The sequence below is a fragment of the Siphateles boraxobius genome, unplaced genomic scaffold, assembly GCF_051911475.1.
Source record: "Siphateles boraxobius isolate OS27281-9 unplaced genomic scaffold, OSU_SipBor_1 33, whole genome shotgun sequence".
Taxonomy (NCBI): Eukaryota; Metazoa; Chordata; class Actinopteri; order Cypriniformes; family Leuciscidae; genus Siphateles; species Siphateles boraxobius.
This window is the reverse complement of record NW_027508953.1, coordinates 6561290-6677161: the sequence shown is the minus strand read 5'-3', so window position 1 is coordinate 6677161 and position 115872 is coordinate 6561290. Positions and strand designations below refer to the sequence as shown.

Sequence of the window (115872 nt, the reverse complement as noted above, 5' to 3'; positions counted from 1 at the left end):
CTATCACACATTTTCCAACACTAGAGATGTGTACCTTCATGAAAATCAAAAAGAAATTTAATCCCTCAAAATGGTACCGGTAGCCCAAATTTGGGGTCCCGTCTCATGGCCTATCAGTGAAATGTATGTCTCAGATGAATGCAGACCTGCTTTGACTGGAAGTAATTTCAAATATGAATAGCTAAAACATCACAGTGTGTCCGAACAGTGCAACCTTTAAAAGATATATCTTCTTTTACTTGGGAAAATGGGTTATATTCGTAAGGGATAATCCACGGAGGCCTATTGCATTCATGGCCTGCAACTTATTTTTGAACACACCTGCCAATAGCCGGTAACTTCTGAAAATTTACCGACCATGAAACAGATTAATCCTTATTAAAGTTACAAAAGTTATTCAGTCAAGTGCAATGAGTGATTGTTCTTTGTCTTTTGTTGTTTGATAAACATTAAAAAACATCAGCAGGAATATTAGACCGCTGTCACTTTAAGAGCTAATGCACGGATCCAAAATATTGTGACTTGCTTATTTCTCAACTGTTTACATTCAGTTAGGACATAATTGGCTATGTTTAAAAGGATACTTGCCAAGCAAGGCATTTTGACGTCATTTTGTTTGAACATGTCTGTTCAAGCGCAAGAAGATGTGAAAGAGAGCTCAATTCAGTATCAGCGTGCTGTTTTCCTCAAGTAACTGTCAACTGTCCCAAGCGTTGTTCACGGTTGTTCACACTCATGTTTTCACAATTTTGCATTGTTAGAATTAATAAAAATGTTACCAACTGTTAACTGGCGATTAAAGGGTTAGTTCGCCCATTTAAGACATGAAGTTGTATGCAATCCTTACCAGCACTATAGTGTATACACACTGACCCACTCTGTTGTCACCCCCCCTGGTCCGAGTTCTGACCGCTGGAAGTTTTTGAATGAAGTAATCCCGGCTACTTTCCGGGGCCACAAAACTGTGCGTTTTTACGTGAAAAAAAGATTTGCGTTTCAAAGCTTGATTAATTTAACACAAAAAAAACACGCCGGGCAAAATTCATACCTCAGTTTTAATGCGGCACTATTTTCCTTCCGTTTCTATCAATCCGCGCTGCTGTCAATGTCAACAGTGCGCACGTGACGATTAGCTGTTGATAGCGCGACTCGCCGACAACATGTCCGACTACGAAACTTCAGATGATGAAACTAATTTTAGCACAGTGTCAGACGGATCAGATGAAGACAGTAATTTTAACTCAACGACTAAGGGATATCTTTATGAACCGGAGTATACCGATGCCGAACTTGAGCAGATGGACAAAGAACGGGAAGAGAGAGAGCGAGAGGACAGAGAAGTTGTCCAATCTGACGGTGGGCCCACCACAGCTGTAGCAAGAGGCAGGATGAATGACAAATGGTGGTGCACTTGTTCCAATTGTGAAGTTATGCCAACAGAGGTTGAAAGCTTGCTGCCACGAATGGGAACTCATCATGCCACAGATGCAAAACCTTTCAATTGACGAGGACGCCAACGCACCGTCTGTCTGCATTACATCCAATGACGTGTTCCCTGCGATGCTAAATGCAGTGTCCTGGAGACGTTCTTCTACATCCCTAAAATAAATTGGAAAAAGCGACCCAAACCAGCTGGACTTGACGGTCAGATGTCGGCAGAGTAAGTGTGATCGCTCATCTTGCTTTGTAGTTTTTTATTTATTAATTTAACGTTGTCTTGACTAGTGTTGGCTATATAATAGTCTATCTGACTGCATTATTATTATACTGATTGGACAATAATACAATCATTAATAAATTAATAATTATATGGAGTTGACACCACGAAAATCCTTTATTCGAGATAATTTAGCTCCCGCTGAGTAGCCGATGGCAACCAGCCAAAGCTGTCTCATATTCATATTTGATACAGGAAAACGATGAAATTTGAACTTTGATCCCGGCACATCCTTGTTGTCACAGCCTGGGAATTTACAAGTTCGCACCATTGTTAATTTAATATTTTTTACCTTGTTGTCGATCGATTGTGTAAACACTATGGAAGAGCTGATCGTCACGTGCGCACTGTTGACATTGACAGCAGCGCGGATTGATAGAAACGGAAGGAAAATAGTGCCGCATTAAAACTGAGGTATGAATTTTGCCCGGCGTGTTTTTTTTGTGTTAAATTAATCAAGCTTTGAAACGCAAATCTTTTTTTCACGTAAAAACGCACAGTTTTGTGGCCCCGGAAAGTAGCCGGGATTACTTCATTCAAAAACTTCCAGCGGTCAGAACTCGGACCAGGGGGGTGACAACAGAGTGGGTCAGTGTGTATACACTATAGTGCTGGTAAGGATTGCATACAACTTCATGTCTTAAATGGGCGAACTAACCCTTTAAGCACGACCTGGAGACAAATACCACCCGACGTGAAGCATTGCTGAGAAATATGTAGCGATACACACTAGTGAAGCTATTTTATTAATTAGAATCGCAGGGCAGTGTTGATAAGTTTCTGTGCTTCCTGAATGTTTCTGTGTGTACACAGCGCATTCCCTGATTTTCGTGTGTGAGACGGTGTGTGCTTCAATGGCTACATTACACACTGTCAGTCCAAATCCGTTTTTTGTGTGTATCCGATTGGCTTTTCCCCCACGCTGGCTTCTCCTCCGGTTTCAAAACATATCTCTGTTATATTGTCATATTCTGCTCATCCGGCACTTTGCAACAACACAGTTGTTGTTTCGGCAACGACTTTCAGCATGTTTCCTATAAATCGGATTTCTATCGGATATGCACAAAAATCAGATTTGGACCGACAGTCTGAAAGTAGCCAATGAAAAAAGCGCATTAATATGGTGCTTAAACTGACTGGAATTCATTAAATGGTTTAAATGCACATTTTCCAGCCAATCAGAATCGAGTATTCAGACTGACCATCGTATAAGGATAAAGGTACATATTTAAAAAGTTGACTGTTAAATGTATAAATGTGTAAATATTGTTAAATAGCATTATTATAAAGTTTCACTTTCACCTTTTTGACAAACGCTTTAAGTGGTTTGTTGAATACCACAGCAAGTTTGTTGTTAACCTTATCGTTTAAGGTTAAGTTAATGGGTAAACTGCCTATTCTCATGCAATGTTTCATCACTTCAAATACTTTTATTGCCAGAAGAAACTAATCGTTAATAAATTATTAAAAAAGAAATGAATAACACAATACAACACTATTTTGTTTATATTAAAGCAACCCTTGATTTGTGTCAAACAATTCTTCAGTCTGAAATTTGGCCATGCTTCAGTGACCAGACTAAGAAAAAGCTGAACTGAAAGGAACTTATAGTAAAAGTGCTCTTTCACTGAGTTCAAGGTCTCTGTGATATTACATGGGGGATGGGTCTCTCTCTAAAGGGTCATTAAGTTCAACGTATAGCTGTGGATCGGGCCTTTAGCACTAGTTGAAGTGTTGTGATTCCCATGAAGTCATGTTTGCATTTAAGCCTAATAGCAAAAAAATGTAAGATGTGCCACTCCTGTTGCTTCAGTTTCTTTGGGGCTAAACAATGTCATTCACAATATCCATTTTTTTCACAACAGTTGTTTATTTACAGTCATCGTTTAAATGATTTCCTGTTTTTAAACATAATTATTGTATCCAAAAGCTCTGTTTGTTTGATTGCTATAATTGTGCTTGTTGAACTGTGCACAAAAAAAAAAAAAGATCCCAAGCTGTATAGTCATGTGACAGCATTCTGCCCCAGTGTTCACATTATTCTTGTTTGTAAACCAGGGGGATGGGCTGCTGGGTCAGGGAGTTCATGGATGGAGCCTCTCCTTTATGCTGAAGCACTGTGAAATCAACAATGAACTATTAAGTGAAAAACAAGGATGAATTTAAGGTATGCAGTAGAGGATATCACTTTTTATTTATTTATTTATTTTCAGTTTATTATTTTTTGTTTACTATTATTATTATTTAATTTTTTTTTTCATATTTTTTAAAGAAAGCATTAATTATTTATTTAGTTTCCAAGCAAAATAATCTTAAGATCAAATCTAATAATTGTAACTGATATGTTATTTGGCTCTTTCTGACAAAAAAAGTAACATGCTTTTCATGAACCCATTGCTTTCTAATTACGTCAATTAAATTATGTAATATAATAACATATAATTTATAAACATAATATATATATATATATATATATATATATATATATATATATATATATATATATATATATATATATATATAATACATATACACTGCCGTTCAAAAGTATTGGATCGTTAAGATTTTTAATGTTTTAAAAGAAGTCTCTTATTTCTCACCAAGGCTGCATTTATTTGATTAAAAACACAGACAAAAAAAATAATATTGTGAAAAGTAATATTGTGAAATATTATTACAATTTAAAAATAACTGTTTTCTATTTGTATATATTTTAAAATGTAATTTATTCCTGAGATGCAAAGCTGAATTTTCAGCATCATTACTTCAGTCTTCAGTGATCCTTCAGAAATCAATATGCTCTTTTGCTGCAAGAAACATTTATTATTATAATTATTATTATCAATGTTGAAAATAGTTGTGCACAATTTCTTTCAGGATTATTTGATGAATAGAAATTTCAAAAGAACAGCATTTATCTGAAATAGTAAGCTTATGTAACATTATACATACTGTTCAAAAGTTTGGGGTCAGTAAGAATGTTTTCTTAAAGGAAATCAATATTCAGCAAGGATGCATTAAATTGATCAAAAGTTATAATTTCACAAAATATTCTATTTCAAATAAATTAAACAGAACTTTCTATTGATCAAAGAATCCTGAAAAGGTTGATAATAATAATTAATATTTTTTGAGCATTAAATCAGCATATTGAAGATTTCTGAAGGACCATTTGACACTGAAGACTGTAATGAAAATTCAGCTGTGCATCACAGGAATTAATTGCATTTCAAAATACATTCAAATAGAAAGCTATTTAAAAAAAAATTAATAATATATTTCACAATATTACTCTTTGTTGTTGTTGTATTTTTAATCAAATAAGTGCAGCCTTGGTGAGCATAAGACACTTCTTTTTAAAAACTCTAAAAATCTTACCAATTCATTAGGCATATTTGTTAATATAAAAGCATTTTATATTAACATTTAAACATTATTTATAGGCTAGATAATTTGTTTGATAATATATTTATATTTATAATTTATATATATATACAGTAGGCCTATATATATATAAATTCATATATATATATATGAAAATCTTTGATTAGGACTTAATATGTTCAGTTTCAAAAAATAAAACTAATAAAATATATATAAAAACATTTTTGGTACTTGAAATAAAATAAACTTTAACTGAGATAAACTATTAAATAAAATCTTCAACTTAATTTGACCTCTCATTTTTCTTTAGTTGATGCACTTAAATAACTTACACTAAAGTTGCATTCCATGCACTATTCTATGACGTTTTGTAGTATAAATTGTATAAGTATAGTATATACTGTATATGTGTATTTGTACACAACTGTTGTATCTTTAATTACGTAGTGGAGGAGGGCTATCAGACTTAAATACACTATGGTTGAGTAGACCTATAGTGCATAAATTAGTGCGCCATTTGGGACACAACTTAAAACTAAAATAAAAATGTATAAAAACTATATAGGCATATAAAAAACAGCAAAATAGCTAAAACTAAAATAGGAATGAAAACAGAAAATTAAAAAAAAACAATAATAATAAAAACTATAGTATTTCAGTGATATTAAAATGTCAGCTAAAAACCCATTATGTTTGACTTAATCAAGTGCAAGAATATTGGTCATCTACAGATGAGTTTGTCTCTCCAGCTGTGCACAATAAGGGCCTTGATGTGCCCAATAGAGTCCTGCTTATCATTGTGAGTGAGGGTAAGTTGATTTTGAGAATATAGAGCATGGTTAACATGTGACCTATATTCTGTTGTGTGCATTGACTACTGACCTACAGGTGGACAACAACAGAGCTGGAGGAAGCTGGAATCGGTGACCTTCAATGGTTTAAAGATTGAAAAAGTGTTTTGTGAATAAGCTTTCGATGCATTCATGTGTGGATGCTGAAAATGAAAGTTCACTAACACAAACTTTGATAATGATCCACATTTGAAGGTGTACATTTTTAAGAAGTCAAAGGGTAGTGAGTGGATTATGCAATGACTTCTTTAAAAGGGATTTCTTGGGTCATTTTTGGGACTCAATATTTGTATTTTCATGTGACACCAGTGTTATTTTAGTAGCCTATTAATGAGATACAATTATAGTTTTTTTTTATTAATTTTTATTTTGAAATGTTCCATTTTAATTTTAATATAGGCCTAATTTAATATATATATATATATATATATATATATATATATATATATATATATATATATATATAGCCTATTTTAGTAGCTACATTCATTTAAACTAAATGAAAATGAGAAATGTTGCCTTGGAAAAGCTTTTTATATTTTAAGCATTTTTATATTTTATAAATATAAAATATTGTAATTAGAAGTATCATATTGCTGTGGTTACTTCTAAAATAATTTGAAGGTCATCTAAAATAGAGCGCTGTCGGTAAATTTTGTTATGTTCCAAACAAACTGTCACGGGTACAAACTCTTCCTAATGTGGAACAACGAGCACCGCCTGTATAACGTGATTCAATCCGTAGTATCTGCCTTTCCACTCGAATGCCACGTGCGGAGAGGGGGGTGTGCAAACATGTGAGGCCGACCAATCCCGACTGAGGTACTTAGGGATTGGTTCTACTTTCTGTCTAATCAGCGTCTCGTCTTTGATCTCTCAGCCAATGGGAGCGCAGTCTGCCTTGGCTTTTGTCCAGCACGTGCAGCGAATGCGATTCACATGTTGTCCCTCGCTGTAGAGTGACGTGACGTCACGTGAGTGGAGAAAGGAAGAGGATATAGAAGTCCAAAAAATCTTTCAGCACAATTCTGCGAACGACGAAGACGTCGACACAAAATCTTGTTAAGCAATATATTGTATAAAACTACTTTTAGGCGAACGTACAACAGGTCAGGTCGTGTCAGTGGCTCTAGGTTGTTGTGGTACCGACCCAGAAACGACCCATTATTAAGGTAAGGGAATTAAGAATTTACTAATAATAAGAATTTTTACATCTAAAAAATTTTAATAGATATAAGTTATCCGTTATATTCCAGAATTGCTGCACGTGTTTGGCATCTCGCTTGTTGTGTGTTTACATCATGTTGAGCTGCATTATCCCTTTGTTTTGCCAGTTTATGTCTGTCATCATCATGTCATAATTGCAATTAAAAATAATTTGAAAAGTAGGAAATTACGTTTTCATTACAACCTGAAACCGGTAAACATTTACATTTGATCAAGATCTCTTACGGTGATATTTTCTGTTGTTATTTTCCACATGTGGTTGATGTTTTATTATTATTTTTTAAATGATTTTCATGTTTATGTGAAGAATATTTAATGTATTCAATATAAAGAAAAAAACATTTTAATATTTCTATTTTTTTCGCTTAATAGCTAACATTTTTATGGATTGTTATGCGTCACACCCCACATACGTTCCAATAGCTTAGTCGCTCAGCATTCCCTTTAATGTTTAATATTTACGTGTTACATTTATTCATATTGCAAAAGCTTTTATCCCAAACGACTATATATCTTTCTTCCTCTATATCGATCTTTTTTAAACCACCAACCAGTCCATCTGGTGAAAGGTAATTTGTCTTAATGGCACCGCCTAGCTGTTTATTTTTTTATGAGCCACATGCCCTCAAGAGTGTTTCCTTCAATTCGGTCAATTCTGAAACCCTACACTGTATTTATAGCTGTCAATCTAAACAGCATTATAGGGTATAGGCATGCACATATTATATTCTTGTGCTTTTCAAAACTCCTATGTTTTTTTTCTTCTCAAGATACAGACCATATGTGGTATTGTGGCCTTTGACCTAGTGAAAGGAACATGGCGTGCTGTTCTTAAAGGATAGTGTGTTTTTTAAACAGGATAATTGTGGTATCTCTGTGATCTCTCTTTCTGTTTTGGACTGTATCCTGTGTTCCTGCATTAGTTTTTTATCCACACTAGCTGTTCCCAATTGTTTGTTTGGTGTTTCTTGACTTCCATAATTAGTTTTTTGTCTGTCACATCAACAATAAGGTTTATACTGTAAGGATTTTTATACTGTACAAACTGTATATTCTATCCCCCTACAATAACACTACCCATCACAGAAAACGTTCTGCATTTTTACATATTTACTGCATCTCTCTCTCTCTCTCCCTTATTGCTATGTATTAGCAATAAGGCACTTTCAAAAATATTAATATTTTAACTACTACAAACTTGCTCAAAAAGTAGTTGAATGGTAATGTAGTAATTTTTAAACTATTGTAGTCAATCCTCTAAGTCATTCTAGCAGTTTTGAAGGATTTGCAACCCTAGTGTCCAAAACATACCAGTGACAGTTCTGTCAACCGGCCCCTTCCCTTATTGTTGTGCTTTTTGTTAAGATTCTCCCAGCTGTATTTCACATTCCTCATAATTTTCAGCTGTCATTTTCCCTTGAGAGAAATCACTTGCTGCCTTCAGTTCATTTCAGCCCATCGCTCTTCAGCTTTAAACAATCTGCCACCTCACACAGATCTGTTTTCTCACATTTCAGTGATGCTGTCACCGGTGAGTCCTTCCAAATGGCAAATGCAAGATTCCCTCTCCTCGACCCCCAGTTCTCTCCTGTACAGTGAGAGTGACCAGACGGAGGACGAATCTGAGGTCTTCACCTCTGAGAGTAAAGCTGCAGGAGTTGTGCCTGATCCAAAGCTATGCCAGATCCAAAGCTTGGCCAATGGGAGCTCTCAAAATTCCAGATTGACTCACACCTTTGTGAACCAGAGGAGTGGTAGAGTTGAAATTGGTCAAACTGGATGTTTCTCGGCATCTCCAACTTACAACAGTCAGAACCCGGCGCCATATGAAAGGATTCCCACACAGGGAGACCTGAGGTTCGCACGCAAAGTAAGTCTGAAAATCTCTTTACCCTGTGATATTTTCATGCATTCTGCTACTCTTGTATTTCGCATCAGTGTCAGCCTATGTTTGCATTACGTCAGCTAATGATTAAGGACTTTTTATTTTGAGTATGCCTTGGGCAAGAATTATTTAGTACGTTACCTGGAATAAAACTTAAGACTACAGTTGAGGTGTTTCAGGGAGTTCAGAAACCGTGTTTACTGATATAGATATAGATACAGTTTATACTGATATAGATATAGTCATCACTTCCTTTAGAGTGAGTTTGTGCTTTGTAACTTTGCAGACCTTCTTCATGCTCAAACGGCAACATTACACACTAAAGAAATTTGAAAAATGGAAAAAAGCAAAATAAGATTAAAACATGTTTAAATGGGTCAGGTACTTTTTTTTTATTCATTGTGATCCACTTATTTCAGTCAAGTATTTTTCTATGACCATTTCTCTGAGCCTTACATGTCAACAGTACATTTTAGGCCGCTGTACCTTTAAGCGCCCCTTTCAAATGTGAAATGCACACCATTACTAAGCACATTCTCACACACATCAGTTTGATAGTGGCTGTCATGTCAAATATAGTTTGGTAACTGGGCCATCCTTCTATACAAGTCTCTTTGCAAAGCCCTTGCATCCCATTGTGACAGATGCACGAACCAATATGTGCTGAAATGTTCCGAACAAACAAATCAGATCTTAATGAAATGATCAAGAACCTTGTTAAAAATAAATTTCAGCTGCTCCTTTTACCATGGCTGTGTCTGATCACCTAGTGGTAGCATTGACTTACAATTGTGGGTGGTCATGTTGACACATTGATCTCTGTGCAACTTTTTAGTAACACAAAGCATAATGAGTCATCTTTAGGGGCCAAGCACTGAAGGTGCGTAGGCACTTAGTGGATCTGTAGTGTTCTTCTTCCTCTCTTGGAAGTCTTAAGGAAGCCCATTCCTTTAAAATTGCTTAAGCCTCCAGGACAGTTTTGCAGTTTCTAAATCTATAGTGCATTTTTAAATGTTTCTATGACGATTTTATTGGTAAATGCATGTTTTAATATAATTTCTTTTACAGTGTTCAGAGCTGCATGGGTACATCAGGCCTCTGTTGGAGCTGTTGAATGGGTTGAAAACAGGTCGATATGAAAAAGGTAATGCATTAAAAAAAATCTATATACACTACCTTTAAAGAGTGGGGCCAATAAGATTAAAAAAAATCATACATTTATTCATTAAGATTGCATTGAATTGATACGAAATTACTGTAAAGACATTTAAAATGTTTCAAAAGATTTCTATCTCACATAAATGCTGTCCTTTTACATTTTCCATTCATCAAAGAATCCTGAAAAAATTTAGATTTAGTTTAATGAGCACCTAATCCGCATATTTGAATGATTTCTGAAAGGTCATGTGACCATGAAGACTGGAGTAATGATGCTGAAAATTCAGCTTGATCATCACAAGAATAAATTATATTTCAAAATGTAATATTATAACTTAAAATATTTGTTTTCTATTACAGTTTTTACTAATTTTTTGATTTCAAATAAACACAGCCTTGATGAGCATAAGATAATTATTTCAAAAACAAAGAAAGTCCAACCCCAAACATGTGAATGATAGTGTATGTCCACACCTTATGTAATTTTGTATCTATTTTATTTATTCATTTGTTTCTTTTTGGCAGGTTTGAGCACATTTCAGCAGAGTGTTGCCATGGATAGACTGCGAAGGATTGTGGGTGTTCTACAAAAACCTGACCTTGGGTATTTTATTTTATTCTATTGAACGATGCATTTCTCTACATCAGATTGAATACATGTAATGCCTTTTATTAAATCTTTCTTTTTTGCTATACCTCCGTAGGGAGAAGTATATGGGCACTATTCTGCAGCTGGAGATGATGTTAAAGGCTTGGTTCCCTCAGGTGAGGCCTCAGCATCGCGATGGCACCCCGTCATTCCAAAATTTTATGGCTAGTCTGCCTCCACGCTGGAATCGGGACCAGTTACATATTCCTGTAAAGGTAAGCGAATAGAAGTGCTTTGAAACGAACAAACTGTAAAAGACAAGCAAGAAGTTCCTTCTAAGTTCAAAAAGTTTTTCCACTTAAAGGGATAGTTCACCCAAAAATGTAACTTTTATCATTATTTACTCACTCTCATGTCGTTCCAAACTCGTAAGACTTCCGTTCATTTTCGGAATGAAGACCTTTTAATGAAATCTGAGAGCTTTCTGACCCTTTATACTTTGACGCTTCAAAAAGTTCATAAAGAGATCGTAAAAATAATCCATATGAATTGAGCGATTTAGTCCACATTTTCTGAGGAGGCACGATCGCTTTATATAATGAACAGATTGAATTAAGGCTTTTAATCACATTAACATTCATCAACTCACACATCAGGTGTGGTAAATGAAAGCTCAAGCATGTTCGCGTGACGTGCAAGAACCAATGAGGCTCATTCTCTTGTTACGTAGCACGTTTGAGCTTCAGTAAGAACCAATGAGGCTTATCCTCACGTGTCAAGCATATTCGGTTGAGCTTCTGTTTATGTTCGCTGATCAATGTTTATATATGAATAAAAGCCTAAATTGAATCTTTTCATTTATATAAAGCCATTGTGTTTCTTAGTGTATAGCAGGGCCTTTACAATCTCCAACAATCTTGAATGATTTAATTCCTCACCAAAACCCTTTTTGTTTCAGAAACGCAGATTAAGTTGGTCAGACTCTGACTCGCAAGGTTCCTCAAGCAGCAAACGTATTCTACAGGACGATCGAGGACCAAGCCCCAGCGATACTAGCTCATGGCTCAGCAGCTCTGAAACCACATTAAGCGAACTTGAAGAAGACAGTGCAATCTGTACATATCAAAATAAAAACACTTCTGAATCCAAACACATCAAAAACAGCCATCTTCAAGTTCAGCAAAAGACAAACTCCTTAAACGAAACCCCTGTGACTGCGAAAGGAAGACCGCCTCTGCTTGTAATACCACCAACAGCCACAGATGGCAGCATCTTGTTTATGCAGGATTGGTCAGTGTCCTCCACGACTCCTACTTCTGACCCACCAGCAGACTTGATGATAAGTGGGACAGATGTGGGCGAATCTGTAAAGGGAGAGGGGCCAGAAAAACAGGTTAATCGTAAACATCTTTGCACGGAGATGTTAAACACATAATGTTTTGAAGTTTCTCTGCCATTTTTTCTCAGCCTGTTGATATTGGGAAATCATTGTTTTTCACAAAGTGAAAAGTGTTGTTCAGTTAGTCGGACTTTATATTCTGCCACATATATGTACAACACAGAAGTTATCATATGTACAGTATGGCATAAGATTTGTTTTTATAAGATTTTAGATTCTACATTTCTAAAGTCCTAAGAGGTCAGAGATGTGTCTTAAAATATGTGCTTGAGCCATATGGTCAACCGGTGAAACATGCACAGCTATCGAACACTCTACTGCACTGCCTTTCATGATAACACAGGCTTCCAACAATATTTATGAACATGGCACCAGGAAGCTAGAAGAATAGTCTGATAAAATGTCCAGAAAAGCTACCTTAATGTCCTTTGACTTGAATTGAAAACCACTTTGAGCAACGAATGAAATAGATTTGCAGTATGGGAGGATATTTTCGAGGCAGTTTTATTTATTACTTCTTTACTTGAACATTCTGAGATCTTATAAGCAGCCTTAAAATGACCCTTGAGAGTCCGTACATGTGGGCCTAGGGCCATTTTCATAGCTTGTTGTATTTTTATTAAGATACAGAGAGCCAAACAACTGATGGGATGCATCATGAAGTGTTATTCTATAATCTGGAAAGCAAATGGTCATTTATTGACAATGTTCTTGCCAATCACAGTTTGCACATTTATGTTGTTCTGCTTCCATGTTGTAATAGTTCATTTTGTCACAGAAATCTTGTTTTTTGTTTTAGAATATTGCACAGTTGTTCCCTTCTACTCACCTAAAAAGTCCTTTTCCATTTAATTTTTTATGAAAATCAGCATTGTAACTATTAACCATTCTCTAAAACATATGTTCAAGTAAATTACGAGTATGTGGAGTGTCCCACACTGTAAAGATCACACTGAGGAAGATAAGACTTTTATTTAGCTATTTGTAGAAAATAATCTGAAATTAGAGATACTGTATTAGATCAATCAGGAATGAGAAGAACTTTTGTTGACTGAGACGCATGTGGTCACAGCTGTATGAGTATCGCGAAAATATATGAGTATATTGTTGCCATCATAATGGAGATTGTACTATAAGGGAAAAGTGCATATGAAGATATACTGATTAACATTTAAATGCACTTAACAGCTTCATGTAATTGTGAAGGTAGAATTTTGAGGAACATGTTTTTAAAAAAAATAAAATGTCTTCCTCAAAATTAAAAAAGTCAGGCATTGTAGCACTGTTCTTATTTTCTATTGACTGTTTAAACCCATTTTCTTTTTGTTACTGTTATTATATCAAAGTTTTTTTGTCAAGGTTGCAGAAATGTTTTTCAACGTTCCACTTTTTGATATCATTAAACGTTTCAAAGTTTCTTATATTGTTATTTGCAGTCTCTTTTTTATTGTCGTTCTTTTTAGTCATCAGTTATGGCATAGCCTATATAGAGCAAAAAATATATATAGAGCAATGGAAATATATTTTAAATATACACTATAGCATTCAAAAGTTTAGGGTCAGTACTATTTTTTTTTAAATGTTTTGAAAGAAATCTCTTTAAGCTGCATTTTTTATTAAACATTTTATTTAGTTACAAAAGTAATATTGTGAAATATTCACAATATTTAAACTTTATATTTTAATATATTTCTGATTGTAATTTATTTTTGTGATGGCAAAGCTGATCTTTTTGCACTTATTAAAGTCTTCAGTGTCACATGATCCTTCAGATGCTCAAGATTTTTTTTTCTTAAATCAATGCTGAAAACAGTTTTGCTGCTTAATATTTTTGTAGAATTTTTTTTCAGGATTCTTTGATTTTGATTAATTGAAAGTTCAAGTATTTATTTCAAATATTTTTTGTAACAATGTAAAGATCTTTACTGCCACTTTTGATAAATTTAGTAGGTCTTTGCAATTTTTTAAATATATATTTTCAAATATATGTATTTAAATATATTAAATATTTGTATAGTCCCAAATATATTTAGGATATATTTATATATATAGAAGACCTTGACCAGGATAAATATATAGATTGTCTATATTAACTTAATGAAAGTGCTCTTGATAGCTATTAATATGATTAATATGACTTTTGCCAGTAGGATGACGAATACATGATAGCAGATCCACATATTTCTCGAGTGTTCTATCTGAACATGACTGACCCCTGCTGGATGTCTGGTTGTTTTATAACTGACTCTGAGCAATATAAAATATTCATATTTATGTTTCAAAGTGATTTCACGAGGGTAAAAGTTTATTTTTCTACACCCTGTGATGTATAAATACATTCTCCTTGTCATTGTGATTTCAGACCAAAGACTGTGAGCAAGGAGGAAAAGGTTTTATAAGAAAGAAAGAAAGAAAGAAGGAAAGAAAGAAACAAGCAAACAAAGAAAGGAAAAACATGTGTATCAACTGTGCGTGAATGTCAAGTATTGTTGTGATATATATTGGTGATAATGGAGTCCATGCAGTATCTACACATGAACCTGTAAGCGGCAGCACCGCGAGTCCGCGACCAGAAGACCTGGAAAATGGCGGCTGGAACTGCAGGCGCTAGCGGCCACAAGAGTGGCTCATCGCCGCGCTTTGAGTCCACTTTGGACCGTCGTTTTCAGACTGTATCCAACACCATGGAATCCATTCAGGGATTATCCGTCTGGTGCATCGAGAACAAGAAATATCACAGCGTGATCGTGCGACACTGGATAAAGTGGCTGCGCAAATGTGAGTATTTAGCACGTTAGCCGGCTAATCTGAGCCTAGCTGTAAGACAACACATTATTTGCTTATCCTGGGGTTCTAAAGTGGACGTGCGTGATATTTGTGCGAATTAATATCACAGATGTTATTGTGACTGGCTAGTTTCTCTTCTTTAGCCCACTTGACAACTGTTGTGTCTTATTAGCAAATTGCTAATCTGTCCCCCATCAGGATGGGACAGGTCGTATTTCAAAAGCTGGTGAGGTGCATTCATAGACCGCTTTCCGAGGCAGCAGGTCTTTTAGGCACCATCATCTTTCAGAATAATGGAGTTCTGGGTCAGCTGCATTTTGGATGCTTGGATTCGCTTTTTTGGCCAATAAACGGGTGTTTGGTGTCAGCAACATTTTGGGGCATTTGGGGTCAGCTACAGTTCGGGTGTCATAGGGGTGTTTTGAATCTGCAACATTTTAGGGCAATAAAGGGGTGTTAGGTGTCAGAATCATTTGTCATTTTGGCACATTTTGAGTGTTATAGACATGTTTTGAATGAGCAATGTTTTTTTTAGCTTTAAGAGGTGTTTTGGAACAGCAGCTTTTTTGGGTTAAAAAGTGATTTGTTGTCAGTTGCATTTTTGGGAAATAAAGGGATGTTTAGGGTCAGCAGCATTTTGGGGGCAAGATGGGGCATTTGGGGACAGCTTCATTTTGGGTGTCACAGATGTGTTTGGAATCTGGAGTGTTTTTGGGCAGTATAGATGTGTTTGGGGTCATCAGCATTTTGGGGGGGCAGAATGAGGGTGTTCAGCTTCAGCAGTATTTTGTTTCCAAGTCAGCAGCATCTCATTAACCATTTCATTCATATTGACTCTTGGTGATGCTATGGCCATCTTTTGCCATACGCAAGACTGACTATGAATTTTATTGGCAATGATTTTTCCTGGGTAGCCAGGTCTTTCTCCAACCGTCCCCAATCCCCATTATATATACAGTGCCCTACGAAGGTATTCGTATTTAGTACCCCTTCATTTTTTTCACATTTTATGTTGCTGCCTTATGCTAAATTACTTTTTTCTCACATCAATCTACACTCTACAAACCATAATGTCAAAGCTAAAAACAGATTTGTGATAACTTATGCAATGACTACTTATTTCAGTTTTTCCTTTTTAATAAATTTGCAAAGTATTCGTACCCTTAACTCAGTACTTAGCACCGTTACACTCTCAAGTCTTTTTGGATATGATGTGACAAATTTGAACATCTGCATGTGCATTGAATTCCAAAGCTGCCAAAATAATAAATAAAAATAAATAAATTAATAAATTATTTATTTTATTTATTTAAACTTTTATTTATTTCCACATTTATTGATGTTTGTATTTGTCTACTACATTTATTTATTTCCACATTTATTGATGTTTGTATTTATCTACTACATTTATTTATTTCTACATTTATTTGTCCGTATGGTAACGAGGGGCATGTGTTTTACCTCAGATATAGCAATCAAAGGCAACATCTTGATACCACAGTGACACCTTGTGGTGTGACCAAACGAAATGCAAGAGCTGTTGCGGACTAGTGTTGTCAAAAATATTGATATTTTGATATTGTATCCATTCTGAAATATCTGAAATGGTTCCAATACTTCTTTTCTGCAATATTGATACACCGATACCAGCTATGCGTTTGTACTCTCTCTCTTCTCTCCGACAGCGACACACACCCGCCTCCTCTCACTCGCTCGTCTCATTCGCTCCGGTTGAATAGTGTTGGTGTTGGCCCGAATTTCGCAGGATTGTGGGGATTGTGCATAATTTTACTCATTCCAGCAGTTTCACACACACCAAAAGCGATCACACCACTAATTTATGCAAGTGGCGCTCACATAAAGTCGGCTCTCAAACAGCTCGCGAGGACCAAATTGACTTATTTTTCATGCCTTATTGCATATAAACGATCAAAATCATACAAAATTATGTCAAAATGTCCATCTTGCTGAGTATTCAGATAAATACAGTCAGTTTTGGAACGTAAATACTTTAGAGAAAATGCATGTTGTGTAAAAGAATATTGGATCCATGCATTATGCTCTTAAAGTGATAGCAGCCTAATAAGCCTAAACCTGCTGCTGTCTGTCAGGTTAATCGGACAACAAAAGACAAAGAGAAAATCACTCGTCGCTCTTGACTGAATACATTTTTTTTACTTTAATTGTAAGCATTAATCTATTTTTAATTTTTACAATTAAGACTATCCAGTGTTATTTTGCGTTTGATTACTTTCATTTACTGTAGTATGCCTATTTCTTACCTGAATACTACTGTTAGACCAACCTGAAAAACTTAAATCCATGTTTATTTCACGTGTCTCTTTATTGTATTAATTTGAGCTATCATTTGCAATTTCTTAGTTTTTTTTCTCATTTTATTACTGACTACTTGTATTTAATTTGTGTAAATTTAGTTCAATGATTCAAATAAAGCCCCCCTTTTCTGTGTGTAAGCTATTGCAAAATTATCAAAAAATTATGAGATAATCACAATTGACCGGTATGGCGGCATATGGCAGTTTTCCCCGTGGTATCGAAAATGGTATTGAATATTTGAAGTTGGAAATTCCATATCGTGACAAAATTAGTGCAAACATGCCTATGCAAGTCACACAGGGAATGAATGATTTAGAGATGGGCTATATATCCAAAAATCTTATATAACAGTTTAAGTAATTTAATATCACCTAAACTGGATAGGGCGACCATACATGCTCTTTTTATCCTGTACATGGCTGTATAAAATTGTCTAAAATGTCTTGGTACGCATGAACAGAAGCCACGTCTTCAACAGATCTGATAACTGACACTGAAGTATGTACATGTGAAATTATATAGGATTGATGAAAACATTTTTGCAAAAAAATTGCCCCTGGAAGTCCACCACTTAATGGAAAAGTTTGTTTCTGTTGCTGTCAGCATTGTTATTAGACCTTATGCATTAAAAATGCAGTTAGCTTTTGTCTAAGTATCTACAATGTATGGCTATGGTGTGAGATGTGTGTCTCACTAGCTGTGTTTACATGGACATGGACAACTTTTGTTTGATTTAATTCCAAAGAAATCCAGACCAGAAATGTTTTACGGGCGACCATGTCTGGAATGAAGAGTATGGATGGTACCCTATATAGGCTACACAGTTAGGGTGATTGTTATTAGATTTTATAAGATGTCCATGTTGAAGCCATTCATTGCCTGTGTGATTTGCAAAGGCATGTCCGCACAACTCTTGCGTTACGTTTGGTCACTGTGGCCTCAAAGCTTCAGCACTGCCACTCTGAGTTTGCAAACTGAGTTGTGTCATTAGCAAACAGACAAAGACATGTAGAAATTAATAAATGAAGAAATTAATAAATGTGGAAATAAGTAAAAGCGGAAATTTATAAATGTATAAATAAATAAATGAAAACATAAGGAAATAAAAGTAAATACTCATTTCAACTTATTATTATTAATTTTTTACATTTCTTTGTATAAGTAGGTAGCTATATTTATTTCTTAATTTAGCAGCTTTGGAATTCCATACATTTGGTGTTTTTCTTTTGCCACTTTTATAAACCCTTAAATTTCCTAAATGGGCCAATACACAGAGCCGTCTGTTGCGCAATCAGCTCATTTCGTGGTGCCGTTTCGCATCCACCATGGGTGTGTTAAAATTATATGCAAGGTTTATACCAGTGTAAATGGACTAACGAAATCCTAATTTTGAACCGTTTTTACAACCCCAAATCAGAAAAAGTTGGGACATTTTGTAAAATGTATTAAACTCAAGAATCTGTGATTTTGTTAATTCTATTTAAACTTTTTTTTAACTGACAAAAGTACAAAGAATAGTTTTCCAATGTTTTCACTGACCAACATAATTGTATTTTGTAAATATGAACAAATTTTGATTTCGATGGCTGCAACACACCCCAAAAAAGTTGGGACAGAGACCAAATAAAAGTGTAAAGATTATCCAAATTAGATTATCCAACTCTTTTGAAACAGTCCACAATGAGCAGGTGAATTGGTAATAGTTGAGGGTATCGTGTTTGGGTGTAAAAGTGCTTCTCAGTCTTTTTAAGCAAAGATGGGTCATGGCTCATCACTTTGTGCCAAATATCATGAGAGAATTGTCAATCACATTTCTCAATCCAAGATTGCAAAGAATTTATGCCTTTCATCATCTTCCATATATAATATTGTCACAAGATTCAGTGAATCCAGAGAAATCTCAGTCTGTGTTGGGTAAGGCAGTAGACCTCTGTTGAATGTGCGTGACCTTTGAGTCCTCAGATGGCATTGCACAAGATACCATCATGCTACTCTGTCAAATACAGCCACATGTGCTCAGAGTCAGGAGTAATTTGGAAAACCGTTTTCACTGAACACAGTCTGACGCTGCATTAAGAAATGCCACTTGAATCTCTGTTATGCAAGGAGAAAGCTTTACATCAGTTCTATATGGAGATGCCGGCGCGTTCTCTGGGCCTGAGCTGTGTGTGCTGTGGTCAGATGAGTCCATGTTTCAGCTTGTTTTTGGTAGAAAATGGACATCGAGTTCTCAGTCCCAAAGACAAAAGGGACCAACCAGACTTTCACCAGCGACAGGTGCAAAAGCAAACATCTGTGCTGGTATTGAGGTGCATCATTGCAAACGGTATGGATAACTTGCATTATTGGGAAGGTACCATTGACATGGAGGCATATATTTGGATTGTACAGAGACATAAACTGCCATCAAGATGACATCTTTCCTGGGAAGCAAGACAATGCCAGGCCCCATTCTGCACATGCTAAAACTGAGTGGTTTCTAGACACTCTGCAACATAGATGTGCCTGCCTGTTTACTGCAGACCAGATCTTTCTGTTATGGAACATTTATGACCCATCATGAAAAGGAGAATCAGGCAACGATGACCACAGACTGTTGAGCGGCTGTCTTGTATTAGACAAGATTGGGCAAATATTCCACTAGCAAAACTCCAACAATTAGTATCCTCAACTCCCAAATGATTAAAAAGTGTAATTAAAAGAAAAGGTGAATTGACACAGTGGTAAACATGTCTCTGGCCCAACTTTTTTGGGGTATGTTGCAGCCATCAAAATCAAAATTTGTTCATATTTACACAATACAATTATGTTGGTCAGTGAAAACATTGGAAAACTATTCTTTGTACTTTTGTCAGTTAAAAAAAGTTTAAATAGAATTAACTAATCACAGATTCTTGATTTTAATGCATTTTACAAAATGTTCCAACTTTTTCTGATTTGGGGTTGTACCATAATAATGTTTTTTTTTTTATGGACCCTTGAACTTTGCACATTATTACTGCTGAATTCATTTCGCAGTCCTATTTCTCGGCCGATTAAATGATACTTTAAAATTTGTGCTTCGTACTAGAGGTAATGGTATAACAAAATTCTAATTTTAAGAAGCTTTTACTGTACCAGGCTTTTTAAATGACACATTAAATTGACATGGTTATATAAATGACTTCTAATTTCAAAAGTTATAAATGCAGTTAAAGGGATTTTAAAAAAAAAATTGGTGCTACAATAAAAAAAAAAGTAATTTAATTTAGGGCTGGGCCGTATATCAAGTTTGTACAATATATCGATATTTTTTTCCCCACGATATGGAATGAGGCAATACCGTTTATATCGATACAGTAGTTTGATACGAGCACATCTGAAAAATAGTTGAGTACGCAGTGTGAGCTCCTGCAGTGAAAGAACAGTACAATTTGTCCTTAACATGACACATTCAATGACACAGCGCTTCAAAAGAACTGGTAAGATAGTTAACAAGTTTAAAGCAGCTTGCCCTGTCAGATGCTCGGACAGATAGCCTACTGTTAGTGACTGAAATATAAATACTGGCGCTGTTTAATGCGTTTGAGACGTGGTGCTTTCCTCAGTGCTTAACTTACATTTCACAGGTATATTCTCCATCTGTAAATGTTCAAACAAATCAGACAAATATGTCCATTTCACTGTCAGGAGAGAACGAGCTTCTGCAAATGAATCTCCGCTAAAATTCAAGCTTCCGTGAATGAGCGCCGCCGCGCGCACGCGCGCCAAACAGACGAGCACAATAGAACAGTAGCGCAATAATTCTGACTAAAATACATATTACTAAAATATTTGTTGTTGGAGACAATAAATGTGCCATATGTGGAATTTTAAACCTACAAGTATATTTTTATGAAAGTGACCATTATAATGGGGTAATCAAATGCAGGCTAATATAATTAGTTTGTGCTTTTGTTTTTATTTTCATTTTTAGTTTAGCCTTTAGTCATTTTTAAAAACAAAAGCATTATTTTTGTTTTTAGTTTATGTTACAATGTTAGATTGTAATGTGATTTTAACCACCTTTTTGCACATAATATATTGCATAGCCTACATTACATTCCCTATTTGCTTCCATATCCTTCAATATCAACATTGTTTGGATATCATTGAGCAGGATGTGAAATAATTTTTTTTTAAATAAATACATTTTCTTTATCCAAATTGAAAAACGTAGAAAGTACCGATATATATATATATATATATATATATATATATGTCGTATATCGCCATTTAACCTAAAAAATAGAGATTTTTTGGCCATATCGCCCAGCCCTAATTTCATTAGACCACTTCCTCTAGTTTATAAATTCGTCGCTTTAACACACACTCTATAGTGGCCTAGATATTTCCAATGTTTTGTGGTGATGTCGTTGTGTTGTGGCTTTTTTCCATTGTATTGTGGCTTGATTCTGCGGTGTTGTTAAATTGTATTTGCTTTAGTGCTGCACAATTAATCATGTCGCAATCGCGATGTCAAGCCTATGCGATTATATATGACGCAAATTTTTTTATCCAGACATCAATGGCTTAATGATCATTATAGGTGTTATCAATCATTTAGTTGTTGTTGTTAGTTTGAGTTGAGAAATACACATTTCAGCTTTATCACTAATCTGTATGTGAATTTTCCTTGAGAACCAAGCAAGTTGACTACTGAAACCATTTGTTTATTATTATATCGCTATAGTAATCGCAATATTGACCTCAATTATCGCAATATGACATTTTCCCCAAATTGTGCAGCCCTAATTTGCCTTTTAATTTTCATTGTGTTGTGGACAATATTTCAATTTTTACACTATAACTTTTGGCCCTCTAGCGGTTACAAAAAAAGAAACTGCATTCTGCAAACTGGATTTTGTGGAAGAACATTGTTTTGGTTGTGCTGACTGTGCAGATGAATATGGTTATCCTACTGCTCATTAGGGTTGGGTATTGTTTGAATTTGAACGATTCCGATTCTGCATATCGATTCCTAATTTTGATTCCAATAAGATCAAAATGACAAAAACTGATATTGTTCATAAATCTGACTTATTGCAAAACATTTCATTGTGGCTGAATACTGTGAACAAAAATCAACAGGCTAAAGAACACTTACACAAGTTTTGCACTTTTGCCTATGGTTTAAAAATACCATCGCAAAAACAACTAGCCTAACTAACTAATATAAACGTAGCGTAATTAAAGACAATTTAACACTCTGTAATTATAAAAGAACAAATAAACTAATTGTCAATCACAAATCGTATCATATTGAATCCATGTATTTGCTCTTATAGTGACAGCAACCTAATATTCCTGCTGCTGTCTGTGTATCACAAAATACAATGTGAAAATCACTTTCAAAATCATAATAATTAATAACTCTTTCAACATAGAGCTATCCATGTCATCTAGTGAAATGTTCTTATCTATAGACCTATATCGCAGAATAACTAAATATTGCAATTAGGACTGCCACTAATGATTATTTTGGTAATTGACAATGTATATTCCTGCAAAAACCATCCGGTCTGGTCTAAATAGAAATAAATAGACTTAGTGAATCAGGGTAAGACAAGAACACATTTTGGAAGAAGCATTTATGTATTGACTTTTCATTTAGGCTAAATGTTAATTTTGAATAAAAAAACAGTTACATATTGTACCTTTAAGATGGTTTGAGATAAGATTGATTAGAATATAAATCTAAATTTATCTTAATTTTTGAAATACTTAAGGCATGGTTATGTGCATGAGGCTGAGGTGTTATTTAAATATGAACTATGACAAATGTATAAGTCTGTTAATTGGACCTGTGCATCTTTGGCTGAAGTAGTCCCAAACTTAACTGCTTTTTCAGTAAAGAGAAAAACAAGACTTTATTTTGGCTATTTATTGTACTCACCCCAGTATAAAATAATACTTATAGTCTAGTTTACTGGTCATACATTATGTTGTTTCTAGCTTAAAGGGTTAGTTCACCCAAAAATTAAAATCAGCCCATGATCTACTCACCCTCACCCTGACTTTCTCCTTTCAGACGAATACAATCAGAGTTATATTCAAAAATGTCCTGAGTCTTCCCAGCTTTATAATGGCAGTGAATGGTTGTTTCTGTTTTTATGTCCATCAAAGTGCATCCATCCATAAAAAAAGTAATTCACAGGTCTCTGCGGGGTTAATAAAGGCCTTCTGAAGCGAAGCGATCTGTTTGTGTAAGAAAAATATCCATATTTAAAACTTTATCAACTAAAATAACTTAAAAAACAGAAACAACCATTCACTGGCATTATAAAGCTTGGAAAAGCCAGGGCATTTTGGCTCAACTCTGATTTATTCGTCTGAAAGAAGAATGTCATATACACCTAGGATGGCTTGAGAGTGAGTAAATCATGGGCTAATTTTCATTTTTGAGTGAACTATACTTTTAAGTTAAAAATGATGTATGAGCAGGTTGCCTGGAATGAGTTTTGATTCTTTAATGATATACAAGAATACACTATTGTTTAAAGGTTTGAGGTTGTTAAGATTTAAGTGTTTTTGAAAGTCTCTGAAGGCTGCATTTCTTTGATCAAAAATACAGTAATAAAAAACGTAATACTGTGAAATATTTTTTTAAATAACTGTTTTCTATATTAATACATTTTTAAGAAGTACTTTACTCCAGTCTTCAGTGTCACACGATCCATCAGAAGTCATTCTATTATGCTGATTTGATGCTGAAGAAGTTTTTCTTAATTATCATCATTGTTTAAAAACAGTTGTGCCGCTTAGTATTTTTCTGGAAACTGTGATACATTCATTTCAGGATTCTTTGATAAATGGAAAGTTTAAAAGAACAGCATTTAAAAAAAAATATATATTTTCATGATGAATTTACTTTCACTGTTGAGCAATTTAATGCATCTTTGTTGAATAAAAGCATTAATTTCTTAAAGAGAAAATCTTACTTACTCAAACAGTGTATATCACAATTATTGGTATCCTAGTTTTAAATCCTAAAAGCTTTATGATTTTTGCATGTCAGAGTTTTATGACATTCATTGATTGCACTGTAAAATTATATGAAATTATTGCATGACGTGGTCAGTGTTTGTACACAATGTACTGGAATATGGTTTGTGTTAAACTGGGTGACATTTGGCATGACATAAGAATATTGTGGGACTTCAAACTGCTTTTTTACATGACAGAACAAACATATGAAATTATGTTCTTGAATATGTTGACAGACAAACTGCATAAATATAACATGGTGCCACTAACTGTTAATGTGTAAAATTATCCTCTTTATATTTTTATTAACAAGTCTTGTATTTTGCCCAATTTTGTCTTTGTTAGTATATATTTAGATGGGAAATACATTGCTTGAATCCATCAAACCTAATTGTGAGTTGAACAGTGGAGTCACTTACTGTCAGTCAGTCTATTTAGTGACTGGTAGTTTTTAGGACAATATGTAGGCTAGTTAAAGACATTTATAATAAATGGGATTTTAACAGTAAGGAAACTGCAAAAATATGTTTGAAAAAATAGTATTGTTATGGTTTAGAACGCTATGTCAGATTGCTTATTTGAGAAATAGGATGAGGGGTCAGTGACCGCGTCTGCTAAATCAAAATTTTGTAGGAGATTTGTAAGCGTTATTAATAATGGATGCCAGGAATGTAATTGTAGAGGTATCAAGATAAATTACATTTTTCGATCTCTTTAGATGGCGTTGTTAATGGTGTGTTATTTTTTGTGGAATTATTGAACCAGATAAAAGCGTCTTTTTTCTGAGAATGTGCTTATAGGATTTTTTTAGTGCTGCAACAATTAATCAATAATGAAAATAGTTATTATTACAATGCAATTATATACGGTCTTTGTGCTTTGCATGCCATGGTGCACCTTCGTCAGTGATGTTGTGCTGCTTAATAGTACTTAAAAACACTTTTATGGGTAGAAATATAAAAAAAAATGTCTTGCATAAAGGATTTCAAGTTTTCAACTATGGTTAATTCAAGACCTAAATTTGATTTTTAACAACAAAGATGGTTAAAATGGTTGCGCTCTGTCAAGTAGGTTTTTTTTCACAGAAATGCATTTTTTACTACTTGAAAGTGATGTCATAGATGGCGGATCTCTGTAAATAGCACATGACTTTTCATGATTAATTATTAGCAATTTATTGATTACTTGTTGCAGCCCTAAATCTTTGACTTTTATTAATTCTTAGTAAAAAAAGCCCTATTCAGATGTTAATGGTTTCCAATGGTATGTCTGTACAAATAAATTTGCATGGCCATTGCTCAGTGATAAAACTGGTACGTTCGCAAGGCAATTTTTGTGCATTGTTCCTGTCACAAAAATATGCATACATTTGGAAAATATATATATAAAAAACACCGTTTTTCAAAGTTTTATATGTCATTGACCTGAATACACAACTTGGAAGCTCAGATAATTGCACACATTGTGATGGTTGTTGTGATTTATTAAACTGCAATGATGATGATCAGGTGGAACAGTGGCTCAGTGGGTAGTACTGTCGCCTCACCAAGAAGATCCCTAGGCTGAGTCAGGAGTCTTTTTTATATGTGGAGTTTGCATGTTCTCCTTGTGTGTGTGTGTGGGTTTCCTCTGGGTGCTCCTGTTTCCCCCACAATCCAAAAACATGCAGTAGTATAGGTGAATTGGAGACGCTAATTTGCCCGTAGGTGTGAATGCATGTGTGAGTCCCAAAGCCATGTAATGGGGAGAGTCAGGGAAAGATCTGGCAACCAACCCCTGAAAACAATCATTGCCAAGAAAATTGTAGAATATGACTGAAATGGTAATAGAGTGCCGAAGTTATGACGTCACTTTGTAGGACAACTCGGAAGTTAGCGGCGCATGGGGTCCCTCGATCAAAAAGCTATGCATTTTCCCCATAGACTTTTGGAAAATCGCAAAAAATAAGATCTGTGTTTAACAAAGAGTTGTGACCCTTACACGTTTTGTCCATCAAGATAATCTTTACAAGTTAATCCAAAATGTATACATTTTGAAGCCTATATAAAGTTTAAAAAACCACAAGCAGGTTATAACTGGTGTGTTTTATGTCATAGATCAAAACATGAAAATATTTAGAGGTTTTGTTAACTTCAGGCGATTTAGTAAAAACCCATTCAAAAACCCCATAGACTTTAGGGCGAGGGAACCGGAGGGAACTCACTTCTGCGTTTTGGCCTACAAAGCGACGTCATATCTTAGGCACTCTATAGATAGATGTAATAATAATGATCATGGCAGTGAGATGCGTATTGCATAAGTATTTTTTTTAACCATTTAACTAACAGATGGAGTTTCTAATATGTATTGCTTTTTTATTACCTTCTGTAGTGGAAATGATGGTGCTTTGAAGATAGCTTTTACTATTATATAAATGTAGTTAATTTCACACAGAAAACATAGTTTTAATATGTGCCTGAGACAAGGGTACAACAAAATCTGAACATAAAAGGCATTTGAATATATGTAGGCTACATAGTAAAAACTTTCCAAGACAGTTTTACTGTGAAGTGGCACCAGCCCCTGATTTGGTAGCAGTGGGGGAAAATGTATCATAAAGTTAATTTAATCACAGAATTACTATTGTTTTGCATTAATAAGTGCATTTACTAACGCCTTTTGAGTAGGCGTTTTATACGCCTATTGCGTAGGCCTATTTTAATAGAACGCCTCAGAGATTATGTAGGGATCAATGGCGTAGCCCTTAAGTGGCTTTCCTTGTATTTGCATGACAGGACATGCTCTGTTAAAATTGGAAATTATGTCTCTGCATCAGCAACTATTTCTGGGGGGGTTCCTCAGGGTTCAATCCTTGGTCCGACTCTGTTTTCATTATACATGTTACACTTGGGATCCATTTTTAGGCAGTATAATATTAATTATCACTTGTATGCTGATGATTTACAACTGTACTTTCCTTTGGAGCGTGATGGCTGTACATCTTTAACTAATTTTTATAAGTGCTTGACTGAGGTAAAGGGATGGCTAGCAAATAATTTTTTACACTTAAATAAGGATAACTGTACGTTCACACCGCCGCCGACTTGAGCGTCAAAGAAGCTCTGGCCGCTCTGTCAAGGACGCTTGTCAAAAAGCACGGGGAAGCTCGTTGACGCTTTGGACGCTCTGACGTAGCAGGGAGAAGCGAAGTGTCACAACATGAAATGTAATAAACAGAAAAAAACAAGCAATACATTGAAAAAACCTTTTATAATGGCAGCATTTTTATAACTGTTTTGGTCACATTTGGTCTGGGAAAAAAATAATAATTACCTATTATTATTATTTGCATTAGGCTATTATTTGCATTAGTGCAATTGGTCAAATCGTTGTCACCTTGAGCAAATGAATTGCATTCCCATGCCTCGTTCTTTTGTAACTGGTCCCTGTAAGCAAACAACGTCATATCATATGATAGGAAACCCAGCAACAGCGATTATCAGCTTCTCCTCCATTTTCTCGGAACTAATGTTTTGGTAGGAACGAAAGTTCACATCGTATGTTTCTCCGGAATCAGCCAGAGTGAAGGACGTCTTTATTCTGATTGGTTTCTGGCGTTTTGCCGCTGAACCGCGTCATAGCTCATTACCATAAAGTTGAGCTTCTTTCAACTTTCTGATTGACGCTCAAAACGCTCAAAACGCCCAAAACGCGACGCCGAGGGATTTGACGCTCCTTGCAGCTGAGAGAAGCTAGTATTATAGTATATACAGCTTCCATTGAAAATGAATGACTTCCGGCCGCTTTGGAAGCTCAAGTCGGCGGCGGTGTGAACGCACCTTAAGACTGAGTTTATTATGTTTGGGAACAAGGAACTTGGTAATGGTCTGGCTGGAAATTATGGACTATTGTCCAACAATATGCTTGGTTATGTGAAGAACCTTGGAGTATTTTTACGATTCTGAAATACGCTTTGATCGTCAAGTTAATAGCGTTGTGAAATCATCTTTTTTTCAGTTGAGAAAATTGTCTAAACTTAAACCCATCCTTTCACACAAGGACTTGGAGATTGTTTTGCATGCCTTTGGCCCCGTCCACACTACTGCGTTTTCGTTTAAAAACGGAGAATTAAAACGAAAACAATCTCCGTCGACACCAGCATTTTTGCTGCGTATTAGAATTGATCTCCGTCCACATTAAAACGACTGAAAACTCGGATCACGTGACCATTCTCCAACACTGTGCATGCGCGTGCCGGTGTAAACAGGAAACGGATGGACTATTCCTCAGATTTGATGAGGAAGCAAGTAACGTTAGCTACCTCTGCAAAGATTAGAAAATGTCGAAGACCAGAGATTTCTTTTCATGGACCGCCGCTGCACACGGGAATTGTCATAGATCGCTCGAATAATAGTTTGCCTCCGGCGCATGTAGGCAGTTATAGCATTGTAAAATGCAGAATTTGCTTGCACAACAGCTGCTAACAAAGACATCAAAGTCAGTAACGCTTGTAATTCGTTATCCATGTTGCACTCACTAACATCAGCTACGTAGTCCAGGATGTTTTTGTTTGTTTTCTTCCGGTGACGGGACATGTGATGGGTGGCTGACGAATCAGGGAAGGATACGTCATGGGTGATGACACCCAATCATAGAGCCGAGCGTGACCTTCTACGTCATCGTTTCTAAACTCCTCCGTTTTGTCCCGTCTACACTAAAACGCCCTCCGGAGATTCAAAACGAAAAACGGAGCTGCAGCGTTTCTAAACTTCTCCGTTTTGGGTCTTCGTTTTTCCCGTTTTAGTGTGGACGGGAGGTGCAAACGTAGCAAAAGGTCTCCGTTTTTAAACGAAAACGCAGTAGTGTGGACGGGGCCTTTGTTTCAACCCGGTTAGACTATTGTAATGCTCTTTATCAAGGCATAAGTAAATCACTGGTTGCTCGCCTTCAGTGTGTCCAAAATGCTGCTGCGAGATTTTTAACAAATACCAGAAAACAGGATCACATAACACCTGTATTGATATCTCTTCATTGGCTGCCCGTTAAATATAGGATACAATACAAGGTGTTAACATTAGTTTTTAAAGCATTGCATGATCGAGCTCTTAAATATATAAGGGACATGTTAATCCCTTATCAGTCTCAACGTCACCTACGCTCCTCTCAGAGCATGCTCCTAACCGTCCCTCGGTCTCGTTTGAGGCGTAGTGGAGATCGTGCCTTTTCTGTTGCGGCTCCTGCACTTTGGAATGTGTTGCCATTATCTTTAAAATCCTTGTCTAGCATGGATGTATTTAAAAAGGACTTGAAGACGTATTTATTTTATCAAGCTTATGGTGTTTGATTAGGGCTGGAACTGTGAGTGATTTGTTGTTTCGATGTTCTTGGTGTTATGTTTTAATGTTATCTTATGTTTCTATGCATTTTAGAGTTATTTACTACTTATGGACAGCACTTTGGTCCATTTGAATGGTTTTGAAAGTGCTTTATAAATAAAATTGAGTTGAGTTGAATTAAGTTGCAAATAGAATTAACTTTTATTAACAGTAATGTGCAAAAACCTCATTTTTATAGGGAAGATTTAAATATTCTACTCTTATTAAATGTACCATTGCTCTTCTATAGTATCATACTGAACTGACCGACGGCTTCAGTGATTATGAAAGGAATGCTCTGTATTGCTTTCTGTTTGATTCAGTCACAAGAAAAGTTTTTTTTTTTTCATGAGACTCCTTTTCCATTTTAACCTGGATGCCATCAGAACTTAGTCCCGCACACAACATTTGAGGTCAGGAAGTTCGGTCGGGACTTGATCCGTTGAGAAGCAAGTATGCCCGAACCAGAGCTGTTTGGACCAATCAAATTGGCAGGGCGGGCTTTATACGATGATGGACCGATGATCAACAGTAACGTAATCATCCACGTCACCAAAGAGCGCTTAGGTTGAATTATTTTACAACCAAGAATGGCTTCCGCTGGATAATTTAGATGTGTAGATTCAGCCATCACGTCTGTTATAGAAGATGTAGACAGTGCATTCATTTTAAAAGAGGAACCGAGAACCGCGATCAAGGCATTTGTCGATCCAATTGAGTGCAGAGGCATTTTCTTTCCTGGTTCGGTTGAAACACGCCCCATTATCACAGCCCAATGGATCATCATATTCTGACTAGAATCTGAGTATGATGATGTCAGGCTATTTCCATTTATGTTAGGCAGTGGAAATGGCTAATAAATCAATAAGGGCTCCTCTGCTGTCATCTACTGGTTATAGTGGTAATTTTGTGTCTTTTTTTAAAGACAGTGTTAGTTAATAAAATACTAGCTCTGGGCCATAAACGTAGCTTAAGAAACACCCATATCTTGTTGGTCTGATGAAAGTAGATATATTTCGATAATAGTTGCTTCAAATGGATTTTTAAAGAGATTGCTGAAATTTGTGAATTTTTTACAAAGAAATGATTCAATGTTATTTAGCATGAATTTTTACACTTCATTATGGTTTGCCCATCTTCACTAATATTAGACAAAGGTCTTGCCTTTATAAGTGGACAATTAAACTAAGTTTTTTTTTTAAATGAAGTTCAACTTTTCCTTGTTCTTTTCCCAGCGGATGCAGCACACAGGCTCAATCTCTTCTATCTGGCGAATGATGTCATTCAGAACTGTAAAAGGAAAAATGCCATAGTCTACCGGACAACCTTCACTGATATGCTACCAGAAGCTATGAACCTCATCAGGTGAGACTGCGAGAACATGACACTAACCAGGGGTGCGTTTCCCAAAATCATCGTTAGCCAACTGTGATCACAAGTTTTGTCGTTGCAAACATAGTTAAAATATTTGGTCCAACAAATCCAGGGAATGTGCAAACAGCATTGCCCATTTACATGGTTGGAACTACAGCTCTCGAGCTGTGTTTAGATTCATTTCTTGTTAAATGATATGTGGACTTCAATAGATCACGATCTTGGGCTTATTAATAAGCAAGTTAATAGATTAATCCGTTTAACCAGAGGTTATTACTCCTCTACCTGCACGTGACGTCCTTAACAACAGTCCTATATTATTAAACAAATGTGGTTCAAACAACGGAGGTGCGAGTCGCGCCCACCATGGTACTACGGTTTCAGCAAACAGTCGTGGCTAGTTGGTTAGTTTCTCAAATGATGCATTGTACTGTGGTAGTTAATCGGCGAGCTACATCGTTGTACGGGAAACGCACCCCAGGTTTCTACTGCATGGTCACACACTTTCTCAGCTTTCCTAGTTCTGGAAGTATTTTTAAATTAGGTGTCATGTAAAATAAATCAAAAGTAAGTCAAATGTTCTTTGTAAAAATTTTTTTTTTTTTTTTTAGTTTTTACATTTTGACAATTTAGTTTAGAATAATGACAGACAATCAAATATCAGTCAGTACATCTGTGAATTATAAATTATTTACATATATTTTTAGGAATCATATTCATAGAATAAATCATGGTTGACCGTAAATGTGAAATATAAAAAAAGTGTGTTTCTTCAATGACATCACTGACTGACAACATTTTTGTCTGATTCTGCATCTAATTCACTAGTAACGAGTGCTTTTAACTAAGTATTGTAAATGTGCATTGTAGATGTAGTTGCTTTATTAAATGTGACTCATTGCATGCAAATTAATTTCCGATGCATTGTATGAAGTTGCATTGTATGAAATTAATCTTATGAATCTTTATAAATGTCTATGATTTCCTTTCAGTGCCACAAAGGATTCTAAGGTGAGCAAGTCAGTGGTGAGGATACTGTCCATTTGGGAAGAGAGAAATGTCTATTCAGAGGAGTTCATCAGTCAGCTGAGGAACAATTTGGTTCGGAAAGAAGAACCAGTGAAAGGTCTGAATTGCACTTTAAGATTTAAAGGGTTCATATGATGCTTTTTAATGTTTTCTTTTTCCTGTAGTGTGAATACATTCCTTTAATGTATCTGTTTGTGCATGTATACAATCTGCACAGTTTCTCAGCTTACACACAGTTTACAAATGCTATATATATATATATATATATATATATATATATATTATACAGTGTGGTTTAATGTAACAAAAGGTAAAAATTTAAAAAATTTGATAATGAAGTAATGATTTTCCCCTCAATTTTAGTTCCAGCTCCAGTCAGCACCAGATCAGCCCTGAAATCCAAGATTGTCGCTGAGTTTGTGGTAAATATTCAATATTGACACTAGACTTGAATGACTCTGTGGGCCCTTTGGTTGGGCAAATTTGAAAAAGATTTTAGTTTTCAATTATTTAACTTCTAACCTACTTGTTTTTATTTTGACCTGTCAGCCCTCAGCGTTTATCGAGCATCTATCCACGTACAGGAACTCAATGGATGAGATTGAGCTCAAAGAGAAACAGTTAGCTGCAATGAGAGTGGATGTGTGCAGCACAGAGGCTCTGAAGAAACTGAAAGGTTGGTAAATGGTATCTTTTTAATATTCTGAATTTGTAATAAATGCATCTATATATATATATATATATATATATATATATATATATATATTTGTTTTTTCACATGTTCATGCTTTTATTTTTTTCTGCATCTCACACTTTAGACAAGGCAGGAGGTAAAAGGTTTTCTAAAGACTTTGAAGATGGAAGCACAAAGCTACAGGAGTTTGTTTCCTTTCTGGATGGAGAGGTCAAAAAAGGCCCTCCTTTGATGGAAGCTCTAGAGAGCGCAGACATTTTCTACGAGATGCAATATAAAGAGGTCAAGATTGTGGCTAAAGTGAGTATTGCAGATTAAGTCCCCCTGTCGTCAATAATTGTATCCCTCAAAACTCATCTTTGATCACCAAAATTACATATTTAAACGTTTTTTATCTTGATTAAAAATGTCTTCATGCCTTAAAATAGCTTGAATGTAACTCTACACCTGTTCCTCATTTAGTATATGTGGTTCTATGAATATGCAAATTAGCCCCACCTCCACTCATTCACACCAGTTCTGAGATCCACTCTTTGGCGATCACACATTAACGTGATTGGTTGCAAGGTAGTTTGTGACGTCAGAAACACCAGCGATTTCAAACCTTGATTTTGAGACTCTCTTTGGTTCACTGCAGTTTTAAGGAGAAGATACTCAGCAAATGTATCGACTTATGAATTTGCACATGGTTTGTCTTAAATCATATTAAAAACACCACATAGACATATAAACAACATTTAAAAGCTTGATTTTCTCCACAGGGGGACAGGGGAAAAAACGAATGATATTTTTGGGTGCAATTTGAAATTATATTCTTAGTAAACATGCATTAGCTACACTCCTGTACAAAAATTATTTACACTGCAATTGGCTTTGTTTGTTGTCAAATTTTACTAAATGTATGAATTCTCCACACTGGTAGACTGGAATAAATGTAGAGCGCCATCAGGTCATTTTAAAATGAAATCGCTGCGTAGGAAATAAGTAAACGTTGTTTTATTTATATTTCCAAAAAGCACTTTATGAAATCGAATTATTTCCGTTTGTTTCAACAAGAGCTCTTAATCTCCTCACTCACAGCAGCCTCAGGTCTTCCAGCAGAATCATTATTTCAGTGCACATATAAAAAAACTATCTTTATATTTGAAAGCAGCAAATAGCCCTTTCAGAAGTAATGACCATATGCTCATTTAATGCTTTTAGTGGTTTCTGCATTGTGCCGCAATTGAATTTGTACACAAACAAAGACATCCTGACCATTATGTAGCAATGTTGTTTTATTTAGCCTGTCTGTGACAGCCACAGTCATATTTCATAAAAATATGTGTTTAGTTTTAACTCTTTTACTGATAATTGTAGAAATTTCACATTTCTGTGATAATTTAATTTGAGATTATTAATTTTGCCAGGTTTAATATGTTTTTGATAGTGGTAATATATGATAATATAATTAATATAATATATGATAATATAACATCAACCTGGTCGATGAGAATTATACTTGTGGGGAAATATATATATACAATGGAAATGTCAGAGCAAGTATGTATATATATATATATATATATATATATATATATATATATATATATATATATATATATATATACTTGCTCTGACATTTTCATTGTTTTTGTTATTATTTGTCTGAATATTTTACTGTGAGTGGACACAATCTTTAGGGAACTTCAAGGTGAAAATCATGTTAACATCAATGCAATATTCACAATATTGGTTTAAACAAAATATTATAAAATATACACTTATATAGTATCTCACAAAAGTGAGTACACCCCTCAAATTTCAGAAAGCATTTTAGTATATCTTTTCAAGGGGACAATACTAGAGAAATGAAACTTGGATATATTTTAGAGTAGTCAATGTGCTGCTTGTATAGCAGTATAAATTTAATGTCCTCTGAAAATAACTCCACATACCGCTATTATTGTCAAAATAGCTGGCAACAAAAATGAGTACACCCTAAGTGAACATGTCAATATTTTGTGTGAGCACCATTGTTATCTAGCACTGCCTTAATCCTCCAAGGCATGGAAGAGCTGCACAGGTTGTTGCTGGGACCCTCTTCCACTCCTCCATAATGACATCATGGAGTTGCTGGATGTTAGAGACATGGCGCTTCTCCACCTTCCACTTGAGGACGCCCCACAGGTGCTCAATAGGGTTCAGGTCTGGAAACATACTTGGCCACTCCATCACCTTCACCTTCAGCTTCCTCAGCAAGGCAGTTGTCATCTTGGCGTTGTGTTTGGGGTCGTTATCATGAAGTTTCTGAAGGGAGGGCATCATGTTCTGCTTCAGAATGTCACAGTACATGTTTGAATCCATGTTTCCCTCAATAAAGGGAAGCTCCCCAGTAACAGCAGCACTCATGCAGCCCCATATCATGATGCTACCACCACCATGCTTGGATGTAGGCAAGACACAATTTTCTTGGTACTCCTCACCAGTGCGTCGCCACACATGCTGGACACCATCTGAGCCAAACAAGTTTATCTTAGTCTCATCAGGCCGCAGGACATGGTTCCAGTAATTGATGCTCTTGAACAGGTTGCTTTCAGCAAACTGTTTGCGGGCTTTCTTGTGAGCCAGCTTCAGAAGAAGCTTCCTTCTGGGACTACGGCCATGCAAACCAACTTGTTGCAGTGTGGGGTCTGAGCACTGACAAGCTGACTTTCCGCTTCTGCAACCTTTAAAGCAATGCTGGCAGCACTCAAACGTCAGCTTCTGCACCTGACGCACAGCACAAGGACTCAACTTCTTTGATTGACCCTTCTTTGATTTCCAACCCGTCTTGGAAAACCTCTGTATGACCCTGGCCTGTACTGTAACTCAATTTCCTTCTTATTGCCTTGGTGAACTTTGTGGAGAGCAACAATTCTAAAGGCTGATTTATACTTCTGCGTGAGACCTACGCCGGAGCCCCTACGCTATACATTACGTGTTGGTTTTCATTTATACTTCTGCGTCGTTGTCCGCGTGGACGCGCAATTACACATGCAGAGGGAGCATGTGAAACCCGAGGGAGGGGTTCTAGCAGACCAATCACAGCGCTTGCGTCCGCATAGAATTGACTCGTTGTTACATTTTTGGAGAGGTGCACGTCAGGGTACGCCGAAGGGTACGCGCGCAGCACACAGACTTCGACGTAGCTACGGCGTAAGTTCGACGCAGAAGTATAAATTGGGCTTAATTCTCAAATCCTTAAAAGAGTTCTTTGCCATGAGGTGCAATGTTGAACATCCAGTGGTTAATATGAGAGAATTGTACTCAAAGCACACATTTTAACTGCTCTAATACAAGATATACAAATTTGAATGGTCCTGACAAGCAGACAAAAACATGAACATGAATAGGACATGTGGCTTTACATGGTTAAATGACGTACAGCTATTATCCCTTAGGGTGTACTCACTTTTGTTGCCAGCTATTTTGACAATAATGGCAGTATGTTGAGTTATTTTCAGAGGACAGAAAATATATACTACTATACAAGCGGAACATTGACTACTCTAAAATATATCCAAGTTTCATTTCTATAGTATTGTCCTTTGAGAAGATATACTAAAATGTTTGCTTAAATATGAGGGGTGTACTCACTTTCGTGAGATACTGTATATGGTACGTTTTTGAAAAAAATGTTGTTGAGAGAAGCATCTTATGCTCACCAAGGCTGCATTTATTTGATAAAAAATTCAGTAAAAGCAGTAATATTGTGATATATTCTTTTAATTTAAAATAGTTTCAATTTAATATACATTTTAAAATGTAATTTATTGCTGTGATGGTAAAGAAAAAAATTCAACAGCCATTACTCTAGTCTTATCAATATTAATATCGGAAACTGCTTATTATTTCTGTGGAAACCGTGATCCGTTTTTTCTCCAGGATTTATTGAGAAGACATTTCTATCCAACAGTATTTATTTAAAATGGAAAATTCTTTTGTAAAATATCTTTACTGACAAGTTTGATCAATGTAATGTATCCTTGATGAATGAAATCATTAATTTCTTTAAAAAGAAGCTTACTGACCCCAAACTTTTGTACAGTAATGTATGTTCGTATTGCTCATATTGTTAATGTGCAAATATTGTGAAACTAATAGTGGAACATCTCTTCAAATCATACATTTCCAGGCCTACGAGACATTTGCGAACCGGGTGTCGCACCTTAAGCGCAAACTCGACGCAATGAAGGCTATGGTGCCTGATCCAGATGACTCCCCCGTCCCCTCTCCCATTGAAGATGCCCCTTCACCAACGGGCTCCGAGTCACCCTTCCGCGCTCTGGAAAGGATTGGTACCCCAGACCCAGAGCTGGATGGGCAGGCGATGGAGGAGGACCTTATTGCTTTGGCTGATGCTCCCAGCCCCCTCTCATCTGATGGGGGTTCCCCACCACCAAGTGTCTCTGTGGGAGACAAAGACAATCGTGACATAGAGGACATGGAGCTCTCGGATGTAGAGGAAACAGAAACTCCTTCTATCATAGGTACTATAGGACCTTTACTATGTTATATTTGGGATTCAGCATGTTTCTCACATTCAATAAAAAATTAAGCTGTTATTTTGTAGGGTTTTATTAAATAATTTTCTTAATTTTGTTTCCTCGTTACAGTAGAGGAACGTGTGGCCCCTGCTGTTGTGTCCAAACAGACCTCTGTCTCTCCAAATGTCACAGAATCTTTACAGACAAATGAAGGCACACAAACCAAGCAGATCATGACCACAGCAGTGGCAGTTCCCTCAACAGTAACAACAACAACCACAACCACACCAACCACACCAACCACACAGTCACTGCCAGTCAACCTCGCAGGCGTTGATCTAGGCAAGATCAGCTCCATCCTCAGCACAATCACAAACGTTATGAAGAACTCAGGTGAGATGTTATAGTTTGATTTGTACAGCATGTTATACACAGGTTGAAAAAGCCTATCAAAAGTGCATACTGGTCAGACCCATGGCACACTGGTAAGCATTTGAGAGATGCAGATTTGAATGTGGCCTGTGTTGTCTCGCTCTGTATCCACTCTGCTATCTGTCAGTAAAATGTGTCAAAAAAGCCCAAAAGTAAAATAATTTACATGACAAATGTAAATTTTTATGTAACATCATGCATTCAATCATTGCTTTTTCCTTTGCAGCTGTAGGAGTAAGTCCTGTATCCCGGTCTTCCCCAAGTGTACCTTCCGCTCCAAGCTCAACTCAGAAGACTCCCCCTGCTACTGCCCCTCCAGCCAATCCACTGGCCAGCATCCTTTCTAGGGTGGACATCAACACCAACACTCTGCTCAGCGCATTATCCAAAACACAAGCCCATGGGGGTTTTCAGGGTGAGAGCTGGAAAAGTAAGATGATATCCAAAGAGTTGGGATAAGAAATTCATGGACATAAAAGTAGTCAAAGTAGTTGATTATTTAATGCAGGTTAACATTACTAAACTCAGCAACAAAAAAAAAAGAAGCTTCATGACAGGAATCATGATATGGCTTATTGTGATTGATTGTTAAACTTTCAAATGGCTATGATTAGGGATGCACCGATACCATTTTTCCTGATCCGATACCAAACATTCTGAGTATCGACCGATATAGATCCGATACCAGGGCAGTTTTTTTTTAAATCAAGTAGAATTTTTATATTGATTTATAAATCGCATCTATAAAATTAAGACATTTTTTAAATGTATTGCACAGCTGTTTAATGAGGCAGCAACATATGATGGATAGGTTAGAACAAGAAAGGCTATTAATAATCTTTCATTGTGCGAAAAGTATTATGATATGAAAGACTCAAATACAGTGTGGCACAAAACGCTTACGCGCATCCCGTGTGCAGAATGATGCTCTTGAAGCAAGTCACAGCTCTTCCAGTCCACATTGAAAAGTTCAAAGCACAAAGGAAAGACATATTGATGCGTAGTGTATTCTACAGTTTCTATCTATGCAATGGTTTATTGAGCAGAAGAAATTAACCGTTTTAAATTTCAGTTACTGTGCACGTGAAGAACAATTATAGTGCTCTCTACTCCTGTGTTGTGATCTAACAGACACCCGGTAGAAAGTGATTAAGGTACAGCAATAAAAGTCCAGAAAGTCATTTTATGCGAAACCATAGACCTCTACAGATCAAGTATAATAATAGTAACAATCATCTTGGTGAGAGTTTCATCGTGTTGACTGTCGTAACCAAACGTGACGCGCTATTTGAATGCTGAATGGAGAATGACTAACAGCTGCAGCGGAGGAAAAAGTTTAAGTGATCTTGAATTTAATTACTTAAATATTCATTTCTATCTCACATTATACTATAGAATGGCTTCAGAACACTTATATTATAGTACACGAAAACTTTATGGTGCTTTATAATGTTTTTGTGCCTTTTGTGGGGCTTAACAATAACACAGAATAGTATACGCACAATATTGGATTTGGATCGGCCTCGTCTGACCGATTCCCGATCCGGCCAAGGATGGTAGTATCGGATCGGCGCATCCCTAGCTACGATTTATTTAAAATGTTCGCCCTTAGCATGTTTCAAAATAAATAACATGGCGTTCTACAGGCTCATGGTTTCAGCACAGTTTGCAATCAACAAATACAGCTTTATGCCAAGCGATTGAGGATGGACTTTGAACATCTTTCTCATGGTGTTTTCAGAGTCAGTTGAAAGGTTTTTTTAATGTGATAAGTTATTGGAACTTGACCTTAATTGTCTACCGCCTGTAAACTGTTAGTGTCTTAAGGCCTGTTCCACAGGTTTATGTGCAATAATTATTTATGGTTCATTGAACTAGCTTGATTTTTTTTTAAACCCTTTCCAATCAAGATACAGAATTCAGTAAAAGGGATGTTTCTTTTTTGCTGAGTTTATAATTAAGGTTATGACAAATAAAAATGGGTCTGGGGAAAAATTAAGCATTGGGATATCATGTATAGGCAATGGCATTGGGATACATTGCGATGCTATCAAGGGTGAGCTTGACCTTTAGCCTCTATGTGCCAAAAGTTGGTGCAAGACAGGCAGTGTTTCAGGAGCTAAATAGCCCTCCACAGTCGAATACGAACTCCCATTCAGTTATGTCTTTATTCTAAAACCTTTGCCCACAATTCCTAATGGATGCATTCCCACCCTACTTTTTTTTGTTTAATATACGGTTTACTTAGAAATGTCACATTACAGAAGTTGAGAATGTTGTATCATGTTGATTTAAAACGTTTTAGACCTTTTGCCTAGTTGTGGTAGAAACAGCAGATGATATTTGAAAAGACTCTGTACAGATTCTTTAGAAAATGTGATGTGTTTTTAAATTAATCTGCTGACTCTTGCGTCCCTATCCCTATTTTTCTTTTTAATTTTTCCTCACAGGTCTGTCGTCTTTGCTAAATAACCAGACTGCAAAGACCACCACAACTTCAATTTCTGACAAGCAATCTCCTCCTCCTACAGTAGAGACTCCTACAACTCCTAAAGTGTTACCTACTCCATCTAATGTCCCATTGTCCAGGGATCCTACCTCTCAAGGATGTGTGGAGCCTACTCCTTTGCAGTCCAATATTTCAAATGAAAAAGTAGATACTTGCTCTTCTCTCAACTCTACCCTGGACTGCAAGATTGATAACTTACTCCAAGGGAATGCAGGACTGAAAGGCTTTAATTTAGGGTTTCCATCTATTCTGCCATGGCCTAAGGTAACTGTTGATAGCCCTTCAGCAAGTGCAGAGAACCTTGGAGGAACCCCTGTAAGGGATGAAGCTGGTGCTACACCAACGCAAGATGAAATTATGGATGATCCCCAAACAGAGCCATTCCCATATCAGCAGGGGCAAACAGCGTCTACATCCACAGCTTTAGATGCTAAATCAACATCTTGGCAGGTACAAAATGCTCACACTGATCCACAAGCTCATACGGAAATTCACCAGAAGTTTGAAACAAAAAAAGACTTTCGAACCTCTGTGCCCTCTCTTGCCGAGGCAGAAGCAAAGCGACATCAACGCATGGAAGCTATGCGTTCTTCTTCTATGTCCAGCAACCAACAACCTTTGAGAGACAGTGTAGAGGCCACCGAGAGATCCGGTGTGATGCCTCAAAAGCTGAGACAAAACCCTGTTATCCATGATGTGGGACCAAATCCAAAACTCCTGGAAGGCAGCTACGCATATCGAGATAATCAAGAGAAGCAAGTGTTGGCCAGCTCTGAAGCATACAATGCAGAAACATACCTTGCCAAAGAACCAAGACAGGATATTGCTGCACCTAATTTCTTTACCACACCTCTCCCACCTATCCCAAATCTTCCTCCTCCACCTCAAGACTTCATGCCTCCAGTATCTTCTTTAAGGGCAAGTGGTCCTTGTGCTACCAGGGATTTGCAGTTACCTTTCGGTGAAGCAGAACGAGGTGGTGTTGATAGCTCTTGTGCCCCAGGAAACTTTGATTATGAACACTTGTCTCATGAGGTTCCAAACAAGGAGCCTTTCTATCCACATGGGGATGGGGCTTCTCACTCTGCTCATGCACCACACCATGCTCCTAACATCCCACCGAATGGTCCATTGGACTACAACCATCAACAGCCACCAAGAGGACCTCTACAGAATCCCCCAAGCATACCCCATCACCGCATTGGTTCTCCTCCTCCAGTAAGGGGTTACCATGAAGCCCCAAGTCCTTCTCGACCTTTGCCTGAAGATCCGTACTTTGACCCATACTACGACCATCCACCACATAGCCCATCCCCCCCTCATTACGACATGCACCCGATTTCACCAGCACCAGAGTATTATCCTGAAGAAATACCACCTCACTATCCAGAGCACAGGGTTCCTCCTCACCTGGAGCACAGGCATCTACCGCCACACCATGTTCGTCCACCTCACCCTGGGCACTATCCACCTCCAAGGCCCCTTCGTCGGCCACCACCGGTCTACCATGAGCTGCCCTTTCCAAGAGGCAAGCGACCTGGCCCAGCCTTTGGTGGACCTCCCAGAGTCAGGGGCCCATTTTATCCTCCAAAAAGACCTTACTTGCCTCCGCATTACTGAAGTGTCTATTGTGATTCTTATGCTCAGGTGTTTAGTGCATGTCACAGTGAGCAAGTAAAGTCCAAGTGCTGTTGGGTTATCAGCAAGTCAAAGATTGCTATGGACAATGACGCGAAGGGGATGGTGTTGAACTCCTTCACGAGATCACAATAGAGAAGTGCAAATTATTCAAGTTACCAGGGGGATGTAACCAGATCACTAAAAACTATTGAGCAAGATTTGTTCTGTTCCATGATCAAGACATGTAAACCATGAGCAGTTGTGCGGCAAGATGTCAAGGAGCACTGGAGCAGAGAAATGGAAAGAATATCTGGCGTGGAATGAGATGGAATCTGAAGGCAGACAAAACAAGAGGTGGTTATTCTATTTCATTTCATTAATTCTTTAATTTCTATAGTTTTTCTGTCTAGTTCTATAAAAAAAATTAAAAGTTAATTCAAAATGTCCTTTCCCTTTGTAAAAATGTTTGCACATGTATCTTGCGAATATCCTTGGGAAAGACCTCAAAAGTTTTTTTTGGATCAACATTTAATTAATATGGATATGTAATATTTTTTTACTTCTGAAGTTAAGTTCTGATCAAGCTATATTGTTATGCAAAGCTGGTAGTTTTGATTCACCGCATCTTATTTTGTACTTGTAATTAAATGTAGCCCTAACAGGTAGTTAAGCTTCATTATCGTCTGTCATGGAGAAACAGCAGTGTAGAGAAAAAGTAATCTTTACAATTTTGAGGCAAGGTGCGGAGGTGTACAGAGACAAGCCATTTTTGCCAACAGTGGCAGAAGACACAGAAGAAAAGAAGTGTTCGGGCAGAATCATCATGGCCTCCCTCAGTTCCCAGAGGCTTTTACTGTACTGATTTAAATAAAGATGTGTTTGAAAACAAAACAAAACACTGTGGGGAAGTGCAGTCTCAACCATGATTTCTTTGAGTCTTTTCATCTCAGTTGCTTCAGTGACTGATTTCTTTGCTCTTCACATTTTCGAGAGCATTCATCAATAAAATGATCAACACATATGCAGAAAAATATTATAGCTAAATGCCTGCAACTCATGTGGATTAGAAATGACTGAGATTTGTCATATACCATGTTTAATTCTAGAACCCAATTCAAAGGCATTTAATCCCATTTAAAGTATATTTCCTAATTACTTGGTGTTTAAATGAGTTAATGAATGCCATTTTTCTCATAGCATTTTAGCAAACCATTTCTAATGAGCAATGAAATACGAAAATGCATACAGTTAATTCAAACTAAATTATTCACCTCACTCAAAGAATTTTATAATCGATCCGTTTCAGTTCCACTTCGGGTTTCCTGCTTCCAACTTTGATCCTGGACAAAACGCTCCTCTCACATACTCTAGTCCAGTTGCAGAGTAATTACCTCTTAAATTTTTGCATTTTTACCTCACTTTAGGCTTACATTTGCACACTTTTAACTGTTGAAGTTGTCAAATTATATTCAAACTTCTTTCAAATCAAATAAGGACTTTATCAAGACAGCTCTGGTCACACTTAAGTTGTGTGTCTTTCTCTGGAATACATGTTTCATATAAGACAAAGAATTTACAATAGAACTCCTTATGAGGCCTGTCATAAGCATCATAGTTCTACTTCATTTAATATGACTTATTCTCGAGGATCAGCTGTGGCTGATTGCATATACACAAATGTTTATGGAGTCAGCTCCTTGAATCAAATCAGGGTAACAACTTACTGAGTTTTTTACCCCTTGATTAATACAACAGCAAAAGCGTGTAAAGTAATAAAGAAAATTGCCTCGTTCTTTAGGAAGGATTTTGGCCATGATCGAAGCCATTTTGTCTAATTCCGACGTTGTTTCAGAAATCTTTAAGGTCTGGATCACAAAAGTAAAACATTCCAGTACATTTTGAAACTGGCTTTTCACTGTGCCTCAATATATCACGTCTTTCATTCTTCAACTTTCTTTCATCAAAAATAAAAAATAAGCAAAATAATTGGATATCTAATTTATTTTAAAATGTTAAATAATGAGAAACTAGCTAAATAACTAAAGTGATGCAGTTGGTAAAATTAAAGGGTTATTTCATCCCAAAATTAAAATTCTGTCATTACTCACCCTCATGTCGTTTTAAACTTGAAAGACTTTTGTTCATCTTCGGAACACAAATGAAGATCTTTTTGATGAAATCTGAGAGCTTTCTGTCCCTCCACTGACAGCTAGCAACTACCACTTTGATGCTTCAAAAAGTTTACGAAGAGATTGTAAAACTAATCCATATGAATTGAGCGATTTAGTTTAGATAGAAGTTTTCAGAAAAAACACGATCCCTTTATATGATGAGCAGATTGAATTTAAGCTTTTATTCATTATATAAACATTGATCTGCGAACATTGATCAGGCTCACCCGAACCTGCTTGACGCATGAGAACAAACCTTGTACAGAAGCTTAAACGCGCTACGTAACATGAGAATGAATCTCATTGGTTCTTGCGGAAGCTCAAACGTGCTGCGTAACACGAGAATAAACCTCATTGGTTCTTGCACGTCAAGCGAACATGCTTAAGCTTCAGTTTACCACAACTGATGAGTGAATAGATGAATGTTTATATGTGAATAAAAGCATAAATTTGGACTAAACTGCTCGATTTATATGCAATAGTTTTGCGATCTCTTAGTTTTTTTTTAGCGTCAAAGTGGTAGTTAACGAAGGTACGTACAAGAAGCTCTCAGATTTCATCAAAAAGTTCTTAATTTGTGTTCTGAAGATGAACAAAAGACTTAAAGGGTTGGAACGACATGAAGGCGAGCAATTAATGACAGAATTACATTTTTGGGTGAACTAACCCTTAAAGTCATTGCTTATAATAGCAAAGTGTTTAAAATCATAAAATAAGCATTAAATTGCTTAAGACCCGATAAAGCTGAACAGTTCACTAATTGCCTTAATCTTTAATGTCAAAAATAACAGATTTAGAAAAATGAAGGTGTAACCACTAGTTTCTTTGATGTAAGTTGCAAAATAAAAATAATATTTACAAATGGTCGTCAGCAGGGGGAGACAACCCTGAATGTTGTCCTGGGCCCTGTGCCGAGGGGAGCCCAATCAGTCCTGGTATAGGCCTATACTCATTGGATTCTCTACCCTACAACAAAATCCTCGTCAAAACTAGCACGTGCATTTTGCTGTTCATTTGAATAAAAATACCACCTGAGCAAAAGTTTCATTTTTCTTCAGAAAAGAACACACTTTTGGCAAGAAAACGCCTGGTGTTGAGCAAAGTTCTTTATAGTTTCACACCAGGGGTTTTCAAAGGCCCTCTGAGGTTCCTGCTTTATACGGCTGGTCTCCTCTTTCATGGAAAACAGCAGATGTGCACGAAGAGAAGAGTTTTGAAATACCTGTCAGTAAACAATAACCTAAATTCTTGAACTATTCTTTAAGGTCATAAATCGTTTCCAAAAATACAGTCATAACATTAATGTGTTGTGATTTGGTCGAAAGATCTGATGAAAACGCTGCATACTAGGATTAATTATCAAGCATCTAAATCACAGTGTTTTGTAGATATTAAATAAATATTGGCCTGGTTTCACAGACAGGCCTTAGACTAAGCCAGGTAGGCCTTAGTTAAATTACGACATAAGTAGCTTTTATAAACGTGCCTTAGAAAAAAAGAAAACATTACTGGTGTGCATCTTGAGACAAAACAAGATCACTGACCTTTTAAGATATCTCGGTGCAAGTTGCTTGCAGTTAAGACAGCTCAAAGCATGCATTTTAGTCGGGGACTAGGCTTAAAGGGATAGGCTACTTCACCCAAAAATTCTGTCATCATTTACTCACCCTTATGTTGTTTCAAACCTGTATGAGTTTATTCTGTTGAACTCAAAAGAAGATTTTTTTTTTTTGAAGAATTTTGATAACCAGACAGTTGAGGTATCCATTGACTAGTAGGAAAAAAATACTATGGAAGTCAATGGCTATTGCTTGGTATACCATCAACTGTCTGGTTACCAACATTCTTCAAAATATCTTCTTTTTAGTTCAGCAGAAGAATGAAACTCATACAGGTTTGGGGAAAACATAAGGGTGAGTAAATGATGACATAATTTTCATTTTTGGGTGTAGGCTACTTAACCCTCTGTGAAACTGGGCAATGGAGGTTTAAATGAATGTTTAGCCTAAACTAAACATTATCTAATCCGCTTGTATTACTACTTTTTACAGACTTAATGTAATGTGCACACAAATAAATACACGTGAGAGAACATGTTTATTAAAGTTAGCTACATTATTTCTTAATTTATAGATTTATTTACAGAAATTGAGTTCAACGGTTATAGTTTTATTTGCATTCCATTACGATTTAAAAACAAAGGTTTTCGCCTCTCTCATATGAATATTCAAAGGTTTTTTTTTAATTTCTAACGCATGTGTATTGACAAAACACAGTAAGGGTTTACCCCGAAGCACTCCAATATTAGAAAGTCAAACCAAGTGCCTCGTCATGTCCTCGTGTTTCAGTAGGCTAAGATCGAATAGAACAACAAAAAAAAACACTCGTATAAAACACATACACAAAATAATATCAGGATGTTATTTTCGAGTTTCTGAATTGGAAATAAGAGACATAACTTTTAAATATGTAATTATCATAGGCTATATTTTAGGCATAATTAGTTATAATACGCAATTATTAGATTTAAAATACTTGTCATTTCAATACATGTTTATAATTATTATAATTTCATTTGTCAAAATTATTATATTAATATATAATATAATTAGTGAAATCAATATTTTGAATTTTGAAATAAGTAAATATCTTAAAACAAAATCCATTGGGTAATTCTACACCACTACATTTTACAGGACCGAGAATGATGTTAAACAGTTATGTTGAGGTTTTTCATTCATGTTCTGCCGTTCATCAGCTCGCCTCGTCTGTTTATTTTACGTAGCGTAAGCCTACTTAATTAATTTGGTTGTGAGGGACGCCCACATACGCGAAGCGCGCGTGCTCTGCACGTTTCAAGTGAAACATTTGTTAATCGCTTCTTGCAAAACTTTCCACAGCAGCACGTGCAGTGTTGGTTTCGATCCTTGAAATTACACACCCTCGTCATGCACAGTTAACTCGAAATAAACCCTGAATTCAAATAGCTTATTAAAATAAACGCTTTGCTCAAGTAACCAGTGCTTTTGTTCTTCTTTGCATGATCATTCATTGATAAATATAAATAATTCGATTTCGATAGAATTTCATACGTTCTCTCCACATGTGTTTGAAACTGAACAGAAAATAAATAACTATGCAACTGACTCTAGATGCATACATGTAAGGTTGTGCTTTCTATTAATGTTTTAATACTTCTTTCCCCCTCTCTCCCTCTCTTGTCCTTTGCCTTTTAACCCAATCAACCTTTTGTTTTATCTGACTTCCCCTTTCCATCCTCAATGTATGCAGATGGTGAAGGATTTTGTCTGCCCAGCAACAGCTGTGCTTGAGGGGACATCCAATGCCCTTGTATCCCATCCGCTTGCAAATCAAGGTAAAGGATATGCTGTTGCACAGAGCACACTAAATATGTCTCGCCTACCCTTTTATATTTGCCAGAACTGTAAATTGTCTCAGGCTGCAAGTCCACAGAAAAGCATGGCACTATAAAGTCAGTGGTGCATTTCAAGTGGAAGTTTTTCCAGGGCAATGGACAAAATGTAACGTTGTCTTAAAGTTATTTGTTATTGCTATGGATGATGCACACATGGTCAATTGGTAAAGTTGTTTCCCAACTCAGGCCTTCAAATGCATTAAACACATTGGAAAGTTAGAGCTCTATCTCCCTCTACTGGTGCAAAGGCATCTTAACTTTATTGCTAAAGGCAACTATCATAGCTTTCTCTCTTCTTAGAGGTATTTATTTGGGCTTCTTTTTTTCTGTTCTTGCGATAAAGAAGCAGACAATTTTGTGCCTAAATATTTTGTTTAGGCAAAAAGATGCCAATATTTGTTGTGAATGGATGCATAGGAGCATATAAGCCTATAGTTATATTCTATATCCCAGAACTGACTGGTTATTGCTTGAAAGAATGCACTTGGTATAGGTCAGGGTATGTGTGACCTTTATGCAAGTTTACTTGGATGTTTCATACCTCACAAAGATGTAAAGGCCTCAAGCAGCTTGATATGAATTTCTATGAATGGATATAAAGGAAGCTACTCACAAATCATGAAAGCAGTTTGTTTATCATCCAGATTTATATATTAATCGTCTGGGCCATTACATTGAATTTAATTGATCTTCCTGAATTTTTGAGACAGACTTCGACCACTGACAAGCTCTCAGTGCTGTAATACTGAAATAACCAGCAGATGTCGTCGTTAATTCAACTGTCTGGTACAATAAGTTGAGTCATCTGTGATTGCAAGTGCGTACTCTTGTGTACGCGAATGAGTCGTGCTTTGAGTCATAGTATAGAGGTTTTTTTGTCTTAATGTGAGGTTATCAACAGAAATATGCGTTTCTAAGTCATATGGGGTTTTGGGTCAAGGGTAAAAGTAGCATTGGCGGATTTAGGGGCTCGTGGCAGATGGTTGCCAATCCCAGTAAATTAACACAAGTAGCCTACACTAGTCTTTGATTGAGTTTAACCTAAGAGCCATACAGGTTGATATAAAGGCTACTGACCATTGAACAATTACATCCACTTGATGTCTTGGAGGATGTAAATCGAGCACACGGTGTGTGTGTATGATGTTGTCTATTTCACCTCCTAATTTTATTTAATCCGTTTTTTGTTTTTATTCATTCAGAATAGAAATGAATTCCCTGATAGAACGCGCACGGAGATAGAGAAATTGCTCGACCACATAGTGAGGAAAGCACGTAGTTTATGTGGGCGTTAATTTGCGAGAAAACATGATTTGGCTCAATGTGGTTTCAGCACCGTGGTCAGAGCTCGACAGAACAAAAGGCGGATTAGAGTCCTTGATATCAGGGACCGTCCAAATGTTACATGCAAACGCGAAAAGCGAACACTCAAATAAAGCAGTAGCGAACCATAAAGCTATTTATATCACTGGAAATTTCCATTAAATAAAAGGTGTTCATTTGTTTTTTTGTTTGTTTCTTATTGGATCCTGGTTCTTCATGGATAGAGAACGTGTCTTAAATGTGAGGCATGCCTCACGAAAAACAAAACTTATTGTGAAACAGTTGCAACTGTGAGATATAATAGTGCAAATACAAAAAAAATAGTCTCAATTGTGATATATAGCCCACTGTAGGCGCGATTTGGAGAAATAAAGTCATGATTACATTTTCTTTTTACTTCCATAGTATACCACAGTGAAATGAAAAGGATAGCTGTTCGTATTTGACAGCACCCAATGGTTTGTGAGAGGAAAATGGAGACGCTCCCTTAATCCGAGTAAGCATCACGGTTTCCACACCCCGAGGGAGGACAGGAGATGGACAGGAGGGGGACACCGGCTTTCGACGTCAAAAGCTACGGGTTATACGGAGTGTCAACACCGTGAATATAGGCTACAGCATTACCGTGCGTCTTCTTCAAACTGCCTCTGCATTAAAACGTGAGTGAAATACATTTTATTTGCATTTAAACTTCTATTGATTCATGCATGTATTCTAGTCAACAGGAGATATTTGAGAGGGCACAGAGAGACAAAAACCAAGACGAGTCAAGGGTGACAGATGCACGGATTTAGTTGAATGTAGCCTACAGTGGTTTGCGTTCAAGCCATCAGCTCTCTTTATCAGTGCACGTAGAATATCAGACCATATTCTACAACCAGACAGAAAGACAGCAAATAAACAAACATCCCCTTGGGATTAACAAAAGAGGGAGAGAGGGAAGGAAACGAGAGCAAATTTCGGGTTTGCACACACACCAGAGAGCTCGTAAGATTTGAATAAACTTCTTCCCGTCTTTATTGATTTGAAGGCGTGAAGTTGCATGGATAGTTGCGTGTTTTTGTTCTCTGTCATGTATGTGCGTATGTGGTGTCGTGACAAAGAGCCACATACGCCTGAGCCTCCAGTGTGGATTAAACAAAGAAGCAACGGGCATATCCGTCAATATTTATAAGCATTTTTATTTTATTGCATTCAGTTTTAATGTGCTCTATTGCCAGAGCTCGTAACATAAGCTTCTTTGTACTACTATAATATTTTATCTTAAAATTATTTTATAGAAACCCATCTTATGTTTTGATAACACGTTATAATAGCTTAAATTATTGATATTTACATTATATAATGCATTCATTTAAACATATCATTAGTGTATATTGAAATAGCTAGAAATGTTATTATATTTACACCACAAATCTGATAAGCATTGTATGATGTTTGACATTTCAGTGCTTCCAGCACTGTATTGAAATCCTTATTATCCTCCATAATATTATGCATTTCATTCAGCACAAACCAATCAACGTACTAATTCATTCAGACTTTTTTTAGTAGATTATTTCAGCTTTGGTGTGGTATCTGTTTTATTTATAAACGTTATAACCTGTAAGATATCCATTTTGTAAGAATTTCACCATTCAAAATCGACCGACATGGAAGATTGTAATTCTGGCAAACCTAATGTCAATTGGTGGCTTTTCTTTTGTCATTTGCATATTGAATTGTGATTGGTCTTTCGTTCTTACATCTAGTTGAATTAGCTACCTTCATATTGCAAACGCGGCTGAGGCCGGGAGGTCTTAAACGTTTATGTTTTACATGTAATAATGCATATTAAATCATTTAAAAACGTTTCTACAAGTTGCAAATTAGTCAGTGCCCCTATTTTTCGTATATTCGCTCACGAGTAGGAATGGTTTGAAGAGGTAACCATAGCAACACTAGACCGCTCCAGCACTTTATCTCACGCGCACGGTACAATTGCAAAACTTAAACACACTTTATTCGTTCTATTTCACAGATATATGATAAAAGCTTTAGTGTTATGTTTAAAGGCTCTTTCAAATTCCTGTCTAACTGTGCTGTAAACCGAATAAAATCCCCATCCTGACGGTCTTTATATTCCACAGATATATGATAAAAGCTAAAGTGTTATGTTTAAAGGCTCTTTCAAATAACGTTACTTAGCGTCTGTGTTGTAAACCGAATAAAATTCCCTTCCTGACGGTCTTAAACGCTTTACTTTGGCTACTTTACAAGCATCACACATGTCCTCTTTTACAAGTATAAATCTTGTTAATGGGAGATATTATAAAGTGTTAACGAGTATTTTAGCGTTATGTGCTTTGTTTTACGCAGAGCTGTCACGGTTCAAACCTTTTCCACCGGGACTCGAGATTAACACCGCGACTCTTCCTCCGCCGCTGAGCCGCTCTCCAGTGCTGAAACCCCGGGCGCAGCTGTCGCTCCGTCCCCTTAGGAAACTGTCCTAATGAAGGAGGCAGACGCCATCAAGCTCTTCATTGGCCAGATCCCGCGGAATCTGGAGGAGAAGGACCTGAAGCCCATCTTTGAGCAGTTTGGGAAGATCTATGAGCTCACGGTGATCAAGGACAAGTACACGGGAATGCACAAAGGTAATTAAACGAGATTGACGCGGCTCTATTGAACGGACAGTCTCAAGAGGAGATGGAAGACTAATGGTGCTAGATGAGAAGAATCCTTTTCATATCTGAAATGGAGATATGTCTCTTGAAGAGAAACGTCTCTTGTACTGCATCTAGTGAGGACACATACTGTGTTTTAATGTGTAGAAACTTTAACCTTTAGTTACACATAGGATTAATTTCCTTTTATTTCATTTTGAGTTAGCTTCCAATGGTCTAGCTTTCTAAAGAAATCTATTCACAGAAAATGCATCTGGGGTGAGAAAGCAAATTCAACGTTTTTCCATTTCTTAGTCACAGTTGTCAAATCCTTTTATGTTCGCAAAACACACTGCTTAATATTCATGGACTGTCTAGGTTTTGCTATATTTTTATTTATACATCCCACGTTGTATTCTTGTTCCTTCTTCAGGATGTGCGTTCTTGACATACTGTGCGAGGGAGTCAGCCTTGAAGGCCCAGAATGCACTGCACGAGCAGAAGACATTGCCTGGGGTGAGTTGTCGCTGTCGGTGACGTGAACTCAGACGGGCTGTATAAAACATTGATTTGTTTAAATCAGACAAACATTTCCAATTGTCCATAATTAGCAGACTGCATATAGAATAAATCTTTTATCATAAAGCACTTCTAGCAGGGGGGGAACATGAAGTTGTTTCTAAAAGTAGAAACAACACATTAGATGGTTCAGGAAACAGGATCTGTGGAAATCTGTGTTGAATGAACAGACTTTAATTAGGTATGTAGGAGGGCACAATCCTTGAAGGCATCCGCGATCATGTCGCTCTCTGAAGTCGTTGATTAGCTGTTAGGCCATCTGCCGTGCCAGAGCCGTGACGGGCAACCTGTAAATTCAGAAACCTCCAATCTCTTCATCCTTTTTTAATGCCTTTTTATGTTTTCATCCGTAAATCACCTACTTTTTTAGATTTGCCTGATGTACTGGATCATTATGAGCGATGTTGCGAGTCGAATGTTCTTGACGTCAACGTATAGAACTCGAGGATGAGATTATATGGTCTGTTTTGAGATTTAATGAGGAATTAATACAACTATACGCTCAGTGCTCGCATGATGTGTTTTTTTCTTTTTTTTCTGTTGATTAGAACTGAAGCAAGCAAACCCACAGGGAATCTTTTGCGTCCCCTCAGATTCTATTTAAGCGAGTTTAATTTGCACAAGAGGAAGCTGCATGCGAAGACGCCGTAAAAGCAGAGACACAATGTGGACTGAGCGGGCAAACAGAAGCTTCTGGTGCATCTGAACAGACTCCAAGCCAATTGTGTTCCCACCAGACGTAGGCTAATGAAAGGATATATGGCTTTATTACTCTGTATGTCACATCACGTAACATCGAAGTCTGGCTGAGTAGTGTTAGAAGTGACAAAATTAAATCGAAGTCCAAGCGAAACAAACCACGCTATGCCTTAGTTTCAGAGAACCAATGTTTGCGAGCATCTGTTTAGATCGTTTTTTCCTTATGGTGCGTAACGTCATGCGCATGTGTGCTTGAGACTAACTCCAGAACAAATCCCATTATTAGCATGACAGTAGTCTGACCTTTGCGACCTCTCCAGGCGTAGATCAGCGGGTTCCCTCGGCTTTAAATCCTCTCTCCTCCTTCTCTGTCCCTCCTTTCTTCTATTGGTCTACCCCCCTCACCTAAGCCTGGTTAGACGGTGTTCAAACCTCCCCCCTGAGGTACGAAAGGGAGCCATGTTATTAAGAACTACAGCCCCCCCCCCTCTCTTAAAGAGAAATCTCTCTTCCTCTTTCTCTGTCTCTCTCTTTCATTCTTTTTTCACACACATGCGGAAAGCCCAGCTGTGTGGCATTATTACCAGCTCATGGCACCTGCCATTCAGAGCAAGCCCCGCCCCCAGCCTGTCAATCATAGCGAATCGCTCTGGCAACGCTGCGTGATGTGTGTTTAGAGTGCGTGCGCGGGTGAGATAGGAATTGTTACCACGATGAGGGGAGAAAGACAGATAAGATAGGACCAAATTTGGCTTGGAACCTTAATTTCTCACGTTTCTCATTTTCCCCTCAGGCTTTGTTCACACTAGGCTGAATTCAGATTTATTTTCTAGATTTGATCTTGGAGACTCACTGTTTGCATTTTCATTGTCATTTTTGCGAGTGATGAAAACATATCCGCCTGTTCAAATAATGTAAGTAAAGGGATAATTCATGAAACCTCCTCCTTCTGCGAAACACAAAATGTTTTTTTTGGTCCGTATTTTGTATCCCTTTTGGCTTTTATTTTAGTATAATTTTTATGGTATTTAATAGTATTTTGAATTTTATTTTATTTTTAATATTTTTAGCTTTCATTTTAGTTTCATTATGTGCTTTTTGCATTTAATTTAGTAATTTTTGTACTTTAACTAAAACTTATTTTATTTCAGTTAGCTGCCAAGGCAACATTTATTTTTATTTTTTAATTTTTTTATCATTTAAGGTTTTTAAGTTTAAAATTTTTATCTAATATTTATATTTTGTTTTCTTTCAGCTTTATTTCAATTAATGTAAACAATCTTTAATCTTTGGTTTTAGTTACTTTGGACAAAAACATCTCTTGTATTTTGCAGGGTGAGTAAATGATGCCAGAATTTTAATGTTTGGGGGTGAATTATACCTATTAATATTAGCATTTTCTACATAACTTGCTATAATAACAACTTAGTGTTTACTTTCTTCTACAACAACTGAGAGTAGCTATCATTGGGGAATAAGAAGTTGAAAAATATGCCTCTGCTATGTGACCCCCTGCACAATGAATTTGGGTCACAATGTTGTGTTATTTGTATACTGTTTATTACTTGTTGTTTGCATGTGTGTAACAGTTTTCACAAAAGCGCAAGGTCTAGAGACTGAACTCATTTAAAAACTGAACTCATTTTAACTTGAGTTCCGCGATTTTAGAATGCCGTGTAATGCGCGAGACGCTGCAAAAGCCGTGAGCGCAGCGTTTAAACACGTCTGTCTACCGCATGTTTACACTGAAAAAATGATGGAAAGTAGCGCAGTGGAATGGAAAAGCAAGTTTTGTCTAAACAGTCCTTAACTCTTGTCTCTCACACTCTCATTTAATACTAAAGACAATTCTCGTCTGTTGACTGGACCTACAGGGTGGATGAGGATTGTCTTTAGTATTAAATGAGAGTGGGAGAGACAAGAGTTAGGTGTCATTCAAGCGGTCCACTGTGTTGTCTTTATTTAAACATAGTATTCAAAGCCACAAACAAAAGGCAGTATTCTTAACTCTGAATAAATATACAAATAAACAAATGCATAAATAAATCCTAACTATATGCATTCAAATGTTTCAGGCTCTCTCACACAGCAGGCTGATGTCAGGTAGGTATCTCAGGCCCTGCTTACGCCTGGTATTACGATGCGTTTTGGTCAATCGGATCACAAGTGGACGACACTAAATACTGGTGTAAACAGGGTCTAAAATGTTTAGAGCTTGTTTACTTTCAACCACTTCCAGAGGTAGTCAAAAAAGGCATTCGACAGGATTGCTTTCGTAGTGTAAACACTCATGGTCGAATGCGTTCGAACAGCCACAAAAGACTGCCTACTCTCCGTCTACTGACCTAATGGGTAAACGTATTGGGAAGCGCGCTTGCCAGACGCAACTTCGTCGGCTGGAGACCCAAGAATGGTTTGAAGACGAAAAACGTACCAAGCATGATGTTTTCCCACCATTCCTGATTTCGAACACGCACTCACCGCGTTTGGCGTGGTCTTGCGGCTGTAAGAGGAGAAACGAAAGCTACTGCTCTCTGTATTTTTGTTTTGTTTTCTGTGTTCATATGTAAATCGCGTGAGCTTATTTCATTCATTAGCTCGAAAGATCTAAAAAAGCCCATACATTTACCCGCCCATAGACCCTCCCTTTGAAGAAATCAGGACAGAAGTGGTTGAAAGTGGACAAAAGAGACGGATTAAAACACCAGGTGTAAACGAATATGTATCTGCCTTGTCTACTTGTGATCCGATCGACCAAAACGCATCTTAATACCAGGTGTAAACAGGGCCTCAGGTAAATGACACACTAACAAACTTCTCTATGACATAACTATACTAAAATTATTAATAAAATGAGCATTCAATTGAAACGTTGAATCATTTGGGTAACAGTTTTTATCCTCTGAATTTTTTTAAATTTTTCCTAACCTTTAGTATTAAATGAGAGTGAGAGAGACAAGAGTAAGGTGTTATTCCAGTGGTCCTCTGTGTTGTCTGAGGATGCGCCACAGTCGTCTTTGTAACTCTCAAACTCTCAGAATTTAGAAAATGCAGCTTAACATACACTCATTATAACACCTTAATGTAATATTAATACAAGTAAATACTTGTACATACATGCAAACTTATATACAAATAACACACCATTCTTGTGACCCAAATTCAATGTGGAGTTCACTAAATAAGGAAAGAGTGATGTGTGAATTTAGATAGGCTACTATAGACACCACTGCATATTCCATATGCCATTACATGCACACATTGTGTCCTGAATGACAAAAAAAAACCCTTAATAATCTTAAGAAAAATGTTGAAATTGAAATTCTAAACATACAATTGTGTTTTGGGTTTGTAATTATCATGTTTCATGCAATTGTTTACACCGCTGTTTGGGCAAGCGAAAAATGCCTTTCAAAAAACATTCCAATATTCTAATTTTAAAAGATCAACTGAGAGCAATGTATTGAAGGGAGAGGTTAAGACAGACAAAGGAGGAGGGGTTGAACAGATGGCATGGCTGGAGTGGCACCTGGCCTTATGTCTAATTTCAGGTGAGAGGCTCGCAGTGATTGTAGACAGACGAGGAGAATGGAAACCTGGAGTCCTCTTTCTGGTTTTCCAATCCAATGGTTTCCTCCTCCTCCCCCTCCTCTTATCTTTCCCCATCTCTCCTATCTCGCGCTCTTTAAAACATTCAACCTATCGTTGCCATCCCAACGTGTTTGCTTAGCTCTGTTTATCCCACTTGCACGGGCACAACAAAAAAGCGGCGGGCGATACTTCAGCCGCTCACGTGTTCCATCAAGCTTTTAAACATACACATAAACACCTTGGTTTGTTTGTTTCCTCTATTATAGAATTGGCCACATCTCAAATGTGCTCTTTTTGGCCGCCTCTTAGCATTTAAATAAAACTGCAGCTAGTGCACAACAAGGCTAAAAAAACAGATGAATTTGGAAGACAGTTGTTGTGATGGCGATTTATGGTATAATGTGACTCAGCTGGATCCTATCTGACTTCAGTTAAGATAAATATCAGCTTTCACACTGAGTTTTTTGTGGTTTGTTTTATCTGCTGTTTCACGAACAGCTTTACTCTTATGCCTCAGCCACAAACAATTGTGACAAGAAAGCAAGACGTAGTAGATCAGCAGGACAGACCAGATAGCTTCTGTTTGCACTATTAAGGTTGTTTTTACTATTATCATTTTGATTCAAAGCATCAAATTACGCCCGATCTCTATTGAACTAGCGTTCCAATTGGCGTGCACACATTTTTGGCATTTTCATGTTTGGGACGAGTAGTTGTGCGTCTGAACGCGTGTTTAAAAGAGCGTCTGTTGTGCCTTTGTTGTGGGGGAAGGGAGGGCAGGTGTTATTAGAGAGGGGGATGGAGTGTGTGAGAGTGAATGTCTGGATGTTTGTTTGTAGTTTACTACAATGTGCTCATTCTGATTTACGTCGTAGTATGTTAAGGGCACCCGGAAAGTCGAATTAGATAAGATATGTTGTTGTATACCTTAAAATATGTGTCATGTTTTGTTCAGTGCATGCTTTTTACAAATACAGTAGTGCACTACACTTAAACTATGTCTTCATACTTCTATGAAAATCCAATTGAATTCTGTGTAAGAAAGTGTATGCAAACTCATATTACTGTACTTTTTTCACAAATAAAAGACAAGCGATCATATTAGACTAACGCGATCCGACGACGCACACGTTTCCTTTCCAGAAAAGCACGATTAAGTATATTTGACTTAGTGTCAGTATCTATACTCACATCGCGGGCAGGATGAGTCTATTGTTCAGATGAATTGAAGGGTTACAGGGTTCGAGAGCGTGAAAGAGGGAGAGAGGTGAAAGTAGGTCTAATTAAAGAGAAATTGGACTGATATGTGAAAAGGGGGAAGATTGAGGGGTGAATTGGGGGAAGGGGGTAAATGAAAGAAAATTTGACATAATGAGCCGGGGGGAAGGCGGCGGACGTCCATGAGCTTAAAGACAGACATCTGCTAGTAAGTGTGTGTGTGTGTGTGTGTGTGGCATTTGATGATTACACACTCCGTGAGAGCAGAACTTAATCTGATGGACATGTATCCACTGTGCACAGTAGATTTTTTCACACCATTGAGACTAAAATTAAACTAGCTAACAGACATTTTCTGCTTTTCAAAGCGTAGTTAACTGCAAAAATGGCCCTTTTCATCCGTTTTTTTTTCCGTGTGGTAGGGTTTCAGATGCTCAGACATTTATTATAATAAAGTCCCAAACAACAGATCCCCTTGGGTCCATCCTACTTCCTCTCTTGATTTGGTTGGTTTTCATTGTCTGCAACAAATCATGTAATCTTAACAGCTTGTTTGCTGGCTGTAATCTGTCTTCTTTCTGAATGTGTCCCAGATCAATATTGTTGCTCAGGAAAAACCATAAAGGCAGTAAATGATGAATATGGCTTTGCAGATTTCCTGATGAGTAATAAGGACGTATCGAATTTTCAATTCGAAGTGTCAATGATCATTTTTTAAAACATATTGGCCTGGTTTCACAGACCGGCTTAGACTAAACCAGGACTAGGCCTTAGTTCAATTAGGACATTTAAGTAGCTTTTATAAACGTTCCTGAAAAGAAAAACATTACTGATGTGCTTCTTGGGACAAAACAATGGCACTGACATATTTTAAAATATTGCAAGTTGCTTTCAGTTAAGACAGCTCAAACATGCATTTTAGTCTGGGACTAGGCTTAAGCCTTGTCTGTGAAACTGGACAAAATATACAATACCTGTTTTTACCTGGTACAGTTGTTTCAAATGAAGAATATTAACTATGAAAGTGTAAATTACAAACAAACTGAAAATGACCACAGACAGTAGTTACAGTGGAAGTCAATGGGGCAACCACACAATGATTTTAAGTGCACAATTAGATTTTAATCTACTATAACTTTTTATTTGTTCTAATCAGTAAAGAGTATCAAACAAATATGCATTATTTACTTTAATCCATTTCTTTTCCCTATTCTCATTTGGTTCCCACAGACAGAAATAAAGTTTCTCCAATGTTGACTTGACTGCGTGTTCAGGGTGTTAGACATCAGCGGTATTGCAAGCATTGCTCATATACGGTCTGTTTCCTTGGCAAAAGCGAGTTTGTTTGAATGTGCTACATTCAGAATTTGATATGCATATTGAGTTAGCAAGCCCAACCAATGCACATCTCCATTTCCCAAGCGGTGCCATTTTCACACATGCTTTTCCCCCTCTCTCTCTCTCTCTGTCCATCTTTTTCTATTTAAGCAGGCATTGATGCTGAAAGTTTAAAGTCTGTGTTACTATTGTAATTGCTTAAGGTCTACCGATTGGCACGTTTGAAACAGGCGAATTGATTAGAGCTTATTGATTATTTCAAGAATGAAGATTTTAGGTGCTTTAATCGTCCAGCTTCATTGTCTAATAAGAGTAATTGAGGTGACTTTTCAAGCTGCAACAGCAGCATGACATGCCATTAAAAGGCCTTTTTCTAATTTTCATAGGATTATCATACGTGCAGTTTCGATGACCTCATAATTAATCAATAATAATGGAATATTTGTATTCAGTGTGCTGTGTTGTTTCTTTGTAACACGGCAGAGGTGAATACAAATGATGAACTTAAAATAAATGGTGGCCATATGCATTTTCCCTTATACATTCATATAAATTTATGTTGATTTGGTCAAGTATTCTTTAAAGTGATGTAGAATTATGTGTTTAAGTATAAGACACATCAGTATCGTGTTATCTTTGGCATGTTTAATGGGCATTCAATGACATCTTTTTTATGAATGTCTTTCTGATTTAACTGTGATTGTTATAAAATGGGAAATGGATGCGACTGAAAGAATAAGCTAGAAAAGGAGATGGAAAAGAAAGAGAGTGGATTATATTGGGGGTGGGGTGGCGTGCAGGTTGATTACGGTCGCAGGTCCTGTTGCCAGGAGACGGCTGGGACAAGGGATGCAGGGTTGCTAGGGAACCAGCTCAATGCAATGGCCAGCATTGCATGATGGGTACAGAGGCAAGATTGAGAATAGTCTTTGTGTGGATACACACCTAATTTAACATCTGCCACCACACACACACTGACAAGTCGCAAGAGAGATCCTCTTGAGCTAGCTTGAGTGCAAAACACTCACGCACATAGACATATACACACACACAGTCATTTTTCCATTCACAGAGAAACTTGTACCAAAACCAAAAAGCAAAACATGTAGCGTGTGCGTGAATGTGAATTTTGAGCTCTTATGAGTCACTGGCTTTCTGAATTTTGCTTATATCGTGTAGTAGTTTGTGTGAATGGAACAGTCAAATTTGGGTGTGTCTTTGCATTTTTTTTTCAGATGCATAAGCATATAACTATTTTACAGGTCAAACACTGTGATTTGTTTGTATGCGTGTTCGAGGCTCTACATGGAGGGTGACGGCAGAGTAAATGTCAGTTGATTGAATAATCTATGGATTTAATATCCCGTAATCCCACTGAAATCCCTGGCCTCAGATCAAGGCGCAGATTAAGTGTGTGTGTGTGCTGAGTTTTTTATGCTGGCAGATGAACCAAGCAGGAGTTATGGCCTGTGCTTTTAATGGCATGTACGGAAGGATATTACGTGAATATTTTTTTTTGGTATTTTCAATTTTTGTAAGCTGACAATTGTGCTCTCCTGTTACAACACATATTGAAGGATTGCATTTATTTGTGTATGATTTTTGTATGATTTGCATATTTGTTTGTACACAACAATAGCCTATGTTTATTGGTTCTTGGTTTCCTAGTGTTTTTGAATGTTTCATTTTGCAGTTTATTCAAATATTGAATGATTTGCTATAATAAATTGTCACTTAATGTCAGTGGTGCTACCGCAATATTGTATACTTTTGGTTTATGTTGTTCATAAGGTTGTTGTTATTTTTTGAAGGGGGGAGGGTTAAAACCTGAAGGGCTGTTATGAATGCTTAGTGGCATCACCATATATTTTTATCTGAAGATATTAATTATTTTATTCTACAATGATAAAAAATGAAATACTAAGAATAAATTGATCATAAGTCACAGTAAAGACGTTTACATTGTTACATTTTATTTCAAATAAATGTTGTTCTTTTGAACTTTCTATTGATCATAGAAACCTCAAGAAAAATGGTTCACTGTTTCCACAAAAATCTTGATTATCACAACGGTTTTCAACATTGATAATAATAAGTTGATTATGTTTCTTGAGCAGCAGATCAGCATATCAGAATGATTTCTGAAGGATCATGTGACGGTTACAGTGAAGACTCGATTAATGATTAAATTCATATGATAAATTCATCTTTGCATCACAGGAATAAATTACATTTTCATATTTATTACAATAGAAAACTTGAAATTGCAGTAATATTTCACAATATTACTGTTTTTATTTTTACATTTAAATATTTAACTGTTTTTAAAAATATTAAAAACTGGCCCTAAACATTTGAAAGGTATTGTATATAGCAGAGTAGATTTAATGAATGTAAAAACAACTGTAGAATGTTAATTATCTGTAATTATTAGCGTGGTTATAGTAGTTTTCTTTGTCGAGCAGCGTTTGTGGAAGCCAACAGGTTTCTTTCTGCTCGATGATGGAGAGTCTTCACTGCCTCTGTTGCTTTGGCAACCATAGCAGTTACACCTGCTACTTTTATCTGTCTATCTCTGTCTCTCTATTTTCCTTTCTCATAAATAAATTCACAAAGACTCACTTTTCATCCATTTTGATCCCTCCATCACCCTATTTTTTTCCCCTGTCTCTCTTGTTCTTTTTTCCCCCATCACTACCTTCCCCTCCCCTCGTCGTCCGGGGCAACCTTGTTTACCTGCTGGGTAGCTCGTCTCGCCGTTGTCATGGTGACAGAGGGTTGGTTGCCGTGCCGACCTAAAGTGGCAGTGCCACGACACTCTCTCTCTCTCTCTCTCTCTCTCTCCCTCTCTCTCTCTCTCTCTCCCACTATTTCTCGTCTCTTCCCGTCTCTCTTGTCCTTTTGTACCCTTTCTCCTCGCCCTTTTCTTTTTTGTTCTCTTCCACTGTCTCTGCTTCTCCTTTCTGTAATCCTTGAAGCTCAGTGACTCATCACAGTGCAAGGAAAGACGTGAATAAAGCTCATAAAGGATTTTCTCGTATATCACAGCGCATCTGTAGCCTGTACAGAAATGATGCGTTTCAGTAATGTTTTGGTTTGATATGCCATCTTCCTGTTGATTCATACTGTACATGTTAAATGAGTGAGCTGTTCTTTTGCCACAACCTTGATGTGAGTTGGCTCCTTTCCGAAAATGAATCCAAAATGGCACAGTCATTAACCTAATCCATTTTGCTGACCATTTCAAAGTGCTCATGCAGTCAACAGTTGGCCAGCAACCTGACGTGTGTTATACACTCTTGAAAATAAACCCATAAAAATGGGTTTACAGCCTAACGTCATAAGAGGACCTATGAAAACCTCTCCAAAGAACCCAGGAGGTCTTCACTTTTCCTCTTTTGATTGATCAATACATTGATCTAAACTTTCAAAGGAACAGTTTTTTAAATTCTGTCATCTATTACTTACCGTCATGTTTCGCAGAATATCCTGGTGAATATTTTACAGTGCAATGAAAGTGAAAGAGTACAGCTCAAAAAATGATAAAAGTGATTCATGCTACTTGTTTGCTGTATTCCAAGTCTTCTGAAGCCATACAATAGTTTTGTATGAAAAATTCAAATTGCTATTTGCTCTATCGCTATAGACTTTATGTAGCCCCGCCCGTGTATTTCCACTCATAAAGGTAAGATCTTACGGATTTATGAATGAACCGCTCGTTTTAAAATCTCCCCGGCCTAGTGACATTCCGCTTCAAACATTACAATGCTCATGATAACTTTCATTAGCTCTATAAGTAAATCCACTTCACCAGCTAATTTCTTTTCCGACAGCGATGCCATAGACGGAGCTAATGCAAAAACGCAAGTTCAAACACAAAATTCTAAAGATGGCTGCATGCTTGTTTCTCTGGCGCATAAAATCCACTGCAGTTTTCAAATCTCATTTCCGCTCTTACACGCTACCGTTCAAAAGAATGTTTTTTGGTTTGTTTTCAAAATAAGCTTGCAATCAGCGATTGGGAGCTTATGCTCACCAAGGCTGCAATTATTTGATCATAAATACAGTAATAACGTAAAATATTATCATTTTAAAATAACCATTTTCTACTTGAATATATTTTAAATGTAATTTATTCCTGTGATGCCAAAGCTGACTTTTCAGCATCATTACTCCAGTCTCATGATCCTTCAGAAATCATTGTAATATGCTGATTTTGCTGCTCAAGCAACATGGCTCCTCGTTTGTGAATGTACGTGAACTTATTAATTTAAGCAGATGCTCTGCGAATAATGATTTGAATTTGGGGGGATTCAAGAAAAAAGTTCTCGGCTGAAAGTGATGGAAGAACGATTAAAGAACCTTGTTCATGAACTAAATTGGGAGCAGCTGCCTCCAGTACAATGATAAAACGCCCTCAAAAGTTATTTTTCCCCTGTATGCCAGTGTTTTCTGAAGATAAACAAAGCAATTTGGGCAAATCAGATTTAAGCGCTGCAAAACAAGCTCTTACACTGAGATCAGATTAGTAATCACCAGAGGGAGTTACACTAGGAAGGAAAAAGAACTGATCCAGAACAGACGTATAGTGGGTGTTGGGGATCTTTACAGTGCTTTACATTACTGCAGCAATCAATGAGACCTGCTTCATTAGTCATCCTGATAAATGCCCTTCTGTTTGCGCCCTTCTCCGCGAGTCGTGTAATATATTTTTGTCGTGCTGTGAAATAGTGAAAGTCATTATGTATGGTTTATATGGCTCTGCGTGTGTGTGTGTGTGTGTGTGTGTGTGTGTGTGAGAAAGAGTGATTGCAAGCAAATGCCTGATCAATACGGACCCCAAATGAGCGATCGCGGCTGGTCGGATAAAACCAAGCGAATCTGAATTGGGCCGAAATGTCACCTGCTGCATAATTAATGCTTTTATGTTGATTCTGGTAATTTAGCTCAGAGCGTCTCTCCTTGCCTCTCATCCACTCCTTTTACTAATTGTATTTATTTAAATTAGGGCTGAAGTGATTGAACAATTCCATGTAGAATTGCGATGTCATTTGAATTACAATACTAATACTATCTACTGTTCGTGCTCATTTATATTTTCCATTCATTTTGCTGTAAAATAGAATTTAGTCCTAAAAATCATTTAATGGTTGTTTTTAGAGAATAATATGGACGCAATAGTTTTATAACCCACTAAGGTGTTGTCACATTTCTTTCACAGTTCAGTATTGTAGCAAATTGTGGTTCTACGTATAACTGTCATTTTATTTAAACGTTATACTACTGTTCAAAAGTTTGGAGTCTGCAAGATTTTTTTTCATGTTTTTAAAAGTCACTTACGCACACCATGATTGCATTTATTAGATCAATAGTTGTGAAAATAGTAATATTGTGAAATATTCTTAGAATTTGAAATGACTGTTTTCCAATTGATATACAGTAGTATTTTATAAAACGTGGTTAACTCCTGTGATAGCAAAGCAGAATTTTCAGCAGCCGAATAGAAAAGATCTAAAGATCAGTATTCATTTAAATTAGAAATCTTTTGTAACATGATCTAAATGTCTTTACTATATATATATATATATATATATATATATATAGTATATATACACACACACACACACACACGCACACAAACATATAATACTATAAATTAATACTATCAAATGAGTTTTATTTTTCCACCTAACCTTGGTTAAATTTGGTTATATATACAATATTTTTCCCTTTCCATTTTAATTTCCTCTCTCTCCCCCTCATTCTGTTTTCATGTTTTTTTCCTCTCATGTCACCATCCCTCTCTTGTTCCCCTGGTGCCTCTTTCTCTCTTCTGTTTCACAAGCCCAGAATCTCTCACCGTTTTAATCTGCCGTGCGTCTGTAATCCAGATTAGCCAGCGAGCGTGCTTAATCCCATCACTTCCCCAATCCCGCGTGGGTGTGTGCTTTTCCTGGTGCTTGAGAAATATATAGAGAGAGGGACAGGATTAAGTGTGATGGAGAGAGAAAGAGTATGAAACGGATTCTTGATGAGAGATAAAAGTGGACCTGAGAGATGGCGATTAGGCCTCAAATGGAGGCAAACAAGTACAAAGGCTACATGGAGAGATAAGCAGGACCAGTGTGGAGATTTTGGAATATTGAGGCAGATGGACAGGTCCTGAGATCTACATCACGCACATACATTTAGCCAGCGTTCTGCAATAAATGCATGCACAAACACAAGAGGAAATGAAAGAGCTTGATTAGGAAGTACAGTTGATGATGTGCTCTGTGTTTCAGATGAACCGCCCCATTCAAGTGAAGCCTGCGGACAGTGAAGGCCGAGGAGGTAACACACACACACACACACACACACACACACACACACACACACACACACACACACACACACACACACACGTTTTCATGTTTTATGGGGATTTTACATAGACATGATGTTTATACTGTACAAACTGAATATTTTATCCTCTACCCCTAGCCATCACAGAAAACTCAAAAATAAACAAATCACTTAGTATGATTTATAAGCTGTCTATCTATCTATCTATCTATCTATCTATCTATCTATCTATCTATCTATCTATCTATCTATCTATCTATCTATCTATCTATCTATCTATCTATCTATCTATCTATCTATCTATCTATCTATCACTTATGGGGATAGTTTTGTCTTGAAAGTATATCTAAGTAGATGCACAAAAAATGTTTTAATAAATAAAGAATTCAACATTTTAAACCCATTAAATGGATGTGGAATGAGTGGATACAGACTGATTTAATAATCTCTTATTGGATGTAAACGTCAACACAATCCAAATTACAATGCAAATGGTTCTTTCATTTTAATCCTGCATTAATACACACAAGAAAACCTGGGCTAGTGCCATTGTGTTGGTCAGCAAATGAAAGTCCTCAAGGGCCCTCTAGTGGCCCATAAAGTTATCGCAACATGAACCTCACTATCATCGAGTGACAAATATTGCCTGAGATCATTTAATGGTTATTACCACTTTAAAATGATACATGATCTTACACAGCCTCTTGTCTGGTATATGTATACTTATCATGATCTGTCTTTCTGTATGTAGACAGGAAGCTGTTTGTGGGGATGTTGGGGAAACAGCTGTCAGACACCGATGTCAGAAAAATGTTTGAGCCTTTTGGGAGTATAGAGGAGTGCACAGTACTCAGAGGGCCTGACGGAGCCAGCAAAGGTGTGCAAACCACTTTCAAATACATTCACTTCATCCTTCTCCTGCAAGGAATAGGGTTAACCAGGTGTATCATTCATAAGGCTTACATTCTGACAAATATTTATAAACATTTTATTTATTAATTATTAGTTGTCTTCGACTTGAAGGCTCTTTCAGTAAGATTGCAGAAAATAAAACACGTCTGTACCCGCATTGTAGTAATACAAGTCAATTCAAGTCACCTTTATTTATATAGCGCTTTATACAATACAGATCGTTTCAAAGCAGGTTTACAGTGATAACTGGAATATTATGCATTTCGACTGTTGTTCAGCTGAAGTCAGTTCAGTGATGATTCAGTTCTGTTGCAAAGATCAGCAATGATTTAATTAAAGCAGTTCTGCAAAAAATAATGTCATTGTCCAGCTCATTTCACTTCTCATACAACAGCTTCAGTACAGTCAGATCAATAATATTGTTGAATTAAGCAAGGCAGAGGCGAAAGTGGCAAGGAACCCAAATTCCATCAGGTGACAGAATGGAGAAAAATACAGTGGGAGAAACCAGCCTCAGTCGGGGGTGCAGTTCTCCTCTGGCCAATGAACGAACATGGTGTGATTATGATTCAGGCTGCATCACAACAATTCAGAATTCAGATCGGGATCAGTAGCATCCAAATATTCATCCAGTTCCTTTTGCTTGAAGATCGATTCATCACGCTGGTATGGAGCCAAAGATGGCCATAGAGTCTGTGCAGAGGACCTGTCTGGTTCTTGTGATCTCTGCTGATGATCTGTGCCGATGGCTATCATGTCGACCATGCCTTCACAGGGGATTGTCTAGTTGAAAGGATCTCTGCTGACGTTCAGGGCTGCGTTGTGGTCGTATCTGCAGATCCACCATCTGATCTGGATATGGACCGGATCCGGCTGACTACGGTAACCTCGGGATAAGGATGAGACAGACAGACTAATATTAGCGTAGATGACATTCTTCTTACGATGTAACAAGTACATCGGGTGTTGTAGGAAGTGTTCCCAGTAGACCTAATTTATGCTGCCTAACAATCATTTAACTGATTTGACTTGAGAAATTGATCATGTGTTAGTTGTATGCCAGGTTAAGAGATGTGTTTTTAGTCTATATTTAAACTGACAGAGTGTACACGAACAAGGCTAGGAAGACTATTCCAGAGTTTGGGTGCTAAATAGGAATAGGATCTACCGCCTGCAGTTGATTTTGATATTCTAGGTATTATCAACTGGCCAGAATTTTGAGATCGCAATAGAAGGAAAGAACTATAATGCGTTAAGAGCTCGCTCAAATACTAAGGAGCTAGACCATTTAGTTCTTTGTAAGTAATTAGCAAGATTTTAAAATGTATGCAATGTATAATAGGGAGCCAATGCATTGTTGATAGAACCAGGCTAATATGGTCATATTCCTGGTTCTAGTAAGAACTCTAGTTGCTGCATTTTGAATCAGCTGGAGTTTGTTTATTTAGAGTGCAGGGCAACCACCCAGAAGAGCATTACAATAATCTAGCCTTGAGGTCATGAAATGCATGAACTAATTGTTCCGCACTTGCTCATGTTGTCATTTGAGAGCACATGTTGTAAATTAGATATATTTTTAATATGGAACAATTTGGTTTTACAGATGCTAGAAATGTGACTTTCAAATAAAAGATTGATATCAAAGATCACACCTAGGTTCCTAACTGAACACAGAGCAGCCATCAAGTGTTAGACAGTATTCTATGTTATTACGTGCAAAGGTTTTTGGTCCAGTAATTAGAATCTCTGTTCACTTTATCAAATAAATACCTATGGTATGTTTTTTCTCTGCTAAGAGAGTCAAAAAGTAAGCAGATCTAGCTGTTTTTAAGGCCTTTCTGTATGCAATAACACTTTCCTTCCATGAAATGCGAAATACCTCTAGTTTTGTTTTCTTCCAACTGAGCTCCATTTTTCAGGCTGCTTTCTTGAAGGCCCGAGTGTACTCGTTATACCATGGAGTCAGACTATTTTCCTTAAGCTTCTTTATGTGCAAAGGAGCAACCATGTCTAAAGTGCTGAAAAAAAAGAGTGTCAATAGTTTCTGTTGCAACATCGAGTTCTTCTAAGCTATCTGGTATGCCGAGGAGTAGAATATCCTCGGCATACCAGAGTAGAGATCGGGAAGATTTTTTATAAAGCAATGTTTAGTGGTAGAAGTGATAATTCTACCATATTTATAACAGGGAGTTTGTCTTGCAGCCTTGGCTAAATGGAGCATACAGGAGACTAGATAATGATCTGAGATGTCATAGCTCTGCTGCAGAATTTCAACGCCATCAACATCGATTCCATGTGACAGTATTAGATCTAAAGTATGATTATGACAATGAATGGGTCTCGACTCGTGTTGTCTAACTCCAATAGAGTTTAGAATGTCTGTAAATGCCACTCCTAATGCCTATCCCGAATATAACAGTAGTAGGTTTGGAGCAGTGAGTGTTCGGACATCCACACATATGTTGGCTAATTAATGATAGTCCAATCGACACAGGCTGTGATTTATAAAGTGATGGATGTGTGTGCTCTGGGTAATTATGTGTGAGTGTGAATGGAACAGATGCACCTGCTGTTGTAAATCATTAACAGATTCACTTATGCTCTTCCATATGTACAGATGTAGGCTTTGGGAAATAATGTGGGCATTTGTATCAATCTCAACTTATTGTATTTCTATTTCATTTGTTTGAATGAATGTTAAAATACTCCCACTTGATGACTTATAAAATGTCACCCTAATGTATTTGTCGGTTTTGTCTAATGATGTGTTGTGTGTTGCAGGTTGTGCATTTGTAAAATATCAGAGTAATGCAGAAGCACAGGCGGCCATTAGCGCTCTACACGGCAGCCGCACTCTCCCGGTTAGTGTTTCGTTCACAGTCACATTCAGGATTCCTCCCACTATCACACCTACAAGCATAACACAACACAGTATTCCATTGTTCATAAACTCACTACAGAGTCTTTGTGTTTTGTTTTAACATCACCCACTGCATATTTCACCTCAGGACTTCTTAGTTTCTTTTTATTTGATGTTGTTTGTGAGAATGAGAATTTTCTTCATCCCCTCAGGGTGCATCTTCTAGTCTGGTGGTAAAGTTTGCAGACACAGAGAAGGAGAGGGGAATCAGGCGTATGCAACAAGTGGCCTCTCAGCTGGGTGTCATTAGTCCCATGAGCCTACACCTGGGCGCCTACAACGCATACACACAGGCAGTAAGCACTAACATCATCTCTTGAGTGAGCAAATCACCATATTAGAATGATTACTGAAGGATCATGTGACACTGAAGACTGGAGTAATGGCTGCTAAAAATTCAGCTTTGCCATCACTTGAATAAAATATATTTTATAATATATCAAAACTTAATATTAGATCAAGTAAATGTAGCCTTGGTGAGCATAAGAGACTTATCGAACAAAACTTACCGAACTTACCCAAACTTTTGAATAGTAGTGCATATTACGGCTGGAATACACTACATGACTTTTTCTCCGAATTTTGCCCTGATTTACATCTAGATGAGCCGACAATAGTTGCCGAAAGTCTGCGCCAGTCTGCAGATTTTGGGCAGTCGGAGTTGACAGATTTCACATAAAATGCATAGTGGGCACAAACTCTGATTTTTAAGCTTCAGACTATGATTCCATCCACCCGGAGGATAGTAAAATGAGCTTGATGTTTTGAAGCGATTTTAGAACACATATCGTAGTGGCCACGATAACACAGCAGCAGAATACTGTTGTCAGCCCTGTATTTGAGTCCTTAACACAGGTTCACACACAGTGCAGCTATTTACGGGAGTGACAACTGCATTGTATAACCCAACTCACACCTGTAAATATTCAGGACTCCCGCATTCTCTGAAAACACGCGGTGTGTGTGAACCGTATCAGACAATTAGTTGTCCGTCACGTCATACAGTGCGAGAGAGCCACTCTGCGCTGCACAAACGTGTGTTACGGGATTTCACGTGTGGTTTTGATAACTTACAGTGACTGAGATATGAGTGTTTTAGATCTAGTCACTGTTCTCCACCCAGATATAAACGGTGCTGTCGGTTAATAAAGATTTGTCGCATGAACTCCTGGCTCTGACGTTGCTTCTGAAACCGAAGCTGCCCTCTATCTACCAGTGTTGCAAAACTACGATAACAAAACAAAAGTAAATTAACAGAACAAGCGTAACAAATTAAACTCAGTATATTGCGCAGCTTCTGGTTGTGAAACCACCGTGATTTAAATTCCTGTAGAAAAAACGTTCACAGGTGAGAATGTGTTGGTATGTGTTCATATGTATTAACTCAATATTACAGGTTTTTATACTATGGTATCTTTTTAATGTTGTGTTAGCTGAAGCTTTGTCTTTTTGTATTGTGTTAGTTTAGCAAAATGATCTGCTGAAGTCTATTGCAAATATAGATGTTCACACATGTGTCTAACTACGGTTGCAGACGCACAGTCAACTTGCTCTCGAATATTCACGGACCGGTGTTTTGACCGTTCCAATATGGCAGACGTCTAACCTATGGCGGCCCATAGAAACAGCCACTAACGAGGCATCTATATTTATATATCTATGCATGTTTCTTTGTGAGTTTGTCGTGTTTGAAACAATTTGAAAGTTTGGTAGTCTTTTAGTGTATGATACCCAGTTTTTCTCTGTAACCAAGTGTATGATGCCTAGTGTTTTAAAATCTGTTTATATTTTAAAATACGTGTAGTGTATTCCAGCCTTACATAAATAAAATTCATACCAACAGCTTAATGTCCATTAAGGAACCAAATATTTTTGTCAGTATATTTATGCATTTAAAATCTAACAACTTTTTGAACAGTATCTGTCTTTAAACTATATTCTATATTATTTGAAATCTTGTTGTCTAATGCAATGACTTTCAATCATAAAATGTGGCTTAAGTGCTAAATATTTTTTGGGCCACTGTATGTACCAGGGTTTAGTTGACAGAAAACACATGGGGATGAATTGAATTGGGATTAAAGCGCTAACTGGAGGTTGTATTAGGTTTGGAACCAAAAATACTTCAATAATTACTTTGTTCTACACACAGGAAGTTCTAATTTAAATGGCTTTGACCTAATAACCCCAGTACAACCCCTGCAGGGGACTCTGCTAAAAGTTTTCTATGTCATAGTCCTGGATTCACTTTTTTGTTGTTGTTGTTGTCCTAAACAGCTCGTCCAACAGCAGGCCTTGGTGGCTCAGTCTGCATATCTGTCTCCTGTGGCGACGGTTGCCGCGGTGCAGATGCAACAGTTGGCTGCTCTCAATCCCAGCAGCATCATAGCCACACCCATCGCTTCAATCACACCCTCCTCAGGTACATGAAAGTCATCTTTCAAGTTTCCAAATGTTCTTGTATTTGATTGAATTTGTGTATTCATGATCGGTTGTTCTGCTGTAGGTACGAACACTCCTCCAACCATTGCCACACCTGTGCCTGCTCTGCCTCCAATCGTCAACAGTTACCCACAAGTCTCTGCACCACCCAATGGCCAGTCTGCCACTGAAGCCCTCTACACCAATGGTGTCCACCCATATCAGGGTGAGGACCTTCCTCCAGTGTATATAAATTATAATGCTATATTGTATTATTGTATAATAATAATACTCAGTATTTTATGAATATTTTATTGTGATGCTTTACAATATATAATGTTTATATCATATGTATTTTATATAGACCACAATCATTTATAAGTATGGTGTAGGGCCTCCTTTTGCAGCTACTACAGCAGATAAAAGTTCTGCACAGTGGCCAGAGGGATTTTGAGCCATTCCTCTTCCAGAAGAGTGGCCAGGTCACTATATAATGCTGGTGGAGGAAAACGTTTTCTGACTTGCATCCTTCAAAATACCCCAAAGTGGCTTAAAAATATTTAGATCTGGTAACTAAACAGGCCATGAGAGATGTTTAACTTCACTTTCATGTTCATCAAAACATTCCCTCACAAGTCTGTGTGTATTGGTGCATTATTATGTGGATACAAGGCACACTCTTCAGGGTACAATGTTTGAACCATTAGGTGCACATGGTCCTCCAGAATGGTTCGGTACTCCTTGTCAAAGTGCCCATCAAACTCACGGGGAATTCCGTGATATTGCAGCCCAAACCATCACTGATCCACCCCTGTGCTTTACACAACAGTCCGGATGCCTCTTTGGGGTTTCTCCACACCGTAACTGCAATGGATGTGGGAAAGACAGTTAAGGTGGACTCATTAAAGAACAATACATGTTTCACATTGTCCACAGCCCAAGATTTACACTGTTGGCACCAATGAAACTGACACTTGGCATTGGCACGAGTAAACAAAGTTTGGACCCTCTGGAGCTTCCGACAAACAGTTTTGGTGGAAACAGGAGATTTAATTCTGTAGAGTGTTGGGCAGCTGTGGTTTAATGTTTTTTGGAATCAATCCGAGTTAGTACCTGGACATCCTTTTTAGACAGCTTCCTCTTGCATGAACAATTACTCCTGTTAGATGTGGTTCGTCCTACGTGGTGGTATGCCGACATTACCCTGAATACCATAGCTCTCCATACACCATAAAGACTTGCTGTCCTGGTCACAGATGAGTCACTCTGATATTTCTCCTATTATGTTGTGTGGATTGCGATATTTTATGAACTATTGCTATTGTTCTGCTAATTCAACCTTCACACTTCGCTCTTACTGATGTATGTATAAATATTTCTGTCATACCAATTGTCTCATCCTATTCTTCTGTTTGTTTTCAATATTTGTGTATCCTTCAGCTCAGAGCCCTGCATTGGATCCTCTCCAGCAGGCGTATACAGGCATGCAACACTACACGGGTGAGGCTTCTCAACTCCTAATACTCCTTCTGAAATTTGTCAGCAGTGAAGAATGTGAAATATACAGCAATACTCCCTTTTTTCAGAAAAAACCCCAGCTTAGACCAGTTAAAAATTCAAAATCAAAAGCAAGAAGTAAAATACAATCTAATGTAGATAAAATAAAACTGTTTTCCAATTTGTTTTCATGTTTTCACTAATTAACACAAGATTTTTTTATTATATAACATATGCATGTTTTTATTTACAGTATATACACCAATCTAACAATAAATATTCATAACAGCAGTAATTACCTACCTAATAAATTTTCACTAAAATATTTTAAATTATGTGAACGACTTCCGTGAACGATAAAGACGTAAATGAATTGCAGAATGAATTATTGCAGATGTGGATAGTCGAAAGAACTGATTCGTAGAAAATTAAATGAATCCAGATTTACAACACTCTCAGTGGTTCTTTTTGCTACTGAGATACAATGAAGGACTGCTAATTTAAGGCTTGGCTATTTTTATAGCAAGCAGTTTGTCTACCTCAAGGTCTTATCTGCTCAAAATAACAAATACAGACTGCAGAATGGCACTTGAAAAGATGACTTTACTCTGGTCTCATGTCTGACCTCATTACTCCACCCACAGCTACATATCCTGCTGCTTATGGATTGGTCGGTCAACCATTTCCACATCAGCCCACCTTAGTTGCCCAGCAACCCCAGCAGCCGCAGCAGCTGCAACAACGAGAAGGTAACAATGTCATTTCCTGTTTCACTGGGTACTATGACCACTGACATCCTGTTTTGATTATTCCCAAGTCTATTATCGAACATATTTCTTGATCTTTGTTCTCCTAATCTCATGCTGTGCCGCCAAAAGATTAAAAGCACCATGTTTCTTCCAGAAATCAACACGATTACTTCCTTTTATGATAAAAAAAAATAACCATGTAACTGTGTGGTCTCATGTATTGCATTTCCTCTTTCCTTTTGGCTCATTTCTTCTCTCTGCTTACTCTCTCCAGGACCAGAAGGCTGCAATATCTTTATTTATCATCTGCCTCAGGAGTTCACCGACTCGGAGATGCTGCAGATGTTTCTGCCCTTCGGCAACGTCATCTCAGCCAAGGTGTTTGTTGACCGCGCCACCAATCAGAGCAAATGCTTTGGTGAGTGATTTCTAAAGAGCGATTTAGATGCAATATGTGGAGGGATTTAAATTAAATTCAAAACAAATTCAATTAAATGATTAAATGTCGTGGAATGTTGCAATGAAATACAATTCTTTTTTTCATGTAATATTAAAGGTGCAATAAGTGATTTCTGAGAAACGCTGTTGAAAGTGGATCGGATCGAGCGCCATGACACACTTGTAGCCAATCAGCAGTAGAGGGCGTGTCCACTCACGAGGGGGGAGGAGAGAGAGTGAGCAAGAGAGGGAGATTTGAAGAAAGACTGTAGAAAGAGAGATGGCTGAGAGACATTACAAAAGAGAAAAGCTCAGAGGAATATCACTGTGAAAAGAAGGGTAAGAGCTTTAGGATCCGTTTTAATATTAGAAAAGCTTTCCAGAGACTGAAGCAAGAAGGCCTGAAAACGGACGTGAGGTTATGTTGTTTCTGCTCCATACGCGAGTAACGTTGGTTTTGCTGTTTCACAGAACCAAGATATGCTGTTGTTGTGATGTTAGCTACAGTAACAGGACATTTTTGAGCATCATTGTTTGTCTAGAGCTTTTATGTACTCTGATGTAGTGTATGTTCATTTTGAATGACATAACGTGTTCTTCCTTGTCATTCGTTCGTCGTGTTCGCATTATTTTGCCTCACTTCTGCTATGATAAAGACATCTGCTCTGGCATTGCTTGTTCATGCATTTTTGGGGCGGAGCAATGAAGGGAGGTGTGTGTTTGTTTGGGTTGATTTCAGATGTCTACAGTGTTCAACAATGATTCTCAGAAATCCCTTCCTCCACCTTTAAAAATGCCACCTGAAATGAAAAACCTCATGGAATACGAAATACATGAAAAAAAATTATGCAGACAATGTAATTTATCGCAAAATAATGTAATAAATAATTAAATGTTGCAGTCAATAAGCATAATGAAAAGTGAGAACAAATAAATAATTTGGATGTGAAATGTATTAACTTGTGTAACATGAAAAGTACCCTGAAATACGACATAAGATACACCTTGAAATGAAAAACGTGACAATTATTGTCTTGAGGGTGTGGAACAAATTAAATATGTGTTTCACGCCTTATTTATTTACCTATGCTTACATTTCATTGTACTTTTATTTATTTATTGCAACATGACATATTTAATTATCAATCTATTTATTTAATTGACCCCTGGTTTCACAGACAAGGCACGTTTGAGCTGTTTTAATTGAAAGCAACTTGTACTGATATATCTTAAAATATGTCAGTGCCATTGTTTTGTCTCAAGATGCACACCAGTAATGTTTTTTTTCAAAGGCACGTTGATAAAAGCTACTTAAATGCCTTAATTGTACTAAGGCCTAATCCTGTATATGAAATCTGGCCTTTGTCTGTTAAATCTCTCCACAGCTGCAGGCAGAAGTTTGCCGTTGAAACGGTTTGAATGACAGGCAGCTCATCGGTGACTCATTCACCGACGCGCTTCCTCCGCAGCTTTTTCATCTTCTGTTTCTTTCTTCTTGCCGGTCACGTCCTTCATGTCGTAGGTTTCGTAAGCTTCGACAACCCGGCGAGCGCTCAGGCTGCCATCCAGGCCATGAACGGCTTTCAGATCGGCATGAAGAGGCTTAAAGTTCAGCTCAAGAGGCCTAAAGACGCCAACCGCCCATACTGAGATGAACAGGTGAGGAAAACCAGAAAAGACAACAAGCGCCTCTTCTCTAAATCTCTCAGTGTTATGCTTTATAATGTGTGACCAGTTCTAAACTAACAAGTCTAGCCAGAATATCCTGTTTTGATTCATTTATTAAAAGAATTGTAACCTAAATAACACTTAAAAAACGTAGTCGTAAAGGAAAAAATTAATTTTTACTTTCATTTATTGTTTTTGTGCTGTGTCATTGTTCAAAAAACAATCAAACAAACAAACACAACCTCATCCGCACCAAGGCTGCCCCGTCCAATCATAACTCGTGCGGAGACCACGTCGCTATGGCTACGGTGGCCTAGCAACCAATAAAGCTCCCCCTTCCTCCCACAGCGTTGGTTTGTAAGTTGATTGGCCTGTGTTGGTTGCTGTGGCGATATTCCTGCCTGTGATGGTTGCCATTAGCAGTTTTGTTTTTTGGCCCTTTGTCATGTATCCTCCATGCTGAGAGTGCATGGCGGGTTACCGTGGTGACTATGGACTGTGTTTGGTGCGTTGTGACTCTCTTTTTGTTTTATAAATACTGATCAATAACTGACACTACATCTGTGATTTACTCTCAACGTAACTCGTAGCTAATGGAGTTACTCCAACTAAATTGATCCTATTGAACTCTAATCAAGCAGCTCAATGTGCTACTTTTGGGTGGATTTTGTTTTTGATCAGTCTCCTCTGTGTTTTGTTTGGTCATGACTCTACTTCTTCTACAAAATACTCCCATATGTAGTATGGTGGTGTTATAGTTACTGTGAATGTGGGGTGGGGGGTGGGGGGTCTCAGTGTGGTTGTATTTGATTCCAAGAGAGTTTGTGCTAGTGGGTATGCTGTTTCGTGCCAACGAGTGAGCTTGTGTACGTGCTTGCGTGAGTGATGCGAACGATTCGTGCGTGAGAGCGAGAGAGCAAGAGGTAGGGAACTTCATTCATTCTACCTCTCAAACCTCTCACGCTGAGGTTTGAGGTGACACTTTGTGGTTGTTTTGGTGAAAAAAGTGACGCATTGTGCTGACCAAAGAACAGCATTCCTCTGTAGGAATTCTGGGTTATTTTACAGTCAAACTACATTCGATCATTGGTTTGAGCACTCAAAAAGACGCAGTTAAGTCACCATCTGAAAAAACGATACAGCCCAGAATTCCTATGGTGCATGTTGGAAATTTGTTTGCCTGCCAGAAATGTTTCCCCACTTTAAACACTAACACAGAAAAACACACACTTGCATTAAAAAACAACAACAACAAAAAACCATTCACTGACTCACAACATAGGTTGCATGGAAGTATAGAATGGTAAGCATTAGATAACCTTCCCAAATGCTAACTTTGTGAAACAAGTAGGAGTGTTTTTTTGGGGAGTTTTTTCGCGGATTGATGTGACTTGCTCCTAACTGCTGTTTTCATTTTCTCTCTCTCTAACAGGGAAGAAAGGAGAGGACTAACGGAGTCACTTTTCCTCTGCTGCAAATTACGGGACCAACAACTTTCGCGAAACTACAGTATAAGACCTACCGAGATTATTTAAACAAAAATATACATTTAATAATAATAATAAAGACAGACTTATCGCAGGAGGTGCAGGTTAAATAGAATGATTTACTACCTTAACAGTATACGATATAGGACCAATCAGCAACGCAACGCCACTCACTCTTCTGCTTCACAAGCTGTTGTGCCGTGTGCTTGTGGGTCGTGACCTTTCTGCCCTCGACCCACACATTTACGCCTTGCGCGCGCGCACACACACACACACACATACACAAATGGGACCAACGCTAATATGTCAGTACATAGTTTCATTTCTTGGTTCAAAGGAACGATGGACTATTAAAGTCTTTCTGCAGCAATCTAAAATTTGTATATAGAAATTCCAGGGGACCATGTGTAGACATATGGAAACAGTTGGGAGGGTGGGGCTGGGTCAGCGCTCAGAGCAAAGAATCATGGGTGGTACGGTAGCTAGAGAAGTTTTGGGAGTTTGGAAGGATTTGCTCTTGGTCTCTAATCTGAGTCCAGTTATACATAGTTCTTCATCTTTAATTCTTACAGAAACAAATGACCTGTGGTGTAGGATGCTGGTCCTACATTGCAATCCTCCCTACAATAACTGAATATAGTTTATCACAGAGAGGCTGTAGTTAGAGGTTTTTTTTGTTTTGTTTTGTTAGTTTTTTCTTTCTTTTTATGGGGAAAAAATTGTGGATGATTCGAGAAGATTCACGAACGTTAAAAATGTATTTCATTGTATATATCATGCTTTTAAAATAAGGTCAAGATTTAAACATTTGGGATATTATTATTATTATTATTATTATTTACAGAAAATGATTTCTATCCTTTCTGCAATTAATTTATCAATTTCTTGGAGGGCATTTTTTAAATTATTTATGAAGATAGAGGATCATTGGCAAATATGTTCCGATGAATCCATGTATTTTTAGACATTTTATTTACAGATTTACCATTAATGAACAATCATTATTATTATTATTATTATTATATTTATTTTCTTCAACTGTTGTTTCACAACCTGTCGATTACAAAAAAAAATTTGAATAAAATTTTAAACAATATTTTTTTGTTTGTGTCTGTGTGTCATTACCGGAATAAATATTTGTGATATTTTGTGATCTTTAAAATATATATTGTTACCAACTTGCAGCAGAACATATTTTCACTCCTTATGTACATGCTAAAGTCTTCATATCATTGGCTTTAGAAAAGGCTGTGTATCAACATTACTGCATATTTATAGTGGCTGTATGAACTTTAATTCCTCACAAATTATTTGAATAGACTCTACTATTCAATCCTGCTATTCTCAACAACTGTAAGATGGACAAAACTAAATTTGCTGTTTTATTTAAAAAACGCTTAACTAATATTAATAGCAACAGTTACTGTTTTTGAGAGGTGTATATAACAAATGCATCATGTTTTAAATAAGATTAGGCTACTCTATAATCCATATAGATACAAATCTGAAATTGGAGGGACTTTGTGTCATTGTCATGAAATGCCTTGTAATGCAATTATGGGTCTTCAGGTATTATGTACCTCCAATTCAATGATAATTTTTTCAATTGAGAACCACAAATAATCACCCTAGTAATTTACAGTCAATAACAGAGCTTCCTCAAAGGTTTCGTCATTCTTAAAACGTCACAACTCACATGCAGTTTAACGTCACCTTAAATAGCTTCTGCCCCGCCCTTCATATTAAGAATCGCACTCCTCGTTTTTTTGGCCCTCCTCTTCGGTCTTTCATTCGCCTACCTCGATTCGGCTCTCAACAACACCCGGCAAAAGTACGTCTAGACACTTAAAACTCGGACATGTGAAGAGAAAAGTTTATAATTCGACCTACCAACAGTGAACGAAGCGGGGAAAACACCAAAAAGTGGAAGAGTTTGAACGTCAGCTTTAACGCCAAGCTTCCTTTGGCGTTGTTTTCTTATTAAGCGGATTTAAGAAAACTATGATGACAGATTGGATTATGGATTATGAAGAACGATCACAATTGTACAGATTGCCTTGAATAACTGCGAGATTACACCCCTTTTCATGCACCTTTCCTAAATCCACCTCATCTCATCTCCTCACGCGCTCACATCCGTGTGTTTCGCACTGCTGCTGAAAGTAAGTACCGTAATACGCAGTTATACTCATTCCCGCGCCGCTCTTTGTAGTTGAGCTGTCCTTTTCTTACATTTATTCAAACATTCATATTTGTTGTATTTTTAACCTAATGTTTTGTTTTGGCTCGATCGACTCTTGAAGTCAGTTGTTTGATGATGTATACGGCCTACACTGGGAACGGCGCAATGGAAGTAACACTCAAATTTAGTAGCGCGTGATGTTAAGTATGCACCGTTGTGAATACAACACGACTACGAACAAATATCTGACGTAAACTTGTTCGTGTAGTAATACGTCGAAAAGCATCAAGAATTTGGGAAACCTACAATGTTTTCTCTCTCCTGGTTTAAGTAGCGGGTTCCATGTTTGAAAGCTGCTCGGATAATGCATTGTGAGTCAATGCGAAATGTAGGATTAGTTTTTACCTAACGTTTGATAGTCTTTTGCAGACCATCAGGAGCGAATAGTTAGACATGAATGTTTTTACGCTAAAGGACGTCGGCAGGTTTTAATGTAAACCGTTATAATGGAAGGCTAACTGATATCTCCTGTACGATATCATCAACGTATCAACTTGTGATTATCGTCTCGTGTTGCACTCGAGCTCAATGGCTTTGAAGTGGACTCTCATACCTATGTATGACGTCATGGCATACGTGGAGTAAAAGGATAATGGTGCGATCAAGTCATGTCGAAAAGATCGTATTTACGAGTTCACGCCACCACAAAGTCGTAATTACGAGTGGGAAGCTCTGGATTTTCTTTTCGAGTTGGGGCGTGTCAGTGAGAACCCTGGCTGAAAGTGACTTTATTAGGCTTTTTTATTTACAACAAAATAAGCTAATTCACTGCACAAAACATAGTAGCATTATAATATAAAAACAATATATGTAATGATAAAGTTACAATGACTTCATTAATTAATTAAAAACATAAAACTGCAAAATACACCTGATGTACATAATTTGTTGTTCATTTTCTAGAAGTAGATTTCAAAAACCTTGCTGTATTTTGATTAGGAGAAGGAACGGCATCATCTTGCTCCGACTAAATTGAGTTGAATGCACCTGACTTAACTTCCCAGTGGACTTGAAAATATTATATATGTATATTTATTTTACTTTTGTTGCGCCCTACTCATTTTTAAGTTTGCAAAAGAAAAATCGATGTCCTTTATGTTTTAAATGAAATTGTTCACTAAAAGATTATCCGGTCAGGTCATCCATATTTTGCGCCTACTATTTTATGAATATTGAATAAATGGACATAATACTCATATGACCTACTACTTTTTGTATACTCTGTATAATATGGAAGTATAGGCATATTTTGACATGAAACGTCTTTTGTGTTCAAATATGTATACTTTTTATTAAATAGTCATTCAATTATTCACCGAAATCATTAAAGGATTAGTTCACTTTAAAAAAAAAACTTTTGCTGATAATTTACTCACCCCCATGTCATCCAAGATGTCCAGGTCTTTCTTTCTTCAGTCATAAAGAAATTAAGGTTTTTGATGAAAACATTCCAGGATTTTTCTCCATATAATGGACTTCACTGGGTACCAAACGGTTCAAGGTCCAAATGACAGTTTCAATGCAGCGTCAAATGGCTTTAAACGACACCAGACGACGAATAAGGGTCTTATCTAGTGAAACGATCGGTCATTTCAAAAATAAATAAAAAAGTTTGTTTTATAAGGACAAATGCTCGCCTTGCTCTGTTCTGTGATGCGCGTTCGTTTCAACGTTATTGCATTTTACATGACGTCACGAACGCGCATCACAGATAAGAGCAAGGCGAGCATTTGTGCTTATAAAACAAACTTTTTTTTGAAAACAAAGCATTGAAACTGTCATTTAGACCTTGAACTGCTTGGTTCCCATTGAAGTCCATTATATGGAGAAAAATCCTGGAATGTTTTCATCAAAAACCTTAATGTCTTTTCGACTGAAGAAAGAAAGACATGGAAATCATGGATGACATGGGGGTAAATTATCAGCAAATGTTTTTTTTTAAAGTGAACTAATCCTTTAATTAATTACGAATATAACGTCCTAAAATCAGCATGAAATGAAAATTCTAAATGCATGTTATAAATCTCATTGTGAACAACTTATCCATGCATGTTTCATTTTTCTCCAATTGTTTAGTCCGTTTAAGTCTCACGGCCACATCTCAGAATCCAATCAACAACTGATGCAAAGAACCAAGTCCCGGTCTACATTTTTTCCTTTCCGATAATCCGCTACATTCGGATATGTCACAATACGGAATAAAAGATCTCTTGCTACTTCCCCTACATCACAATTTTAAGCATCAAATGCATTTTTTTCACACAAAACACACCAAAGCTGATTTATCTTTTTTCTGTCAGGTTGTCAGAAATATGAGTCACTGATTCATTCCCGAACAAAAACACATCTCCAGCTCTCCAGCTGCTCTTTATAGTTTGTGTATTTGCTAACCAAACAATTCTTCAAAGCTGAGAGGGAATGCAAACAAAAGCTGACTTTTCCAGACAGGCTTTAGACTCCTTGTTCAAAATCTAATGTCTTATTCCATGCTCGGAAATTAAGTCCTCTGAGAGACATTTTGCTATTTCAAACTCACCAAAGTTTGTGAAAGCATCCATTAGTAGCTGTGGTGATTTCTAATAAACAGTTTTTTGGATTGCCGCTCAACAACAAAATATAATTGAAAAGGAAAGATTATGAAGTCATCTATGATTGAATTTTCAGTCGTAACAGTGCAGGTCCTCTATCGAAGTTTATTGACGCTTTGTCATTGCGGATATATTCAAGCCTTGCTCGGATAACATTCTGACAGTCTGTATTATCACTGTGCGTGCGTTTAGCTCTTCATTCACACAGAATGGCACAGCAAGGGGGAGAGAATCCGTCTCATTCTCAAGCCTGGCCGGCTCCATGCAGTGCTCATTACCACAGGTGACAGTGCAGCTTTTCAGCCGCTGCCAGCCAATGACAGCGGCCATGATGTCATGCTGACCTCTCAGAATGATTCCATTGAAACAGAGCAGGCTTCAGTACAGCTGTCGACCCATCCGCTCAAACCGTGTCACTGACAGCACGAGAATAAGGAGGAGCTTTCATTGAAAAGTCCTCCACATATTCTCTTGGACCCGTGTGAATGGTTCACCAATCTGTACTAGGGATGTGTTCATGTCCCTCTCAGGAGAGCTCATCTTTTACAGGAGGTTTACTTCCTTTGTGGTTAATGATAGCTCATCAGCTCACATTTAGTTTCTGAATGAATAATGTGGATTATCAGTATTGAGAGTGGATGACATGAGTGTTTGCTAAGGGAATGGCAGCATTGAATCTTTATTAAGTCCTCTTAATGTGTTACTTCTGTTCTATGAAGGTTTATTGGCAGTGCAATGTGTAAATATTGTACTTTAAACGCATGCTCTGTTCAAACACTAGTGAGCTGCCTCCATAGACAGTATTTTAAGGCATTATCAGGTGTGCTCCAGATTCTAAAGCCTGTTGCAAGCCAGCAACGTAAGCCAGGTACACACTGAATGATTTTGGCCACGATTCTGAAGCAAGTTTTGTGAATCCTACATGATTCCTCTGTTCACTGTAAAAATGAAAGGTTCCTCACTTTGCCACTCCAGCAGAACTCGTTCAAAAGGAAGGTTCTCTGAGGAACCATTGTGATCGCATTGTGATAGCATTTTATTTCTTTGCGTTACCATTAACGTCTAAGGTAATAAACAAACTGAACCAAATACAAAATAAGAATACTTATTATAGATACGTTTTAATACATACACTTGCATAAACTACAAAAATCTAGTAATAGGCCAAATAACAATGAATACATAAGCAACATGAATAATCAACCATTTATATACAATAGGCTATACAAGTCAAGGCATCTCAACAAAATGCATGGAAACAAATGTTACATGTAAAAAAAAAAAAGTACAAATTGCATTAACATCTTGACTGCTGTGCACTAATTAAAAGTTCATCGTCCAAAAGCTCTATCAGCTGCCTAAAGCAAACAACAAACAGTGCTAATGTACACTCACAGTGCCACTGTAATACTACTGAAAAATCACGATCCTAACCTTTATCTCTATACGCAAATGATCAAAGTTATTCAGCTTGTATGAATCGTTAAAATATTGAAGTCTTGGATGGAGTGAGACTGTTTAGTGTACACCATTTAAAAAGCTTATCTTAAATGTGTGATATGAATCAACAGTGCTCATAAACGAGTAGAAGGCTTGGACCCGGAAACAGAATTCCTCACAACTTAAGCGGATGACATCACAACTTCATAGATTAAATTGTTACTCTGTTGACATTGTACAATGGACCTTTTTGCCCAATGCAATCAGTATAAATAAAATATTCACAAGGGACAGTTGACGTGAAGGGCAAGTATGGTAACCATTACTCAGAATGTTTCCTCTGCATTTAACCCATCCCACACACAATAGGAGCAGTGAGTAGTAAACACACACACGCGGCAAACCGTGGAAACACACACCCGGAACAGTATTAATTGCCACACCAAAATTTGAGGTAATTAATGAATGAGTCTGAAAATTAAAAATACGCGGCAGCAGCTTTGTTTTCCGCCAGGATTCTTTTTTTTTTTTCTCGCTTTTCTGGTGGATGGTCCTGGCACTTGATTTTCAGCTCTACAAGAGGTTTTCATTCCTGTTCAAACTTGTATTTCAGCATGCTATGCCAAGATCCCTACAAAGTTTAAAATTTACTCTTAGTAATGTAATTAACGTCATAGTTGTGAAAATAAAAACCATTTCCTCATCCTTGTGATTTTTCAAACCTGTTTGACTTTCTGTCTGTAAAACCCAAAAGCAGATCTTGGGGATAATGCAACCCCTGTCACCGTTCACTTTCACTACATTTGTTTTAAATCATTCATGAATCCATTCTTTCTAAAACTCGTCTCGTTCAATTCAATACACCAATTTATGTGAAAATGGATAAGTATTCTGTTCATATGAGTCCACAACTCATGTGTTATGAATTGTGTTATAAGTCTTCTGAAGCTGTAAAATTGCTTTTTTATTTAAAAAAAAATCATCCTTACCCTCAAATTAGTCCCAATGAAAAAAAGTTAGGCATAAGAAAAAGATAAATCAAGCATTATTGACACCAAACCTGTCATTTAATTGATCTTGAGTAACCTGAATGAGATGGGAAGATTTTCAGAGAGTAACTGATTCACACACACATAGCTCTTATAAAAACTAGGAATACAGTGTATCGATTGTTTTAAGAGAATTTAAAAGTTTGATAGCTTCTATCACCATTCACTTCTGATGAATGGTCAAGAGCAGCTTTAAGTTTAATTTAGATCCTTAACCCTTACTTCTAAGATTTTACCCATTACAGCAACTTTATCTAAAATTATCAGTGAATATCTCCTAAACTGTCATTGGAAAAGGTAGGTAAAGAGGATATGGCATTATGTATATTACCACAGAAAAAAAAAGACAAGTAAACAAGGTCATGCACTTTTGAAATATGAAGTATGTTAAATCACCTACATGAATTATATTTGAACTGTAAGGTTGTGTAAATTGACTTAAGTGTTGTAAGTGGATTAACTAAAATTCAAAAAGTTGCAGAGCAGCGTTTCTCGAGTTTCTGTCAATGCGCAGCATGAACTCCGATCTCTGTGTGCGAGTGATGTGTGTGTGTATCATGTGTCTCCCAGAAGCCCCAGAAAATCACCTTTAATAATAGGCTAGTGTTTCAAAATGTCTGAATATGTTATACGTGTGTCTTTCTCCACATCAGGATGTTGTCCGGGCTGAGAGAGTGGTTCTGGAACGAGAGACTGTGGTTTCCAGAAGGCCTGGGCTGGGCCAACCTGGAGGATCGCGATGGTGTCATCTACTCCAAAGCATCTGACCTCTGGGTGACCCTGCCCATCGCCCTCGTCTTCCTTATCATACGACAGGTCTTTGAAAGGTCAGCATTAGATTATGAGAGTTTTTATGTGGTTAACAAACACCAATGTCAATATTGTTTTTTTAATCAGAAGTGCATATATAGACATGCTGTTCATCATAAAAGAATACTGAAAAACATTTAACACTGATTCCAAAAAAATATTAATCAGCACAATGATAATCATAACAAATGTTTCTTGAGCAACATATTTAGAATGATTTCTGAAGGATCATGTGACACTGAAATAAGGGCTGCTGAAAATTCAGCTTTGCATCACATAAATAAATAACATTAAAATGTGTTAAAATAGACAACTAATTGTAATAAAATGTCACAATATTACTGTTTTTTTTGCTGTAGTTGTTCAAGTAAATGCACCTTGGTGAGCATATGAGACTTTTCTTCAAAAATATTTTTTCAAATCTTAGCGACCGGAAACCTTTAAAGGAGTGTAATATGGAATGAATTAAACTTACTGTGAACAAGTGTATACTGCAGCTCAGAAGTAGGATATTTGATATTTCATCATCTGTCTTGTAAATGGAATCATTCAGAAATCAATCTGAATTCTGTTTGACATGGTGTGAAATTTCAAACACTTAACCTTTGAATGATCAATGTTTTAAATATGGTTAACATTGATGCAGTGTTTTCAGTTTTTCTGTTACTGTTCATCAACTTTAGGACGGTGGCCATTCGTCTGGCCACAGCTATGGGCGTAAAGGAGAAAACCCGAGTGCGAGTGGCTCACGACCCTATAATGGAGTCGTACTTCAGAATCACAAGTAAAAATCCCAAACAGGTACAATTCAACATTCTACACTGTCCAAGTCATCAATACAGAACAACCCTATTAATATTTTCTTTTTGAATGTTCCCTCATTTGCAAGCTTCTGTTAAATAAATAAATGTATGCAGAAATTCAATTTACTTGAATGTGCTGTATATGCACATTTTTCTGCACTGAATTTTTTTCAGTCTACTTGTAATCAACATATCTAATTCATATTTCACCATTACTGGACCCTTCATGTTCTACGTTACTCTACAGGGCGAAATCGAGAGTTTAGGTAAAAAGACCGGGTACTCAGAGAGACATATCCACAGATGGTTCCGGCGACGACGGAATCAAGAGAGACCAAACCAGCTGAAGAAGTTCAGAGAGGCCAGGTACAGAGCGATGCGCACAGGCTGTCCGATCCCATCCTTTCATAAATGGTCGTTAATTGCATCATTCTGCATCAAGTCTTGCAAAAAGCAATTGACTGCTCGTAAACATCATAAAATGATTGAGTAACATGATTGAGTAATCTGGGAATGGTACGGTATGCAATTATTACACAATATACACTGTGCAACAAAGAAAAAAAACATACATTTTCCATTAGGTGGTAGGAAGTCTATTTCACACTGGAGAAACGGTATGTGGTATTAATAAACGGAATAAAATTTGGCTAATGTACACATGCATAAAAAAAAATTCACTCTGTTTTACTAACTGTGGATTGGTCCTTTAATATCTCGCCCTTGACATTTCAACATCTATTTGTCTTGTGCTTCAGAAACGCATCCAACACGTTTAAACGATTAAAGGAATGTGCAGGGTTCAATACAAGTTAAGATTTATCCGAAGCATTTGGGATAATGATGATTACCTTTTCAAATATTTTCAAACCGTCCCTCAAAATTTATGCATGTAATTAAAAACAAAATGCAGATAAAATAACCAGGCTGAGCAGGAAACATCTCAATCCTCACGGTTTCGAGAGTACAGTTTTCAATATTATACGTTTCAACACAAGACTAGTGTGATATTGTTTACCAACCATGTCTGTGCAAAGTTTTATCAATTCGTGGCCATGTAAAGCATTTTTCCACTTGCATTGAAGTTCATCCACTTACAAAACAAATTACAATTTACACAACCTTACAGTTCAAATATATTTCATGTAGGTGATTTAACAAGCTTCATATTTCAAAAGTGCATGACCCGTTTTACTTGTAAGTGCACTACTGTAATTGCGTCTTTTATTTTCTGTGGTAATGTACATTATGCCACAAAGGCTTGTCAATAGCTTTTAACTTGTATTGAGCTTTGAAAACATCCTTTAAATTAGGTTGTTATCATGCCGTCTCCTACTGTCAGTCACAATAGTAGATTATAGATGCTTTAAATATAGGCTTAGGTGCTGTTGTTCGTGATGTGGTCTTGTAATAGTACAGTTTGTATTGTGAGTGGACTCTATCAGTGTTGTTTTGGCTTGTTTTTGTACATTTTGTTGCTTTGTGTCCTGTAGTAACTTCATAAGGCAAAAATGTAATGGCTGGTGATCAAATAATGTTTTGGAACCAATAATCCAAATAATAATGTCATTTATTGATATGAGGGATGCATTGCTTTTCATATTATGTTACTGATATATGTCGTTTGCTGAAATGGATGTACATTTTCTTACAGTTGGAGATTTACCTTTTACCTTCTTGCTTTCATTGCTGGCCTTGCTGCACTTATTGACGTAAGTTTTTCAAACGCTTCCCTTTTCCTATTTATTATTATTTCAGTATATACTAGTATATCGACCAATGTTTGTTCATTTTGAGTTTTATGGGCATGAACCGAATCCTACTTTGGCCTATAATATTTATATTAGTGCTCTCACATCAATTAATCACATCTAACTTAATAGTTTTTGTTTACATAATATATGTTTGGTATATATATATATATATATATATATACATATGTATGTGTGGGTGCGTGTCGGTCTATTACTGTACATATACACAAATTTATGTGTGTGTATACAGTATATACACACAGACATATAAAATATTATATACACATATATTATGTAAACAAAAACGTTTATGTTTGATGTGATTAATCGTGATTAATTGATTTGACAGCACTAATTTATATATTTGCTAGTATGGCTGTAGTCATTTTGAATTTTGCCTGGTTGGTGCTTGTACCATTTTCAAAATGTTAGTTTTGTCTAGGGGTAGTACACATTTTTTGGTTTCAAATATATGAATGAATTTTGAGTAAGTGTTTGTTTGTTTTATACAATATTTACTCACAATTCATTCAAATATTTGAAGATTTCCCATTTTTATCCATAAATGTATCCATTTAATTTCAGCAATATCGTGGACGTCTTGTTTCCTAATATTTACATGTATATCCTATTATAATTATATATGTACACTACAGATCCAAAGTTTGGACAAACTTACTTATTCTTTATTATTGCTATTTTATACATTTTTGAATAAAATTAAAGTCATCAAAACTATGACATAACATGCACTAAAATAAAACACTAAAAGAAATTCATACACAGGCATAAATTATATTTGTCTACAAAACAAATTGAGCATTTAAGCAAAAGACCTTAAAATTAAAATATTAAGATCATGAAAAACCTCAATTTAAATAGTGTCTCCAAATGTTTGCTAATCCAGGTTTTTTTCCCAAAGCAAATTAGAAAAAGTTTGAATTGCTCTTTTATAGTATTGACTGGTGGTTTCTATCTACCATTACATTAGGTATCAGCCAACTTGCTCTCTAGATTTTGCCATTGGCTGTTAAAATACCCATACTAGTGAACCATTACTCATCCATCATGTTTTTAAATCGTGTAATCGCATACTTGTGACCTGCATTGCTTTTGTTGAGATGAAATGTGAGAGCTTATTTGGCTCATATTCTCTCCATATTGTTTGTCTTTTGCAGAAACCTTGGTTTTACAAAATGGAGGAGATGTGGACGGGGTTTCCAATGCTAGTATGTTCACTTCTTTTGTTCTTCTATTGTTTGTAGATTTGAAAAGGGTCTTCACAACCATGTCCTAATCTAAAGCGATCTTTCAGTGAACTTTCATGTTGATAAGCTTACAGCATGTAAATGAGAGTGTTTGAAGAGTGCAGATAACTTTGAATTTGCCATTGGAAATATGCAAACTGATTCCAGATAATCCTACAGCTTTGGATCATGACGTCTGTTCTGTTGATTGTCACACTGAGATGTCATCTTTCAAACATATTTGATTAATTTCTTTGTTTTCTGTCTCTCTTTACAGCCGCTGCTGCCTTCTCAGTACTGGTACTATATGATCGAACTAGGGTTTTACATGTCACTCCTCTTCAGCGTAGCGTCAGACGTCAAGCGAAAAGTGAGTGTGCTGAGAATATCAAAGCCTAAAAAAAACTAAAGTCTATCTTTTGAATAGAAATATCCAGTATTTGTGTAAGCTTGTTTCAGCCACGTAATAAAAATAACAAAAGTAATTGCGAATTTATTATCTTACTGTTCTAACTTTTTTTCTCACAATTGCAGATTTATATCTCACAATTTTGACTTTTTATTCTCAGAATTGTGAGATAAACTTGCAAGTGGGTGTTATATAGTACGAATTACAAAATATAAATTCACATTTCTGAGTAAAAGTCAGCTCACAAATCTTTCTTGCAATTTGAACTTTATAACTTGCAATTGCAAGTTTATTTCACAATTTACTTTTTTCCCCTCAGAATTGTTTATATGCAATTCTAGCTTTTTTTTTCTCCCTCAGAATTGTTATATATAGACTTGCAATTGTTAGTTATATAGTAAGAATTGTGAGTAATACACTATGCACTATTTCTTACACTATAGTGGAAACAAGCTTCCACAGCATTAGTTTTGAAAGGTTGATTATTTGTACAAGTATTTCCACAAGATGTCTTTCAGGTGTGTGATGTTATCTGCTGTGTTTGTGTATGCATGTGAGGTTAGTTAATATTTTACTTGTGTGCCTGCGTAAAATCTCATCTCGCAGAGCCTAATAACATAAATTTGGACTTTTATATACCGGTAGTCTGTCTGCAGCACAAAGAATGATCCACAAGCCACAACAGGAATAGAATAGCAGTCTTAAATTTACCAGCAGTTTCCTACATCATTTGCCAAATATTTTAGTGTCACCCCTCTGAAAAAAAAAAAAAACATGCCAAAGCTGGTTTTAGAGGGGTTTTGAGGACTGGCTGAAGACAAGATTGGCAAAGTAGGAGACCAGCTAAGATCAGCACTCCAACATGGGCTCCTTTAAAAAGCAGTGAAATTGGAGTCTCAGAACAGTACGATCACACATAAGGTTATCTTTTTAAGTTTTTCATGAAGTATGTCTCATGTTTAGTGCTATACATTAAACTTCTAGCCGACTGCGTGAATAAAGCTTCAGAACTAAACTGAATGAAGATGATGCATCAATGTACCTTCTTCCTAAAGTTTGAAGGAACATTCGAGAGTCTTATAAGATGATACATCCACACAAAGCCTATTTACATTTGGGTTGTACGTTAAATCGAGCTTCATCCTACATGAAAAAGTCAATGCAACAGATGGAATGTCACCTGGTGATATTTTCACAAACTGAGTTTAATAGATCATCTATTTGACTTGATGGTTTGATTAATCAGTCACCTAGTCTATGGTGCTCATCCTGAACTTTGACTCTATAGCTGGAGCAATATCATACTAATAACACTCAACAGAATAGCTGGAGCAATATCATACTAATAACACTCAACAGAGTATGTGAAATCCAAATTCAGTGCCTTAAATTCATAGAAAAAGAGAAGGAATATGCAAAAGCTATATTACAGATGCAGTTTAGCATAATCTAATGATGCTGCACCATGTACAAGGTTGTATGAATTTTGTTTGATTGTGAAGAAATACAATGATTTGGTGTGAGTATTATAATACCATGATATTTTGTAATATGCACTACCATTCAAAAGTTTGGTGTCAGTTACATTTTTTTAGAATTAATACTTGTATTCTGAAGTGACACATTTTTAATGTTACAAAATCTCATTATGAAATAAATGTTTTTCTCTAATACACATTAGCCAAGATTAATGACAGCCTTTTATTCAATACTTTTTGCAACCCCATCCTGCCAAGATAACAGGTCTGAGTTTTCTCGTGTAATGCCTGATGAGTTTAGAGAAATCCTGACAAGAGATCAGAGATCATTCCTCCATACAGAATCTCTCCAGACCCTTTAAATTCCCAGGTCCATGTTTATACTCTCCTCTTCAGTTTTCTATTCAATTCAGAACCTTAATTTTGTGGTGAGTGACACATTTTTGTGTCGTTTTATTATTTTTATTTTGGATCATTGTCCTGGTGGAAGATTCAACCACGGCCCATTATACGATTTCTAGCAGAGGCTGTCAAGTTTTGCTTTTTTAATCTGTTGGTGTTTGATAGAATTCATAATGGCATTTATCTGAACAAGATGTCCAGGACCTCCTGCAGAAAAATAGACCCACAACATTAAAGAGTTTCTGAGTTTCTCAAAAGCATCGAAAGCCTAAGTAGATCATAGAACCATTGCCAATGCTCCACTAAGGCTCACGATGCTTTTGAGAAAGGCAGCCCAGAACTATGTTCTTTGGTTTTACCCATTGTGATGGATGATTAAGAGAATTTGGCCTTTGTGTTTTCCTCATATTTATACTCCTGTAAAACAGGAAATCAAGGCTGGATAGTTTCATGTTTCTAGTCACCCTGGTGTATTGGTTTGCTGTTACTGTTTTATACCGTAATTTATCACATAAATGAGGCCTTGAAGGTATAGTTCACCCAAAAATGAATATACTGTACACCTAGTATGGCTTGAGGGTGAATAAATCATGGTCTAATATGACATTCTTCTCTCATGCGAAAACAATCGGTGTTATATTGAAAATTGTCCTGGCTCTTCCAAGCTTGATAATGGCTGTTTCTGTTTTGAAGTCCATAAAAGTGCATCTATTCATCATAAAAGTGCTCTACACGGCACTATAATAATAAATAAAGGCCTCCTTAAGCGAAGCGATGCGTTTGTATAAGAAAAATATTCATATTAACATGTTACAAAGTAAAATTTTAGCTTCCGGCCAAATGGCCATGAGCAGTTTACGCATTTTACGCAACTTATGACATCAGAAGTAGCGTAGGGCGTTATGGCGTAGCGTAAATATGAATTTTTTTTTTAACACAAATGCATCTCCCTTTAAGAGACTTCTTTCAAAAGAATTACTGACCACAATCTTTTGATTGGTAGTATTCCATATTTATATTATTTACCTGGTGCTCTAAAGAATGCCATGGCACTATGGTGATGTATGTCCAAAGCCATTGTATTATTTTGTTGGTAAGATAATATTGCCTCTCGTTCTCTCTTCCTCAGGACTTTAAAGAACAAATAGTTCACCATGTTGCCACCATCGTGCTGATTAGTTTCTCCTGGTGTGTGAACTACATCAGAGCAGGAACCCTCATTATGCTGGTGCACGACGCCTCCGACTATCTGCTGGAGGTAATGGAACATCTGAAGAACATTAGCGTTGAGACTGTCTCTGGAGCTTTGACTTTGTCACACTTCAATTAAAAACGTTTTTCAAGCAACATTAGAATAAATGCATTTCAAGTGAAAGCAGTATGTCAATGTTTAACAGAATGCTTGAACTGTGGTGAGTTGATTCATTCTGTTTGAATAGGACTAGTTGTCTCTGAAGAGGTTTGGTAAATTTGTATTTCAGACATACTTTGATTTTTAATATCTGTTTTCCCTCACTATTTCAGTGAATATCATAGAGCAAATTACATATGGTTTTTCTGCTAACTTCTTCTGAGAAGTCTAATGCCATCCAGATTCCCGATAGCAGTATCTGTAATTTTGGCTTCTCTTTGTTTATTTTGATATTTGCTGAATACCTGCCTGGTACCTCTTTATTATAAATTAAGACCTTTTTGAAAACTTTTTTTGGCAAAATTAATACCATTTCGGTGGTTGAAGTACTGCTGGCATCTCATCCGATGTAAAAAATAAAATTAGTAAGGAGAGTAGTCTGATCATGGACTTCTCAAAATTGACAATAATAATGTTAGTCACCATTAAAATAATTGTCACATATTGCCTACTTGAATTGAGTTTCATGACATCCACATCCAGATCCCAGTCCTGTCCAGTGCATGATTTCACAAGTGTCCTATATTGATAGTTGTAAGCTTAAGTTTTATATTTAAAAAAATCTTTTCCAGTGCTGTTACTGAGCTTCATATGCTTTTAAATTCATGTAGATTCTGTAAAAGCCAGAAGTAATTCAGTAAATCTTTTTCAGTCTGTCATGGTTGTTAAAGGGATAGTTCACCCAAACAATTCTGTCATTAATTACTCACCCTCATGTCGTTCCAAACCCTTTAGACTTTCGTTCATCTTCGGAACACAAATTATTTTTAATGAAATCTGAGAGCTTTCTGACCCCTCCATTGACCAGCTATGCTACTACTTTAGTCCAAATTTTTTGAAGAGACACAAACTCTTTATCTGATGAACAGATTGAATTCAAGCTTTTATTGACATATAAACATTGATCAGCGAATATAAACAGAAGCTCAACCGAACCTGCTTGATGCGCGAGAACAAACCTTTTGCTGAAGCTCAATTGGCCGTGTAACACGGGAATTTACCTCATTGTTCTCGTACGTCAAATGAACATCCTTGAGCTTCCGTTTACCACAACTGATGTGTGAATTGATGAATGTTTATATGTGGATAAAAGCCTAAGTTCAATCTGTTCATCATATAAAGTGATTGTGTCTCTTCAGAAAATTGACTAAACCATTCATTTCTTACGGATTAGTTTTACCATCAATTTAAGAACTTTTTGAAGGATCAAAGTCGTAGTTGTGTAGCTGTCAATGGAGGGACAGAAAGATCTCAGATTTCATCAAAAAGATCTTCGTTTGTGTTCTGAAGATGAACAAAAGTCTTACGGGTTTGGAACGACATGAGGGTGAGTAATTAATGACAGAATTCTTATTTTTGGGTGAACTAACCCTTTAATGCAGGTGTGTTACTGCTCCCTAGTGGTACATTTGTGCAAGAGTCAAAAACACGTGTCCTGTCTGTCCTATAACAGTCTGCCAAGATGTTTAACTATGCCGGCTGGAGAAAAGCGTGCAACTACATATTCATCTTATTTGCTGTCGTCTTCATAATCACCCGACTCGTCATCTTCCCATTTGGGTGAGTTAAATAATTTTCTATTTTGATCCCATGGTTTATTTTTAAACTAGAAATCATTCATTTCTCTTCACACTTTCTATATTTGTCAAGGGTTATCAAATGAAAGCTCTATAAATAGTCATTTGTGCTTGTCTCCAAGATTGGTTAAAATGCCAGTCTTTAGTCATTGCTATATAAATTTTAAAATGAACTCCAAACTTTCTCTTCACTGCTAGGTAAATGTCAGATGTAAAACTCTCACTTTCTCTCTTTTCTGTGCCTCACAGGATCATGTATTGTACCTGGGTGTATCCAGTGACTATTTATCGTCCGTTCTTTGGGTATTACTTCTTTAACGGGCTGCTGTTTGTGCTGCTGTGTCTGCACATCTTCTGGGCCGTACTCATCCTGCGTATGGCTATCAAATTCTTGCCAGGCAATGTAAGTTAGCCAACACAGACTGCACTGTTTTGGATATTTTGTTTTGGCAATTCATGCACTATGTAACTGTTGATTTCAAAGCCAGAAGACGAAAATAGCCCCCTTCCCCCATAAAATATTTTCCATATTCCATATATAAAACCATATTCATCCACTCAGTCATGCAGAGCCAAAGTACAACCAAAGCAATGTTCTTCCGCAAAATGCATAGTCTTTTTTTTTAACAACTAGAAGGCCAAAAGTTACATAGCGTACGTTTTAAAATGGTTGGTTGACTCAAATTTTTTTACCATCAAATAGTTTTTCCCAACATGGAAAAAACTAAAGATATTTAGCAGATTGTCCACGCTGCTCTTCTCTGTACAATGAAAATAAATGGTGATCATCGCCATTCCTTGTTCTCATCCAATTAATTTTTACAAAAAAAGAGCAGCTTTAACAGTCTGCTAAATATCTCCTTGTTTTCCAAATGAGAGAAATAAATCATTTTAAATGACATGAGAGTTAGAAAACGATAACAGGAGCTTAATTTTTAGGTTTGAGCTGATTTTTTCTTTTATAAAATTGTAAGATGTATGAATCGCAAGGATTTTAAAGCTTCATCAAAGTTAATTTGTCCTGCCGCAGGATATTGTGGAGGACGAGAGGAGTGACCGAGAAGAAACGGAGTCTGAGGAGGACGAGGACGACGAGACACCAGTGAAAAATGGAGCAGTGCAGAACGGCCACTCTCCCCTAAACAACAACCATCACCGCAAGAATGAGTGATGCTTTCAGAGATGAGAGAGGAGGTACAACACTCCTCTTCATGTGCACATGGACGAGAGAGACCAACAAACTAATGTCAGGGGTGTTTGATAGATTGAAAAGGCCCAGAGCAAACATATACACACACAATACACACATATATACATGTAGTATATGTGAAACAAATTTTTGGAAACAGACGTACTTAAAAAAAAAAAAAAAAGAAAAAAGGAACAAAATAACCTCTTACCCCTTGCAAACTATTCAAAACACTATTAACAGGCATTATATCATTAAATAACCATTTTTTTTCATGCGATTGATATAGATTGTCTAATTTTAGTGAATCCAACATTCACTTGTTCTACTGGAAATATTCCCTCCAGTTTAGTACCTTATTAGTACAAACTTGTACTGCTGTTCATACTTTTAATTTCTTTTTTGTCTTTTTGGACATCACACACTGTTATCCTCCCTTTAGTTGTCAGTAAGTTTTTTGCATAGTTTTTTTTTTTCTGGTCAACTGTCAGATTTCCCAGTATTTGTGTTCTGAAGTTGCCAGAAACTGACTGGAATTATTCATCTTTTTTCATGTCCCATTTGTTCACTTGACAATAACAGTCTCACCAAGTGACCTTCACGCGCCTGCTTACCTTATTAAACACATGACCTTCATCGCAGGTGTGTGTATACCAAGGGTCTTCCTCACTGATCTTTCTCCAATGCAGTTGCACTAAAACATTATTGACCCAGTTTTGCTTCTTTTAGAGATACAAAGACTTGATGATTTGCAATGCCATGATAGCCTGTCCCAAAGTCGCTGAATCAGTATGCTGCTTTTTTTTTGCATTTAACGTTTGTCTAATAACTGTTGTGTTTGTAATGAAGCAACAAATGTGTGTGTGTCTCATATCTAATATTTGTGTTTTGCTAAGCGTGTGTCCTGTAACACATTTCTGTTAGACTCATTCTTAGTTATATCAGTTACACATACAAGTTATTTTAAAGATTTTTTTTTTTTGGTTTTTCATTTAAGATTATTTTTATTTAAGGTCCAGATTTTTTAAGCAAGCCTGATAAGCTGATAATTTATGCAGTAGGTGGAAAAACAACAACAAAAAACTGTACTTGGCAGCAAAACTTGTAGTTTATGTTTTTGTCTCTACCATTAATATGATAAATTATTTCAATAATCAGTATTGACTGTTGGATGCACTTTGTAACTCTGTCTTATGTAAAATGCATTATAATGATTGTGTTTTCAGCAAACATTTTGACATAACTGAACCTCTGGTTTGCATTTGTGGTATTTATTGGAAATAAATTCCATAATTAAAAAAAAAAAAAAAAAAAAAGTTCAGATATGGAATTAGCCCAATATGTCCTCCAATATGTTATGTTTGCCCATTGGCTGCTGGTTTACATGTGGTCATATGAAACTTTAAAGGGGGAGTATACCCAAAAATGTAATCATTCCAACTCTATATTACTTTGTCTTCTGCGTAACACAAAAGATATTTTGAAGAACGTTGGGATGCAGACAAAATTTGGACATCATTGATTGTATTGTATGGACAAAAACAAAATCTTCTTTTGTGTTCCACAGAAGAAAGTCATACATGTTTGGAATGACATGAGGGTGAATAATTGATTAGTTTTGGTGATCTGTCCCTTTAAGTTTCACAGTCAACTGTAAGGTCAGGTTTAACAGTTATCTCTTATTACTATAATAATAATTAAGCAACAGTTTTACAAATTGTGGTCCAGTATTTTTTATTTAATTTTTTTTAATGATATATATGAAAGTCAGTTTCAATATAGGTGCACTTTTGCAAGTGGAACGGGACATCTGGATAGGCTTTAAAAAGTTATTTTAAGTTTCCAAATGTTTTCACAAGTGCCTTATTTGCAAATGTTTATTTGTGTTGTTTCCATTTGTGCTTGTTATCCTTGTGTTCCTCACCTCATCACATTTAGATTTTAAGCTTGACCATCCTCCTCTCTCTCACTCCTCTGTTTACATCCATTCAAATTCATCTCTCCTTGTGGCCCAGTGCCAAGACCAATCCCCACACCATGTCCTGTCAAGTCTGGGTCTACTGCACAAACATTAACTGTTTGATCAGTGTCCAAACTGCCTGTGTTTTATGTTGTATTTTGCATTGTCATTATTGAAAGATAAAGATTCTTGTGGATGACAGTTTTCTTTTGTCTGCTTGTTTTTATTTTATTTTAATATATATATTTTATATATATACACATACTTACAACGATGAGCCAAAACATTATGACTGCCTGCCTAATATGCTGTTGATTCTACACTGGTCCCTGCCGGACATGGACTCTCGAGCCCTAAAAGAGTCCTGTGGTTTCTGGCACCAAGGCTTTAGCAGTAGATCCTTCAAGTCCTTTAGGTTGTGAGGCGGAGTCGCTGTGGATCGAACTTGTTGGTCCAGCACATCCCAGTTTGTGCAGGGTGCTTTATCCTGCTGAAAGGCCACTTCCAGTTGTCAAGAAGGCTTGTACCCGGTCTATAACAATGTTTAAGTATGTGGCACGTGTCAAATTTACATTCCACATGTATGGCCGAAGAACATTGCCCAGAGCATCACACACCCTCCACCGCCTTGTCATCCCAAAGTGCATCCTTGTGCTATCACCTCCCCAGGTAAACATCGCACACGTGCATGGCCGTCCACGTACTTTAAAAGAAAACAGGACTCATTGGACCAGGCAACCTTCTGCTGCTGCTCCAAGGTCCGGTTCCGATACTTGCATTGACGTTTGTAGATTTCGATGGTGGTCAGGGATAACTTGTGCCACAGTATACCTTCTGTTGGCTCGGATCAGATCGTCGTCTTTGCCCTCTTGCATCGATTAGCCTTGGGCGCTCAACACCCTGTCACCAGATTGTGGTTTGTCCCTCCTGGTTGGTAAATTCACATCACTGTTGACCAGAAGCGACCCACAAGCCTCGCCGTTTCAGAGATACTCTGACCCAGACGCCTTGCCATAACAATTTGTGGCTAGTAAAAGTCGTCAGATCTTTGCCCATTTCTCCTGCATACAACAAGCCGATTACGAAAACACAGACCTTATGGCCTTGTTGGCAGATGATTAACGATATTTGTTTTTTAAAGAAAGTATATGCCAATTAACTAATATCTGAAATGTAAATGTTTTTGCAATTGATTAATACCTTTAGATGCCGCACCATGCTTGCTTATTTCTAAGTATGATATTTAGTCCCCATAGATCTATACACACTTAATTGAGACTATATCAAACCAGAGGTCGTGACCATTATCATAGAAATAAGTTGACCAATTTAACTTCCTCTAATGGTAACTTTACATAATCATTCCATGGTTTCCCATGGACACTTAGTTAAAATAATATTACGATAATCAGAGGTTGAGGCTCACCCTATTTAGATTGGTCTAACAACACGTTGTTCTTAACGGAAATTTCATTATTAGCTTCTACAGTCTAAGAACACATGACTAATGCCAATGTGTTTGGCGGAGTCAGTTACTAACCGTAGATTTTTGGTGGTATGGACTTAACGTAATCGACTAGTTAATAATTTCAGAGTAATTCATAAATTCAAATGCAACAATTTATTATTAGTCAGGTAAATGTATCATGCCAGTTATATAGCCAATTCAAAATGATCAATTCAAAACAAAGAACTGAGAAAGAGCTCAGAAATAAAGAGTAAAAGATACTCTTAACTAAAAAAACACATAATGCTGATCTGGATACATAATTGCCCTGAGCCTTTTGCAACATTTCTTTTATTACACGGACCAAGACAAAACATCCCACAAATGGAGACATGAGCTAACAATGTGAAATTGCATTAACCAAGACCCAAGACCTAGTTTACACCTTTTTGGAGACCTAGGGGAATTTGCATGAAAGACACCCACCACAGTAAGCAAAGTATCTCTAAACTCTTTAAACCTTTATTACCCTTTGGTTTACTTCTGAGACTATTATAGCCTACCAGTTGCACTGAGACATTTCAAATTATGCTAAACATGAATAGTGCTGTATAGTATGGTAGCCGTTCACATTAAACCATGGATTTTTAGGTGAATTTCAGGATGATCTCATGGGGAAAGAGAGGGTGAAGGAAAAGAAATGCTTATAAGAGGTGTGATTGCATGTCAGATGGGGATGCTGATTTTAAAAGAGCGAGTTCAAATGTTAGTTTCCAGAAGCATCCTTTGTTTTCTCAGAGAGTAGCCCTTCCGAGTCCAGACAGCACGAGGGAACAAATTAGTAAAACATGCTGACGTACTAGTAAGTCGTGGGAATGAATTGTTCATTTGTGGCCACATTATACATACCCATCCCCTCCTGTCCCCCCGCATGTCATGTTCGGGGCTCCATACTAAATATTCACATCTCTAATACCATCCGCTGTAACTCTCCACTGGTGTGGCTACCTGACTCCCCCCTGTGTAATGAACCTTGGACAACATTACAGTTAACTGCCACTTTAATATCTTAGATCAGTTACCGACCACACTATGACTCTTAGCCTTAATGCAGGGTTATGGGCTGAAATCTGATCTCAGATCAGCAATTAGCGTGATCACACACTGACTGTAATTGGTCCTCTATGGTAATGTGGTCGTGTCGCTTTTCTACCTCCTCACATAAGGGTCACAGCAGCGACTGCACAGTTCAGTTCTCCATGTCTTTCAGCGGTGATCCAGCTCTGCCCCTCCAATCTCTATGGTACTCTGGCCTACGGGTCATTTTAATCATGTGCTCGGTGTAATCTATCTAAATAAGGAGCGCTCTGAGGAGAATGGGATGGGACATGTAAAACAGGTGAGTGCATGATGCCAAATTAATTTATAACAGATATAATGTTATCTATGTCTAATATTTTGCACTAAAGTCTCCATGGAAGTTCTAAAACATACTTAATATTATTTTATTTTTGTCACTTTACTGCAAAAATAAGGCATGCATATACGCTACACTACCAAAAGTTCAAATCATATCAATATTATTAGCAATTAATGTTAAATAATTAAATGATACACTATAGTCAACATTTGAAATGGACAAAAACTTTCATCAAAGTTACATGAATCTTGAACAATACCAGTTCTTGTCTTAGGACAACTTTGATTAACTTTTTTGATCCACTTCAAATGTTGACTACTGTTGACCACTTAATTGTAATATTTTATTCCTAAACAGCAGCGGTGTAGTACCTGAAATGAGATCTACCTCCATAGGGCACCAGATTAGTTGTGCATTGGCTAAGCTTTATTCGGTTACCCTAATGAAATCTCTTTGGGATTGTTCATTATTTATAAGAGGTTTTGGAAATGGCCCTATCTCTCCAGTTTACTCAACAATTTCTTCATCTTTCCTTCTTTACCCCTCCTTCTCCTGAACGTGAGTGTAGAAACCATAGCTAACTGGAAAGGATATCTCTACTACATCACCTTACTCTTTCTTGTTCTATCCGTTTTCTGGCTTGGCGGCCAATCAAATGAAAGATATCGCCTCCCTGCATTGACTCAATTTCTCTTCACGGTGCCCCTGGTGGTGAACTTAATTGCTGTTGAGTATTGTCTTTCTGTTATAGGCCTCTCCCTTCTGTCACGTTCTTCTTTGTCCTTCCTTTTTTCCCTTGGCGTGACGTGTCCTTACCTATTTGGTCTGAGTCCTACTTGAGTTACGGACGCATTTGAACCAGGTGTGTGACTGGACCACGGCCTTCAGAAAAGGCCAGAGCTTGATCCACAGCCAGGCTAAACCCAATTCAACTCCTGTCATTCAACTCCTGTTAAACTATTCATAATGGCTTGGGTGCCAGGAGGAGGGTGCAAATATGCAAATGCTCTGTTTGATGAAGGTCCACCAAGTGTACTTGAAGAACAGAGATGTTTGACTGAAAGATTGTCACTTAGAGCTGAGAAGGTAATGTAGAAGTGTGTCATGTAGAGGTTAGCATGGAGAACTGAACTGAACACAGCCAGAGGTCTGAGCTCACATGTATCTTTTTGCAGAAAAGCCAGTCCCATATTGCATTGTGATGGTCACAGTGATAAGATAATTCCATCCAATAAGTGTCCATTATACATATAACCAAAATAAATAAAAACAATTGACAATCTAATAAAAAAGTGACTGTTTTAGCCACTTCATGCTCTCATATTGCTAGCTTAGCAACATGCTAAATTGCTACACATGTACACTGTGTCCGGAATTGAATACTTCCCTACTATATAGTATGCAAAAAACAATACGCCAAGAGAGTAGTGTGTCCAAATGCATAGTATTTGAAAAAGAGTAGGGAAAAAGTCACCGGATGACCAATTACTTCCGGTGAGATTATAAAGTGTGTATTCGATGGACTTTACTATCCCATGAGGCCACGGGAGAGGATTTACGAATGGCAGATAAGCGACGTAACTGATGCTGGTGGGTCATGTGATAATGACAACATTACGGATGTAGTACGTACTACCTTCATTCATACTATAAAGAACATACTTTTTTAACAGTTGCGAAGGAAGTACAAATTTAGATGTAGTATATTCTCAAGACAGTTTGCGATTTTTGAAATGTTGAAGAGTTTTCCAAATTTTGTCACTTTTGAGGTTCTATTTCAGTAATGCAACCTTGTTAAAGGTGCCGTTAGAGAAAATTTGCGGGCAAAAACTCAATTTTCTGTTGTCAGTAGTGTAGCGATAGAAGGCATGTCATCTTCAAACCAAGAAGTTTGTTGGAATGGATTAGGCTAGTTTTCAATTCCTTTTGGGTGGGTTTTGAGTCGGCTTTGGGATGAAAATACTACTGATACCTGGGAACAACTGTAAATGTAACTATACCTTTTAGTTGCTTTTTTGCTCACATTGGCAAATTTTGGGCAAATCTTTGCGGGCGATGTACAGTCATTTCAATTAGAATACACGCAATCAGGAATTTCATGTGAGATCACACAGATTTTGCAATGGGTTCTTTCTGATGAACAGAAAGTTGCTAGGTTTGAAATTGACTTCATTGGGAACTGTGCGTCATAAATTGCTACACTATTGACAATAGACAACGGGCCCTTTTGGCTGATATTTCGCTAATGTGACTGCAACTTAGACAGTAGACGACCTCCAGATTTTAGAACAGAGCTAATGAAGGGTTATATCTCATCATTTAGCATCAATATTCCTCCTGTCTTGTTTCTTGATGAAGTAATGGGAACAGAGCCTGTCAAGTTTATTTAGATTTCAGTTGATTTATAATTCATATAAGGTTCAATAATGCCTTAATTCATTTGACATCAAATGTGGGCTGCAAATATTTAGTTACATTGCCTGTATGATGTTACTGCTTCATTTTGATAATGATGTTTTTTTTAATCAGGGTGATGTGGCTTTATACACCGTAAGCAAGCACTCGTATTCTGGGATCCAATTCGCAAGGGCGCAGTGAAGATCTTCTGTCAAAAAACAAACACTGAAACAGGGATTGCCATTGTACCGGTACTCTGTCCCAGCTCTACCAAAGGAATTTGACTAAATTTCAAGGACACAATAACATAGGGTGGATAACATCTCAGTGTCCCTGTGGGTGAACCATCCGTTCAACATTGGTGACACTATCTGACAAGCTTCTCTGGAGACAACGCACATCACCGATGGACCAGCCAGTGCCGCCAGTGCTGGAGATCGATGTGGATTTGGGTTTTGCCATCTTTTTTGTCTTTCTTCTCTGCCTCTTCTTGTTTGCTACTGTCGTGCGTTGCGCTCAAACAGTTGTGGATCCATACGGAGCCATCTCCACCTCCACCTATCAGGAGGAGCAGATAAATAACTAACATCCTGTGATCTCGCCAATCCAACACACTGGATGAAACACAGGGATTTTAAGAAAACTACATCCGTGTTCAGAATGGAAGACTATGCAATGATGAACAATTGTCACATTCTCTTAATGCATTCGTCACATGATCATTACGTCATTTTAATCATGAAATGAGGTCTGTTATGCCAGAAATTAATAAAAACTAATTATGTCATCCAGTTATGGCCAAATGTTTGAACAAGCTGGAAATAGAAGGAACTTTAAGTAACATTATTTTGTGTCCTGTCTTCTATTTGCATTATATTTTAACCGCATTTAGATTCAAATCAGACACTTTCCAACCAAAGGGACTAAAAATACAGAGAGCAAATCACGTTGCTACAACACTCAATGTTGTTTGAGCACAAGGAGCCAAAGGGGTTTTTCAGAAGTCTTGGTTAAATGGATTTTTTTTGCACAATAGCCCACTACAAGTCTTGACAGGCGACTTTGGCTGCTGTACGTGACTACATATGTAATGATACAGTCAGGTTCTATGGTTATATTGTCTTTAGTGCTAAAAGACCGGGCTCGTCCGGGATTTGAACCCGGGACCTCTCGCACCCTAAGCGAGAATCATACCCCTAGACCAACGAGCCAGACGCGATAGGAAGTCTATGCAATATCTACCTGAATTTACATTACGTCTTAAATAACGGAATATTTTCGGGGAAAATTGGCAAACGACGCATATAAGCTAAATTTTATATTTTTATCATGCAACAATAACGCTAAACCTGACACATAGCTACTTTTAAGGAGAGTGTTCGAGTGACGTGGTCATAGCTTATGATAGAAACAGCGTTTTTGTGTTTAATGAGCTTGTAAGTGGAACTTTCTAAACATTAGAAAATATTTGATCTTATTCACTGACCTAATAAAACTGGGATTTAATTTAAAGTTTAATCCAGTTTTGTATTCTAAACCAAATTAAGTAGGCTAGGCTAACCAATGTGTTTAAATCGTTGGCCTATTTCATACGGTGAATTAGCCTAACAAATCAAATTTCTTAGAATAAATCTAGTGTATTCTTAAATTTGCAATTGTCTTCAAATTATAATCAATTTTAGCATTTTTTATATTGGCAATATGGACCAAAGCGTTTATCAATATATTTGTAAGGAAATAAGGAAAACACGTCCCATTTAAAATATAAAATATAAACAGAATTAGTCTAAAGCCACTTTTCCTGCATAAGTGATGCTGCTGGTAACTTCCACTATCTGAATGGGGTTTTCAGCTCTTCAGAGGCAGGCATTGATCAAGCTGTCTCACATGAGAGGACTACCATTTGAGCCAAATCGTCTACATAGAGATCTTACAAAGATTAGTGCCAAAGCAGGGCAGCCTGCATGAATTACCTGACCACAATTCACTTATCTGATGAAATACACCTGGCCCATTTTACCTCAGGTTGTTTTGATGATATGTGTTAAAGATAACCAGGCCAAAATAATAGGCAATTATTTTTAACCTGCCCAACATTTTCTCCTGAACATCCTCTTTTACATTTTGTAAACCCTGGGCATTTAGCCATTCAGTATCCTATCGGCAAACTTTCATTATTCTATTGTAGGCAAACTGCCCTTGATCCCATAATAGATAAACTGTCTGTTTTGGAATGCTGATCAGGAGCTGCTAGCAATTGCAGTGACCCATGAATGATGCTTCCCAGCTGCCAGTGTGAATTCTCGGGGTGACCGCATCTGCAGACACTTATCTCTCATCATTAGCTGTTAGTGAGCAGTCTTGATTCCTCGTGATGTTGTGTGGAGGAGTTCTGCCCACTAAAGGACATGCAGGCCAAGTACATTATTAGTGCACTTGAGATGGCATTACACTTAGGAAGACACTTCCCGATACCAGCTGCATATTCCACATCAGAACCATCCCCCCATCCCATTTACAGATTAACAAATGAATAGTACTCATATCAGACGTATACATCAATGTAATTGTATTATAGGTCTGATGAAAAGCTAAAATGTATAAAACAACAAGAAAACAACTCTTAACAAAAACACCATGGCATGAAATAGTAGCCTATGCCACCGTATTTTGAGGCCTATAATGTACAGAATAATTACCATAATTATGCACCAGGATATTTAGCCTTCATGAAGGAACTTCAAAAATAAAACACAAAGGTAATCATGCAGATACCATACTTTGGTAGCTACAATTTGCTAGGATATATTTTTGTTTATAAGATATAGCCCAATTTTAGTAGGAATTAGCCTAATAAAAATAGGCTAAAGATCATTAAAATAAATAGTCATCTTTTACCATACATTTCCAGCATATATTTTATGTAGGAAACATTAAACCCTTTTATACATGTGTCCTTATTATAGCCTACGTCTTTTTTAATCATTCAGATAGCCTAACTACAATATAACCTAACACTCAAAAATAGGGAGGAGAAATAAAAATAAAAACAACAGACAGGGGAAAAGAAGATTTACAAAAAATGGCTATATAAAAGACAAAAAAAAGAAAACAATACAATGATACAGACAAAGTTCCGTTCTGTTATTGACCTCATCTGCCTCTACCAACATGTCCGTGCTCTACGTCCGATGACGCATTTCCGTTCACGTCCGCGCTCGTCCGATGATATTCGTCTGCTTCCGCTTTTAACTTCCTTTCTGGCAGCGGCTTAATCTTCGCCAACATGCCAGTGAGTACCAGAGAGCAAAAACATGTCAATATACACCACTAAAAAGCCATGAAGACCTAGATATTGAAGCGCGTTCACGAACATATACACATTACTGACCTTCATGTGCGCGTTGTCGCATAAATGAGAAGATGAACATACAAATAAGTGTTAAGTCTTAAATGGTTCGGAAGCGTGCGTTCGCGCTCTGCATCAAGATGGCGGCGCACATAGAACCAAACATGGACGTTTAATCGTAACGTCTCGTACATTTAAGTATAGAGGTGTTTATGCAGTCTGACATTATTCATTCATGATTTTAAAACTGCTAGATTGTTTAATTCCCACATCAGAGATGTTACAAATGGCTTAATGACTAAACGATTCCACGCAGCTCTCTGAAGTTGCCAACATTAACTGCTAATGTTCAAGACTCAAAGGATTTTGAATGGCCTCAAAATCTAATGTGATGCTTACTTGGACACTATTTTTGGGCATCATATGCGCAATTATGTAATGCCCAAAGAGTGCTGTCTATCTCTGTAGCTCACCATATTTCAATACACGTTTATGTAAAGTTGCTGATAAATTGGTGTTTAAAAGCAGTTTTCTCATGTAATGCCATGTTATTTATGTAAATAGCTCGCAAAAGATTTGCTGCACCCCACCCCTGAGGAGGAGAGGAGGAGGCACAAGAAGAAGCGACTCGTACAGAGTCCCAATTCTTATTTCATGGATGTCAAGTGTCCAGGTGAGTGTCCTTCACATAATGAATATACTGGATGATTGTACCTGTATGAGTCTGGACGGTCTTAAACATGTTTTTATGTCTCTCTTGTGTTTCAGGATGTTATAAGATCACAACGGTGTTCAGCCACGCACAGACGGTCGTGCTTTGTGTCGGTTGCTCAACTGTGCTGTGTCAGCCCACCGGAGGCAAAGCTCGTCTCACAGAAGGTTTGGTCTTGTTTTTACTAAGACTTATGCCTACTACAGACTGCGATTTTGGCAATCCTATAAGATCATTACAAATCACACTGTGCGACATGGATCTAATAAACTTGGGTATGACATGTACGTAGACTGTACGATGATGACACTTATTGAATCATAAGCCATGACGCAAGTTTGTATAGAAGAATAAAACATCAACAACATGCGCTACTGGTAAACCGAGCAAGATGAAGCGCACTTTGGCGGTTGTGGTTTTTATGTGCGCTGAAAAAAAAAAGTGGAATAAGCGAAAGTGGAGAATATGGATGTGGTCATGGCTAAGGAAAAGAGGCCAACTTGGCATGCCAATTTTGCAAATGGAGCTTAAAGTAGTCTTAAGTTTTAGTGCCATGTCGTGTTGACCTATACGCCTTTTTATGTTCTATTTTTATTGGCTAGTCAGTAGACGTAGGTCGTAGCTGCGACAGCAGCACTGTCAGATGATCATGCTAAATTTCAGACACTTTCAGAAAATTATCGCAGAGTATCTTTGGTCGCAAGACCGTGACAACAGCCGTCTTTGAACCTGAACCTTTGAGCCACTATTAGTCATCTTTCATATTGGAATGCCCAAAATTGTACAATGTGTACCAGGCATTAGACATGTTTAGGAGCAAAAGTGGAGTGGAAAAAATCAAATAAGCTGTCAAATAAACCCTCATATCATCAATAACATGTTGCGATAATGTTATTCCCTTAAGAACTGAGGTTTGACATTAACTGTAGTAGATCTGTGTTTTTAAAGGAAAAAATAAAGCATTACTTAAGAATCAGGAATGTGATTTTCTTTGGATGTAAGGAATGATGCATAAGCTAAGTTGTCCATTTGGAAAGCAGACTTTTAGGGTTGAACTGGAAATGAGTGATTTTGCTTACAGCGAGTTTTACTTTTGATGCTGGAAGAGCTGCGATGTCATTGGTTAAAACTGTCACTATATTGTAAATGGCTTTGAAGTAAATGAACTGCAGACAATACTTTAAGTTAGCAACCGCCATCTAGTGCAAACATTATTTTGGATCTGACTTCAAATAATCACAGATTCAAATCGTTTTTCATTTTTCAAGAGCGGGAGAAGATAGAGGCTGGATTGGGTCCCTTAGCCTCACAATCTAAGAAGGAAGTAAAGAGCTTAGGTGTCACTTTGGATTGCAATCTGAACTTTTAAATTGCAATTAAATTGCAAATCCTAGATTAAGATCTTCTAATGCAAGGTGCTTCTTTTAGTCATTATGCTCCAAAAATTTGGAATATTCTACCCAATGAAGTGAAAGAGGCTACTAGTTTTCAAAATTTTAAAAGGCTGCTTAAGACATATCTTTTTAAAGCTGCTTATCAGCATAATAATATTATGTGAATGTTGTGTATGTCTCCTATTTTATCTGTTATTCATTTTTTTTATTTCATATTGACATTGTGTGAATTTGTTTTTATGCCTGTAAAGCACTTTGTGTTGCATTCTATGTATGAAAAGTGCTATACAAATAAATGTTTATTATTATTATTATATTGAGTATGACACCATTTGCAGTCTTTATTGTGAGTTTAGATACTGAAGTTCTAAACTCAAAGTCATTGTTCGCATAAGCTGCTTTTGTATATGATTTGTGGTTATTGCGGTAATATAGGGATTTTGATGTGCATGATATTGTTCCTGAATATTCATTATTGTTATAGGCCTGCAGTTCATTATATTCTCTGACATCGTTCAAACCTTAAAACTTGCAAATGTTGATCTGATTGAAATAGATACTAAGCTATGTTTTGGATGGATGTTTGTGGTTCTGCTTTGGAACAGATTTATTTGGTTGAATCCTGATGATCTTTGTGTGGTTTTGTGCTGGCAGAAGCAAAGGGAGCATAGAAATGCAAAAAGCAAAGAATTGCATTGGTCTATTGAAAGGTGAAGCATGTAGGTTTTTTTTTGTATTAAAATGTCTTCCATACCAGCTTAATATGCATTGATTGAAAAGTATAAATTCTGTTGCTCTGTGGTGGGATTATCTGTCCATCTAATAGAAGAAATGGTTGTGCCCAGAAAAACAATTTTTTGTTTCCTTTTTCTTTTGGTGCTGCAAAAGGCACAGAAATTACATTTCACAAAATATTACAGGATAAAGAAAAACGTTCGAGGGCATTGTGTGGTGTTCTTCATGCTTTTGTTGCTAATGAGCTTAGCGGTTGTTTTTGATAATGACCTCTCTTTTATTCTCATTCCTCCAGGGTGTTCCTTTCGAAGGAAGCAGCATTAAGATCTTTTCTGGATGCTTCCTCAGAGAGTGAGACGGAAAGAGAAAGAGAGAGAGACGAACCGGCCTCCGTGACAGCAGCCTGATTATTTCAGGCAAGAGATGAGGAGATAAAACCAAACACCCTTAATGGTCTGAAGAACAGATGGGAACACCCTCCAACCTAATGTCTCTTTTTCTCTCTCTGTCTCGGTCTCAATAAAATGTTTGGGCTACAATGATGTTGTAATGAGTTTTTTGTTGAAACTGTCAACCACTAAACCCTTTTACCCAAGTTATTTGGAAGGTAAGGATCAAACAAAAAGATATACAATAAAAATGTAAGATTACTTTCGTATTTCAATATATATGTATATACATTTTTTTTTCCTGTGATGCAAATCCAAATTTTCAACATAGTTCAAGATCCCTGGAAGAAGAGATTTCATTTCTCATTGGGACTATCCTGTTAAAATAAAGGATAAATAAAAAGAAATATTTATTGCTAGTATATAAAAACAAATAAATGTAAACCATTAAAAAGGTTTTAAACAATGTAATAGTCCAGATTTCTGGCAACAAACTTATTGAAATAAATTGAAAACAAAACAGCACATATTTAATTTGACCAACATTTAATGGAAGCAAGTATTTAAATTTGAATAATCCTAGAACAAGATCTAGTATATACTAGATACCAGCCAGCGTACATGTTTTCCATGAGAATACCCATCTGAAGAGGAAAAATGCAATGTTATATCACTCAAGTCATAATGCTGAGGTTGTGGAGAGGAGTTTATTAGAACGCAAACAGTAAAGATGCAGAAAACGTCATCCTAGTATTCATAAAAGGTTCATAGAGATGACATTATCAAGACCATGGGACCGAAGGAGACAGATGAATGGGATATTATTGAAGCTAGTGACCCACTGCGTGTTGAATAGAAATATTCAAACGGTATCAGCGGATAACATTTTTATTAATCAATACCTGAGAGAAGTACTGGAAGAGGTGGCACTTTATTTTACAGTATATGTGCACTCACTTGTACTTGGTGTACTACTATTTACCTAAGAAAGAACTGGGTAATATAAGATAATTGCGTGAGTTAAGGTTACGTTCAGGGTTATTAACCAGTTATTGTAATTACTATAAGAAGTACATAGTGTACATGGGAAACAGGACTAACCTGCAAGATAAAGTGGTACACCAAAAGAGGTTCAGTATCTTTTAAGTTGTTTGCTTACGATACTGTATGAGATGAGCTGTCAATATTTCCCTATTAAGTACAGAAATGTGTCAGTGTGCTAAAATACTCAAACTCTTCTACGCAGCGTTTAAAATCCCACAGTGCAGCACATTGACGGAGAGCAGCCTTTGTCAGGAAACAGTTGTCATGTCATTTCGTTTCCCACATCATTAGTTGATTGCTTCTCTCTGCCGAACTGCTATCTTCAGTGATTCCTGAATAATAATATGATGAAATCAATTCAATTGTATTCTCTACCCTCCAGGAACGAGACCGGTGTGCAAAAATGTCTGTGTCCCTGCTTAACCAAATCAACTGCAAATTGTGGCTGCCTAATGATGCCTTGTGGGAATGAAACTGCAGCCTCATGGGAGGATCTCATGATTACTTTCAAGAGTCAAAACTTTTGAACATCACAGTACTTTCTCTTATTTGTTTTTCTTCATGAAATCATCAGGATGCATCTTTACCACATGTTTTCCTATGAACCATGTTATGGAACAACGCAGTCACGCTATGGATAATAATTTTCCCATTATGAAGAACATTAGTCTAAGTACCACACACTTTCTCTCTTCATTTCATATAATCGAGCAAGAGCCCAGATTATACCGCCTTACACAAATGCAGTTCCCGAATTGACCACATAGTGTCAGAAAACCCAGAAGTCTGCTTTTGCCATGGCTTTTGCACATCTTTAGCACATGTGGTTTTCTGTTTTGATAACATCATAAGCATTTTGAATAGCATTACTGGTCACCTAATCATGCTTTGTTGGGAAAAAGTTGTTAAACAGGATGAGCAAAGGGGGTCTGGGGCCCCCAGAGTTTAACAATACTTAAAAAATAAGATTAAAAATAAATAAATAAACACATTAAAGAACATAATTACGTAGCTTCATAGAAAACAAATATTTTCCAAATTAATATTTTAATTTATGATTCTTCTTACAGAATAAATTGGATCTTTTTATATAAGAAACTATTATGCCTTTTAACGTTTTGGATTGGGGTGCCTCATACGAGGAGATTTAAAAGATTGAAAACCCCTAGGCTGTGTGGGCTATTGGTTCATGTTAAACAATAGCCTCACATTTATTTATTGTGATACAAAAAGATGCTCTCAAGGGTGAACTTGACCTTCAGCCACCACCACAGTCCCGAAACTCATTCAGGTCTGGGTCCATTCAGGTGCAATCACCACTGAATGAACCGATCAATTCCTGCTGGACTTTAAGTTTCCACTCTTTATTTGGGAACTCTCAAACAGCTTTTAAGCATTCCTTATTTTTAAGGACAACAGTTTTGTGCAGGTCTACTAAATGCAATCAAACATCTTGGCATCATCCTTTTTGATAGCGCTGTCTTTAGGTGATATATTAAACGCTTGTTTTCCATGACATATCTATATGTTATACCGCTGTTAGGCTTTCTCTCAGAGAGCAGTGGGGTGTGAAAGCCTCTCCAGATGCCTGACTGAATGTAAGCTCCGCTCACCTAGGCTCCCTCCCCGCGTGAAGAGGCTACCGAAGGGCATCTGTTGTAATAGGGTAATCTATTATAGGGCTCTCACTCGCTCTCTGGTTTCCCATTCCCAGGTCCCTGTCTCAGCACTTCGTCAGGACGAATGAGAGGAGGAGTTTAACTAAGCACATTACGGTGTGCCACTTGCATATCCCAGCACTTCCTCAATTAAACCCCCTCCAACAAAATCTCCGTTATCCCATTAAGACGCACACACACACACACACACACACACACACACACACACACACACACACACACACACACACACATGCCTGAAAATGCTTGACTTGCTGTTATGCCTCATAATTTTTTTGTATAAGCCTACTTGGAAAATTTGGCAATTTCAGACTGTTAAAAAGCAATTAGCCTACATCGTATAGTTTTTTTTCTTAGATACTAAGAATTGTGAATTATTTTGAATGTAGCCTACATACATGTTATAGAACTCAAAATTTTGCAGCACATAATTTTAAAGAACCATCTGAACAAACGATTTCATAAAACATTGTTTCGATTTCACAGCACGCATCGCAGATGGATCAATTATTTAAGTAAGCAATGAAATGGAAGTCCCTTGTATCCCTTTTCTTCCCTATATTCAGAGCAGCGCCATGGTATGAAAGCAAGACTGAGGGATAGACTTACCGTGTTTTCAATGGCATCCGCTGTAACAATTTGTAAAAAAACTCCCTGATTATTAGGCCTACTTATAGTTTTTTTTTTGTCTACTGAAACTTCTTGGAAAGATATTTCGCAGTGTTTCGTCAGTAGAATAATCCAAAAACACATTAAATAACAGTACACTTCAGAGATGTATGTCTATCCCTCACAGCCTTGCTTTTCTGAAGTCAACCCAACTTTCGGCACTGACTGACACCTAGAGGCCCCCCCATCACCGCTGAGAATAAATAAATAAAATGTGTTTCATGTGAAAATTTACATTCAGTTATTATTATTATTATTTTACCATACTCAAAAGTAATTCACATTAATAAACTTATCTGACAACAAAGGGTTACATCAATGTTAGCATAAGTAGAAAAAAATCTTACAAAGTCAGGTTACCACTTTTTGCAATGTACTATATAAATGATAAATTATAACTTGTGAACCCAAATTTTATAGATAACCTGCTGCAAGTATTCAACATTAAACATTAGAACTAGTGAACCCAACTGTTACAGGCATAATATAATAAACATCTGTTTCACTTCAAGATACAATATAAATTTGAACAAAGCATGCTGCAAAATATTATTTAAAAAAACCTGAACTAAATCTAGACAATTGAAAAATAAAATAAAAACATGCAAGGTATATATCTGCTTGGAAACAGCCTTCCCTTTCTGCTGGTTTCCATAACAGACAAGAGCTGGTCTGAGGTCCTGAGGCTTTGCATTCTGTCCAATTATAACCACAAGGAGCGTAAAGGGCAGAGAAAAGCCTGGGCTGGGTCTACCTCCTCCGGGCAGCGCTTGCAGGCTCACCACCTGGTCCCCTTTTCAAGGGAGAGGTAGGAACCTTGGGCACACATGCAGGCCGGGGTCTAAGGATATCGTGAGAGTTGTCTGGCCCGAATTTCAGGCACGATTCGTCGACCGATAATGCGTGCAGGTCCCCTACCCTCTTCTTAGAGGCCAAACAAGCAGGAGAACTTTTCTTTTAAAAACAGGTTTTTAACTCAGCTGCCTATAGTGGCTCAAGGGGAGGTCTCTGCAGTGCAGTAGCACCAGAGATAAGTTCCAAGAGGGTATAAAGGGGCCGCAAGGTGATTTAGTTTCCTTGCTCCCCTCAGGAACCTGACGATCAAGTCATGCTTCCACATGGATTTGTCTCCACTGGATCATGATGTACGACAAATATAGAGGCAACAAACATTTTGAGGGTGGAAGGAGACAGCCCTACTCATCCCATCTTGCAGGAAAGAAAGCACAGAAGTGACTGAACACCTTTGGGGTCTCCTCTCGGAGAGAAGACTCAAGTCAATGAACAGGTTCCACTCCAGGGCATAAGCATGCCTCATTAGAGGGTGCTCCCGCAGAAGTGATGGTGTCTACAACAGATAACGCAGAGCCACCGCATCCCTTCCTTTCGGGACCAGACATGGAGTTTCCAGAGGTCTGGACGCGGGTGCTATCATGCCCCGTCCCTAAGAATGTACTCAGAGGAATGAGTCAGGAAGGGGCTGTCGAGAGGAGCAAAAGTTCGGGGGAACTAGGTCCGGTTGGGCCAATTAGGGGCAACTAGCAAGACCTGCTGCTTTGCTGTGCAAGAAGGCTCACTGGGGAAACGCACTTCTGCGGAGGCCCCGGAGCCAGATGTGAGCCAGTGTCTCCGTGCAGAGGGTTGTCCGCCCGGACATGGAGTAAAACAACTGGCAATGGGACGAGTCCGGAGAGGCAACCAGATGTAACTGTGCGGCCCCAAAGTGGACCCCTGGGGATGGAGTCTCCACTGTCCCTGGGCCATAAGCTGTCATGAGGCCTTGGTGGGGTCAAGATTGAGCAGGCCGGAAACGTGAGTGGAATGAAGTGACCTCAGAAGCTTCTGACCCCATAGGAGGAGGTGGCGGGTGAGTTGCAACATGCGAGGGTAGCGTAGCGCACCGGTCACAGTGTTTGTACAGACCAGTACAAGCTTGCTGAGCAGCGGTGTCTCAAAGCAAGGTGTACTGTCAGCAATTCGAGGCAGTCGATTCCAATGCAGTCGGAGGCCCGGCCAGACCCCCGTTACTGCATGCCCGTTGTACGTGGCCCCTCAGCCGGTGTTTGATTGACACTTATTCTAGGGGCGGCTGGCCCGGAGTAACGAAGGTCTGATCACGGGCTGAGGGTTTGGCGGCAGGCCAGATGTATTGTCACACGGAGCGTGTCGCTCTGCCACGGCCACCTCGGGACTCGGCCATGAAGGCAGTGCTGAAGTGCTGCATCTGCCATATGCCCCAGGAGCCTGATTTCAGTGGGACCCTTTCTCACTTCTGAAAGCACCGACAAGACACATTCCTGCTGTGGGGTGTGTTAGACCGAGTCCAGCTCCTTAACGGAAAAAGAGATCCTCAGCCCGTGGGCGAGTTTACTCTTTTCCCAGTTGACCTGAAGACACAACTGGCTATGTAGCACTCGAAGTATTGAATTTGTACTGAGACTTCAAACCCTCAAATGCAAAAACACAGGATGGCCTGTATTGCGGAGGATAGAGATCTGATGTTCGCGTCCTTCAGGTCGAACGCTGCAGACCAATCTCGGGGACGGAGCATTCGAAAATGCATCTCTGTGTTAGCAACTTGATTTGAGGCTTGTACATGGCCCAAATCAAGAGTCGCAGGTACGAGATTGGCCATAACCCACCACCTTCCTTGGGTACAACGAAGTACGAGCTATAGAAGCTGGTCTTCATATCAGCTGGAGGAACTGGTTCAATCGCATCCTTCGCCAGTAGGAGTGCGATGTCCGCGCACATTACATTAGCTCAAAACCAAAAGTGTACCGAACAGCGCTGAACTTGGGCGGATGCCGGGCGAACTGAATCGTACAGCTGAGTCTTATGGTAAGAGGAGCTGACTGGACCAGTTCGGAAGCACTTTCCAGGCTTCTACGAACCGGGCCAGGGAACCAGAGGTACCACAGACGTACCCGGGGTGGGGCAGCGAGGTGGAGGACAGGGACCCGGCGCGGGAGGCCCGAAGGC

At 37.3% G+C, this 115872-nt stretch overlaps 6 protein-coding genes and 1 non-coding gene across 8 annotated transcripts; 6 read left to right on the top strand and 1 right to left on the bottom strand.

Moving 5' to 3' along the window:
* The first annotated feature begins 6884 nt into the window (after positions 1 to 6884).
* Positions 6885 to 13631, top strand: ciarta (circadian associated repressor of transcription a). The gene is made up of 6 exons (XM_077195217.1): positions 6885 to 7124; positions 8697 to 9049; positions 10133 to 10208; positions 10748 to 10826; positions 10927 to 11086; positions 11770 to 13631. Exons 2-6 carry the CDS (start codon positions 8699 to 8701, stop codon positions 12244 to 12246), a joined length of 1143 nt encoding a protein of 380 aa, XP_077051332.1. The 5' UTR covers positions 6885 to 7124; positions 8697 to 8698; the 3' UTR covers positions 12247 to 13631.
* A 1104-nt stretch (positions 13632 to 14735) lies between these two features.
* rprd2a (regulation of nuclear pre-mRNA domain containing 2a) lies at positions 14736 to 42755 on the top strand. 2 transcript variants are annotated; one of them, XM_077195214.1, is made up of 10 exons: positions 14736 to 14988; positions 30929 to 31058; positions 32060 to 32193; positions 32460 to 32518; positions 32646 to 32772; positions 32915 to 33090; positions 36947 to 37301; positions 37428 to 37691; positions 37957 to 38160; positions 40181 to 42755. In XM_077195214.1, the coding sequence occupies exons 1-10, from the start codon at positions 14796 to 14798 to the stop codon at positions 41857 to 41859; spliced, it is 3321 nt and encodes a 1106-aa protein (XP_077051329.1). In that variant the 5' UTR covers positions 14736 to 14795; the 3' UTR covers positions 41860 to 42755. The 2 variants fall into 2 exon arrangements, with proteins under 2 accessions (XP_077051329.1, XP_077051330.1); XM_077195215.1 differs by having other exon boundaries at positions 14737 to 14988; positions 37957 to 38145.
* celf3a (cugbp, Elav-like family member 3a) lies at positions 42087 to 78392 on the top strand. Its single transcript, XM_077195216.1, has 16 exons — positions 42087 to 42213; positions 47322 to 47406; positions 49195 to 49448; positions 51148 to 51425; positions 51868 to 51950; positions 65144 to 65192; positions 65956 to 66081; positions 68898 to 68977; positions 69189 to 69332; positions 71314 to 71458; positions 71543 to 71683; positions 72898 to 72957; positions 73599 to 73703; positions 73978 to 74121; positions 75664 to 75800; positions 77242 to 78392. The coding sequence occupies exons 4-15, from the start codon at positions 51281 to 51283 to the stop codon at positions 75789 to 75791; spliced, it is 1350 nt and encodes a 449-aa protein (XP_077051331.1). The 5' UTR covers positions 42087 to 42213; positions 47322 to 47406; positions 49195 to 49448; positions 51148 to 51280; the 3' UTR covers positions 75792 to 75800; positions 77242 to 78392.
* A 609-nt stretch (positions 78393 to 79001) lies between these two features.
* cers2a (ceramide synthase 2a) lies at positions 79002 to 97859 on the top strand. Its single transcript, XM_077195194.1, has 11 exons — positions 79002 to 79458; positions 85269 to 85442; positions 86109 to 86226; positions 86476 to 86594; positions 87883 to 87940; positions 89161 to 89211; positions 89507 to 89599; positions 92648 to 92776; positions 94383 to 94489; positions 94756 to 94909; positions 95537 to 97859. The coding sequence occupies exons 2-11, from the start codon at positions 85270 to 85272 to the stop codon at positions 95675 to 95677; spliced, it is 1143 nt and encodes a 380-aa protein (XP_077051309.1). The 5' UTR covers positions 79002 to 79458; position 85269; the 3' UTR covers positions 95678 to 97859.
* Positions 97860 to 103227: 5368 nt separating this feature from the next.
* On the top strand, positions 103228 to 103606 carry LOC143701689 (cortexin domain-containing 1 protein). Its single transcript, XM_077195213.1, has one exon. It carries the CDS (start codon positions 103326 to 103328, stop codon positions 103503 to 103505), a length of 180 nt encoding a protein of 59 aa, XP_077051328.1. The 5' UTR covers positions 103228 to 103325; the 3' UTR covers positions 103506 to 103606.
* Positions 103607 to 104058: 452 nt separating this feature from the next.
* Positions 104059 to 104130, bottom strand: trnap-agg (transfer RNA proline (anticodon AGG)). The gene has a single exon. It is a non-coding gene; the product is annotated as a tRNA-Pro (tRNA).
* Positions 104131 to 106138: 2008 nt separating this feature from the next.
* On the top strand, positions 106139 to 109648 carry rps27.1 (ribosomal protein S27, isoform 1). Its single transcript, XM_077195173.1, has 4 exons — positions 106139 to 106211; positions 106833 to 106941; positions 107037 to 107147; positions 109405 to 109648. The coding sequence occupies exons 1-4, from the start codon at positions 106206 to 106208 to the stop codon at positions 109431 to 109433; spliced, it is 255 nt and encodes an 84-aa protein (XP_077051288.1). The 5' UTR covers positions 106139 to 106205; the 3' UTR covers positions 109434 to 109648.
* Positions 109649 to 115872: the final 6224 nt, after the last annotated feature.

What these genes read in the sequence shown, in the direction of transcription:
- ciarta (XM_077195217.1), top strand. Translation starts at nt 8,699, where the DNA reads ATGCTGTCACCGGTGAGTCCTTCCAAATGGCAAATGCAAGATTCCCTC. An exon ending in CTACAAAAACCTGACCTTGG is followed by an intron (nt 10,827 to 10,926) that starts GTATTTTATTTT and finishes ATACCTCCGTAG; the next exon opens with GGAGAAGTATATGGGCACTA. An exon ending in AGTTACATATTCCTGTAAAG is followed by an intron (nt 11,087 to 11,769) that starts GTAAGCGAATAG and finishes TTTTTGTTTCAG; the next exon opens with AAACGCAGATTAAGTTGGTC.
- rprd2a (XM_077195214.1), top strand. Translation starts at nt 14,796, where the DNA reads ATGGCGGCTGGAACTGCAGGCGCTAGCGGCCACAAGAGTGGCTCATCG. An exon ending in AGGTCAAGATTGTGGCTAAA is followed by an intron (nt 33,091 to 36,946) that starts GTGAGTATTGCA and finishes ATACATTTCCAG; the next exon opens with GCCTACGAGACATTTGCGAA. An exon ending in AGAAACTCCTTCTATCATAG is followed by an intron (nt 37,302 to 37,427) that starts GTACTATAGGAC and finishes TCCTCGTTACAG; the next exon opens with TAGAGGAACGTGTGGCCCCT.
- celf3a (XM_077195216.1), top strand. Translation starts at nt 51,281, where the DNA reads ATGAAGGAGGCAGACGCCATCAAGCTCTTCATTGGCCAGATCCCGCGG. An exon ending in GCAGCTGCAACAACGAGAAG is followed by an intron (nt 73,704 to 73,977) that starts GTAACAATGTCA and finishes TACTCTCTCCAG; the next exon opens with GACCAGAAGGCTGCAATATC. An exon ending in CAATCAGAGCAAATGCTTTG is followed by an intron (nt 74,122 to 75,663) that starts GTGAGTGATTTC and finishes TTCATGTCGTAG; the next exon opens with GTTTCGTAAGCTTCGACAAC.
- cers2a (XM_077195194.1), top strand. Translation starts at nt 85,270, where the DNA reads ATGTTGTCCGGGCTGAGAGAGTGGTTCTGGAACGAGAGACTGTGGTTT. An exon ending in CAAGTAAAAATCCCAAACAG is followed by an intron (nt 86,227 to 86,475) that starts GTACAATTCAAC and finishes GTTACTCTACAG; the next exon opens with GGCGAAATCGAGAGTTTAGG. An exon ending in CGTCAGACGTCAAGCGAAAA is followed by an intron (nt 89,600 to 92,647) that starts GTGAGTGTGCTG and finishes TCTCTTCCTCAG; the next exon opens with GACTTTAAAGAACAAATAGT.
- LOC143701689 (XM_077195213.1), top strand. Translation starts at nt 103,326, where the DNA reads ATGGACCAGCCAGTGCCGCCAGTGCTGGAGATCGATGTGGATTTGGGT.
- rps27.1 (XM_077195173.1), top strand. An exon ending in CATGGATGTCAAGTGTCCAG is followed by an intron (nt 106,942 to 107,036) that starts GTGAGTGTCCTT and finishes CTTGTGTTTCAG; the next exon opens with GATGTTATAAGATCACAACG. An exon ending in CAAAGCTCGTCTCACAGAAG is followed by an intron (nt 107,148 to 109,404) that starts GTTTGGTCTTGT and finishes TCATTCCTCCAG; the next exon opens with GGTGTTCCTTTCGAAGGAAG.